The sequence below is a fragment of the Aquarana catesbeiana genome, linkage group LG08 (assembly GCF_042186555.1).
Source record: "Aquarana catesbeiana isolate 2022-GZ linkage group LG08, ASM4218655v1, whole genome shotgun sequence".
NCBI classification, from domain to species: Eukaryota; Metazoa; Chordata; class Amphibia; order Anura; family Ranidae; genus Aquarana; species Aquarana catesbeiana.
In genome coordinates, this window is record NC_133331.1 from 216,046,135 (window position 1) to 216,190,313 (window position 144,179).

Genomic DNA, 144,179 nt, shown 5'->3' on the forward strand with positions numbered 1-144,179 from the left:
TGCACCCTTGAGCTTATGGATGTGGAGTGCGTTAATACAATCATCTTTTTAATTTGATTATTGGTCAATACCTGTTCTAATTCCATCTCTCATTCCCTTACAAAGTATGGGGTTGTCCCTTCCTGCCCGCTAAGTATCACTCTATACATTTGTGACAATACATGCCTGGGGCTGGACCTCTGCACACACTGTTTCTCAAATATAGTGAGTGAATTCATAGATCTTATTGATAACTTACTTTTGTTAAGAAAACTCACTATTTGATTGTACTTCTACTCCGCCATATGCACTGTCCCAAATCTGGACACCACCTCTGTCAGAGATAGCAAGACTCCATCCGGGGCAAACCTGCCACAAGTAGAGTCCCCACCTCCACCCCAGGCCCCCAGATACCCCATCTCCTCCCCTGGGGGGAACCAAGAGAATCCCTCCAGAGGAACCAGAGGTGATATCCAAGGGGCATATTTACCATTCTTATTCAACTTATCCCAAACTTCCAATGTGTTCTGGGTTAGTGGTGACACCCACTGAGACAGCCCCCTTGATGAGCTTTGGATCCCAGGTGCTCCTGCAAGGTTCCTCCCTGTCATTGAATTTTCTACTTGAACGCATAGTTTTTTTATGTGTGTCGTGGCGCCAGTTCAGAATCCGGACTAAGCTCATGGCCTAATAATATAGAGCTATGTCTGGTAATCCAGGCCCCCCTCGGCCTTATTCCTTCTCAGAAGGTTGTGGGCCAATCTAGATCTTTTATCGTTCCATACAAAGGCCACAAACATCCTGCACATTTGTCTGAAAAAGGGTTCCGGTACCTTAATTGGTACTGTGTACAGTATATAAATTAATCTAGGAAGTATACTCATTTTTATGGCGTTAATTCTCCCAAACCAGGTTAAGTATTGACCCTTCCATTTTTTTAAATCTTCTGCTATCTCCGTCAATAATACGTGATAATTAAGTTCATATAACCATTTCATATCAACACTGATGCGTACCCCCAAATACACCAAGAACTCTCTCTCCCAGACAAATGAGTATGTACGTCATAGCATCCTTTCCAATCCTATTGGGACGTGGCTAGGAAGGATAATTGACTTCTCCAAATTAATTTTAAAATTAGATAAGGTACCGAACTTTTGTACCTCCACCATAAGTGCAGCTAGGGATGTCTGTGGAGATGAGAGAAAAAAGAGAAGGTTGTCCGCAAAGGCTGCAACCTTGTGTTCCACCTGTCCTATACACGTCCCGCTTATCTCTCTGTTGTTTCTAATTTTAGGTAAGAATGGCTCTAATGTTATTGCAAATATTAAAGTTGATAATGGGCATCCTTGCCTCGTACCATTTCGTATGCTGAAGCATACTGACAGTGTTCCATTTACCTTAATTCTTGCTCTTGGGCCTGCATACATCGACATTATCCACCCCATCATCCGCTCCCCCAGGCCTATCCCCTTCAGTACTTCTCTCATAAAGCCCCAATTCACCCTGTCAAATGCCTTTTCGGCATCCATTGACAGTATGATCCTTGGGGCTTTATCTGGGCCTGACTGCATCCAGTGGAGGACATGAAGCGCCCGGATAGTATTGTCTCTTGCCTCACGCCCTTTCATAAACCCTGTCTGGTCCAGATGTACCATCCCCCCAATGTGCCCCTGAAGCCTCAGGGCCAGGATCTTTGCTAACAATTTGGTATCCGAATTAAGAAGAGAGATAGGCCTGTAGTTTGCGCAGCTCTGGGGATCTTTTCGCCCTTTCGGCAATACCGTTATGTACGCCAAAAGGGCTTCTGATAGTAGTGGGTTAGACGCATTAATTGAGTTGAAATAATTGCAAAGTGGTTCTATTAATACTGGAAGGAATTTTTTATAATATAAGTTTGTCAGCCCATCTGGCCCTGGGCTCTTCCCTAATGGCAGTGTTGCTATCATCTTTCCCAACTCCTCTACCGTGATTGGACGCTCCAATTCCTCTATAGTTGTTTTAGAAAGCCTAGGCATTAGTACTTCATTAATGTAGTCCTGTGTCTCTTTTCTGCCAAGACTCTCACTGTCTACTTTGGGAATGTTGTATAATGCCTCATAAAATTTACCAAATTCTGCGGCTATGGCTTTCGTTCCCACTACCTTCTTACCTCTAACTAATAAACTATGGACATGTTTGGATTCCTGTTGTTTTTTGAGTTGTTTAGCTAATAACTGCTCACACTTGTTCCCCTGTTCATATGCCCTATTTGCAAAGAACCTAATTTTGTTTTTAACTTTTTGTTCTAGGCACTGTGAGAGTTCCGCTCGTAAACCCTCCAAGCGCCTATTGTCTGTAGGGTCAAGCTTCCCCTTATGTTTCCCCTCCAGTACACTGATTTTATCTAATAGTTCTTTTATCTCTTTTTTTCCTTCTTTTTTTATATATGAACCATACGCTATTAAGTCCCCTCTTATGACTGTTTTATGAGCCTCCCACACCACTTGATCTGACACTTCCCCTGTCTTGTTTATTTCAAAATACTCTTTTATTTTTATACCCAATTTCTCTACTATTTCTTCCCTATCCAGTAATGACTCATTCAAGCACCACGTTCGCTCCAAACAACCCATCTGGATTAGATAGAATGTCAATGCTATTAGGGCATGGTCTGATGTAGTAATGGGTCCAATTGTACTCGAGAGGACATTTTCCAGGTGGAATTGATCCACCAGAAAGAGGTCCAAACGCAAGTACATATCGTGTGTTTTAGAATAATAACTAAAGTCCTTAATTCCTACATGCGATACCCGCCAACAGTCCACCAGGTGTTGAGAGCGTATAAGTTGCTTAATTTGTTTTAAGGCTCTAAATGACATGGCAGTTCTGCCTGTTGATGTATCCATATTTGGATCCAGCACCAGGTTAAAATCCTCGCCCACCATCAAACATCCCTCTCTAAATTGTTCCAATTTCCTAAATGTTTTAACAAAAAAATTTACTGACCCTTCATTTGGTGCATAGATCGTTGCGAACGTATATATCGTACACCATGCAGTGTGCCCTTCACAAATAAGAAACGTCCCTCGGGGTCACTCTGCACTGTCTCCATTTTCCATGGACATGACTTCTTAAAGGCAATTGTGACTCCTCTGGCCCTTGCGATTGGGGACCCTGCATGGTACCATTGGTTCATTATGCTCTGAGGTAGGCTAGGGATGGAATTACCCTTAAAGTGTGTCTCTTGTAAAAAGACAACCTCTGCTCCATAGTGTTGCAGCTTGATCCACAAGTGCCCTCTCTTATTCGGTGAGCTTAACCCCCTTACATTATATGAGATAATTTTCAATGTAGCTGCCATTCTTTACGTTTACCTTATAGGCTCCCGGTACCCGCCCCTCATTACTTTCTCCATGACCTTGTTCTCTCTTATTCCTTCATCGCTGACCCTACCTACCCACATATCCCTAAAACATCCCCTATTTAAATTAAAAGTAAAATATACACTCTCCACTTGTACCATACAAAAAATCTTACATACACCTTTCCTACACCATGATACTCACCCCTGGAGTACTTTTACTAACCCAGGCGGAGGCCTGTGCAAATGTGCACCCCACAAGCGCAGGTCACCTCCCTTCCCTGCTTTTAGCAGGTTGACCTACTGACCAAAAAATAGTCCCCATACCCAACCGTGCTCCTTCATCCCCCCCATCCCCCCCTTCCTCCCAGGCATTATTTGTAAGTTCCTTCCCTAGTGGAGTGAAAAGCAAAGAAAAAACAAAAGCAAAAAGCAGGGACAGAAAAATAAACAACACGACTTCATCTCCCTTAAATCTAGAAAGGATCCCCTGCTACTCAGTCCTTTTCTCCACCATCTATGTCCTCTTCGGGCCATGCCCTTGTTGACCTTTGCCATGACTTCTTGCCACTGCTCGGGCCATTGTAGGGGACATCCTGCAAGATTTATTCTCCAATCTACAAAGTCCACCATAGGGAGATCCAGTTTTTGCACAAAAGATTCTAAATCATCTTTAGTTCGCAATAATGCTGTTCTCCCATTCCTGGAAGCTGTCAAGTTAAATGGGTATCCCCAATGGTATTTAATCTCTGCTGCACGCAGAGCTTCTAACAGGGGTCGCACTGCTCGACGCTGGTACAAGGTCCGCCGCTGTATTTCTTTATGTCCTGTCTCCCGGCCTGTCGTCCTTCTCCCCCGTCGGAGGCACGGGGGGACATATAAGCTCGTGTACCGTCCACCAAACTTCGGCCCATTCCCGCCGGCTGTATAGCAGCTTGTCTGCACGTGGTCATGTCTCCAGTTGCGGTTCGGCCGTGCTCATCTGTGCCCGGCTGGTTGCAGTGTCGGGCCGGGAACACGGGGGGGTGGAATGTCTCCAGTTGTCAGTGATTCAGTGGTTCAGCGGTTCAGCTGTGCTCAGCTGTGCTCGGCTGATTGCAGCGTCGGCCCGGGAACACGGGGGGTGCGGAGCACTCACTCACACACGCTCACTCCATCCACTTCCGCTGGATGGATCCGCTATCTTACTGTGCATCTCTCTCTCTCTTACTGTGATGCAGTAGGAGATAGAGATAGAGACTCCCTTACCATCCATGCTTCTCAGTTCTTACTCTAGATACGTGTCTACCACAGCTTTTGCGGGATACACGTGATTATATTGTTCAACCATTATATATTATACTTGTTCTTCTGTTTTTACATTCTGATATACAACACCTGTGTACCAGCTCAGTACCTGTATATCTATAGTTATCTGCTTTGTATACACTATCTTTTTGTGTTTTCTATGATAGCATTGATGTACCATGCAAACTGAATAAAAATATTTCCCAAAAAACAAAAAAACAAACAAATTATAAAATATTGTACCGCTGGTTCCAACTCAAGTCACACATCCCACTCCAGGACATGTGAGGCGCTGTTTCCATGGCTGCTTAGAAAAGTTTTAGCGTTTGAGCTAGCCACCCTCTGTGGTTATTATGCAGAAGGGCAGCTGTTAGGCATTGGATATGGAAGACTGCTGCTATCACTGTAATAGTGGCAGCTAATTCAGGTATGAGATATGTATACTTACATTGGTCCAAGCTGGACCAATGTAACTATGCAAAATAAAACATGCTTAAAATTCAGCTTTAAATAAGCTTGGCAGAGTATAATAGTTACTAGTTGGATTTCTATAATATCTGTTTTGTTGATGTGAAGAAAAGCTTGACATACATCTTGCTTGATAAACTTGTGCTAGTAAGAATCAATCTGTTACTTTTATGAGGAGCCCTCACAATGATACTCAGTAAATGAAGTATTATTCAAACCTATCTACTCCAAAACTCCTTTGAATTTTAAAATGTATTAATCTGTTTCAGAGAACATTAAAAAGTGGCAAATATATCATACCTAATTATTCTCCAGTGGAGCAGGTTTAATTTAATATTAAGATTGGCTTGCCATCTATCTTACGGTAAGCTTGCAACCTCTCATTACTCTCTTTGTGATTTAATTTACTGTACGCTCCTGTAGAAAAATTCCATTCTCTGAGGAACAGACAGGCTCTTTTTAATACCACATTGGCAAGCAATCACCCTCTGTGATATAGATTTTGTCAAACATTGGTATTGATATGCTTATTTAGGTTTTAATGAATGATAATTATGAAACACAAGAAAATATAGAAAATGTATCTTGCTTTGACTAATAATTGTTGGCATATTGTTGTTCCAGTTAACTCTGCTTGTCTAGATAATTCTACAAGCAGGATTGGTACATTTAGTTTCTGTCCGCACCCCGATGTTCATTTATTCTGGTCCACATACTGACCAAAACCAATTTATATTCTGGGCAGTGTGGACAAAGAATATATATATATATATATATATATATATATATATATATACTGTAATTGTAAGAATCATCTAGACATAGGCAGGATATATTGCATAAGATGCGAATGACATTTTTTGTCATTGTTGTAATCGTTATGATCAAAAATTAAATACAATTGGTTGCACACTGTAATTTGCTGTTACAGGCAGTGACTTTTTCAGAGTGGGGCCCATATTCAACGTAACTCAGAGCAACAGGTAATTATTGATTTAAACATATTGTATGTAAGTTATTTTACCTGAAAAAAAAACACATGTGTAATTTTGTTCTTGTGATCCAGGCAAACCTGCCAGACACATGACTGAATTTAAACCTCTAGAGATAAGTGGAGTAAATAGTAGCGCTCAAATAAATAAAAAAATAAAAATAAAAATGTGCTAATGAAAGCAATGATCCATCTAAATGAACGGTAAAGGTATATATGTGTGAATATTGACAATAATACCCTCATTGAAAATCAGTCACAATGTGAATGTGATCTGACAAAAAAGTTATTGGTGAACACTGTGAGCAAACACATCCTATCACATAATGTTCAAAGCAACACACCCTGTGGCAGATGTGAAAATAATAACTGAAGTCTTAACATAAAGTTCATATCATGTGAATATATTCTAACAAGAAAAGTTATTGGTGAACACTGTGAGCAAACACATCATATCACATAATAATCAAAACAACACACCCTGTGACAGATGTGAAGGTAATGAATAAAGTGTTGACATGAAGTTCATAAATTATGAATATTCCAATGAATGGTCTGAAAAAATTTATAAATTAAAACTCTTGGTTGTTCTTTGTGATCTTCCACCACACCTCAGTGTTTGTGCTTCCACGCCCACTTAAAGATTTGCACTCACCAGCTACAATTGCCTCCCACTCTCGTGTTTGGCATAACTCGCCTCAACCCACACTTATTGGGGGTTAAAGAGGAAGTAAACCCTGCCAAAAAAATCTTTATTTTCTAATACTATAATGTTGTTTTACATTGCCAATCAAGAGATATATAAATTATTCCTAAACGAGTGTTATGCCGTGTACACACGGTCAGACTTTTCAGCAACAAAAGTCAGACAGCCTGTCGGACAGACTTGGGATGGACTTTTGGCGGACTTCCGACGGACTTTCTAATGAACGGACTTGCCTACAAACGATCACACAAAAGTCCGACGGATTCGTACATGATGACGTACACCAAACTAAAATAAGGAAGTTCATAGCCAGTAGCCAATAGCTGCCCTAGCGTCGGTTTTTGTCCGTCGGACTAGCATACAGAAGAGCGGATTTCTGGGTCCGGCGGAGTTACGACGTAAAGATTTGAAGCATGTTCCAAATCTAAAGTCCGTCAGATTCGCGACTGGAAAAGTCCGCTGAAGGTCCGGTGAAGCCCACACATGATCGGATTGTCCGCCGGATTTGGTCCGTCGGCGTCCGTCGGACCAGTCCAGTCGAAAAGTCTGACCGTGTGTACGCTGCATTAGAAGTACCTTTTTTTGTTGTTTGATTGTGGAGTCTCTTCCGGGTATCGCCCACGCCATTCTTTGTTCTGTTTTCCGAAGCCGATGAGGACGTCATTTCCGCCCTTAGTTCGTATCCCTGCCGAAATCTCGCGCATGCACCGTAGCGTCATTTTATTTAGTCACAAGGGGGAGTAACAGGAAGACTAGAATCATTCCTACATCGCGAGACTTCTCTTCTGTGCCATTCAGAGGGGAAGCTCGCACACAGTCAATTACAGACATGCCGGAAATAAACAAATGGCACTATATACATGCTGTTAATGAAAGTACACACTGCACAATCGTGCATGATATCATTGAAGAAAAACTGACGATTTTCATGGAAACACAAGTAAGTGCACTTTCACAGGCAGCAATTAGCTGCCTGTATTAACTAGTATCTGATAAGATTAAGTTGACTCTGAGGGTTTACAACCACTTTAAAATGTGATCTCCAGATTCCAAACGTGATCTCCAAATAGCGAGCTTAAATGCAACAAATCCTTTTCCTCAAGAAGCGATTGCTCCACATGAAAATAAAAGAATGCTCCAAATAGTCATATAAAGTACAACATTTTTTTTTTTAAATTCAAACCATTGCACGCCATTGCTCTCACATGTGTAAAAACCAAAGCAGGGCAAAAAAACACTCCAAAGGAAATCGTAACAAAAACTCCACGTACTGGTAAAGCGATCTATAGCGGTCGCAGCGGACCCAGGATAGTGTGTCAGCTGTGCAGTCTCACCCACTCCTAGTCTCAAGCCTCCACCATTCGATGCAGCATGTCACGTCACAACGTCCTGCGTCACGCTTCAGATGCTTGCCGTATAGCCACGCCCCGACATTTCGTCACAACTGACTTATTCCAACTAATAACCTGCCAGACAGCAAAGTCAAGTCTAATGCCCTGTACACATGACCGAATTTGCCGTCTGAATAAACTCTGAAGGTTTCTCAGACGAAACTCCGACGGAATTCCGCTCAAGCGGTCTTGCATACACACGGTCACACCAAAGTCGGACTGTTTAGAACGAGGTGACATAAAACACGTACGACAGGACTAGAAAAAGGAAGTTCAATAGCCAGTAGCCAATAGCTTCTATCTCGTAATTGTTTCAGAGCATGCGTCGTTTTTGGTCTGTCAGAACAGCATACAGACGAGCGGTTTTCCTGATGGAAATGGTTCCATCGGAAATATTTGGAACATGTTCCATTTCTAGATAAATATTTAAAGGAGAGATCTGGGGAATTGGCGCTGCCCTAATTTCAATAGATGTTAATTAAAGATCACCGAACCTTATAAAGTTGTGTATAAAACAAAAAGTAATAAATAATAAATAATTTGTGTGGCCCTTAGGTAGATTTACCCCTCCATTTGTGCCAAAATATATAAATAAATAAAAATGTGTTTCTTTAACGTGAACGTGCTAATCCTCTGTATTGCATAAATAAATTTCACAATATATGGGTTTGATTTAGGTTTGCCCCACCTCCATTGCAGGACTCCACTCTTAATATATATCAAACTTATTAAAAAATTGTTATTAAGTAGCCTCCTATAGTGTTAGTGGGGTTTGTAACGAACCACACTAATTGGGGGCTATCAGTAACTGTGTGAGGTCCCCTTGTATCCCTATTATATATGGTGACAAAAGTGCACTGTGCATAAAGTGAAACAAGAGTGCATTAGCCCTTTAAAATACTAGAATGCATATAGAATAAATTCATGTATAAAAATTCATAAAAATATAAATCCACACCATTAACACTCATGTAAAAAATAACAAAATAAAAATACACATCTGTGAAAAAAAGTCCCTGTGATGAACCCAAACAGGGTTAAAAAGTCTTAATTTTTAGAGACAAGGATATTAGAAACGTCAGGATCAGTTGACATGCATTTACAAATGCCCAAGGGGTGGTAATAAGTGACTTCCATGCATGTAGAAGCTGGTGACTCCAAGTGCTCCCCCCCGTGCTCCCCCACTCACCAGATTCCATCACCCCCTAGGGGGTATTAGGCAAAAGAGTGGGTGTCTCAGGATGACTGCCTTTGATGGATGTCCCTCTTAAGCTTTACTGCTCCGTGAATTCCCTCTTTTACACTGGTGGTAAAGGACCCCTTCTGCTGGTCTGGGTCCAGGTGCCTCCACTACTATCCACCTCCGTGCTGCTAGATCCTCCTCCCGCAAAGAAATAGACAGGGGGCTTGCATAGTGAAGTACGTCCAGTTTATTCAAAAGTTTAAAAGTTTAAAAGCATAACAACCACAGCTGGGTGCAAAGGATGGGATCGGGAAACGATTCCGAGCGTGCGTCCCACCTTGCGTTCCAGCCGGCTCTTCCGGGTATGACGTGTGAGCGTGACTCCGCCTTACACGTTTCGTCATCAGACGTTGTCAAAGACGGTGTCGACGCTTCACGCTACACACACAGATATAGTCCTCCCGGCTCCATCGAACCTCCCCTAATTATGTAAATAACGCTCGGGGGTGTGTATGAGTTAGCGGAGCCGCAGGTCTATATGAAAGCATACCGCCTAATCATCATGGTTAATTACACATCACATACTGCTCCAATACTACTACCGTCTATAAAATCATTTGTTGTGGTTGGGAGACAATAATGTCCAAATGTTTAAGCTATTTGTCTGTATTAAGTAGTCATGCATAGTAGACTGAGATATTTGGTCGAATCATACACAAACAAAAATAAGCCAAATCGAAATATGGGCGTCAGAAGGTAATAGTGTAATAGACCTTGGTACTATGAGCCTTAATGTAATAAACATATAATTATATAGAAGAAATGTTATATATATATATAAAAAATGCTCTTAAGTATCTAAAAAATGCTTATATACATATAATTGTATATAAAAAAAAAAAAAATGTTATATAAAAAATACTCTTAAATATCTAAAAAATACTTATTAATCTAGAACTTCAATCAGATAAAATAAAAATATTGTCTATATGAAAGAAATTTTTTATATATATAAAAAATCCTTTAAAATACTTAATAAGAACTACTAATGGTCACTAATGATCACTACTGGTGTGTATGATTTATACCATCCACTATCCATTTTGTGCAGAATGGGATAAGAACTAGAAATACCCAAAAAGGGATTATACTGTGGAAAAAGGGGGAATTGAAAAGGGGGGAGTTTTAAAAGGGGGGTAAAACGTGCATTGACCCGTGTAAGTTCTATTATATGCTAAGAGGTCTGCATTCTAAAGGAAAATTGTTTAATAGGGCCTTAATCCCTTATCTCTTTATGTCTATGTTAAAAAAGGGGGGCTTAGGGGTTGGCGATAAAACAATTTAGGTCTGTTCCATTTCTAGGTCCGTCAGAATTTTCGAAAAAGAGAGTCTGATGAGGCATACACATGATTGGAATAGACAATGAAAAGCTTCCATCTGACTTTTTCTGTCGGACATTCTGCTCGAGTGTATGCGGCATTAGACCTCCACCACAGTAGCAGCATAGCTTGGTCAAGGATATGCCCTTAGTCTGTAGTTAAATGGACAGGGGTTGGTGCTGAGTTGGTCTATGGGGTAGGTGAACCCACATCCCAAATTGAACTAGCTACATGGAAATTGATCCTCTTACGGGACTTTTAAGGGAACACCTACTCACAGGTCATAAAGAGTGTGGGAGATACAAAAGTTGTATCATAAAGTGTTTATTAGTAATGTAGATCTTTAAATGGATCTGTGGTACATGGGGTAAATGTGCAGCATGCGTGATACATACAAGAAAAAAGCAATACAAAATGCAAAGAATAATTCACAATCATAGAACTCCAAAACACATGGAACACATATGCGGGGAGTACCCGACGCGTTTCGAGATATACTCTTGCTCAGGGGTATCAGATTGGAATCAGCGAGCAAAAGGTATGTCTATAAATTGAAAAAACAATTATAAACCAATTGTAAGGATATTGTCATCAATGATATATATGCACATAGATGTATCAAGACGGTAGTGGTTAAAATATGAGTATACAATATATATGAAAAAGCACAACGGTTACTAACCATATAGTATTGCTTGGAGGGCATGTGTCAAATGCTGCATACATATTAAAAAGGGGGGAAGGTCCTGGGGGGGGACGTAACACCACTGGAGGTAAAGGTATGTCCTGCTGCTGGTCCACAACCCGCAAGGCCAAAGTGCCACCCCAGGCGTGGCCACCAGGGAAGAATTCCCCAACAGAGGGCGTCAAAAAAGGCCACCGGTGAGTGGGAAGATCCTGGAAGAGGCTCCAGTCTGTAGGGAGCAAAGGTGGAAGAAAGTGTAGGGTAATGAAGAGGCAAGGGGGGGTATGTATGCATACCTGTGGACATGTAGTACATGGGTGTAAATGGGACCACAGGTGTGTGGTAACCCACTAAAGAATAATAGGCATAGACATAGTTGGCATACCTGGGTAGATCTGTCGGTGGTTTACTGGCGGAAAGCTGGGGGGGCCTTAGAGCAGAGGACATCTGGGCCTGGGTCTTGTGTGGTTGGGTGTAGTACTCCAGCTGGATGACCCCCAAAGTAGGGGGGTCCCTGTTGCTGCAGGCAGGGGAGTAGTATGGTGCCAGCCAAAGGATGTTGCAGGGCACTGAAGAGGACAAGGGTGCCAGGCCAGGAAAGACTTGCAGGGTTCAGTCTGACAAGAGGTAACGAAGGGGACAATGAGCCAAGTATAACCCCAGAGTAACGTGAGTCCAGTATTGTAGCAGTCTTACCTAGTTGGGGTCCCAGGTGCAGGCTGAGTGTGGTGCGGATCAGCGTTCTAGGGTGAAGGACGCCGTGGGATGGTGAAATGAAAAGCCTCTTCATATAGTAAGGCCGCGCCCGCGATTGGTCACCCCATGTACCACAGATCCATTTAAAGATCTACATTACTAATAAACACTTTATCATACAACTTTTGTATCTCCCACACTCTTTATGACCTGTGAGTAGGTGTTCCCTTAAAAGTCTCTTAGTCTGTAGTTGGACAATGAACGCAGCTCACTAAAGAAGTTAAACCACTTTTATCCTCTCTTGTAAGCATAATAACCACTTCACTTCTCTTGACATAATATCTATAGTAGAGTGTGAATATCTATCTATCTATCTACCTATCTATTTATCTATCTAGATAATATCTATCTTCAGAGTGTGAAGAGTTCAAAACAAGCTCATGATTACAGAAACTGCCATGAAAATATATTTGTTTTTTTCAGCGGACTCCCAACAGGTCATTTAAAAGTGATCTCACTTTTATGGTGTTGGTGGTGTGGCGCCTCACCTGCCAGATCCCCCCCCAATCAATGCCATGGTTCCCAGGTTCTCCTGATTTTCCTGTGAGCCTGAGACCACATCAAATGATTTCAAGATAGCAGAAAGAGTTTGAGGAACATCCATTCCCTGATCTCCTCTGCTGTCAATGATGCTGGAGGAACTCAGATCTGAGCATTTCTGGTTTCAGATCCCTCCTTCTCCTGCTGCTATGCCTGGGGAGGCCGCTACTAAATCAAAACCTGTGCAGGATTAGCTGCATTGGAGGGCAGGGGAGCAGTAAAGCAATATAGAAAAAAATGTATAGGTATCCCCATTGTCCTACATTTAATCACTAATTCAAAGGCCAGAACAGGGTGCATTTAAGTAGAAAAGGGCACATTTCCATGGGCTCAAACATGCGTCCTCCATGCAGGGGCATCCTTGTGCCAGTGTCCCATTAATTTCTACTGGAACATGCAGCTGCACAGGCTGCTGTGTCCTAATATAACATGTGGGTGGGAGTGGGTGCAGGTGCGGGTGCCTGAACACACCCTGTATGCATTCAGAGACCCACACACACACCTGCATATTAAATTAGGACAGGGCACAAAATTTCAAGTCCTGAGCTACTAGCCAGGCCTCAAGGGTTACTCGCCACCAGTTGCCCCGCCCAACCCCTACCTCACCCTGCCCCTAATTCTGCCCCTAATCATGCCCTCATAAATTATCTCATGAAATGACACTTAAATGTTTTATGCAGAATTAAGTTACAAAAATAAATATTAACAACAACTTTATCAGTTCCCCTCAGCACAGCCACACCAGTGCCCATCAATGCAGACTCACCTGTGCCCATCAATGCAGGCTCACCTGTGCCCATCAATGTAGCGTGACCTGTGCCCATCATTGCAGCGTGACCTGTGCCCATCATTGCAGCCTCACTGTGCACACCATTGCAGCCTCACCATGCCCACCATTGCAGCCTCACTGTGCCCCCATTGCAGCCTCACTGTGCCCCCATTGCAGCCTCACTGTGCCCCCATTGCAGCCTCATTGTGCCCAACATTGCACCCTCACTGTGCCCAACATTGCAGCCTCACTGTGCCTCCATTGCAGCCAAACTGTGACAACATTACAGCCTCACTGTGCCAACATTGTAGCCTCACTGTGTCCCTTACAGCCTCACTGTGCCAACATTGCAGCCTCACTGTGCAAAGATTGCAGCATCACTGTGCCCCCCTTGCAGCCTCACCATGCCCCCATTGCAGCCTCACCATGCCCCTTACAGCCTCACTGTGCCAACATTGCAGCTTCACTGTACTCCACATTACAGCCTCACTGTGCCAACATTGCAGCCTCACTGTGCCCAACATTGCAGCCTCACCAGGGCGGAGAAAGAGGGAGGGTAGCCAAATCATGACCGAAGAAGGAGGAGAGCCACGGGATCACAGAGCGCGAATAGCATGCTGTTACAGCTTACATGAAATTGCCTTCGCTCTGCTTGCCATCACACACAGCCCCGCCTCCTCCTGACCCCACGCCTGTGATAGACAGAACACATCCCAGCATTGGACCCGCATTCTGTCTATCACAGGCGCGGGGTCAGGAGGAGGCAGGGCTGTGTGTGGTGAGTTCACACTATATGCATATATGATCATGCATTTGTTTATAATTCATGGTAATTGTATATCTAATTGTGTATATTCTAGTCTAACTGTAATCTATCTCTCCAATTAAAGACACAGAAGCTCCTGAAGAAGCGATAGTCCGAAATCGCAAAACATGTCCAGCATTTTTTAATTCTTCAAGGACCTGTGAACACCCTGATAGCAAATATCATACTCTAGTGGAGGTCTTTTGACGTTTACCAATACAGCCCCACAGGAAGCATACAAGTGGCATCCATTTCTTGGGTTGATCAATGGGTTCTTTCCTTTGCATTTACTAGTCAATGTGTTTTATTCAACGTGCATTGTATAGGTAATTAATATATGTGAACTATTAAAATTTGTTATATTTTATATGTGCCGTTAAAGTCCATTTTTCTCTATCGTTCAATTCATTACTATTAGGATACAGCACTTTTTTATTCGGGGTGTTTGATTGCCACCCCAGGGCACAGCAATCAATCCTCTTTCACTAATAGGGATGAGCGAATGGTTCGGCCCGAGCATAAGTTTGGGCCGAGCTTTGGTTGTTCAGACGTTCGGCGAACACCAAACAATATGCGGTGTTCGGGGCAAATTCGATAGCCGCCGGAACACGGTTAAAGTCTATGGGACACTAACATGAAAAATGCTCATTTTAAAGGCTTATATGCACGTTATTGTCATAAAAAGTGTTTGGGGACAGTGGTCCTGCCTTAGGGGACATGTATCAATGCAAAAAAAGTTTAAAAAATGGCCATTTTTTTGGGAGCAGTGATTTTAATAATGCTTAAAGTGAAACAATAAAAATGAAATATTCCTCTAAATATCGTGCCTGGGGGGTGTCTAAAGTATGCCTGTAAAGTGGCACAGTTTTCCCATGTTTAGAACAGTACCACAGCAAAATGACATTTCTAAGGGAATAAAGTCATTTAAAACTGATCACGGCTGTAAAGAATTGTCAGATCTCAGCAATATAGATTAAACTCATTGAAAAAAACATCATGGGTCCCCCCCAGTCCATTACCAGGCCCTTTGGGTCTGGTATGAATATTAAGGGGAACCCCAAACCAAAATGTTTTTTTAAAAATGCGTGGGGTTCCCCCCAAAATCCATACCAGGCCCTTCAGGTCTGGTATGGATTTCAAGGGGAACCCTGCACCAAAATTTAAAAAAATGGTGTAGGGCCCTCCAAAATCCATACCAGACCCTTATCCGAGCACACAACCTGGCAGGCCACAGGAAAAGAGGGGGGACGAGAGAGCGCCCCCCTCCTAAACTGTACCAGGCCACATGCCCTCAACATGGGGAGGGTGCTTTGGTGTAGCCCCCCAAAGTACCTTGTCCCCATGTTGATGGGGACAAGGGCCTCATCCCCACAACCCTTGCCCAGTGGTTGTGGGGGTATGCGAGTGGGGGGATTATCGGAATCTGGAAGCCCCCTCAGCTATATAACAGCTGTCATCGAGAAGAAGCATCACTCGGTGGGAGCCTCCCATGGAGGCGGAGCTGTTGTGTTTTTTTTTTTCTTTATTGTTTCACTTTAAGCATTATTAAAATCACTGCTCCCGAAAAAACGTCCGTTTTCAAAACTTTTTTTTACATTGATACATGTCATCCAGGTCCCTAAACACTTTTTATGACAATAACTAGCATATAAGCCTTTAACATGAACACTTTTAATTTTTTATGTTCGTGTTCTATAGACTTTGATGCCCCTTACGGTTGGACTTTCCGACGGCAAATGTGCGATCGGAGCTTGTTGTCGGAAATTCCGACTGTGTGTAGGCTCCATCTGACTTTTTCCATCGGAATTTCCGACACACAAAATTTGAAATCTGGATCTCAAATTTTCCGACCACGAAGTCTGTTCTCGTAAATTCCAGTCGTATGTAGCCAATTCCGATGCACAAAATCCCATGCATGCTCTGAATCAAGTACGAGACGGAAGCACTCGCTCTGGTAAAACTAGCGTTTGTAATGGAGATAGCACATTCGTCACGCTGCAAATTTTTAAATGTTTTAAGGCAGCACATTCTCTTCTTCTTTATAATGATTGAATAATGAAGTTGTTTTGCTGCTGATCTTCACACAGAGTTCTCACAAACTGATTTCTTTATTATTTCTTGTGATCTCCTGAATAATATTATTTATTTTTTTCGTCAGATCTCCATAATAATGTTTAGAATTTTTGTTTATTTATATATATATATATATATATATATATATATATATATATATATATATATATATATATATATATATATATATATATATATATATATGTATATATATGTATATATATGTATATGTATATATATATATATATATATATATATATATATATATATATATTTATTTATTTTTTTATCAAGATCTCCTATTTTTTTGTTTTTTGTTCTCGTTTTGTGTGTCAGGTTACCACAACACCATTATTATCTTGTATTTTTTAACCTCAAGGAGGTTGTTTGGTGTTGGTGTCCCTTGTTAATTTGACATTGTATTTTTTGAAATGTACCTGCCTACTCACAAACAAACTGTCCTTTTTGAAGTAAAACACATAGGCAAGTATTTCTGAAAAAAAATAGCTGTTTATTCTGGGTCATAATAAAATAAAGAGGAAGGCAACGCTGGAGAAACTGCTGAAATAGGTCAAGCCTTTGTACCCCAGGGCACACATCAACTATTTGCCAGCCAAAATTGGTGGCCTAAGGAGTCCATATAATAGTGAGCACAATCCGGTCCAGGACTCCAAGAGATTAGGAACAGCAGCAGATGACATCTATGTCCCCAGGCTGTGGTCATACACAGCCTGCATCTTTTGCCAGACTAGACTGAACCCAGGCCATCACTTTTTTGTCTTCCTTACAAGCTTTCTTCCAAGCTGTGACTGTGGTGTTGGAGGTGTGGCTGGAGGTGGAGGAGGAGGAGGATGGTCAAACTCACACAGGTGTGTTTTGGTTGTGAGTTGGCCCCTCAACCCCTTATTTTGGGTGATCACCATAAGTTCCTCACACAAGAGGCGTTGGCCCTCCTCCATTTGCTGCATTTTGTATGCAGTCATGCATGCAAAGGCCTCTTGGCGAGTGGGGTTGGCTTTGAGGGTCTCATTAGCCTCCCTAATCAGCCTGAGCCCTGCCTCCTCCAAGTTACTCCCCTTCCTGGCCCTTTTGGTTGGAAGGTGGAGGGGAGGGACCTGAGAATCTGTGAGCCTCCTACTGGGCCCAGCCACTTCCTGGCTGCCACTTACCCCCGCCACCTCCTGGCTGCCACATTCCACAGCCTCCTCCTGGCTGAGGCTTTCCTGTGTATGAAAAAGGGACATAGTTTTAGTTTATTGTTCATCAATCACACACAATTTTCAGCTCATGACTGTTGCAAATTGAATATTAATAAATAGAAAAGACAATCATTCTGACCTCAGCATTTTTCATTCTTGTCCCAGACCTTTTTGGCTACTACTGTCTATTGATATATAAAACACTTTATTAAATCAGCAATTTGTGATCAATAATAACATCTAATTCACATCATTTATTTTACGATAAGAAATATGTTGAACAATACAATACCTGGCTCAAGCTGGTCTCCTCCACTTCTTCCTGGCTGGAAGGCCCAGGGTGAGCGTCGGAAGCCTCAGCTGGGCTGGAAGGAAGCGTGGAAGGTAGGGTTGAGAGGGATTCCCTGACTTCAGTCTGGTCTGCCAGAAAATGAAGTTTCTCATAGTGCCACAACCTGGGGACATAAATGTCATCTGTTGCTGCTCCTGATCTCGTGGATTTATGGATCTTAGTATGCTCATGATTATATGTGCTCCTTAGGCCACCAATTTTTTTTTTTTAAATAGGGGATGTCTGTCGTGGGGACCTGTGGCTTCACCAACTCCAGGAGCTTCTCCGTCACTGTCTGCCTCTTTATTTTGTTATTATAATGCGGGTGTTTCACCTGCCACAGACAGGGCACCTCCCTGTATTTATCAATGAATATTGGGAGGTAACTGTGGTCTTTGAACCCATCCATTTTCTCTGCAAGACACAACAACAACAAAAATTGAAGAACATCACTGATGTTTTAGGCAGAATATAAAACACACAAAAATTGTACCATTTTATCGTGTATTTTTGCTTTTAAAAACAGGTTTTAAAGTATTTTAAAAGCCAAATTTTGAAGATGCACATGGTGTGTCAACATGTGCTATCTGCCATCACGGGATATCAATGTACGCATTTTGTGATTGCAACGCCTTCCTCGCAACTCAAGTAGGTGAGAGGAAGGGGTTGCACTCCCGAAACACATCCATTGATCCCCCATGATGGGAGCTAGCACATGTTGACATTAGGCATGGGATCAGGAGGGAAAGACCCATTTTGAATCCCAATTTGTGTGCATCTTCAACATTTTGCTTTTACAGGGGTGACATCACCCCATCTGATGAAGGCAAGATCAACACAGTTTGGGCATACTAATGTCTGATATTGCCTTCACTTTATCAAAGTTGAACTTTGTAAGTTCCTGAGTTGTGTATGTTATGTTTTGAAACAAAAAAGGCTATTTCTAATGTGACCAAAAAAAAAGTTTTACAACAAAGATGTTGGTTTGTTCAAAAACTCTTTTCTAATGCACGAATGTGAATGTGCTTTCAGTAAAATGTTTTCTACTCAACAATGTGTGGCTTCTTATTTCAATGCTCAAAGGCAGTTTTTGTAGTAAGTTGGTGTTTACAGTGACAATGAGGGTTATTTAATAAAGGCAAATCCACTTTGCATTACAAGTGCACTTTCAGTGCGGTTTCAAGTGCACTTTTGCAGTGCACTTGAAGTGAAAAGTGGAATTTCCTTTAGTAAATAACACCCACAGTGCTTTATAATTTGCCACAATCAGGCCATTATCGTGACTCCACAAATTTCAGTCATGGTGCTGAAAATTATGAATATTTTTATCAGTAATGCAGTAAATACATTAACAACAAAAACAAGGTGAGTGTGTGTAGCAGACCCACAACAGAATTGTTCACTGAAGAAGAGATTGTCACCTCATGTATCCAAAAAAATTATGTTTACAATATTGAACAAAAAGGGAAAAAAGAAAAGCCCACTGGATAACCTAGGAGCCAGCTAAAAGAAACACAAGCAGTAAATATTATTTCTGTTTTAAAAAAATATATATTTTTCACATGTTTGTTAAACATTTTGTGGCATATCAATGCCCCTCCTACCCACAAAGTACTCTAGATACTTTTCACGAACTTCAAGGGCGCTTTGGGGGGCAAGCCAGGACGGCCAGCTTCAAGAGCCATAAGTTTCAAGAGCCATAAGGGTTGTTGTATCCGGTAATAAGCCGGCCTCAGTCCCAACTGAGGCCACGTAGTTTGATGCATTTTTTCTTAAAAAGTTATGCACTATGCAGCATGCCATAATGATATGATTGATTTTATATTCTGCCATGTTTATTGCAGTGAGGAATAGGCAGAACCGGCTGGCCATTATTCCAAAGGCATTTTCCATTACTCTTCTGGCTCTGGCCAGGCGGTAGTTAAAAACTCTCTGCTCCGGGGTGAGGGTCCTCATCAGGAACAGCCGCATCTGGTGTTCACCCAGACCAAAAAAGAGAAGGTCCACTTATCAGATTCCTCACCCCCTCTGATGGCCCATTGTAAAAATTTTAGGGGGGGATGTTTTGGACAGGTAACCCTCTCCACTTCATTGAGAGCTGAATGCACATACATAATCTGTGTTACTTTGGCCAGCCTCTCCTTACTTATACTATTGGCAGCCCACTGGACAGGTAAGAAGTGTCATAATACAAAAATATGAATACACACTGTACAAATTGAAGCACTTTTTTACATTATGCAATTACCTATCAAGATAATAGGAGAACAAAAATTTAAACAGTACCATTTGAAAGTATTCATGCAGGCCCTTTCACTGCATGATTTGGTGAATTCATCCATAAATATGAACACAAAAAGGTAGGTATAGTGTGTATGGGTTTGGCAAAGTCAGCAGATAGAGGATTGGTATCAGTTGACTTAGCGGTTGGGGGTGTTTAGGGTAAAGCACTACTATGGAGCTGCCAAAATACATTGTTAAGTGACTAGACTAGGTGTGTATGGGCCCAGGATAGCATGCTGGGGAGGTTAGTGAAGGCAAATATGCATGAAGGACAAAAAAAGGAATTTTAAATGCTTCCAGCATGCATGAGAACAAAGGGGACATTTACAGCATATTACAATCATGGTAATTAGGGAATGATGAAAGAAATACAATACATTAGCAAACATTAAATACATATAATAATGTTAAAGGAGAAATCTTACCTTAATATAGTCCTTCTGCAGGACCTGAATGATGGCAAAACAGGTCTCTGGAACAATGATCCCCAGAGCCTGTGGGGAGATGCCTGTCGAGAAAGTGATGTCCTGCAGACTTCTCCCCGTCGCCAAGTACCGCAACGTGGCGACTAGCCTCTGCTCGGGAGTGATGGCTTGCCGCATGCAACTGTTATGCCTGCTAATATAAGGGGACAGCAAAGCCAACAAACAGTGAAAAACGGGGTCCGTCTTCCGGAGATAATTCCTGAAATCATCAGGATTATTCTCACAGATTTCCCGCAACAAAGGCATGTGAGAGAACTGGTCACGCTGGAGCAACCAATTCTTCGTCCATGAACTCCTTCTTGGGTCAAAGCAAGAACCCCAACACCAAGCCCCCACACAGCACAAACTCTACGACGAGTACGTAACCGCAACATGGCTTCAAAATGGTCAGCTGGTCAGAACGAACTAACAGAAAACACTGAAAAACGGAAAGGCCTGAGAAGTGTGAGCTGAAAATCAGAAACGAGCGGACAATAACGCACTGACAATCAAATACGTACTATAATAATAATAATATGCACTGACAAACAAATGCGAACTGACTACACACACTGAAGTACAGATATGAACCCACAAGCACAAACTGAAGAGCAGTAATGATCTGAAAAGCACGAGGCTGAAAAGTGCGAATCGTCTCTCACCAAACTTCTACTAACACGAGTTAAACACGAGATTAGCAAAAGGAGCCCAAAGGGTGGCGCACTTGATTTGAAACGTCCCTTTTATAGTGCTGTCGTACATGTTGTACGTCACCGCATTCTTGACGTTTGCAATTTCCGACCAACTTTGTGTGACCGTGTGTATGCAAGACAAGTTTGAGCCAACATCCGTCGGAAAAAAAACATGGATTTTGTTGTCGTAATGTGCGATCATGTGTACGTGGCATAAGAGTGTTCATGTGTTCTTCTGAATTTTTTGCCTGTTTGGATGTTCTGGTGCAAACCGAACTGGGGGGTGTTCAGCTCATCTTATTCACTAATACAGTGTTACATGTTTTATATTAAACCCAAGCAGATTAAGTTAGACTTGGTATCAGCCTCTTACAGTCCATTAGAGATGGGCCAAACTCCCCCCTGTTCGATTCCAAGCATAACTCCTGAACAGGTGAAAAGTTCTAACCCAAATGGTGAAGTCAAAGGGAGCCAAACAAAAAAATCAAAAGTGCCCATTTTGAAGGCTTATATGCAAGTAATTGGCCATAAAAGGGGTATGGGGGTCCGGATACTGCCCTGGGGGACATGTATCAATGCAAATTTATTTTTTTTTAAATTATTTTCTTCAGGATCAGTGATTTTAATGATGCTCAAAGAGGAAGTAAACCCTGATGGGTTTTACTTCCTCTTTTTTTCCCTGCAAAGTAAAAGCATAATGGGTTAGTATGCATTGCATACTAGCCCATTATGTTGCACTTACCTGCAAGCATGCACATGGGAGCTGACGGTCACAGCATTGGCCCTTTAGAAATGGCACGATCATGCCTTTTCTTCAGTGCGCATGTGCCGATGATGTTGGCGCAAGCATATATGGTAAATATCTCCTAAACCTTGCAGGTTTAGGAGATATGTCCAGTACCTACAGGTATAGGCTTACCTGTAGGTAAAAGTGGTGTGTAAGGGTTTACAACCACTTTAAAGTGCAACAATAAAAACAAAATATTCTTTAAATATGGTGCCTGGGGGTCCACTTAATCTGCCTGTAAAGTGGCACATCTGTAGCATGCAAAGAACATGCTGCAGCAAAAATGGCATTTCTAAACAAAAATAAAAACACGAGTCAAATCACATTTAAATTGACTTGTGGTTGCAATTGCCGTCACACGGTTATTGAGAAAAAAATGGCTTATGTCATCTTCGGGTCTGGTATGGATTTTAAAGGGAACCCCACGCCAAAATTGTAAAAAGAAAAAACAAAATCAATACCAGACCCTTAAGCAGCCTAGCAGGTCAGGAAAGGGGGGGATGAGTCAGTGCCCCCCCAACCATACCAAGCCATGCCCTCAACATGAGGGCGTGGGTGCTTTGGGGCAGGGAGGTCTGCCCCCCTGCCCCAAAGCACCATGTCCCCATGTTGTACCGTGGCTGTGGGGGTCTGTGGGCAGGGGCTTATTGGAATCTGGCACTTTCACAAGGGGGTCCCTGGATCCCAGCCCCCCCATGTGAATGAGTATGGGGTGCATAGTACCCCTACCCATTCACCAAAAAATTGTCAAAAAGCAATAAAAACACAAAGAAAGTTTCTGACAATTCCTTTATTAAAATATTACAAAAACAGTGTCCCCCAATGTAAATCCATCGTCAATCACACCACCCCCCAAAAAACCCCTAAAAAAACCCACTCTTGCCATCCATGAAGGCTGGTTACCTACTGCCAACTAAAACATTTGACAGTTCTTATATAGGTAAGGGGTGGAGCCACTTGGCTGCACCACCTGGTGGCACCGCCCCATTCTGACGTCACGGACCGGTGCACGCTGGGTTAGTGACATTAGAATGGGCGGTGCCACCAGGTGATGTATCCAGGTGGCCTTGCCCCTTACCTATATAAAAACTGTCAAATGGCTTAGCCTGCAGTAGGCAGCCAGCCTTCACTGATGGGGGGGAGCGTTTTTTAATTATTTTTTTCAGGTGTGGTCGGCGGCGTGATTGATGATGGATTTACATTGGGGAACACCGTTTTTCATTTTTTTTTTTAAGGAATTGTCAAAAACTGTCTCTGTGTTTTTATGACTTTTTGACACTTTTTTGGTGAATGGGTAGGGGTACTATGTACTCCATACTCATTCACATAGGAGAGGGATCTGACCCCAGACCCCCACAACGAATGGACATGGTTGTGGGGATAGGGCCTTGTCCCCATCAACATGGGGACAAGGTGCTTTGGGGTGGGAGGCAGAGCCCCCCTGCCCCAAAGCACCCATCCCCCATGTTGAGGGCATGTGGCCTGATATGGTTTCGGGGGGGAGGCTTGCTCATCCTCCCCATTACCTGACTTGCCAGGGTGCATGCTCAGATAAGGGTCTGGTGTTGATTTTTAAAATTTTGGCATGAGGTTACCTTTAAAATGAACTAGAAGGGGACCTCACACCATTTTTTTTTTTGTACCAGCTGAAGCCCATTGAAAGCTGAAGACTCATCGTTTTTTAAGGATTCCGCCACCAGCTTCCCAGGCCTGCTTCCTTAAATATCAGCTTATACTGCACCCTGATTGGAAAAAGCTTTGCCCAATCAGGGTGCAAAGTGCACTGTGCAGCATGCAGTGCATTGCAGGGCATTTGGAGGGGGGAACACCCGCCGAACACCCTGCAAATTTGGGTGTTCCCTGAACGGGATGAACAGCCAATGTTCCGCCCGAACTGATGCTTGGGCTAAACCGTTAGCATAAAATCATACATTATACAGAACAGCTCGGATAAGAAGAAGCATAGGGATTCAGTCAAATGTGCTGCAGTGCAAGATTCATTCTGATAGGAGGAAAGACCAGCTTGACCTCAAGATGAGCTCACCATTCTGCTTCTTCTCCTTTCACTGTCCAATCACAGGCTAGAGGAGGGACAAGACCTGTAATGCCGTGTACACACAGGTGGACTTTTCGGCATCAAAGGTCCGACGGTCTTTCCAACGGACTTTCGATGGACTTTTGACGGACTTCCGACGGACTTTCGAATGAATGGACTTGCACACACACAATCACACAAAAGTCTGATGGATTTGTATGTGATGACATACGCCCGGACTAAAATAAGGAAGTTGATAGCCAGTAGCCAATAGCTGCCCTAGCGTCCGTTTTCGTCCATCGGACTAGCATACAGATGAGTGGATTTTTCGACCAGACTCGAGTCTGTCAGAAAGATTTGAAACATGTTGTAAATCTAAATTTCGTCTGATTTTCGACCGAAAAAGTGAGCTGCAGGTCCGATGAAGCCGACACACAGTTGGATTGTCCGACGGATTCGTCCCGTCGGACCAGTCCGGTCGAAAAGTCCACCCGTGTGTACACGGCATAAGTGATAAATAACTGAAACAGAGAAAAAATAAGGTCTCCTGTCCTGCAAGAAGGGATTGTATTGTGTGGCAAAACTGTGTAATTCCTATATCTGGATGGACAAAAAGAAAAAAATGTTGGCATATAAAACTACTCCCATATATTATTTTTTTTGCTGTTTTAGCTGTTTGTCTGAAGCTCAGCTTTAAATAATCTTCAGCTTTAACATGTCTATCTCACAGACAATTCTTGACCTGACTACTGAAGTGAAAATAATAATTTTGTGTCTGGAAATAGCATTATTGCTATTATTATCACTGTTAGTATCATAACTGTTATTACTAGTATTTTATTGTATACAGGATTAAGTAATGCCTTAGTGATTCTATTGTAAATGCCCGTGTCAGAAGCTGTAAGGGAAGCTGCAATTCTCAGACTCCTGGACTTCAATCTAATTCTGGGAAACCAAAGTCAATGACAATAACCCTGAACAGGTTCAGCTTAACTGTTACAGAATTGGTAGGCAACCCAAGGATCAGATAATTTGGTTCTATTAGCTGCTTCTCCATCTCCAATGTTTTGCTTTGTGACATATTCTCTTTAATTTGATAGCCATACACTTTCATATTTATGAGCAGCTTAGGACAGGACATTATTTTTCTGCACTACAAATTCAAACAGAAATGTACATGCACACCAAGGCCAAAAAAAATTATGGTTGCTTTCAGCTGGTAGCCGACTATCTAAAGTACAGCAATATAACAATATGGGACTTTTTAGGTGTAAATACACAATAATAGTATATAAAATTCATAAGTTTGTTTGTTCTGCATAAAAGTGTGCATTCAAATATTAAGGCTGCAACAGACATTTTATACACACAATCTAGATTATTTCATCCCCTGTATCTGTCGCTTTGCTCCTCCTTCATAGTAACGCATATTCCATATTTATAAAAGAATGTCAAAGATTCTTCAAGAGATTCTTAGAGATGGGCGAACAGTTCGGCCCGAGCATAAACTGCATAACTGCTGTTCAGACGTTCGACGAACAGCTGAACAAATGGGTCATTTGACCGTTTGTTCGGCCCCCCGATCCGACCACAATGCATTGCTGTGCTGAACAGGACATTGCAAGCCCTGATTGGCTGAAGCAGTGAAAGCACTGTCAGATTCATAATTGGACACTATTATCATGACTTTATCCAATCATGGCTCATTCCTGCCCCACAGTATCAAAGTAGTCTTTCAATGGCAGCCATTTTCAGTGTGATTTCAGCATGTAGAGAGATAGAATAGGGCTCTGTTCAGTGCTGTTAGTTAGTGTGCTATACTGTGCTATTTTGCTTCAATTGTCAGTGTAGAATATTAGTTTAGTTTCAGTCTAGGGATAGTGTGAGTGTAGTGAAGATGACCATCATTCATCTTTGAATAGTGTGCAGCTAGAGTAGGGACAGCTCAGATAGTTTCACTGTAGTTTAGTGAGACCGTGTCATTCATACATACATTAGTGTAGAGTAGGGACAGCTCAGATAGTTTCAGTGTAGTGTAGTGAGACCGTGTCTGTAATCTTTATATTAGTGTATAGCTAGAGTAGGGACAGTCCAGATAGCGTCAGTGTATTGACGGTTGCACACCATCTATTTGATTGCATTACTGCCAATTTAACGCCATTTACTTCTGTGTGCGTTGCAGCCAGTTTAAAGCCATATAGTTTTGTGTGCATTACTGCCAGTTTAACGCCATATAGTTCTGTGTGCATTACTGCCAGTTTAATGCCATATAGTTTTGTGTGCGTTACTGCCAGTTTAAGTCATATAGATTTGTGTGCGTTACTGCCAGTTTATCGCCATATAGTTCTTTGTGCGTTACTGCCAGTTCAACACCATATAGTTCTGTGTGCATTACTGCCAGGTTAACTCCATTTACATCTGCGTATGTTACTGCCAGTTTAACACCATATAGTTCTGTGTGCATTACTGCCAGTTTAACGCCATATAGTTCTGTGTGCCTTACTGACAGTTTAATGCCATATAGTTCTGTGTGCCTTACTGCCAGTTTAATGCCATATAGGTTTGTGTGCATTACAGCCAGTTTAACACCATATAGTTCCGTGTGCGTTACTTCCAGTTTAACACCATATAGTGTTGTTTGCATTACTGCCAGTTTAACGCCATATAGTTCTGTGTGTATTACTGCCAGTTTAACGCCATATAGTTTTGTGTGTTACTGCCAGTTTAACGCCATTTACTTTTGTGTGCATTACTGCCAGTTTAACGCCATATAGTTCTGTGCGTCACTGTACATTTGGCACGTTATATTGCAGTATATTATAGTGTATATGTGGAGCGTGTCTGTTTAGTGTGAGTACTCAAATTAAAATGCACCAAACACCTCATTACATTGATTAAAGTGCATCTATGTACAGATTTCAACTTCTTCTTCACATTTGCTTATAAGTACCACCCCCTCCGTCCTAATAATGTCTGGGAGGACAAGGAGAGGCAGACATTCCCTTGGCACTGTAAGGGGGCCAACAACAAATGTGTCCACAGGCAAAGGTGGACGTGGTGGTCAGTCCTCAGGCAGGGCATCATTTCCTCTATTTAGTGAGTTTTCCCATGCTATCCAGCCACAGTATGCAGAGGAGGTGGTGGACTGGCTTACTAAACTTTCCTCATCCTCCTCATCCTCTGCCACGCAAGCAGAGGCAAGTGTGCAGACCCCTGCAGTTGCCAGAGTGGATAAACCTGCCTCCTTGTCCATTGAGGAGTCAGCTGAGTTATTTGACCACAGCGTCAGCCACTTGCTCCTTGATGATGCCCAGCCATTACTGGATTCAGATATTGGTTCTGAGGTTGAGGATGACAGGAACATGAGCCTAGAGAGAGGGAGGAACACTGGTAGACAAATTGGTATTCATGTTCCCCAAGCTGCAGCATATTGCCAAGTTGTCTCTAGTGGTAATGATGAAGGTGGAGTAGATGGAGAGGATGAGGAAGATGATGATGATGATGATGATAATGATGAGGTCACTGATGTAAATTGGGCACCAGATAGAACAGAGGATGAAACTGAAGGTGAGGTGGCACAACCCCAAGGAGGCTGACCCCAAGAAAGAATAGAGAGCAGCCACCCTATTCCATCACATTCTGTAGCTGTTATCTCCCAGCCCACTCCCCAAAGCTCAGCTGTCTGGGCCTTTTTCAGCACATCTGCAGCAGATCGCACTGTTGCTATCTGCAAACTGTGTCTCGGGCACATCAAACGTGGCAAAAACACCAACCATTTGGGTACCACATGCTTAACAAGGCATTTTGATGTCCAACCACTCAGCCTGTTGGCAAGAGCACCTAAAAGCCACACAAAAGGAGCACAAATCTGTCCCTCCTCCTCCTTACCCACTTCAGTCTGCCCCTGCTATACCGAGTCATTACCTTTAAGCAGCCTCCACTGACAGGAATGATGGTATAGCACCAGCTGCTGCTAGGACCTGGGTGTCCTAGGTCCTAGCAGCAGAGGTGGGGGACTCGAGTCACATGACTTGACTCGAGTCGGACTCGAGTCACCTGTTTGAGGACTTGCGACTTGCTTGACAAAATTAAATAAATGACTCGACTTGACTTTGACTTGCCACTAATGACTTGCGACTTGACTTTGACTTGGGCTATTTGACTTGCAATGACTTGCAATGACTTGGCACCACCAGTGCTGTGTCTTGGCCTAGGCAAAAGCCGCCCCCCCACAAAAGAAAGCTCCCCAGAGTCCCGGCTTCTGCCCGCACAAATACAGCTTGCCAACATTGTGGGCGGGGATCGCATAGGTGTCCGCGAGCGGCGCTTGCAGTGTTCGCGGCCGCCGCAGACTTTTTTTTTATTTGATGATGACTGCGCTGCAGTCTCTCCTCCTAGGCTGTACAGGTCTCTGTATTCCGTCCGGCCAGGCCGCGGCGCCGCCCCCCTCCTACTGCGGAGTGATCTCTGAGGGAGGGGCTGGGCTTCTGTGCAAGTGTGCAGAGCCAGCAGCGTGAGTCGCGGGCCTCACGGTGGGGGAGGAAGAAGGAACTGGAAGTTGCCCAAGGAGCCAGCCAAGCCTAGCCGACTGACTGAATCTGAGTGGAGTCCAGTCCAGCAGCCATAGAGTAAGTCATGGCAGACTATTATTCTTCTACTGAGGGGGCACTGGAGCAGGGACAGTCACATGACTCAGGGAGGAACTGGTCTGAGAATGGGGGACAGTGCAGTGGTCGTCGCAGCACAGAAGAAAAAGCACAGAGCCCGGAGCCGAGGAGGAGGAAACAGATTTGCAGAAGCTGCAGGTTTGTTTGATGCAGTGCCAAGCAAATGCTTCCCTGCAAACTTTGCAGGGAAGCATTAGCTTTCTTGGCACTGCATCAAACAGACCTGCAGCTTCTGCAAATCTGCACTAGTGATGTAGCAGCTAGCAGGGCCCTGGCCTGTACTGATGATTACAGGACGCAGATATGATTGCAGATGCAATCTATCATCAATATCATTGCACATGCTAAAACTATGAAACCTAGGTAAGTACAAACCTTCTTTCCTTGTTTTCTCCTCCTCCTCGGCTCTGTGCTTTTTTTCTCCTGCGCTGCGACGGCCACTGCACTGACCCTCAGTCCCAGACCAGTTCCTCCCTGAGTCCTTCACTAATTAACTATTACTTGTGCGAAGTACAAAGTGCTCAACGTGAATATTACATAAAAATCATATTGCTGAATTAAGTTCTCCATGCGTACTACAAACTCATTAAACAGTCCACATCCAGTGAAAGTTCATGTACTGCAATGCTCCATGCATGCTGAAATCAATGCAAACTTTAGCACTGGTCACTGTATTGGTGTCACTGGTGCCCAAAAAGTGTCACTATGAGTCACTAATGTAATATTCTAATCTGGAATGATAAACGTGTCACTGTTTTAAACAAGGTTAGGTTAAGACCGTATATATATAATACATTAAAAATAGTTCTGTAGGTACTAGTGTACTAAGCAGCAACACCTTATTTTCTGGCAGTGTCCGGGCCATCCCGACAGCAAACTCTGGATCCACCCCTGACAGATCAACGCACAAGGCAGCTATAATGGAGGGAGCGATTCCAAAAATAATTAAATTTGGATTTAAGGATTATATTTTAGATGTTGGTGAAAAGAAGAGAACGGCGATATGCAAGGTCTGCAACTCAAAAATAAGAGACACGTCCACCACAACATCCAACTTCATCCGTCACTACAAAACCCACAAAGAAAAGTAGGTACAGTAACGTCACGTGTATGTGTATATATATATATATATATATATATATATATATATATATATATATATATATATATATATGCAAATTAGGCCTACATCCCACTTTAGGTGGGAGCAGAGTGTATTGTTGTTCAAATCAATAAATCACATAGCTAACTTTTTTTTCTATCTCTCTTCTGTTTACTCTATAGATATGAAGAGTACATCCATACCAAAGGGACTTTTGATGATACCCAGCCTCAAATCTCACAATTCATCGCACAGGGGACTGTGCAGCTATACCACTGCAACCACCAGCAGCAAAACTCAATCCTGTCAGACCTCATTCTAAACTGCAACATGCCACTGTCCATCATTGAACATCAAAGCTTTCGTCGCTTTTTGTCAATAGTAGACAACAAGTACTCTCCAGTAAGTAGAAGAACAATTACTGGCAAGCTTGACAATCTGGTGGCAGATAGGAAAATGAAGCTGAAAAATGAACTCGAAGTGGTAGATCATCTGTCAGTGACTGTAGATATATGGTCAGACCGCAGGATGAGAGGCTTTCTTGGAGTCACAGTGCACTGGATCAACATTGAGGATGACCGTCTTCAGTTAAAATCACAGTTGCTTGCTTGCAACCGCTTCAAAGGTCCCCATACAGGGGAAAGAATTTGTGAGGAATTTGAGCATATATGTGAAGAGTACAAGATTAAAAAAAAGGTAGACCACATCATCTGTGACAACGCCGCAAACATGAAAAAAGCATTCACTACATGTTTTCCAGGACAGCTAGATGAAGACGATGACCTTGATGATTCAGACATTTGGAATGACCTGTCAGTGGAAGAACAGGAGATGTTTGACAATTATTTGAGTGCACAAACCCAGACTAGACTTCAATGTTTTGCACACACGCTTCAATTGGTAATAGGTGATGGACTTAAAGAGACTAAATTAGTCAATGCAGCTCTCGCCAAAGCTTCCAGGTTGAGCTCCTTGTTACACACAAGCACCTCTTTCAAGGAAAAATTTGAGGAGGAGTTTGGACAGCGTGGAATCCCTGCCTCTGTTACCACACGCTGGAATTCCACACTGAGGCAATTGAAATCAGTGGTCAGCTGTGACCAGCTGAAACTGACTATAATGCTTGAAGATGGGGGACACAAAGAGACTGTATTCACAGCTAGAGAGTGGAATCAGATTAAGGAACTCGTGGATGTCCTTCAACCTTTTGGAGAAGCCACAGACCTCTCACAGGGAGAAAAACTTGTGACAATAAGTGCTGTTGTACCCTGTATCCTTTCTCTGAATCACCACTTGAAAAATCATAAAGAGAGCGTGCGCTACCTTGGTGGCTTGATCCGTAGCCTGCAAGAATCACTCCAAAGACGATTCGAAGGGATCTTTGTCAATGTGAGGATGGCAGATGAACAGAATGATGTAGCAACCTTACCCTTCTCTGACCCTCTATACCTAAAAGCTGCTCTGCTGGATCCTTCATTTGGCACCATGTGGTTGACCCATGATGTTTTGGCTACCGAAAATGTCAAGGAGGCTGTGTCTGCGATGATAAAAAGTATGTTATGTTTTTGGTAATAACCCGTTTGCAGTAATAACAACTGAGTGCATTGAGTCACTGTTTTATGCTTGTGTTTTTCAGACTTGATTCTCAAAGAGGACTGCAAGCCCACCCCAACAACCACCGATGAAGACGAGCAAATGCCAGTGGCAGAGTCAGAGAGTCAATCTGGGCTGTTCACAGCATACCGCAAAAAACAGAAGAGAGATTCATGTTCCAGTCCCCAAATACAGCTGAACCAGTATTTAGACATTTGTGATGGACAGAGCTGCCTTCAGTTTTGGGCCATGAACAGGCACATGCTCCCCTCTTTGTTCAGGGTAGCGGTAAGAGTAATGTCAGTCCCTGCATCAAGCGCACCTGTTGAACGTGTGTTTAGCCATGGTGGGGTGATAATGCGACCCCATCACTCACAACTGAGCGAGAAAGTACTTTCAAATTTAATTTTTTGCAAATGCAATGCATGTTAGGTGGCTATTCTGAGAATAGCCACTTAACATGCATTGCATTTGCAAAAAATAGTATTCTGAGAAGTGAGAATACTATTTTTTGCAAATGCAATGCATTTTAAGTGGCTATTCTAATAACTAAGAAAAAAGGAATAGAAGTAGATAGGCGCTGTTTCCAAGCCTGGTGAATTCAAATGTGTTATTCCCTTAGTGGGAGGGCAGTATGGAGTGGGAAAGATTGTAAAGATATTGCCTATAGTATAGTGAATGTTTATCCCGTGGAATTACTATAAAGGTCCTGGATGTGCATAAATCAAGTTGGTTGTCTGACTTAATAAAGTGCAGTGTGTGCTCTAAAAAAGATATAACTTAATCCGTATAAATATAATATATCCATATATAAATGAACCCTATTTTTAAATTAAAAATATTTGTGCAAAATTATGTGATCCATAACGTAATCGATAATGTACATATGTAGTGAACAAACAAATATATATAATCAAGTGCTTTCAGTGCTGCTACAAAAAAAAACCCTGGATTCTGATGGATATTCCAATGAGTAAACCTTTCAGTGCGTGCCTTAATCCGTGTTCTAATAGTGATTGATTGCACTCACCAGATCCTAGCAGCACTGAAAGCACTTGATTATATATATTTGTTTGTTCACTTCATATGTACATTATCGATTTACGTTATGGATCACATAATTTTGCACAAATATTTTTAATTTAAAAATTTTAAAAGTTTGTTTATATATGGATATATTATATTCATACGGATTAAGTTATATCTTTTTTAGAGCACACACTGCACTTTATTAAGTCAGACAACCAACTTGACTTATGCACATCCAGGACCTTTATAACACATTTGAATTCACCAGGCTTGGAAACAGCGCTATCTACTTCTATTCCTTTTTTCTTATATCTTACTCCACCTAGTGGAAGTAATCGGTAGTGGCAGCAGTTCCAACAACATTCTTTAATTTTTAAATTTTTATTCCATTGCATGCATCCCATTGCGCGGGTGTTTCTCCCTCTTTTTTCTATTCTAATAACTAAGCTCAAAGTTTGAACTTGACACAATGCCAAATTGCCAATATCTGGACACTTGAAGAATGGTGATGGGAATACTATTATTCTCATCACCATTCAAGTGTCCAGATATTGGCATTGTGTCAAGTTCAAACTTTGAGCTTAGTTATTTTCCCCCTCAGCAAGGACTACATTTTTTTGCAGGCTTGTTGGCCATTTAATTGCTGAGTGTTCTGCTCCTTGTCTGCTGTTTGGGCATTCAAAGTGTTTCTTTAATATGCCAAGAATAAAGCACTAAGCAGTTTTGTTAATGTTGAAAATAAAACAAAACCTTTCCTGAAAACTGACTTTTAACTCATTTAAAGGATGAAAATGGGGTAGATCAGTATTTTGACTTAATTTGTGACTTGACCAAAATAAATGACTTGACTTGACTTGCTTGCCTTCTAGCAGGGACTCGACTTGGCTTGCTTGCTTTTTGCCACAGTGACTTGGGACTTGCTTATGACTTGAAGGTTAAGACTGGAGACTTGCTTGTGACTTGCACATGTGTGACTTACCCCCATGTCTGCCTAGCAGCACATATGCCAGCAGCACACCACCAGCTGTAGACTGTAGCTGTAGACTGTAGCTCTGCCCCATCTGCTGCAGTGGAAAAAAATACAGTTACAGCCACACACATGCCCAGCGTCTAAATGCAAGCTTGTCAAAGCTGTTGGCTCTCCAACTTCTGCCTTTCAGCCTGGTGGATTCTGCCCCCTTCTGTGAATTTGCACAACGTGCTGTACCACAATGGTAGGTTCCCAGTCACTACTACTTTTCACTACTTTTCCCCATCTCTCTAGGGAATGTTCTGGCATTGTTGGGCAAGGCAGTCAGCCGTAAAATCCACCTTACTGCTGACACGTGGTCCAGCAAGCATGGACAGGAACAATATATTTAATTCACAGCACACTGGGTAACGCTGCTTGCAATTTGAAAGATGCAGGACAGGGCTCGGTGCTGCAGCTTGTTGTGCCCCCATGTCTCCATACAGCTGGTGGTGATGATGCCAGACCTGTGAGCTCTAACCCCTCCTTTTCCTCCTCCTCCGCCACCTCCATGCCCTCCTCTGCAGAATTGTCCTATGAACATTAGGTACCCCCTACGGTCAAAGAGCTATTCCCAGAGTCAGGCTAAAAGGTGCCATGCAGTGCTTTAGCTGGTGTGTTTAGGGGACAGGAAGCCCAGAGGTGGTTCACACCATACCAGCTGGAGCCAGGAACGGTGGTGTGCGATAATGGCTCAAACCTCCTGTCTGCCCTTAGGGTTCCAAGATGTGCTAAAGCTGGCGAAAAGAGTTTTTAGCCATTTCAGGTGGTCATACACAGCCAGTTTTCTGTTGGCTGAAATTCAGTGGGAAATCCACCTGCCCATGAAAAGCCTGATTTGTGACATACCCACCAGGTGGAACTTGACTTTGTCAATGCTGCAGTGGCTATACATGCAGCAGAGGGCTGTCAATGAGTACCTGTTCTTTCTTCCCAATACCAATGGCTGATTTTAAGGATGCATGCACTGTACTGTCACCTTTTGAGGAGGCCACAAGGATGGTGAGCTGTGACAGTGCATACATCAGTGACACAATCCCTGTTGTGTTCCTACTGGAGCAGACTCTGCGTGGCATTATGGACAGGGCACTGGAGGAAGAGCAGCAGAAGGAAGAGGAGGACTTCCTTTCCTCTCAAGCATGTCTCTCTGTACCACCATATCATTCCCTCATCACAACTCCAGACTCTCTTCTTTCCCCCTCCACTCCCCCCCACTCTCCCTTCCCAATCTTGACATTCCCCCCCCTTCCCCCTCTCAGCATTTATTTTCTTTAAACCTCTATCCCAGTTCTATCACTATGTATTTCCCAAAACACAAAAAATAAAAATGAAATCTCATCCTTACATCCATTTATACTACCCTCTCTTCCTCGCTCTTCCCTTTCCACTTTATCTTACCCCAACGATTTTTCTATTCTCTCTCTTTCCCTCCTCATTTTTTCGTTACCATTATTATTTCATTAGAAAATAATCACTTCACATACATATATATTCTTCCCATCACTGTTCCACTTCATTGTCTGCATCATTATCCATTTCTCAATTCATTTCATTTTCAATTTTATTTTTATTCTTATTATTATTATTATTATTATTATTATTATTATTTTTATTATTATTATTTTTATTTTTATTTTTACTTTTATTTTTATCCTTTATCTTCATGTCCATTTTTATTTTAATTTTATCCTTTACTCATTTAGTTATATGCTTTTTTCTTTACCTCAGTTCACCCATTTCAGCTGCTTCCAGATCATAGAATTTTTCATTCTTTCTTGTTATATATAGAAAAGTATTTTATCAAAAAAAAAAAACCCTTCTTTTCTACCCCTGCATTATCTTCATGGCTATGTAAAAAAAGCTCATCTTTGTTCACATGAGATTGATCAGTCCAATCCAGTCTGACACACCAGTGCCCATTCTGTAAACAGAAGCCCTTCCCACAAGCGGTTTCCATGGCACCACTTCAACATCCTCTGGCTGAATGGACTATAAAAACCTCTCCAAACATGGCCACAACTACTGCCTGATGAAGGAGCATGCATGCTCTGAACGTGCGCTCCTCCGCACTCTCTCACCATCCAAAAGTGACGTGTCCAGCCCCTGAGCTGAATTTGAGAACCAGGAAGCATTGGGAGCCACCAGCGCAGCCGGGAACACCTGCGAGCTGACCCCTTCCCCCAGGAGTAGATCAGACTCCGTGGACCAAATGAATCAGTCCTGGATTACCAGCTATGAAGCCCCTGATACCAATGTCACTGATTTAGTCTTTTAGGGATGTGGAATCTCTGCAGGACTTTGAGGCTGCCTAGCTTTGAGGGTGTTGAATCTTTTCATCTGGAAGAATGTTTTTGTTATAGGTTTCATGGGCACAATTAACACCCAAAGACCAATTTTTCAGCACCTGTTTGACAGGTGCATATCATTGCAATTTTTTTTGCCTTTATCAAGAGCACCTCTATAGGGTTACTGTGGGAAGGCACCCTCGACACCGAAAGAGTAATTTTTCTGCACCTGTTTGACAGGTGCATATCATTTAAATTTTTTACAGCAAGGCCAATTCTTGCTTTCATCAAGATTACCTCTATAGGGTTACGGTGGGAAAGTGACACTGACACCCAAAGACCAATTTTTCTGCACCTGTTTGACAGGTGCATATCATTGCAATTTTTTCAGCAAGGTCAATTCTTGCTTTCATCAAGAGTACCTCTATAGGGTTACGGTGGGAAGGCACCACCGACACCCAAAGACCAATTTTTTACGCACCCGTTACCTCTATACAAAGTCAAAGTGACACTAGAATGTATCCAAAAAATCTCTAATATTGTTTCCAGTGCACTACATTGTGGCCTCATCATACGCATTGGCTCCCCAGCTGTTGCAGAGCAAAATAAAGGCAGCTTGCAGGGAAAATTTCATTTTTTTTGGCTTTATAAATGCAAGTATTGCTGCAGTAGATTCTAGACATGGTACAGATCTGCCACTTTACAGGTAGACTAAGGGGACACCCCAGGCACTATATTTTAAGGAATTTTTCATTTTTAGGTTTTCACTTTAAAAATCAAAAAATCGCTGCTCATTTAAAAATTAAATTTTATCAAACTTTTTTTATTGATACATGTCCCCAAGGGCAGGACCCAGACCCCTATAACCATTGTATGCCCAATTACTTGCATATAAGCCTTCAAAATGGGCACTTTTGATTTTTGACGTTCGGGTCCTATTGACTTTGATGGGGTTCGTTATTCAGTCTGAACTTTCACTGTGTTTGGAAGTTCTGGTGCGAACCGAACAGGGGTTTTTTTTCTTGACATGTTTTGTGGAATACTGTATATGTGCCATTGATTAATGGGGTATATATAGCTTGCAATATAACATAAAGGTTGAACCAGCTATATTAAAAAAAAAACTAATTTAAAGTGATATTAGAGCTTGTTTTTTTTTTTTTTTTTTTTTTTTAAATAACAAACATGTCATACTTACTTGCTATGTGCAATGGTTTTAGACAGAACAGCCCCAATGCTCTTCTTCTCAGGCTTCTGGCTCCTCCCCCTTAACCAGTGCCCCTATAGCAAGCTGATTGCTATGGGGCATTGGTACGTGCGTGCTTCTGAGCCCCTCTCTAAGCATTCTTACAGCTGTGGCTCAGCCCTGCCCCCCACTATCTCCTCATTGGCTCACTAGCTGTGATTGGCTCCCACTGCTGTATCCACCGATGAGGAGAGAGAGACTGGACAGTCAAGGCTCCCATGCACACCCTTGAATTTAGAGGGGTCTGAAGTGAGTATTATGCCCCGTACACACGGTCCGACGGAAAATGTGCGATCGGAGCGTGTTGTCGGAAAATCCGACCGTGTGTGGGCTCCATCTGACTTTTTCCATCAGATTTTCTGACACACAAAGTTTGAGAGCAGGTTATAAAATTTTCCGACAACAAAATTGCGTCAATTCCGACCGTGTGTGGACAATTCCGACGCACAAAGTTCCACGCATGCTCAGAAGTAATTCTGAGACGGAACAGCTGGTCTGGTAAAATTAGCGTTCGGAATGGATAGAGCACTTTCGTCAGGCTGCAGTGTGAAAAATTGTTTAATACAGTGCACTCTCTTCTTTATAATGCAGGAAGAACAAAGTAGTTTTGCTGCTGATATTCACACAGAGTTCTCACAAACTTCTTTCTTTCTTATTTATCATGATTCCCTCAATATATTATGATTTGTCACATCTGACCAAAAAATCTAGATCATTATTTTTTGTTTTTTTGTTGTTGTTTTCAAGCCTGATGTGATTTTTTATTTATTTTTTTTTGTTTTGTATTTTTTCAAGGCTGATCTTGTTTTTTTTTTTTTTTTTTTTTTTTTAGTTATTTAACATCCAGAATATTTTTGGGTGTGTTTTTTTTATTTTTTTTTATTATCTTGTATTATTTAATCTCAAGGAGGTTGCCTGGTGTTGGTGTCTCTTGTTAATTTCACATTGTACTTTAGAAATGTACCTGCCTCCTCACAAACAAACTGTTCTTTTTGATTGAAAACACACATAGGCGAGTATAATTTAAACCAAAAAACATTTATTAAGGGCTCAGAACCAAACAAAGAGGGAGGCAACGCTGGAGAAACAGCAGAAATTGGTGAAGCCTTTGACACCCAGGGCACACATCAATTATTTTACTGCAAAATTGGTGGCCTGAGGAGTCCATATCTAAGGGAGTGCAGTCTGGTCCAGAAGTCCCAGAGATCCTGAAAGCAGCAGATGACATCTGTGTCCCCAGGCTGGGGTCATACAAGAGCCTGCATCTTTTGTCAGACCAGACTGAACCCAGGGTCATCACTCTCTGGTCTTCGTTCCATGCTTTCTTCCACGCTGTGGCTGTGGTGGTGTAGGTCCTCACACAGCTGGCGTTGGCCCTCCTGCATGCCCTGCAGTTTGGTGGTAGCCATGCAGGCAAAGGCCTCTTCAGGAGTGGGGGTGGCTCTGAGGGACGCAGAAGCCTCCTGAGTGAGCCTAAATGCTGAATCCTGCATGTGACTCCCCTTCCTGGGTCTTTTGGTTGGAAGGCGGAGGGGAGGAACCTGCGATTCTGTCAGGCTCCTACTGGTCCCAGGCTTCTCCTGGCTGCCACTTAGCCCCGCCTCCTCCTGGCTGCCACTAACCCCCACCTCCTCCTGGCTGCCACATTCCACAGCCTCCTCCTGTGTGGCACATTCCACAGCCTCGTCCTGGCTGAGGTCTTCCTGTGTATGAAAAAGGGACATAATTTTATTTTTTTCTTCATCAATCACACACAATTTTCATCTCATGACTGTTGCAAATTGAATGTTAACAAATATAAAAGACTATCCTTCTGAGCCCAGCATTTTTCATTCTTGTCCCAATTATTTTTGCCCACTACTGTCTGTTGATATGTAAACGCCTTTATTAAATCAGAAATTAGTGATCAATAATAACATCTAGTAAACATCATTTCTTTATTGACCAGAAATCTGTAGAAGAATGCTATACCTGGCTCAAGCTGGGCTCCTCCACTTCTTCCTGGCTGGAAGTCCCAGGTTGGACATCGGAAGCCTCAGCTGGGGTGGAAGGAAGAGTGGAAGGAAAGGTTGAGAGGGATTCCCTGACTCCAGTCTGGTCTGACAGAAATCACAGTCTCTCATAGTACCACAGCCTGGGGACATAAATGTCATCTGCTGCAGCTCCTGATCTCTGGGAATCCGTGACCTTCTTGCGCTCCCTTAGATAAGTGCTCCTCAGGCCACCAATTTTGGCTTTTAAATAGGGGATGTTTGCTGTGGGGACCACCGGCTTCACCAACTCCATCAGTTTCTCCAGCGCTGCCTGCCTCTTTTGTTTATGATTATAATGTGGGTGTTTGACCTGCCACAGACAGGGCAGCTCCCTGTACTTATCTATGAACAGGGGGAGGAAGTTGTGGTCATTGAAGCCATCCATTTTATCTGCAAGACACAACACGAGACATACCCTAATGTCAGGCAAAACTCTCCTAATCTTGTTACAATATAGGCCTCAATCTAGAAGCAGTATAGGCCCAAGTTTAGATCTTACCTTCGTTATCACGATCGGCGCCTCCGATACTCCTCCCTCCGCTCACAGATTGTACGTACTATGCACGCGTGTTGCGCTTTATAGACACTGCGCATGCGTAAAACTCCGCCCGCCCCTGATGTTCTTTCTATTCTATTCCCCGCCCCTTCTTGTTCGGTGCAGTGGGGGAAGAGCACATGGGGGAGACACAGCAGGTGTCAGATAATTACAGCAATTAGGAGGAGGAGGAGGAAAGCCCAGAGCCTGAAACGTCCCGATCCAGAAGGAGACGATTTAAGGCCTCAAATATGTCCTTTGGGGAGATGTTGGAGATGGTCGACATCCTGAAGAGGGCCGACTATGACGGGAAGTATGGACCTTACCCCAACCCCAATGTCCGAAAGGCCAAGATCATGACGAAAGTGGTCAAGAGTCTGCACCGGAATGTCGGGGTACGACGATCGAAAGATCAGCTCAGGAAGCGGAGGTCAGACCTCAAATTAAGAGAGCATGAGCAGTACAGAAAGATCTGGAGAGTGCTGCAAAAAAATAAGTAGTTGTGCTGTGTTCCTATTCTTTATGTTTTTTACGTTCGTGCTGCTCCATGTGCTTTTCTTAACTGTTATCCAGTTTAAAATGTCAACTTTCATGTTCATGGGCACATTATTCGTTCGTATAAAACATTGTTCGTTCGGCCTAGAAAACACCATTTTTTGGCCATATGCACTTGAATAGATTTTTTTATGGCCTACTTCTCTTAAAATAATTTGATTGTGTAGATGGGTTTGTAACTAGAATGAAATGCAAACTAGATTCTGGGTAAGGAGAGGACACTCAGCAGATGTTTACACATCTGGACACTGGAGCACTAGTGTGGGACACAAGAACACCCAGTGTATACTATAGGGGTATCTCCATTTGTGAAGCTTGTACTAAACAGGTAAAATATTGAAGCTTGACAAAGGACAATAAAAATTCTACATCTTGGAACTCTGCCAAAACAGACAATTGTACCCCACTTCCAAGCAATGTTTCATATTCCAATTTCTGCCATGAAATATATGTGTGCTAAGTATACCTATTGTTTTTTTACATAGGGGATAAAAGACACGGAGGACACCCCTCATCACGGAGACCACAGACCCCCCACCTCTGGAAGAAGGGGAAATCCACCCAAGCCAAGCAGAGCAGGTGGAGGAAGACGTGGTGGAAATTGTAATCACAACAGGTGATTGTCTGCGACCACAGGCTCAGGTAAGAGATTTTTGTTTCTGTCTTTTTAGGTGATCGTGATGTTGTGGATCCAGGGCATTTCACCTCAGAAAATACACAGATCCTGATCGGGGAGATCATGGGGTGTAATAGGGACTTGGAAAACATCCAGAAAAGCATCAATAATGTTCAAAAAAAAATGAAGAACATCATTGATGTTTTAGGGAGAGTTTAAAACCCCTCAAAATCCCTTTTTTTTTGTGCTTTTTGTGAGCTAAAACTTTTGACCATTTTTTGACATATTTGTGAAAAGCCAAATTTTGAAGATGCACACAGTGTGTCAACATGTGCTATCTGCCATCACGGGAGATTAATGTATGCGTTTTGGGGGTGCAACCCCTTCTTCAATAATAAAGTAGCTGTGAGGAAGGGGTTGCACCCACAAAACACGTCCCTTGATCCCCCATGATGGCAGCTAGCACATGTTGACATTCGGCAATTTGTGTGCATCTTCAAAATTTGGCTTTTCTAGGGGTGACTTCACCCCATCTGAATGCAATATCAAACACAGTTTGTAAATATTCATGTCTGATAATGCCTTCAAGTTCTACCAAATGTGAAATTTGTAAGTTCAAGATTTGTGTCTTTCTTGTTGGTTTTAAACATGCCTGTTTTATATTAAATGGACATTTCTATTTTTTCTAATGTGACCCCAAAAATTGTTATACAACAAACATGTTGGTTTGTTTTAAAAACCTTTTCTAAATGCACATGTGATTGTGCTGGTATTAAAAAGATTGTTAATCAAGAATGTGTGGATTATTGTTTCAACGCTCCAAAACTTTTGTTGTGCTCTAATTGGTGTTTTCAGTGACAATGGGGGTTATTTCCTAGGGGCAAATCCACTTTGCACTACAAGTGCAGTTTCAAGTGCACTTGTAGTGCAAAGTGTCTTTGCCTTTAGTAAATAACACCCAACAATGCTTTGTAATGTTACACAATTACGCCATTTTCAGGACTCACCACATTTCTGTCAGGGTCAGCTAAAAGAAACACAAGCAGTAAATGTTACCAAAGATTTTAGTAGTTAAATTTTTTTTTATTTGAAAAAGGTTTCAGACATTGTCTGGCATATTGATAGCCCCCCTACCCGCAAAGTATTCACAGGTATCTTAGTCGGACATCACAGGCACTCAGGGGGGGCAAGCCAGGACGGCCACTTTCAAGCGCCGTCAGGGTTGGTTCATTTTGAATTCCAGCCTCAGGCCCAACTGAGCCACCATAGTTGGCAGAATGTTGCTGTAAAAAGTTGTGTAGAACACAGCATGCCAGGATAATATGATTTAGTTTATACTCCGCCATGTGCATGGGTGTAAGAAATAGGTGGAACCGGCTGGCCATGATTCCAAACATGTTCTCCACCACTCTTCTGGCTCTGGCCAGCCAGTAATTAAAAACCCTCTTGTCTGGGGTGAGGGTCCTCATCGGGAATGGCCGCATAAGATGGTCCCCCAGCGCAAACGCTTCATCCGCTACGAAGACAAATGGGAGTCCTTCCACATTGTCTTCTGGAGGTGGCAAGTCCAAGCTGCCATTCTGGAGATGCCTGTAGAACTCCATCTGGGCGATGACTCAACCATCGGACATCCGGCCATTCTTCCTCACGTCCACATACAGGAACTCGTAAGTAGCTGACACCACCGCCAACATCACAATACTATTGAACCCCTTATAGTTGAAATAGTATGACCCCAAGTTGGGTGGTGGGACGATGTGGACGTGTTTCCCATCAATTGCCCCTCCGCAGTTAGGAAAGACCCACCGCTGGGCAAAATGGAAGGCCACAGTCTGCCATTCCTGTGGCGTGGAAGGAAACTGTGGAGTCAATCAAAAAAAAATTAGTCATTTTGCACATAAACAGGGAAAATAGATTAGACACAAACATTCTTGTCCAATGTCAAGATAACATTTATTTGAGGGAGTTTTTAAAGACCAAAGTATAAGGTCCACCTATCAGATTCCCCCCTCCCATGGGCCATTTCTAACATTTTAGGGGGGGATGTTTTGGACAGGTAACCCTATCCACTTCATTGAGAGATGAATGCATAAATAATGTGTATTACTTTGGTTAGCCCCTCCTTACTTACACTATTGGCAGCCCACTGGACAGGTAAGAAGTGTCATAATACAAAGATATAAATACACACTGTACACATTTGAGCACATTTGTAAATTCTGCTATTACCTATCAAGATAATAATAGAATACAAAAACTTTAAACAGCACCATTTGAAAGTATTCAGGCAGGCCCTTGCAATACATGCTTTGGGGAATTCTTCCATAAATCTGACCACAAAAGAGGTGGGTATAGTGTATATGGGTTTGGCAAAGTCGGCAGATAGATGATTGAGGATAGAGAATTGGTATCAGCTGACTTAGCAGTTGGGGGGAGGGAGGGTTCCAAATGATTTGGGGACCCCCCAAAAAAGCCTCTGGCACTCTGCCAGAATTGAAAGCACAAATCACATTTAAAAACATTTTAGGGAGTGTTTGGGGTAAAGGACTACTATGGAGCTCATAAAATACATTGTTAAGTGACTACATGAGGTGAATATAGGGCCAGGAGAGCATGCTGGGGAGGTAAGTGAAGGCAAATATGTATGAAGGACAAAAAAAAATAATTACATAAAAATCCAGCATGCATGAGGACAAAGGGGACATTCACAGCATATTACAATCATGGTCATTAGGGAATGAGGAAAGAAATACAATATATTATCAAACATTAAATACAATAAAATGTGATGTTAAAGGATAAAAATCTTACCTTAATATACTCCTTCTGCAGGACCTGGATGATGGCAGAACAGGTCTCCGGGATAATGATCTCCAGAGCCTGGGGGGAGATGCCTGTCGAGAACATCAAGTCCTGCAGGCTTCTCCCCGTCGCCAAGTACCACTGGGTGGCGACGAGTCTCTGCTCTGGAGTGATGGATTGCCTCATGCAGATATCCTGCCTGCTAATATAAGGGGTCAGCAAAGCCAACAAACGGTGAAATACTGGGTCCGTCATCTGGAGAAAGTTCCTGAAATCATCAGGATTATTCTCACAGATCTCACGGAGCAAATACATGTGACAGAACTGGTCACGCTGGAGCAACCAATTCTTGGTCCATGAACACCTCCCCACCCTGTTCATGGACTGGACTTGTGTCAAGGTAAGGACCCCAACACCAAGCCCCCGCACAGCACGAACTCTACGAGGAGTACGTATATGCAACATGGCTAGAAAACGGTCGGCTACTCAGAACAAAGTAACAGAATGCACTGAAGAACAGCAAGGCCTATGAAGAGCAACCTGAAAAACAGTAACAAACGAACAAGAACACAATGACAAGAGTCACGCGTAACTCGCTGCATGCACTGAAGACCAGGTACAAACCTACAAGCACAAACTGAACAGCAGAAAACGATCTGAAAACCACGAGTCTGAAAAAGTGTGAATCGTCTCTCACCAAACTTTTACTAACACGAGATTAGCAAAATGAGCCCAAAGGGTGCCTTTTCTAGTCACGTCGTACGTGGTGTACGTCACCGCGTTCTTGGCGATCGGAAATTCTGACAACTTTGTGCGACCGTGTGTACGCAAAACAAGTTTGAGCTTTGGGTCAAGTTCCCCAGAACTTCTACTGGCAGAATAGCTATTGTCTTTATCCTAGCTGGTTACTTTGTTGTTCCACCACAATATATGGATTATCATCTCCACAATCAATGGTTTGACATATGGTGCCAGATATGAGCCAAATGGGCAAACAATCCTCCCGGGCTATATGCTAATATTGTGTATTGGTACCCAAAAGGTCCCACATTAGTATATTGTTGTAACTCCTCCTGAGGTCTTTATCTCTTAAGCTAAAATACTCTTTTCTCTTTACATGGATTTAGAAAGAACCCTTTTGTTTTGTATGGAAAGAGAATTACTCTGCTACAGTCAATGGCAATGCAAAATTAGCTTGAAACAGATTGATACAGCTTAGAATGAGGAATACAGGTCAGAAGGGGATCAGATGTACTGTAGGTTAAATGCACTTGTCAATGAGTGCTGAATGGTCTCAAACTGATGTTAAATGCAAGCTGAATGCACATGAAAGCCACCCAACACTAGCCTGATTTTTCCTGGCTTAATGGCTATGCTCTTCCAACTTAGGGTTGCCACTTTTTCTTCACACTAAACCCGAACACTTTAGCGGTGCACTGTAATTTTTTGTTTTAGTATACACTATAGGATTGTAACAGACCTGGGACACCTTTGGGCACTCCAAACAGATTAGTAATGTTGCGCACATAGTTCCCCTATCACCCTCCTATCAAGCTCTGTTCCGAGCGACATTCCTGTGTAAACAATGTGTCCAGGTTTCGGGTGGACTGAAACCCGGACACATGATTCAAAACCCAGGCTGAATCCCGGACAGGTGGCAACCCTACTCCAACCGACACCTCTGTCCAATAAAAATATTGTAGAGTGACATGCTGCAATGGGGATTTTCATTCTTCCACTATGACAGTAACTTTTAGCTGTAATATTAGCAGAGAGATAAGGGGGTGGGAGATTCTGGAAAAAACTAATATTGAGTATAATTCTTGTTTGCTTCTTCCATAAAATAAAGGATTACACTTGATTAGTTGCTAATAGCAACAGCTACAATTGTGAGTTAATTTATTTTTCTCTCATTTTAATGTATGTTAAAATGTTACTGAACAATATGCTACATGATCTGAATCATGGCGCATTATTCTATGTTTTTTAATACAAAAGGCAAAAAACGTATCAAACATGGATGACTCTATCGTCTTGATTATAATACAATACAGCAAAATGCTGAAAATGAACAGTGTTCCTATGCTTAGGGGTCTATTTATAGAACATTTGTTGGAGGAATGTCACAATGTCACAAGATTGCTGAACCCTTCACTACGCTTGTAGTTCAGGAGACTGTTTTCTACTCTTTGGTATTATAGATGTTCCTTGGCTACTCTACAAGTTGATACAATACTATATCTGGTATAAGCATCAACAACTTTACCAGGGAGGTTGTGAGGGGTTTCCCCCATGGCTATGTGCTCTTGATTCATCTCCCCATGCTATGCTGTACAATGGTGATAATTGCCATTATCCATGTGACTACAGGCACACAAATTTGAAATTTAAGTTTATGTCCTTTGAATTGTTTTCAACTTGTGGAGGCTTTGGAGGGATTCCGGTGCTCTTGCATGCATGTGTTCTCTGCCATATGCCAGTTACATATAAAATTGATGCGCTCTTATATATGATTAATCCGCAAAGAATATTGTGCTAAATGTGCAACTAATGGACCCAACCATTAAAATATGTGCAAAGCCAAAATGATAAAATGCAAAAAGAGGGTTTGATTAAATAGTCATGGTGCTAGTGAATGCATACAAAATTCCCCCCAGCGCTGTCTGGAGCTAAAAACACATACACTAAATCACTCTAATAAAATTATAGCACATATATAAATATAGATAAACTAACATATGTGCAAGCGGCAAAATCCTAGTGCTGGTGCTCACCAAAAAACGCCATGGTGCTAAATGTGAAAACAATATAAGTGTATATACAGAAACATATATATACAACACTCTGATGTAAGTTGCCAACCTTTAAGGATGAAGTGTTCAATGGAGATGAGTTAATCCGGAATTTAAATAAAATGGTCCCAGCAGTTCATTAGTTACTAAGCTGAGTTAATTAATTAATTAAATTGTAGTGTTATTCATGACTGTTCTAGCGTCCTACTTCAGCCATATTCATGTTGATAATCTGGTTCTCAATGTAGGCGATTATATAAAAAATAAGCAGAGGAACAAATCATTGCGCAGTGAACTTGTTAAAAGGATACAAGCAAACTGCTCAGAGATACACTCACGTGCGCTCAGTTAGGTACAAGCATATAATTATGCAGATCGCAGTCAGCCGCTGTGGACGAGACTTCTCTCAAAAGCCGCTGCCGTTCAACTCCAAGTGTCAAACTGCAGTGAGCGTCCTAGGCTCCTCCCACGCGTTGCGTCACTGTCACATGACTTTCTCAAAACTAGACTCGAGATGCCACAGTCTCAGTATTTAAGTCCGATGGCATTCTGGTCACCATGGATACAGCGTTGTGTTAACTGGGTCATCATCCTGCTTGCTGCTTGTACTTATATGTATATTAACAATACTCTTTAATTGATACATGCTTAAAAACAATTAATGGTAACAGAATAAAAAAGATTTTATAAAACGATACACTTAAACCAAAATAAAAGCATACACATATTGGTGCGGGTGATAACAAACTCCCTCCAGTGGCGTATATCAGTAATGCATACTCCCAAAGGAAAAAATAGGCTATCTTCCATAGCAGACACCATTGCCTGGACCTATCATGGGGTAACCCAAGATAAATCACCATATACTAATGAAGTGTACATACACTAATGATGTTCCAGAAGGGGGCGCAATGTGGTGCTACGTTAGTTTTTTGTTTTTTTTTTTTCCTTTGGGAGTATGCATTACTGATATACGCCACTGGAGGGAGTTTATTATCGCCCGCACCAATATGTGTATGCTTTTATTTTGGTTTAAGTGTATCGTTTTATAGAACTTTTTTATCCTGTTACCATTAATTGTTTTTAAGCAATTTATTTTTTTATTTTATTTATTTCAGGTACTTATATAGCGCCGTCAATTTACGCAGCGCTTTACATATACATTGTACATTCACATCAGTCCCTACCCTCAAGGAGCTTACAATCTAAGGTCCCTAACTCACATTCATACATACTAGGGACAATTTAGACAGGATCCAATTAACCTACCAGCATGTCTTTGGAGTGTGGGAGGAAACCGGAGTACCCGGAGGAAACCCACGCAGGCACAGGAAGAACATGCAAACTCCAGGCAGGTAGTGTCATGGTTGGGATTCGAACCAGCGACCCTTCTTACTGCTAGGTGAAAGTGCTATCCACTACACCACTGTGCCGGCCAATTAAAGAGTATTTTTAATATACATATAAGTACAAGCAGCAAGCAGGATGATGACCCAATTAACACAGCGCTGTATCCATGGTGACCGGAATGCCATCGGACTTAAATACTGAGACTGTGGCACCTTGAGTCTAGCCTTGAGAAAGTCACGTGACAGTGACGCAATGCGTGGGAGGAGCCTAGGATGCTCACTGCAGTTTGACACTTGGAGTTGAACGGCAGCGGCTTTTGAGAGAAGTCTCATCCACAGCGGCTGACTGCGATCTGCATATTTATATGCTTGTACCTAACTGAGCGCACGTGAGTGTATCTCTGAGCAGTTTGCTTGTGTCCTCTTAACAAGTTCACCACGCAATGATTTGTTCCTCTGCTTATTTTTTATATAATCGCCTACATTGAGAACCAGATTAACAACATGAATATGGCTGAATTAGGACGCTAGAACAGTCATGAATAACACTACAATTTAATAAATTCATTCATTCAGCTTAGTAACTAGTGAACTGCTGGGACCATTTTATTTAAATTCCGGATTAACTCATCTCCATTGAACACTTCATCCTTAAAGGTTGGCAACTTACATCAGAGTGTTGTATATATATGTTTCTGTATATACACTTATATTGTTTTCACATTTAGCACCATGGCGTTTTTTGGTGAGCACCAGCACTAGGATTTTGCCGCTTGCACACATGTTAGTTTATCTGTATTTATATATGTGCTATAATTTTATTAGAGTGATTTAGTGTATGTGTTTTTAGCTCCAGTCAGCACTGGGGGGAATTTTGTATGCATTCACTAGCACCATGACTATTTAATCAAACCCTCTTTTTGCATTTTATCATTTTGGCTTTGCACATATTTTAATGGTTGGGTCCATTAGTTGCACATTTAGCACAATATTTTTTGCGGATTAATCATATATAAGAGCGCATCAATTTTATATGTTTTTGTATATACTTTGTGGGAATCTGATTACCTCCTATTGATAGCAGCTTTATTTTACTGATTGGTCTGCATTTTTATTTTAGATTTTATCTCATGTATTTATTTATTTTATCCATCACAGCACTTGGTTGTTTACATATCATATGTAACAGTTGTTCAATCTGTTGCTCTTGAGAACCCCCAGACAAAGACACTTGAGTCAAAACACGTAGGGGTACCCACAATTTTTTGGAATCTAGGGCTTTTTCTTGTATGAAGAAAGTCCCATCATCCTGTGAAAATTTAGCATTTACTGTTGTATGTATTTTATTAGTGTCTTAAGATTGTATTTAATAAAATTATATTTGTATTTTTATATATTTGTCATAGCGGTGCCTTTCCAAAAGCCCCTTCCATAAACCTCCTTTCTTAATGTCACAAGCATTTGTACAGGTTGCAAAATATTTTTCACATATTTTCTGCAATTTGTTCTTATGAGCATCAGTTTCATCTAGTGGACAAAATGCAGTATTTTCTGAACTACCTCAATGAGAAAACATACCACATTTTGGCCATTAGATCAAGCTGCGATCTTAGGAATTCAATTAGGTCTGTAAAATATACATTTGAAAGTGTTTTGTTATATCTGATCAATAAGTGCAAAAAATAACTATTGCTCATGTCAGAAATTGTGTGTGCTGCTGCCTGTGCTGGCTTTTATTAGTTAATGAATATGTAAAGATTCACCTACATATCCCCTATATAGGCAGTTCCTTACATATTCACATATACTGTCACATTATCAACTTAAAGAGTATTTCAATTTACAAATTCTCAGGCTGTAGATTTCCATATAGGAAATGATGTATGTTTGTTATTTATTATGACCCTGTAGCTAATCCTACAGTTCCAAGCATTGAAAGGACTATATAATCTCACATCTCTGTGGAATATTCACTTTGTATTATATACATCCTTATTAAGATTGAGGAAAAACATATCCAGTGAATATTACCCTCAATCTTCAGCACAAGTCATGTCACTAAAAGCAGAACAAGTAACTTAATCATTGGATATTCATGCTTTGTGTGCATTCTGTGAGATGTGTACATCACTTTACCAAGTTATTTGTTTGATCCTTCTTATCAATTAGTACTGTTAGTAATGAATTTGAAGTTGGTAGAGGGAGGAGGAGTTGCTAGAAGCAGTACAAAATTGACATGTATTAATATTGTTTTTAAAAGGCCAAGGGCCAATTTTTTTCTGACTGGCAGATTATGAAAAAAAGAACTGTATTTTTTCACATTTCACTTACTTTGAATTGACAACGACCTTGTATTTTCACATTCTTCAGTGTATAGTAACATACAGAGGAAATATTGGAATGTTCACTTGAATCAATTTGAATTATTTATGTAAGGTCAGTTATTGTTCTCTTTATCATGAGAACTATCCACTACCACTAAAGTACAAGCAATTATGATTGATTTTATATATATATATATATATATATATATATATATATATATATACTGTATACAGTGCTTTGAAAAAGTACTCATACCCCTTGAAATTTTCCACATGTTGTTATATTACAACCAAAAACGTAAATGTTTTTTTTTCGGGATTTTATGGGATAGACCAACACAAAGTAGAATCACCCTTCGCTACAATTACAGCTTCAAGTCTTTTTGGGGATGCCTCTACCAGCTTTGCACATCTAGAGAGTGACATTTTTGCCCATTCTTCTTTGTAAAATAGCTCAAGCTTTGTCAGATTGTTTGGGGAGCGTCTGTTAACAGCAATTTTCAAGTCTTGCCACAGATTATCAATTGGATTTAGATCTGGGCTTTAACTAGGCCATTCTAACACATGAATATGCTTTAATCTAAACCATTCAATTGTACCTCTGGCTGTATGTTTAGGGTCGTTGTCCTGCTAGAAGGTGAACCTCTGCCCCATGCTCAAGTCTTTTATAGACTAACAGGTTTTCTTCTAAGATTTCCCTGTATTTGGCTCCATCCATCTTCCCATCAAGTCTGACCAGCTTCTCTGTTCCTGTGGAAGAACAGCATCCCCACAATATGATGCTGCCACCACCATGTTTCATGGTAGGGATGGTGTGTTCAGGGTGATGTGAAGTGTTAGTTTTCCACCACACATGGTGTTTTACCTTTTAGGCCAAAAAGTTTAATGTTGGTCTCATCTGACCAGAGCACCTTCTTCCACATGTTTGCTGTGTCCCCCACATGGCTTCTTGCATACTGAATACGGGACTTCTTATGGCTTTGTTTCAACAATAGCTTTCTTCTTGCAACTCTTCCATAAAGGCCAGATTTGCGGAGTGCACGACTAATAGTTATCCTGTAGACAGACCTGAGCTGTGGATCTCTGCAGCTCCTCTAGAGTTACCATGGCCTCTTGGTTGCTTCTCTAATGAATGCTCTCCTTGCCCGGCCTGTCAGTTTAATTGTATGGCCTTGTCTTGGTAGGTTTGCAGTTGTGCCATATTCTTTCCATTTTTGGATGATGAATTGAACAGTGCTCCATGAGATGTTAAAACCTTGAGATATTTTTTTATAACCTAAACCCTGCTTTAAACTTCTCCACAACGTTATCCCTGACCTGTCTGGTGTGTTTCTTGGCCTTCATGATGCTGTTTGATTACTAAAATTCTCTAACAAACCTCAGAACAGCTATATTTATACTGAGATTAAATTACACACACGGGTGTATATGTAAATTAAAAGTAAAACTTATTTGCCCCCTTTCTAATTTTTTATTTTTTGGCATATTTGTCACACTTAAATGACTCAGAACATCAAACAAATTTTATTATTACACAAAGATAACCCGAGTAAATACAAAATGCAGTTTTAAAATTATGGTTTCATTTATTAAGGCAAAAAAGCTGTCCAAATCTGCCTGGCTTTATGTGAAAAAGTAATTGCCCCGGGGGTGTGGCTTGAATATGGCGGAGTGAAGTCGTTGTTGCATGAGCTCCCGACTCCAGACCCTCTGATTAAGGCTGTTATGCCCTTTTCCAGCCCTTCTATCTCCGGCGAGGCAAGTATAGGGATCTTCTAAGGCGGCTACAACGACCCAGATTGACCGGTTTCTTAAAGAAAGAGCCAGAACAGTTCCTGAGGCCCGCACGAAGCAACACGTGGCGCGGCTGGGCCATCGTTCTCACCCTCTGCAGCAATGGCGTCCTCACAGAACCAGGGTTCGCAACCCCTGACGAGGATCCCAGCCCTCCTGGACTCCCCACCCAGCAACCTGTCCAGCGCTGGACTCTCCATACAGCTATCGGGGGATGACTCTGACGTCCGAGCCCTGTTAAGGGTTCTCCCCACCAAATCGGGCATGGAGGAACTGGTGTTGAGAGTGGAGGAACAGCATCGCAGAGACCTCCAGGAGTATCGCACAGAGATACATGGATTAGATGACCAGCTGACCAGAGAGGAGACATCAATTGGTGCTTTGGAGACCTGGGTGGCACAGCTGGAATGGGCACACCGGAGGCACCAAGACCAGCTGGCAGAGGTACAACTACATGCTGAAGACCTAGAGAACCGGAGCCGCTGCCAAATTCTGTGGCTCCGGGGACTACCCGAAGCGACTGGCCCAGAGAATCTAACAGAGACTCTTTGGGCAATTTTACACAAAGTTCTGGATGAAGACCCTCCAGCAACCCTAGAGTTTGACAGGGTGCATAGGGCGCTTGGCCCTAAGCCTGCGGATATGGAACGGCCCCACAATGTAATCTGCCGCCTACATTGTTACGGACTTAAAGAACAGATCGTGAGAGCGGCACGGCTCAAGGGTCTGGTGGATTTTGATGGTGAGCACATCTTAATATATCCGGATGTGTCCTTAGCAACCCTATTGAGGAGAGCGATGCTGAAGCTGTTGCTAGAAGTGTTATGCCGTGGTGAGCTGCCATATCGCTGGGGATTCCTTATCCAGCTGACCATCCTCAAAAAGAATGATTCGTTCACCTTACGGCGCCATGCTAAACTCCTAGACCTATTTGACTTCCTGGAGATGGAACTGATCCCGCTGTGGGACTGCTGAGCGCTCTACCGAGCAGAGAACCCTGATCGGCACCTCAGGCGGCCCCTTCAGGCCTACCACGCCACTCTTCTAGACTCAGACGGGGAGAGCCTACTCCGATTGGGAGGGGAGATCCGGAGCCATGATCCCCAAAGACACCTTCACGTGAGTGACAAGCAGCATAGGCTAACTGAGACATGTGAATGATCTTGTTCCTTGCCCACGGATGGATCTGTGTTGTCTGCAAGGCCCCCGGGTCACCCATTGTCCCCCTGTATCCCGCTCGGAGTTCTGGGTTGTCCCTCCCGCTGCCCCCATGGACCTCTACCCCACAGCCGGACATACATTGCAAACTGACTAGTCCTCTCCTTGATCACCGCACAACACCTCCCGAAGGAGGTCTGACACTCTATGTTACTGGCACACCATCCCATAGCGGGGAATGATCCGAAGGGACGATGGGGTTGGTACCTCGGGATGTCTGGTTAGCTCCAGCTATGGTGGTTTCAGAACCCCCGCAACCCACCTGGAAACTACAGTAGCCACTATGGGTGATCTGACCCCAGACTACAGCCTTTCAAATCATGGTGGGACTAGCCCTGCCTGAGGCTGAGGGAACAGTACTCCAAACATCTGAAATCATAAACACACTCTGCTATGCAAGACGTCATTATCATGGCAAATTCTATGGTTGGGTGGGGGGTTGGGGGGGCGGGTGGGATGATATGTTGTGATGGGATGTGGGATGTGAATGGGACTAGTGTATTTGATTTTTAAGGAGGGGCCGCCAAGCTCAGCACTTTGGTTCTCTATGTTCTGCCTGGGGTGCCCAAGAGACCATCTTGTACACAGGTTGGTCCCCCGATCCCAACTAGTATCATGAGCGGACCATCCTTACGGGAGCCCCATCAGTGGAAGTGTACCCCCTGGACCATGATACGGCCTGTGCTTGGCTGGGCGGCTATAGTCTGTCATTACAGTGTCCCAGGGAGGCTAAGATGTGCTATGGGGGCAATGTTGTTTCTGATCTAACTTTTTCTTCTCTGTAGCTCAGAAATGTCTGTATTTATGCTTATGGCCGATGTGTCTTGCCATTACTCAAGAGGGGGATAACCCCCGCCTGCGGATAGCCCGTCCTACCAGATTGGTACTGGGGGCCCCCTTAGGGACTCCCCGGTTCCGTTCTCGCCCGGATGCGGAGGTATGGATCCACAGGTGCAGAGGGTTCTCCTGGAACAAAGAAAGTTAGAGTTACTGGTTTGCCTTATCATTATTCTTAGTTCTCAACTGTTTGGGTCTGGATAGGGAGCTCCTGACCCCTGCTGTATTTAACCACCTTCCCCACATAGAGCAGCACCCCATCGAGGGCTTGGTTTTGGAGCCTTAGGGGTGCACAGAGACTAGGTCTCTACCACGCCAGTGGCGTACTAGCCGGTAGGACTTACTGACCTATTAGTAACCCTACTTCTTTCTTCTCTCTATTCTACCTACTCCCCCCACCCCTCCCTACCCCCCTTTTTTTTAAATGTATTTATTTATTTATTTTTTCCTCCAGTCCCCGCTTGGACCATGGGCTCCCCGGAACCTCTTAGATTCATGTCTATTAATGCGAAGGGGCTTAACACCCCAGAGAAACGCACCATGGTGCTGTCTAACTTGAGACATATGAAAGCGCACATCTGCTTCCCCAAGGAGCAACGCTGTATCCTGGCCTAGGCCGACAAGGCCCAGGCCTAGGGCAGCACTTTGCAGGGGGGGCAGCACAGACAGAGTCCCCGCTGGCTTGCACTGCACTATTAGTGTAGCGCCAGTCTTATGGAGCGGGCTGGGCTGAAAGGCAAATTAGTCTAGCGCCCCCATAAAGCGGCCGCACTGCTTCCGGTTGGCTTTCCACAACTGTGGGGGGGGAGGGTGGGCGCCGCTTCTAATTTTGACTGTCCTATCATCCTGGACCACAAACCTTTCTCACTGTGCTATATGTTTTCTGCTGCACCATTGGCATGGTTATATCTTCTTAGTCCTCTCCATAAAATTATCAAAAATTTGTAAAGTAAAACTATAGGCAACATTTTTCTTCATTTTTGGATAGAATAAGGGAGAGTTATAGCCCCTGTCACTTTATTTTTTACCATCCCTGTCCCATTGCAGAGATTTCCCTTCACTTCCTGTCCCATAGCCAAACAGGAAGTGAGACGAAATCTATGCAAATTAAGGGAATCCATTGCCCCCCCAGGCCTTCAGAACTGGTGTCCCCACTCGAAAATTTCAGGGCAGGTCTTAAACAGTAAGGGGTGTGTCATATTTAAATTAGGTGGTGCTTGAGTTTAGTCAGGCCTAGGGCAGCACAAAACCTAAATACACTACTGCCAAGGAGACCCATTTTCGTGCCGATAGAACACAGAGACTTCATGATTGCTACTTCCCGGCAGCCTACCATGGATTCTCCTCTGAATCTAAGTCTAAAGGGTTCAGTATATTGATATGTTCCACGACTCCGTGGGTGCTGCGAACCACTGGAGCGACGATGAGGGGCGCACCCTGTTTGTGAAGGGGACCTTGGGCAGTTCCTTGGTGACACTGGTGAATCCATATCTCCCCAACACGGCCAGATCGGATTCCTGGAATCCATTCTGACCAAGTTACAGGACTTTGCAGAGGGAGCTGTGATTCTGGGGGGTGACATGAACTTCACCATGGACCCCTCTCTGGACGCATCCAGGCAAACATCCCAGATTTCATATGCAGCGCTTAAGCGTCTGAAGAAGAATTTCTACGCCTTTCATCTGGTGGACATCTGGAGGGTGTTAAACCCAACCCAGAGGGACTACATGTTCTACTCGCACCCTTTATGACTCTTACACCAGAATTGGTCTCTTTATGTTGCCTCAATCTCTCCTTACAAGGGTGTGGTCTGCTTCTATAGATTCCATTACCTTCTCAGACCACGCCCCGGTCTTTGTGGATATATATCTTATTACCCCCTGCGCCCAAACAATGGCAATGGAAGCTTAATGACTCCTTGATCCAAACTCCTGAGGTCATGGAGGAAGTGTCCAGGGAACTGAGATGTTTTTTCTCTTCCAATGCAGACTCAGACAGTGTGCTCCCCTGATGGCCTGGGAGGCCCACAAGTGCACCATCAGAGGACTCCTGATAAAGATTGGCCACCTCAAGAAGGCAAGAGCCCAGCAAACTCTCGACCTTTTAGACAAAATCAGGGCCCTGGAAGCCACTCACTCCCTGGCCTTAGGGCCAAGACAGTTATCGCAAAATGTAAACATACCTTTTATGAACACAGCAACAAATGCGGTAAACTACTACTCTGAGAGCACGTGTGCAAGCCTTTATTCCTGAACTAATGGGGGACGGTAACCCCAAGGTGCATACCACCGATGAGATTGCAGACTGGTTCCGCAAGTATTACACCGTACAACTTGCCGCATCAATCCTCAGAGAGGGTGAAGTCCCTAGAGTGAGAGGCCATATGGGACTATATTCAAAAAATCAGGCCTACCTAGGTTGTGTGACGAGGCACTGACAGAATTGGAGGCGCCTCTTTCTGGGGATGAGGTGACTCAAGCCATAGCCCGAATGCAAAATGGCAAAGCCCTAGGCCCTGCTGGATACTCGCTTCCATATTACAAGACCTTCGGTGATCTTCTAAAACCACATTTTCTAGCAGCATATAAAGATGCCAGGGAGGGAGTGCTCCCCCTGAGGATACCCTACGGGCCATTTTTACAGTGATCCCCAAGGAGGGCAAAGATCCTCTTCACTGTCAAAACTATAGACCTATATCCCTCCTCGACGTGGACCTAAAGATCTTCACTAAGGTCCTCTCAATGCGTTTCATGGAGTTGATCCCAACGCTTATTCATTCAGACCAGGTGGGTTTTGTACCCTCGAGGGAGGCAAGGGATAACACCACAAAGGCAATTAACCTTCTCCATGCAGCTAATACATGGGGGACCCCAATGATGCTCCTCTCGACCGACGCCAAAAAGGCGTTTGATAGGGTGCACTGGCCTTTTCTGTTCAAGACCCTCCATAATGTAGGACTAGGCCAGCGGATGATGAATTGGATACATGCCACCTACTCCCGACCCTCAGCTCAAATAAAAGTTAATGGCCACCTCTCCTCCCCCCTTGGGATAGCTAATGGGAGGAGGCAGGGCTGCCACCTGTCTCCCTTGATATTTATCTTGACCCTGGAACCCTTCCTCCGTATGGTGAGAGACAACCCCAACATATCGGGTCTTCACCTAAGTGACACTCTGTCCACAAAAATTGCAGCTTTTGCTGATGACCTATTATTTTTCGTAACCAATCCCCTGGTATCTATACCAAACTTGATGACAGAACTGAAGAAGTATGGAGCGTTATCCTTCTTCCAGATTAATTACCAGAAATCGGAGGCTTTAAACGTCTCCATGCCGGCCTCTCTAGACACTCTGCTATGGGCAGATTTCCCTTTTAAATGGGCAGGATCCTACATTAAATACTTGGGCATCCTTCTGCTCTGTGGGACAGAGGATATCTTACCTCTCAACTTTCCCAACCTATTGACGGACATCAAAAAAACTTCTGACTTGTCAGAAGGGTATGTTCCCCTGGTTTGGAAGATGCAGCATAATAAAAATGAACATTATGCCCAGGCTACTATATCACTTGTAGGCCCTCCCAGTTAGGATTCCGAGTGCCTTTCTTAGAGTGGCGAATCAAGCGTTCGTCAAGTTCATCTGGGCCCAGAAACCCCTGCGACTGGCCCAGTCAATTTTACAACTTCCAGAGCTGCTGGGCAGAATGGCTCTTCCAGATGTGAATCTTTACCACATGGCCTGTCATATGATGCGAATCGCCATGGGATGCTAAAACAATGGGTCCAAGTGGAGCAGCTCCTGACGGGAACAGAGTTGGTTGGGTTGCCTTGGTGTCAGAAGAATTTACCAAACCGGGTCATAAACCATCCTACGGTGGGTGAGACATGGCGGATCACCCAAAAAGCTTTTCACGATCACTCAGTCAGCCCCATCCCCTCACCGCTTACCCCCATAATTGGAAATCTGGCCTTCAGCCCGGGACTTAGCAATCCCAGATTCCAAGAACTGTGTGTGTGTATATATATATATATATATATATATATATATATATATATATATATATATATATATGTAATTGTAAAGTTTACACAGGGTTCTCACTAGAAAACAAAGACAGGGGGTGTACCAGCCTTGTGTGTTACCTTTGTGATGGCTTTCCACAGTGTCCTGGATGGCTAGGTCAACTGATCCAAACACAGGAAGATTCTCTAAATCGCTGACACATTTTGAGGGGAGATCCCCTCTTCCTCAGAGCCACTACACTCCCCTCAAAACATGTCAGCCATTCAGAGGGTCTTCCTGTGATTGGGAATCTTTCAGTTGATCTGGTCATCTGGCACACTGTGGTTATTGAAGTGCTTGATAGTCTATGCTGTTTGCGAACAATATGCGGTGTTCGGGGGAAAATTCGAAAGCTGCGGAACACCTTTAAAGTCTATGGGACACTAACATGAAAAACCAAAAGTGCTAATTTTAAAGGCTTATATGCAAGTTATTGTCATAAAAAGTGTTTGGGGACCCGGGGAAAAAAAGTTTTAAAAACGGCCATTTTTTCGGGAGCAGAGATTTTTATAATGCTTGAAGTGAAACAATAAAAATGAAATATTCCTTTAAATATCGTGCCTTGGGGGTGTCTATAGTATGTCTGTAAAGTGGAGCAAGTTTTCACTTTACAGGCATACTACAGACAACCCCCAGGCACGATATTTAAAGGAATATTTCATTTTTATTGTTTCACTTGAAGCATTATTAAAATCACTGCTCCTGAAAAAACTTCTGTTTTTAAAACTTTTTTTGCATTGATACATGTCCCCTGGGGCAGGACCCAGGTCCCCAAACACTTTTTATGGCAATAACTTGCAAATAAGCCTTTAAAATGATGTTAGTGTCCCATAGACTTTAACGGTGTTCCACGGCTTTCGAATTTGCCGTGAACACCGCAGAATGTACGCTGTTCGGGCACTTACTTACGTACGACTCGAACATCAGGCTCATCCCTATTTGTCAGTATATATCTGTTCTATCATTTTAATAAATCTATCATAAAGGTAGTGCACAAGGCTGGTGCACCCTCTATTTTTGTTTTCTAGTGGGACCTCTTGGCTTCCCCAGCCCTTAAGCTTTGCCAATATTGGAGTAGCTGAAGATTTGTGATCCATCATTGCAGGTGTATTTCTTTTGAGTGCTGGAGGTTGTTTTTTTGGTTTTTTAAAAATACAGTTTGATGGGCTCCAGAATGCCAGTTTTGAGAGGAGAAAGTTGGTTTTTCAGGTTTTGTAATTCCCAAATTAGATTCTGGAGTACAAAGGCTTCAAACCCATTGTACAGGTTTTTACCTGAAACCATCAGGCTGTGTGTGTGCGCAGGTATGCATACCCTTTGTTTTCAAAGGCCTAATAGCAGTTCAGGGCTTCGTAACCCAGGGGTCCATGAGGCTGCAAGGGAGCAGCCAGGGGTGTGCATGAATACACAGTGAGCCCAGTGAGAGCAGCAAGGAACTGCGAAAAGTACAGAGATGTACTGTGTAATGGTTAGTGGGATCACCAAAAGGTCTGAGTTTGAGGCCTGAGCAGAAACTTACATACAGTAGCTAGTCAGGTTGAAAAAAGACATAAGTCTATTTAGTTCAACCAAAAAAAAAAATACAATACCATATACACAATCCTTCACCCACAGTTGATCCAGTGGAAGGTGAAAACCCCCAGCAAAGCATGATCCAATTTGCTACAGCAGGGGAAAAAAATCCTTCCTGATCTCCAGAGAGGCAATCAGATTTTCCCTGGATCAACTTTAACTATAAATGTCAGTACCCAGTTATATGTACATTTAAGAAAGAATCCAGGCCTTTTTTAAAGCAATCTACTGAGCTTGCCAGAACCACCTCTGGAGGGAATCTATTCCACATTTCCACAGCTCTTACTGTGAAGAAACCTTTCCGTATTTGGAGATGATATCTTTGTGCCTCTAGATGTAAAGAGTACCCCCTTGTCCTCTGTGATTACCCTAAAGTGAATAACTCAACACCAAGTTTACTATGGACCACTTATGTATTTTAACCTCCCTGGCGGTATGATTATGTCAGATTTTTGATGCTCAAAGCAGGACATTGTTTTGCATGGAAATTTGGAGTTTTATATTGTAGGCCTGTAATTTTTAGGAATAACACACTTACATCTGTCCAAACAAGAGTCTAGTAGACATCCCGGGTATGGTAAAGTTTGAAACACAAAATCATAAATTATAATATAATAAAAAACTATAAATAATTATAACAAATAATAATTTTATTTATTTTGTTTAGTTAAAAATGCATTTGTATGAAAATCCCAATTAATTCATGTCAAATCTGTCAATTGAAGGCTTATGGTATCTGTCGGGTGTTCTAAGCAGAGTCGACGAAGCAGCTAAACTGTACGACGCCGCAATCGTACATTTCTGTTTGAATGCTCCGCCCACAAGGTATAGTAGAATTCTAATGTTGTTTGACTAGTAATAATTATAATTATTATTACTAGTCAAACAACATTAGAATTCTTCTATAGTCTATGGGCGGAGCATTTGACCGTAAATGTCCGTTCACGGCAATCGTATGTTTTTAGCTGCTTTGTCGAATCTTGTCTCTATAATGTCAAATCTTTTCTTGCTATGTCAAATAATAGACTGATAGAGTTAGGCACATTCGACCACAGGTTCGATAGACACAGATCGTCATTGTCACCATCATGCTGAATCTTCTATCTATATATATCGAACTGTTGTCGCAATGACACGAAAATATAATGGATAATAAAGCCTTTTTTTGTGGCCCAAACTCATTTTGAACCCTCCCTCCAAAAATAGCGAAGTAAACAGATCCAAATACTCTATCTGCTGACTTTGCAAATCCCATACACACCATCCCTCTTTTGTGTTTATATTTCTGTATAAATTCCCCAAACCATGTGGTGCAAGGACCTACTTGATTACCTACAAATTGAAACTTATTAATTTTTTGGCTACTATTATATTGATAGGTTAAATCGTAATGTCAAAATATGCTGCAATTTGGACAGTGTGTATCCAACTTTTTCAATTATGACACCTTACCTGTCCACTGATCTGCCAATAGTGTAAGTAAGGAGGGACTGGCCAAAGTATCACTGATTATTTATGTAAACAGCTCTCATGGAAGTGGAGAGGGTTACCTGTCCAAAACATCTTCCCATTACCCCCCTAAAATTTGTCTATTGGCCGACAGATGGGGGGAGGAATCAGATAAGTTGACCTTCCACTTTTGTCTTTTAAATACTCATTTAAGTGTATTCTTATGTTGGCTAAGCATGTGTGTGTCAAATCTGCTTACAATGTTATGTGGAGAAGTAGTAATTTATTTTTTTTTTTTTTATCCACAGTTTCCTTCAAACCCAGAGCAATGGCAGGATGTTGCAGCCCAGTTCCATCATCAGTGGGATTTTCGCAACTGTGGTGGTGTTATTGATGGCAAGCAGGTCCGGATTGTACCACCACCCAACTCTGGCTCTTGTTATTTTAATTATAAGTGCTTTTGCAGCATAGTCATGCTAGCTGTATTGTCTGCCAACTACGAGTTTTTGTATTTGGATGTTGGGAAGAATGGCCGCAACTCTGACTAAGGAGTAATTATGCAGACAGAGTTCTACAAGCAGCTCCAGAATGGCACCTTAAACTTGCCACCTGCTGAGGAGAATGTTGAGGGCCTTAGTTTTGTTTTCATGGCAGACAAGGCCTTTGCTCTGGGGGAACATCTGAGCCGTTTCAGGCTGTTCTTGACTCCAATGAACCTGGCACTCTATAAGATAAATCATGTGGTCCTGTGCTGCTGTATTCTCCAAAATTTTTTAAGGAGGAATGCTACCAGCTACCTAGCCTCACTGCCAAGTGACGTGGACCCTGCAGTGGCAGGCCTAGCTGAAGAGGCTGCAGCTCATCTATCTGTGGGTGTGCTGACGGCTATTGAATATGCCCATGTTGAATTGCCCTCTCAAATTGCCAGAGATTTATGGCAGAAATACCTGGAATATTTTGTTGGTAGAGGGGCAGTGTCTTTGCAGCAAATTGTAGCTGATAACTTATAATTTTTTTGGAAGATCATAAACTCCTATTTCATTTTTAACTACTGTTGTCTGTGTCTCTTATACGTCTAATATGTTCCCAAATGGGCTTTATTTTGACCACTTTCTCCAATAGTGCAAATGTACCTTAATTGCTACATGAAGTGACAATATCTTCTTCACTTAACTATTATGGTGTGCTGTGGGTCTGCTACACACAAACAATATTTTTGTTCTAAATGGATCTAATGCATGAAGTTCAAAAACATTATGCCTTTACAACTCCTTTATTTTTTTGAGGCCTAAAAATTTCAGGAGTTGTCCACGTTTAAGAGTACATTGTAACTGTAACTACAACAACTTACGAAATACACTGGTAATAAGCAATGTAATAACAAGCCACACATTGTTTAGTAAAAAATATTTTACTCAAAGCACATTCACGCGTGTTTTTAAGGTTTTAAAACAAACCAACATCTTGGTGTTTAACATGTATGTTTTGCATTATTTCTCCTTTTTTTTTTGGCTAAACAGGCATGTTCTAAAACATTAGATACACATCCCAAACTCAGTAACTTACAAAGTTCGAGTTTGGTAAAGTGAAGGTCGAAGGAGACATTAGTATCCCAAGACTGTGTGGATGTTGCCTTCCTCAGATGGGGTGATCTCACCCCTCTAAAACCCAACATTTGAAGCCACATACACGTAGAGGCATAACAATGCCCCTTATGATCCCATGCCTAAACTGTGTGTAGTTATAAACATCTATTTTTATAAACACTCAAAACACACAGTGTGCCAACATGTGCTATCTCCAATCATGGGGTATCAATGGATGCGTTTCAGGGGGTAAAACCCCTTCCTCTGAGCTACTTTAGTTATGGGGAAGGGGTTGCACCCCCAAAATGCATCCATTGATACCCTGTGATGGGAGACAGCACATGTTGACAGACTGTGTGTTTTGGGGGTTTTGAAAAATAGATGTATGGAACTACACACATTTTAGGCATGGGATCATGGGGGAAATAAGAATGTTAAGGCCCAATTTTGGGGCACCTTCAAATTTGAGGCTTTAGATTCTAAAAAACACATAAACATTACAATTCACATTAGTTAGGGCAGTGTTTCCTAACTCTCCTCCTCAAGATGCAAACTCAGGTCATATTTTCGAGATTTCTTGAATTTGGCACAGGTGATGTTGTCATTTTCACTGTTAGTAATTAAGGATGAGCCAAACAACCCCTGGGTTCGATTCGCACCAGAACATACCGAACAGGCAAAAAATTTGGCAGAACACACAAACACTGTTAAAGTCTATGGGACACGAACACGAATAATCAAAAGTGCTCATTTTAAAGGCTTATATGCATATTATTGTCATAAAAAGTGTTTGGGGACCTGGAGACATGTATCAATGTAAAATTTTTCTTTTAAAAATGGATGTTTTTTTGGGAGCAGTGTTTTTTAATGCTTAAAGTGAAACAATAAAAATGAAATATTCCTTTAAATATCGTGCCTGGGGGGTGTCTATAGTATGTCTGTAAAGTGGCACATTTTTCCCGTCTTTAGTACCACAGCAAAATGACATTTCTAAAGGAAAAAAATTTAATTTAAAACTGATCTCGGCTGTAATGAATTGTTGGGTCTCAGTAATATAGTTAAAACTCATTGAAAAAAAGAGCATGGGATCCACCCAGTCCATTACCAGGCCCTTTGGGTCTAGTATGAATATTAAGGGGAGCCCCGAACCAAAATTAAAAAAATTGTGTGGGGGTCCCCCCAAATTCCATACCAGGCCCTTTCGGGTCTGATATGGAAATTAAGGGGAACCCTGCACCAAATTTTTTTTTTAAATGGCGTAGAGGTCCCCCTCAAAATCAATACCAGACCCTTCAGGTCTGGTATAGAGCTTAAGGGGAACCCTGCGCCAAAATAAAAAAAATGGCCTAGGGGTCCCCCCAAAATCCATACCAGACCCTTGTCCGAGCACACAACCTGGCAGTTGACAGGAAAGAGGGGGGATGAGAGAACGCGCCCCCTCCTGAACCGTACCAGGCCACATGCCCTCAACATGGGGAGGGTGCTTTGGGGTAGCCCCCAAAGCACGTTGTCCCCATGTTGATGGGGACAAGGGCCTCATCCCCACAACCCTTGCCTGGTGGTTGTGGGGGGTCTGTGGGCAGGGGGCTTATCAGAATCTGGAAGCCCTCTTTAACAAGGGGACCCCCAGATCCTGCCCCCCTATGAAATGGTAATGGGGTACAAATGTACCCCTACCATTTCACTTAAAAAGTATCAAAATGTTAAAAATGACAAGACACAGCTTGGGGTCAAGTCTTTTATTAAAAAATAAAAAAATAAAAATGTCCCACGATGTCCATTCATCTTATTATATCGCTCCACCGATGGACCCAAAAAGAAAAACAATCTGCCACTGATCCGCCTCCTGAAGGGTCTGGTATGGATTTTGGGGGGACCCCTATGCCATTTTGTTAAAATTTGGCGCAGGGTTCCCCTTAATTTCCATATCAGACCTGAAGGGCCTGGTATGGATATTAGCGGGACCCCCACACAATTTTTTTTTTTAATTTTGGTTCGGGGTTCCCTTTAATATTCACACCAGACCCAAAGGGCCTGGTAATGGACTGGGGGGGGATCCCATGCTCTTTTTTTCAATGAGTTTTATCTATATTGCTGAGACCCGACAATTCATTACAGCCACAATCAGTATTAAGTGACAATTTTTCCTTAAAAATGTCATTTTGCTGTGGTACTGTTCTAAAAACGGGAAAAATGCGCCACTTTACATGCATACAATAGACACCCCCCAGGCATGATATTTAAAGGAATATTTCATTTTTATTGTTTCACTTTAAGCATTAAAAAAAAATCACTGCTCCCGGTAAAACGGCCGTTTAAAAATTTTTTTTTTGCATTGATACATGTCCCCTGGGGCAGGACCCAGGTCCCCAAACACTTTTTGTGACAATAACTTGCATATAAGCCTTTAAAATTGATTTTTCATGTTAGTGTCCCATAGACTTGAAAGGTGCTCCGCAGCTTTCGAATTTGCCCCAAACACTGCATATTGTTCGCAAACAGCATAGACTATCAAGCACTTCAATATCCACAGCATGCCAGACGACCAGATCAACTGAAAGATTCCCAATCACAGGAAGACCCTCTGAATGGCTGACATGTTTTGAGGGGAGGGTAGTGGCTCTGAGGAAGAGGGGATCTTCCCTCAAAATGTGTCAGCCATTTAGAGAGTCTTCCTGTGGTTGGATCAGTTGACCTAGCCATCCGGGACACTGTGGAAAGCCATCACAAAGGTAACGCACAAGGCTGGTACACCCCCCTGTCTTTGTTTTCTAGTGAGAACCCTGTATAAAATTTACAATTTTATTTATATATATATATATATATATATATATATATATATATATATATATACACACACACACAGTTATGTGAAAAAAAGTATTTGCTCCCTTCCTGATTTTTTTTTTCTTTTTGCATATTTATCACACTTAAATGATTCAGATCATCAAACAAATGTGTATATTACACAAGGATAACCCGAGTAAATCCAAGATGCAGTTTTTAAATTATTATTTCACCTAATAAGGGAAAAAAGCTGTTCAAACCTGAATGGCCCTGTGAAAAAGTAATTGCCCCCTCCCATGCTGAATCATGAATGAACTGTGATCAACCACAATTTTTTGGAAAGCAGAGTTACATTTCACTTGCCACACCCAGGCCTGATTACTGCCAGACCTGTTGAATCAATAAATCACATAAATAGAAGCCGTCTGACAAAATAAAACATGCTAACAGATCACAAAAAGCCACACATCATGCCACGATCTAAAAAAAATCAAGAACAGATTAGAAACAAAGTAATGTACATATATCTGTCTAGGAAGGGTTTCAAAGTCATTTCTAAGGCTTTGGAACTCCAGTGAACCACAGAGAGAGCCATTATCCACAAATGGACATAACTTGGAACAGTGGTTAACCTTCCCAGGAGTGGCTGGCCTACAAAAATTACTCCAAAAGCTTGACAACAACTCATCCAGGAGGTCATAAAAGAACCCAGAATAACATCTAAAGAACTGCAGGCCTCACTTGCCACAGGTAAGATCGGTGTTCATGATTCAACAATAGGAAAGAGACTGGGCAAAAATGGCATCCATGGGCGAGTTCCAAGGCCAAAGCCACTGCTGACCAAAAAGAACACAAAGGCTCATCTCACATTTACCAAAAACATTTTGATTATCCCCAAGACTTTTAGGCAAATATTTTGTGGACTGATGATACAAAAATGTAACTTTTTGGAAGATGTGTGTCCCGTTACATCTGGCGTAAAACTAATACAGCATTTCACAGCACATCATACCAACAGTCAGACATGGTGGTGGTAGCGTGATGGTCTGGGGCTGCTTTGCAGCTTCAGGACCTGGATGACTAACCATAATTAATGGAACCATGAATTCTGAGCTCTTGCCAGAAAATCCTAAAGAAGAATGTCTGGCCATCAGTTTGTGACCTCAAGCTCAAGTGCACTTGGGTTATGCAGCAGGACACTGATCCAAAACACAACAGCAAGTCCACCTCCAAATGGTTCAAACAAAGCAAAATGTAGGTTTTCGAGTGGCCTAGTCAAAGCTCAGACTTAAATCCAATTGATATGCTGTATCATGACCTTACACAGGCCATGTTGGAAAACCCTCCAATGCAGCTGAATTAAAACAATTCTGTTCCATAGACTTTAACGGTGTTTTGGCGGCTTTCGAATTTGCCCCGAACACCGCATATTGTTTGGTGTTCACAGAACATCTAAACAACCAAAGTTCTGCCCGAACATATACTCGGGCCGAACCGTTCGCCCATCCCTATTAGTTACATAGTTACATAGTTACATAGTAGGTGAGGTTGAAAAAAGACACAAGAATTAGTAATTCGCACAGTCGTTTTTAGACAGGAAAATCTAGAAAACAGGACCTGGTGGTGCACCTAGAGGAGTGGAGTGTAGAAACTAAACTTTCACATTTAAAAGTCATAAAAACATGGTAATTATTAGAAGGGCAAACAGGAGCCAACAAGTGGAACAATAAACTTCAGACCAGAGGAAATTAAAATTTGGCAAGCATGTCCACTAAATCTCTAATTTTTCGCTGTAAAGCAGTGGCAGCCTCCTTGATTTGCTCCAGGTCTTTCAAACAATGCAACATATCTGCACTCATTCTGCCAATAGTATACCATGGAAGATCATGACCTAGTAAGAAGAGTAAAACTTATTAATGGAATGATGGTCAAGTGGCTGAGGCACTATATAGTGAGTTATGGTCAAGTTACTAGTCAAATTCAGGAAATACTTAACTATACCCAGTCTATTGTTGCTTGCAACCTGCTTGCCCTTCAGACACCTACACTACTCGGAATGTACACACTGCAACTACTCTATAATCTTGGCCCTGGTGCCTGGGTTTCCCAAACTCAGGTACCTAGCGACATTGCCAGGTCCTTCCACCTCTTCCTTCTCCATGCTAATGTTAAGGCGCTACATACTTTGGTAATGTGTGGAGTGGGTGTAAAGTTTGGACATCTAAACACTGGACATGTGTACACATTTGAAGCAAGATTCCAAGAATACTTACTTGTGCAAACAAGAGGCCTCCGAATACTTTTGTCCTCTTCTGGTTCGCTTTGGCCCTCACTGTGACACGTCAGGGGATTTGACAACCACAATGGCAATGTCTGTGCTGGGTCCAAGAGTCAGATCCCAGGGCTCCAAAGAAACATCCTGGGTAAGCTGACCACACTCACTTTCCTCTAAAAAGAAACAATACACCATTCATTAAGCCACCCCAAGTCACATCTGTTTCTAGCATTCATTTTACTTCATTCGTTAACCAATCTTGCACTTGGTCTGATGTCAATGTTTGCTCCTGACTAGTGGACTCCACAATGCTGCACTCTGTTTTTTATACTGTGAAAAATGCATAGAAAAGGGAAGGTGATGGCATTTTCCAGAGGGCAAACACTTGACAAGTGCCAACATTGAAAAAGTCCTGCAGTTGCCCCCCACCCCTCTTGTCTCCTCCTATCCTATGGGATATGGGATATATGATGACCATCCTAGCAGGCATGATTCTGTGTGACTGGGAGCCCCATGGCCTCTCCTCTACTCGTGCCTACCCTGGCAAGGCTAAATTTATGGGCACTGATGATCCAGGCAGCAACCAGAATGTGTTCTTTACCCCTTAAGTTCTGCCCTAAGCCCATGGCCTTTGGCCCACCTAGAAACACCCCTGTCGGTGGCTAAATGAGCGTGTTTGAAGTTGGCACTAAAGTTTTTGGGGGGAAGATGGCCTTGTTGCCTCCCCTGTTGGGGCCCGAGAGCGGGTAGCCTCCTTTCGTTTCTTGTGGTGGCTTGGCTAGAGCCTCCTTTTTTGGTGCCTCCCTGTCAAAAGAAGAAAAAAAAAAAAGTTCCAAAAAAAAAAAAGGAATGTAAAAAAAAAATGACCAAATAAGAATGTTCATATATGCCTTATATTTACCTTCATCTTTGGAATCCCAAGTCATACAAAGATTTAAGAAAAGCTTATATAGAATTCTGTAGAGCTACTTGTTTAAAGAACATATGCAGACAGCTAATTTCCACATATACATATAATTTAGATACAAATATTGCTTCCTTTTTTTTGTGATCTGATGTATGTACTACATCTGGACTTGTTCACGGTGTTTGAGATCAAACCATCGTTTTAGGATTTGGTCCTTTGATCGTTCCCCAATAAATTCGCACTTCAAAATGGCGATCACCTTCACCAAAATTAGGTCCTTTTGGCTGTTGGGACTTTCATAACTGTGAAGCTTGCAGTCGTAATCGTGCTTCTCTAGGGTATGCACCATCTCACCCATGCTCATGGGGGTTGCTTTGTGCCTCCTATGAGCTCCACCACAGCGGGGCTGGCTGTAATCCGCCATGTTGTCCCTCCCAAATGTTCCGCCATCTGTGTTGCATGCAGAAGAGAGATGGTCACGCCCCAGCGTCATGATGCACCGAGAGCGGAGTTTGAAGCATGCACAGTGTATATAAAGCCAGAACGCACGGTCAATGAAACGGCCTTAAGAACGATCTTGGAGTGGAGGACGAATGTTCACCAATGCAAGAAAGGAGGCATAAAAGGAAGGTACAATTGGAAATTGGGGCATAGGCAGATAGTGGCCTATACTGCTTAGATTGAGGCCTATATTGAGACCAGCTTATGGGTTAAGCCAGACATTATGGTTTGTCTTGTGTTCTATCTTGCAGGCATCATATCATTTATCATTATGGATACATTTACTTCCCCTGAATTTCTACCCCAATTCATTGTCCTTTGCCAGGAGCTGCCCTGTCTCTGGAAGGTCAAGAGTAGAGACTACTCCAATAAAATATTGAGGAAGGCAGCTTTGGAGAAAATGGTCAAGTTGGTCAAACCAGTGTACCCCAGGGCAGACATCAACTATGTAAAGCAAAAAATTGCTAACCTGAGGACTACATTTAAAAGGGAGCTGAACAAGGTCCTGGAATCTGAGAGGTCAGGAGCAGCAGAGGATGACCTATATGTCACCAGTCTGTGGTATTACCACAGCTTGTGGTTCTTGACCGACCAGACAGAACCCAAGCCATCACTGTCTACACTCCCTTCGACATCTGTTGAGGCCACAGCTCCTGAGGTCCGCACAGGTCCTGATGCACAGGATGAAGATGTGGAGGAGCCCAGCTTGAACTAGGTATAGCATTGTTGAACATATTTGTATCCAAAAATACAATGATGATAACTAGACGTTATCGGTAAAATATTTCTGCCTTAACAAAGTGGTTTCCATATCAATAGACAGTAGTGACCAAAAATGATTTGAACAAGAATTAAAAATGCTGGGGTCAGAATGATAGTCTTTTCTATTTCTCCACATTTCAGTTTTCCACCTTAAACTACGTAGAGGGTTCTTTACTGTAAGAGCGGCAAGGATGTGGAATTCCCTTCCACAGGCGGTGGTCTCAGCGGGGAGCATTGATAGCTTCAAGAAACTATTAGATAAGCACCTGAATGACTGCAACATACAGGGATATACAATGTAATACTGACACATAATCACACACATAGGTTGGACTTGATGGACTTGTGTCTTTTTTCAACCTCACCTACTATGTAACTATGTATGTGTAACTATGTAATAGTGAGGAAATCAAAATTGTGTGTGACTGATGACCGAACCCGAAAAAAGATTCTAATTATGTCCCATTTTCATACACAGGAAAGTGTCAGTCTTGAGGAGTAGGGATGTGCCGAACAGTACCCGGTTCGGTTCGCACCAGAACCTGCGAACGGACCGAAAATTTGCATGAACGTTAGAACCCCATTGACGTCTATGAGACTCGAACGTTCGAAATCAAAAGTGCTCATTTTAAAGGCTAATTTGCATGGTGTTGTCCTAAAAATGGTTTGGGGACCCGGGTCCTGCCCAGGGGACATGTATCAATGCCAAAAAACTTTTAAAAATGGCCATTTTTTCAGAAGCAGTGATTTTAATGATGTTTTTTAACCACTTCCCGCCCGGTCAATAGCATATTGACATCCAGGAAGTGGTTGCGTTATCCTGATTGGGCATCATATGACGTCCAGCAGGATAACATGCCAGTGAGCGCCCACAGACACAGCGCTTCCCCGATCATGGTAAACAGCCAATGAATTTGGCTGTTTACCACGTGATCGGCTGTGTCAAAGTCTCAGCCGATCACCTGTCACAACAAACACGGCGGCGAGCACTGTGCGCACCGCCGAAGGCATACAGAGCAGGGGTCGAGGAAGGCGAGTGTCCCTTGGACACATCGCTTCCCCGATCAGGGTAAACAGCCAATGAAATTGGCTGTTTACCATGTGACCGGCTGGGTCCAATCACAGCCGGTCACAAATGTAAACATTGAGTAGCTTACTATCTGATCCCTGCTCTCTCCTCACACACCGATCGTGTGAGGAGAGAGCAGGGATCAGTGAGTGAAATCAGTGTCTGTCTGACATTTTATTGTATTGTACTGTGCACAACACGGCCCCCCCAATAAAGAGGACCTGTCACACAACCCAGCCAATCAGTCCATCTCTCAATCAGCCCATCTGTCAATCAGCCCATCTGTCACAGGCCCACCACCATCGGTACTGCCACACAGGCTACCAGTACCGCCATCGGTACCACCACCAGTACCGCCACTAGTACCGCCATCAGGCCCACCATCTATACTGCCACACAGGCTGCTACCAGTATCGCCACTAGTGCCGCCATCGGTACCACCACCACCCGTACCACCGTCAGTACCGCCATCGGTACCACCACCACCCTGTACCGCCATCACCGCCAGTACCGCCAACACCACCCGTACCGCCATCGTTACCACCACCACCCGTACCGCCATCTGTACCACCACACAGGCCTGCCACTAATACCTCAATCGGTACCACTACCACCAGCAGTACCATTACACAGGCCCGCCAATAAGCATTGCCATAATGTCCCAAAGGGTTTACACACCTGAGGAGGCATATGAGATTCTTGCCATGTCGGATGGTGAGAGCAGCAGGGAGCTCCCATCATCCGATTCTGGTTCGGAATATGAGCCAGTGGAGGATAATGGATCAGTCCGAGTCTGCGGATGAAACCGTTCCTCCCAAAAGAATGAGATCAGGACCAAGATCAGGAGATCTGCCCACCACCAGCAGCGCCAGACCCCAGGAAGAGGAGCCCAGTACAAGTACTGGAATTATACGCCCAACCCCAAGAACCCAGCCCCAGTCCTACCTTCCCAATGCCCTGGCAAACCCCTTATAGTTGCCTGCCAACTCAGGATCCGCTATCATCCCCCCCCTTTCACCGCACAGCCAGGTGTATAGCCCGACACTACAAATTTTTCTCTATTCGATTATTTTTCTTTATTTTTCCCACAAGATTTTCTGCAAAATATGGTGGATCAAACTAATTTGTATGCATCCCAATTTATTGCTGCCAACCCCAATTCTTCCTACGCCCGCATGTTCCAGTGGCGATGTGTCACACTGGATGAATTTAAATTGTTTTTGGGCCTTACTTTCAATATGGGGCTTACAAAAAAGAATGAAGTCCATGCATATTGGTCCACCAACCCCATCCAACACATGCCCATACATTCCGCTGTCATGTCCAGGACAAGATACGACATGATTATGAGTTTTCTTCACTTTAATGACAATTCACAGTGCCCTCCCCGAGATCATCCCAACCATGAAAAATTGTACAAGATACGCCCCCTAATCAATTCCTTTTCCCAGCGATTTAGAGAAGTTTTCATCCCAGACCAAAAAATTTGTGTGGACGAGTCCCTCATACATTTCACTGGCCGACTGCACTTCAAGCAGTATATACCAAACAAGAGAGCCAGGTATGGGCTGAAATTAAATAAATTATGTGATCGAGCCACTGGATATGTCTTCACATTCCGGATCTACGAAGGCAAAGACTCCCAGCTCCAGCCCCGTGACTGCCCCACATATATTGGAACCAGTGGGAAAATTGTCTGGGAGCTGGCATACCCCCTGTTTGAAAAAGGATACCATCTATATGTCGACAACTATTATACCAGCCTGCCCCTTTTTCGTCATCTTTACAGTAAAAAAAACCCCGGCCTGTGGTACCTTAAAAAAAAAAACGAAAGGGATTCCCACAAAATCTTTTGACAAAAAAATTGCAAAACGGAGAATCGGCATTCATGAGGAACGAGGAGGTGTTGGCCATGAAGTGGAGGGACAAGAAAGATGTCCACATCCTCTCTACCATCCACAATGACACTGTGGTGGAGATCCAAAGAAGACGCGTCCCCATTGTAAAGCCCAAATGTGTCTATGACTACAATATGTATATGGGGGGGTGGATTTAAACGATCAGATGCTACAGCCCTATTTATCAACCAGAAAGTCCCATTACTGGTACAACAAAGTTGCATTTCACCTGTTTCACATGCCCCTTTTTAATTTGTTTGTCTGCTACCAAAAAACTCAACTCAACTCAACTCAAAACCAACAAATCACCTACCTCAAGTATATTGAAGATATTGTCACTGCCCTCATTTACCAACAAGGTCCCACCCCAGGAAGCATTTGCTCTGATAATGTGGGTCAACACTTTCCCTATAGCATTCCCCCCACAGAATCTAGAAGAAGACGCCAAAAGAAATGACGTGTATGCAGCAGAGGAGGAGTAAGAAGAGATTCCAGCTATTATTGTCCCCAATGTCCCTCCCAACCTGGCCTGTGCATCGGAGAGTGCTTCAAAAATTATCATACATCCAATATTAGTTCCCTTTATTATTAACAGACTGCCATTTCCCCATTTGCCTGCTACCATGTTAATTAACTGACCCTGGCCTGTTTACCGACGATGTCTTTGCTTGCCGATTTAAACCACGTTTCTGACTTCCACGTGCAATAACCTCAGCCTGTTTACCGATAATGCCTCTGCCTACCGATTTAAATCACGTTTCTGACTTCCACATGCACCGACCTCAGCCTGTTTACCGACGATGCCTCTGCATGCCGATTTAAACCACATTTCTGACTTCCACGTGCACCGACCTTGGCCTGTTAATCGACCATGTTTTTGCCTGCCACTTGGACTGATCTTTTGGCCATCTACTTTAGTACACAGGGGTCTCACATATGTGAGGGGCTTCAGAATAGCGTTCTGAGTAGAGAAAACCAGTTTTTCGTTTTCTTTGCTCCCAGAACAGGGCCTGGTTGCCCGGAGGCTTCAAAGCGATTTGGGTGGGAGAAGCCTCTACCCCTGTCCCCCTGGCCCTAAGCTTGATGGTCCTTCCTGCTGCCTGGACCAATACTTTGGCTGTGCTGACTATATTGCTGCCAGTAATGAACCATGACATTATGGACCATGTTTCTTTCTGCTGTTTGGACTAATACTTTGGCTGTGTTGACCATATATCTGCCTGATGCCTCTACTGACTTTGGACAGTATTTCTGCTGGGACACCTCTGCCTGCTACCTGGACCTGTGCTTTGGCTGTGCTCTGGCTGTGCTCTGGCTGTGCTGACAGTATCTCTGCCTGTACGATTTATGGACAGTATTGCTGCCTGCTGCCTGGATGATTGCTTTTGCTGTCACTGAACTCATTCCTGCCTGCTGCCTGGACTGATGCTCTCCTCTGTGGACCACTGCACTTCTAAAACCACAGGTAATCTTTTGTTATTTGGTATGTACCTGCTATGTGTTAGAAATATGAAGGGCCTTCAAAAATGTGATCGGTAGTCAGAAAATGTTATGTGTAATTAATGCTGCTAGAATGAGTGGAGGTGCTACTTGGATTTTGGGCCTCTGTATGTGACCAGGCTGTGTAAAAGTCTCAAACATGTGGTATCGCCATACTTAGAAGGAGTAGCAGAATGTAATTTGGGGTGTCATTTTTGCTATGTACATGCTATGCGTTATAAATATCTTATAAAGGGACAACTTTGTGTTATGCCTCATAGATTATACCTTGGGGTGTTTTCTTTCCAAAATGGGGTCATTTTGTGGACAATTCCATTTTCCTGGTGCTCCAGGGCCTTCAAAAATGTAATAGGTGGTTGAGAAATTAGATGTGCAATGTATGCTTGTAGAACGCCTGAAAGTGCTACTTCAATGTTGGGCCTTTGTATGTGGCCAGGCAGTGTAAAAGTCATATACATGTGGTATCGCCATAATCAGGAGGAGTAGAGGAATGCATTTTGGGGTGTCATTTTTGCTACGTACATGCTATGTGTTAGAAATATCTTATAAATGGACAACTTTGTGTAAAAAAATGCATTTTCATTTTTTTTCCACTTTTTCCAAAACCTTCTGGAAAAAAATGAACCATTCAAAAGACTCATCATGTCTCACAGATTATACTTTGGGGTGTGTGCTTTCCAAAATGGGTTCATTTTATGGATAATTCCATTGTTCTGGTGCTCCAGGGCCTTCAAAAATGTAATAGGTGGTTGAGAAAGGATATGTGCAATTTATGCTTGTAAAACGCATGAAAGTACTACTTCAATGTTGAGCCTTTGTATGTGGCCAGGCTGTGTAAAAGTCTCACACATGTGGTATCGCTATACTCAGGAGGAGCAGCAGAATGTATTTTGGGGTGTAGTTGCAATTATGCATATGCTGTGTGAGAGAAATAACCTGTTAATATGACCAGTTTGTGTAAAAAAAAAAATCTTAATTTTCCCAAGAATTGTGGGAAAAAATTACAACTTCAAAAAACTCACCATGCCTCTTAGTAAATGCATTGGACTGTATACTTTCCAAAAAGGGGTCATTTGGGGTATTTGGTATTTGGTATTTGTACTTTCCTGGCTTGTTAGTGTCTCAAGAAATGAGATAGGCCTTCAGGTGAGATAGTACATCAGGTGTGATCAATTTTCAGTGATTGGCACCATAGTTTGTAGACTCTATAACTTTCACAAAGACCAAATAATATACACTGAATTGGGTTATTTTTAGCAAAGATATGTAGCAGTATAAATTTTGGCACAAATTTATGAAGAAAAATTACTTATTTGCAAAATTTTACAATAGAAACTAAAAAAAAGTATGTTTTTTTCAAAATGTTCGCTGTTTTTTTGCTTATATCTCAAAAAATAAAAAATCCAGTGGTGATTAAATACCACCAAAACAAAGCTCTATTTGTGAGAAGAAAATGATAAACATTTTGTTTGGATACAGTGTAGCATGACTGAGTAATTGTCATTCAAAGTGTGAAAATTGGTCTGGGCGGGAAGGTGCATAAGTGCCTGGTATTGAAGTGGTTAAATAAAAAAAAGTGAAATATTCCTTTAAATATCGTACCTGGGGGGGTGTCTATAGTATGCCTGTAAAGTGGCGTGTGTTTCCTGTGCTTAGAACAGTCCCTGCACAAAATGTCATTTTTAAAGGAAAAAAGTCATTTAAAACTGCTTGCGGCTTTAATGTAATGTCGGGTCCTGGCAATATGGATGAAAATCAGTGAGACAAACGGCATGGGTACCCCCAAATCCATTACGAGGCCCTTTGGGTCTTGTATGGATATTAAGGGGAACCCTGCACCCAAATTAAAAAAGGAAAGGTGTGGGGCCCCTAGGCCCTATATACTCTGAACAGCAGTATACAGGCGGTGCAAACAAGACAGGGACTGTAGGTTTGTTGTTAAGTAGAATCTGTTTGTAATTTTGAACTAGTACATTTTTAACGTGTTTAGCTCCAGCCAAAAAATCTATTTTAAGCTTTTTGGAAAACCTAGGGAAGGGATATCACCCCTGTGACATTTGTTTTGCTGTCTGTGCTCCTCTTCAGAAGATTTTACCTTTTTGTCCCAATGACAAATGTTTTTTGAAAATGTGGGTTTTTTTGTGAAACAAGGATTGGTGATAAAGCATCAGTGGAAAGGAGAAAAGTGTTTCCCATAATAACTCTTACAGGAGAGAATTTCCCTTCCTAGGGGTAGATTTCATCTCACTTCCTGTTGTCTCTTTCCGTTTGCAAGTAGGAGTCGTTTGTAAGTTGGATGTTTGAAAGTATGGGCCTGCCCTATATACTCAGCAGAAATTTGGGCCTTAGGTGTTGTTGTGGCCAATATTAGATCAAGAATTGTAATTGTAATTACATGCCCCTGTTGAACAGGGGCAGAAAAATTGGGCCTTTGGTGGTGGTGGTGCTGGTGCCACAACACTGTAAGTCCTCACAGATACTCTTGGTGGGCACAGAAATGGGCCCTGCTGTGAAATATCAAGAATTCAAATTACATGTCCCTGTTGATGAACAGGGGCTGAAAAATTGGGCCTTAGGCACTGGTGCTGGTGCCACAACACTGGAACCCCTCACAGATACTCTAGTTGGAGCGCAGGAACTAGCCCTGCTGCAAAGAATTGCATCAAAAATTGTAATTACACACCCCTGTTAAACAGGGGCTGAAAAATTGGGCCTTAGGCACTGGTGCTACAACACTGCAACCCCTCACAGATGCTATCGTTGGAGCTCAGGAATGAGCCCTGCTGCAAAGTATTGCATCAAAAATTGTAAATACACACCCCTGTTAAACAGGGGGTGAAAAATTGTGCCTTAGGCACTGGTGGGTGGACTGGCAGTGCCCAGAACTAAAAAATGTTCTTACAAGCTATCATCATGATCATTGAGGAGGAAGAGGATAAATACTCAGTAAAACAGGATAGTCACTCAGCATCAGCATAGGCAGTCTTTGAAGGGATCTGACATTTCAAAAAAAATTATTTGCTTATATCAGCATCATGTGCTTGGTAGCTGGTGGTGATCCAAGACTGATTCATTTTTATGAAGGTCAGTCGATCGACCGAGTCGGTGGACAGACGCATCCAGTGATCGGTTACAAAGCCTCCAGCAGCACTGAATGTGCGTTCCGAATGAATGCTGGATGCAGAACAGGCCAGTAGCTCAATTGCATACTGTGCAAGCTCTGGCCAGAGATCCATCCTCAAGACCCAGTAACCCAGAGGATTTTCGGTGGGAAAGGTATCCAAGTCAGATCTTGCCCCTAGGTATTCCTGCACCATGTAAAACAGACGCTGGCAATGGTTGCTGTAACCGATCACACCTTGGGGCTGCGGACTAAAAAATTGTCTGAACGCATCGGTCAGAAGGCCACCTTCTCCACCGCTCCTTCTTTGACTGACCGAAGCCTCACCAACACGTTGTCCAGAAACAAGAGTTTGTAACCTCCCAGTCTCTGGGAACGCATTGCACAGACCTTTCTGCAAGGCCTCCCGAAGATGTTTCATACTCTGCTCCCTCTGCGATGGCAAGATAAGGTCCGCAACCTTACCCTTGTAACGTGGATCAAGGAGGGTTACCAGCCAGTAACGATCCCCCTCCTTGATACCACAAATACGAGGATCCTTCCGCAGGCTTTGCAGGATCAGGTAGGCCATGCCGCGTAGGTTTGCTGAGGCATTCGGTCCGAAGTCCTTTGGGTCACTAAGGACGAAATGATCCGCAGCCACCTCCTCCAAGCCACGTACAAGTCCATGTGTTTCTTGGGACTGTAAATGATCCCTTAAAGACTGCTGCTGATGCTGAGTGCCAGGCTCCACCTCCATACTGACACAATCCTCCTTGTCCTCTTCCTGTGTGATCGGTGGGCATGCAGGAACACTGTCTGGATAAAGGGGACCTTGAGAGCTAAGGAAGTCCTCCCCTTCCTGCCTCTGTTCTGCCTCAAGTGCCCTGTCCATTATTCCACACAGCGTGTGCTCCAACAGGTGGACAAGGGGGACAGTGTCATTGATGCATGCACTTTCACTGCTCACCATCCTTGTGGCCTCCTCAAATGGTGACAGGACAGTGCATACATCCCTGATCATGGCCCACTGGCATGGGGAAAAAAAACAAGCTCCCCTGACCCTGCCCTGGTGCCATAGTCGCACAGGTACTCATTGATGGCCCTCTGCTGCATGTGCAGCCGCTGCAGCATGGCCAACGTTGAGTTCCACCTGGTAGGCATGTCACAGATTAGGCGGTTCTTGGGCAGGTTAAACTCCTTTTGGAGGTCTGCCAACTGAGCACTGGCATTATATGACCGGTGGAAATGCACACAGACTTTCCTGGCCTGCCTCAGGACATCCTGTAAGCCTGGGTACCTGCCCAAACACTGCTGAACCACCAAGTTAAGGATGTGAGCCAAACAGGGCACATGGGTCATTTGAGGAGAGGAGGTTGGTGCCATTGTTGCAAACCACCATTCCTGCCTTAAGTTGGCATGGCGTCAACCACCTCTGAACCTGCCCCTGCAGAGCTGACAGAACCTCTGCCCCAGTGTGGCTCCTGTCCCCCAAGCACACCAGCTCAAGCACTGCATGGAATCTTTTGGCCTGCATACTTGAGTAGCCCCTTGAATACCTACGGAGCACCGCTGGTTCCGAGGACAAAGCACAGGATGAGGCCATAGAGGAAGAAGAAGAGGAGGGGGTGGAGGAGAGAGGTGTGTCAGAATCATTAGTAGTGGCATTTTGGAGGTGTGGTGGTGGAACAACCTTCAACACTACTGCACCTTGTGCTGCATCCTTCCCAGCTGCCAACAGAGTCACCAAATGCGCCATGAAACTTAGGTAAGATCCCTGTCCATGACTGCTGGACCATGAGTCAGCGGTAATATGCACCTTACCGCTGACCGGCCTGTCCAGCGAGGCATGGACATTGCCTTCCACATGCCGGTAGAGAGCCGGGATCGCCTTCCGTGAGAAAAAGTGGCGTTTGGGTACCTGCCACTGAGGAACATTTCACAAACTCACGGAAGGGGGCAGAGTCTACCAACTGAAGAAGTAGCAGTTGAAGTACTAGCAATTTTGCCAAGCTAGCATTTAACCGCTGGGCATGTGGATGGCTGGGAGCGAACTTCTTTCCGCGGTGCAGCAGCTGGGGCAGGGAAATTTGTCTGGTACAATCTGACGTTGGTGTACCGAAAGCAGATTGCCCACAAATACTTGTCTGTGACCCATCTAATTCTACACCTTCATTCCTCTCAGTGCAGGTCTCAGAGAGGACTGAAGGTATAGTGGGGTTGGAGATCTCAGTTGATGAGGAGCAAGGAGAGGTCCTCTTTGTTCTTTGGTGTGGGTCTTTTAGATACGCTTGCCAACGAACTGCATGGCAGGTCAACATATGTCTGGTCAGGCATGTGGTGTCCAAGCGGGAGATGAGACATATGTTGCAAATAGCAGCGGTGCGATCTAATGCACTCGTCTCAAAAAAGGCCCACACCAAAGAACTTTTGGAGTAACGCGCAGAGACAGCAGCGCCCTGCACATGCAGAGCTTTGCGGTGTGATGCAGTCAGTGAGCTGCCCTTAGGTTGGCCCCTGGAGGGCATCCTGCCTCGTTGGTGATGTGCCTCCTCCTAATCCTCCTCTCTCCAATCAGGCACCCACGTTGAGTCAGTGACTCCATCATCCCCTCCCTCCTCATCACTGGAGCAAACCTGGCAGTATGCTGCAGCAGGGGGAGCATGACTGCCAGATTGCTGTCTTTCTTGGGCACCCCCTCTGTCTGTGCTCACATTACTGCCTTCATCTAGCTCAGTATCATCATCAGACCCTTCTAAACGCTGGGGATCCTCCTGGAGCATGTACCCAACACTGTGGTCAAACAGTTCGAGGGACTCCTCAGGGGGACATGGTGGGGCTAGGGAAGGAGTCATTGATGCCATTGAGCCGAGGGAAGAGGCCGCGTTGGCAGCTGCTTTGCCAGACAAAGTACCCTGAGCATGGGTGAGAGAGGATGAGGAGGATGAGGACGGCTTGGTTATCCACTCGACCAAGTCTTCTGCATGTTGCGGCTCAACGCAGCCAGCTGCTGAAAAAAAGGTCAAGCGTGTCCCACGCCTACGTGCTGAAGAGGATGCACCGTCTCCATGACCAGCACTGTTGCCTCTAGACACAGAGCCTGCTTTCCCTCTTTTATTGGCTTGTGACTGTCTGCCTCTCCTTGTTAGCCTTCCAGACATACTAATGACCTGCAGTGAGATCTAGCTGCACTAAGCTGGGATATATATATATATATATATATATATATATATATATATATATATATATATATATACTGATACTGCAGCTAGCAAAATCAACTGCCTGCCTGTAGTATGAGAACACCACCAATCTTCTACAGGTAGCTTTAGAAGAACACTGTGCAGAGGTCGCACTACAATAACTTGTAGCTTTAGCTGACCACTGTGCAGAGGACGCACTACACCAACGTTAAAATAATGTAGCTGCCTGCGGTAGTGATAGGATCAGGAAAACACCACCAACCTTCTACAGGTAGCTTTAGCTGAACACTGTGAAGAGGACGCACTACACTAACGTTAAAATAATGTAGCTGCCTGCGGTAGTGATAGGATCAGGAAAACACCGCCAACCTTCTACAGGTAGCTTTAGCTGAACACTGTGAAGAGGACGCACTACACTAACGTTAAAACAATGTAGCTGCCTGCGGTAGTGATAGAATAAGGAAAACACCACCAACCTTTTACAGGTAGCTTTAGCTGAGCACTGTGCAGAGGACGCACTACACTAACATTAAAATAATGTAGCTGCTTGTGGTAGTGATAGGATCAGGAAAACACCACCAACCTTCTACAGGTAGCTTTAGCTGAACACTGTGAAGAGGATGCACTACACTAACGTTAAAATAATGTAGCTGTCTGCGGTAATGATATAATCAGGAAAACACCACCAACCTTCTACAGGTAGCTTTAGCTGAACACTGTGCAGAGGATGCACTACATTAACATGTAAATAATGTAGCTGCCTGCTGTAGTGATAGGATCAGGAAAACACCACCAACCTTCTACAGATAGCTTTAGCTGAACACTGTGCAGAGGACGCACTACACTAACGTGTAAATAATGTAGCTTCCTGTGGTAGTGATAGGATCAGGAAAACACCACCAACCTGCTACAGATAGCTTTAGCTGAACACTGTGCAGAGGAGGCACTACACTAACGTTAAAATAATGTAGCTGCCTGCGGTAGTGAAGGGATCAGGAAAACACCACCAACCTTCTACAGGAAGCTTTACCTGAACACTATGAAGAAGACGCACTACACTAACGTTAAAATAATGTAGCTGCCTGCGGTAGTTATAGGATCAGGAAAACACAACCAACCTTCTACAGGTAGCTTTAGCTGAACACTGTGCAGAGGACGCACTACACTAACGTGTAAATAATGTAGCTGCCTGTGGTAGTGATAGGATCAGGAAAACACCACCAACCTTCTACAGATAGCTTTAGCTGAACACTGTGAAGAGGATGCACCACACTAACGTTAAAATAATGTAGCTGCCTGCGGTAGTTATAGGATCAGGAAAACACCACCAACCTTCTACAGGTAGCTTTAGCTGAACACTGTGAAGAGGACGCACTACACTAACGTTAAAATAATATAGCTGCCTGCGGTAATGATATGATCGGGAAAACACCACCAACCTTCTACAGGTAGCTTTAGCTGAACACTGTGCAGAGGATGCACTACACTAACATGTAAATAATGTAGTTGTCTGCGGTAGTGATAGGATCAGGAAAACACCACCAACCTTCTACAGATAGCTTTAGCTGAACACTGTGCAGAGGACGCACTACATTAACGTTGAAATAATGTAGCTGCCTGCGGTAGTGATAGGATAAGGAAAACACCACCAACCTTCTACAGGTAGCTTTAGCTAAGCACTGTGCAGAGGACGCACTACACTAACATTAAAATAATGTAGCTGCTTGTAGTAGTGATGAGATCAGGAAAACACCACCAACCTTCTACAGGTAGCTTTAGCTGAACACTGTGAAGAGGACGCACTACACTAACGTTAAAATAATGTAGCTGCCTGCGTTAGTGATAGGATCAGGAAAACACCACCCACTTTCTACAGATAGCTTTAGCTGAACACTGTGCAGAGGATGCACTACAGTAACATAAAAATAATGTAGCTGCCTGCGGTAGTGATCGGATCAGGAAACCACCAACAACCTTCTACAGGTAGCTTTAGCTGAACACTGTGAAGAGGACGCACTAAACTAACGTTAAAATAATGTAGCTGCTTGTGGTAGTAATAGGATCAGAAAAAAAACACCAACCTTCTACAGGTAGCTTTAGCTGAACACTGTGCAGAGGTCGCACTACACTAATGTGTAAATAATGCAGCTGCCTGCAGTAGTGATAGGATCAGGAAAACACCAACAACCTTCTACAGTTAGCTTTAGCTGAACACTGTGCAGAGGACACACTACACTAATGTGTAAATAATGTAGCTGCCTGCGGTAGTGATAGAATCAAGAAAACACCACCAACCTTCTACAGATAGCTTTAGCTGAACACTGTGCAGAGGAGGCACTACACTAACGTTAAAATAATGTAGCTGCCTGCGTAGTGATAGGATAAGGAAAACACCACCAACCTTCTACAGGTAGCTTTAGCTGAACACTGTGAAGAGGAAGCACTACACTAACGTTAAAATAATGTAGCTGGCTACGGTAGTTATAGGATCAGGAAAACACCACCAACCTTCTACAGGTAGCTTTAGCTGAACACTGTGAAGAGGACGCACTACACTAATGTTAAAATAATGTAGCTGCCTGCGGTAATGATATAATCAGGAAAACACCACCAAAATTCTACAGGTAGCTTTAGCTGAACACTGTGCAGGGGATGCACTACACTAACATAAAAATAATGTAGCTGCTTGCGGTAGTGATAGGATCAGGAAAACACCAACAACCTTCTACAGGTAGCTTTAGCTGAACACTGTGAAGAGGACACACTACACCAACGTTAAAATAATGTAGCTGCCTGCGGTAGTGATAGGATCAGGAAAACACCAACAACCTTCTACAGGTAGCTTTAGCTGAACACTGTGCAGAGGAGGCACTACACTAAAGTTAAAATAATGTAGCTGCCTGCGGTAGTGATGGGATCAGGAAAACACCACCAACCTTCTACAGGAAGCTTTACCTGAACACTATGAAGAAGACGCACTACACTAACGTTAAAATAATGTAGCTGCCTGCGGTAGTTATAGGATCAGGAAAACACAACCAACCTTCTACAGGTAGCTTTAGCTGAACACTGTGCAGAGGATGCACTACACTAACGTGTAAATAATGTAGCTGCCTGTGGTAGTGATGGGATCAGGAAAACACCACCAACCTTCTACAGATAGCTTTAGCTGAACACTGTGAAGAGGACGCACTACACTAACGTTAAAATAATGTAGCTGCCTGCGGTAGTTATAGGATCAGGAAAACACCACCAACCTTCTACAGGTAGCTTTAGCTGAACACTGTGAAGAGGACGCACTACACTAACGTTAAAATAATGTAGCTGACTGCAGTAATGATATGATCAGGAAAACACCACCAACCTTCTACAGGTAGCTTTAGCTAAACACTGTGCAGAGGACACACTACACTAACATGTAAATAATGTAGTTGAATGCGGTAGTGATAGGATCAAGAAAACACCACCAACCTTCTACAGATCGCTTTAGCTGAACACTGTGCAGAGGAGGCACTACACTAACGTTAAAATAATGTAGCTGCCTGCGTACTGATATGATAAGGAAAACACCACCAACCTTCAACAGGTACCTTTAGCTGAACACTGTGAAGAGGAAGCACTACACTAACGTTAAAATAATGTAGCTAGCTGCGGTAGTTATAGGATCAGGAAAACACCACCAACCTTCTACAGGTAGCTTTAGCTGAACACTGTGAAGAGGACGCACTACACTAATGTTAAAATAATGTAGCTGCCTGCGGTAATGATATAATCAGGAAAACACCACCAAAATTCTACAGGTAGCTTTAGCTGAACACTGTGCAGGGGATGCACTACACTAACATAAAAATAATGTAGCTGCTTGCGGTAGTGATAGGATCAGGAAACCACCAACAACCTTCTACAGGTAGCTTTAGCTGATCACTGTGAAGAGGAAACACTACACCAACGTTAAAATAATGTAGCTGCCTGCGGTAGTGATAGGATCAGGAAAACACCACCAACCTTCTACAGGTAGCTTTAGCTGAACACTGTGAAGAGGACGCACTACACTAACGTTAAAATAATGTAGCTGCCTGCGGTAGTGATAGGATCAGGAAAACACCGCCAACCTTCTACAGGTAGCTTTAGCTGAACACTGTGAAGAGGACGCACTACACTAACGTTAAAACAATGTAGCTGCCTGCGGTAGTGATAGAATAAGGAAAACACCACCAACCTTTTACAGGTAGCTTTAGCTGAGCACTGTGCAGAGGACGCACTACACTAACATTAAAATAATGTAGCTGCTTGTGGTAGTGATAGGATCAGGAAAACACCACCAACCTTCTACAGGTAGCTTTAGCTGAACACTGTGAAGAGGATGCACTACACTAACGTTAAAATAATGTAGCTGTCTGCGGTAATGATATAATCAGGAAAACACCACCAACCTTCTACAGGTAGCTTTAGCTGAACACTGTGCAGAGGATGCACTACATTAACATGTAAATAATGTAGCTGCCTGCTGTAGTGATAGGATCAGGAAAACACCACCAACCTTCTACAGATAGCTTTAGCTGAACACTGTGCAGAGGACGCACTACACTAACGTGTAAATAATGTAGCTTCCTGTGGTAGTGATAGGATCAGGAAAACACCACCAACCTGCTACAGATAGCTTTAGCTGAACACTGTGCAGAGGAGGCACTACACTAACGTTAAAATAATGTAGCTGCCTGCGGTAGTGAAGGGATCAGGAAAACACCACCAACCTTCTACAGGAAGCTTTACCTGAACACTATGAAGAAGACGCACTACACTAACGTTAAAATAATGTAGCTGCCTGCGGTAGTTATAGGATCAGGAAAACACAACCAACCTTCTACAGGTAGCTTTAGCTGAACACTGTGCAGAGGACGCACTACACTAACGTGTAAATAATGTAGCTGCCTGTGGTAGTGATAGGATCAGGAAAACACCACCAACCTTCTACAGATAGCTTTAGCTGAACACTGTGAAGAGGATGCACCACACTAACGTTAAAATAATGTAGCTGCCTGCGGTAGTTATAGGATCAGGAAAACACCACCAACCTTCTACAGGTAGCTTTAGCTGAACACTGTGAAGAGGACGCACTACACTAACGTTAAAATAATATAGCTGCCTGCGGTAATGATATGATCAGGAAAATACCACCAACCTTCTACAGGTAGCTTTAGCTGAACACTGTGCAGAGGATGCACTACACTAACATGTAAATAATGTAGTTGTCTGCGGTAGTGATAGGATCAGGAAAACACCACCAACCTTCTACAGATAGCTTTAGCTGAACACTGTGCAGAGGACGCACTACATTAACGTTGAAATAATGAAGCTGCCTGCGGTAGTGATAGGATAAGGAAAACACCACCAACCTTCTACAGGTAGCTTTAGCTAAGCACTGTGCAGAGGACGCACTACACTAACATTAAAATAATGTAGCTGCTTGTAGTAGTGATGAGATCAGGAAAACACCACCAACCTTCTACAGGTAGCTTTAGCTGAACACTGTGAAGAGGACGCACTACACTAACGTTAAAATAATGTAGCTGCCTGCGTTAGTGATAGGATCAGGAAAACACCACCCACTTTCTACAGATAGCTTTAGCTGAACACTGTGCAGAGGATGCACTACAGTAACATAAAAATAATGTAGCTGCCTGCGGTAGTGATCGGATCAGGAAACCACCAACAACCTTCTACAGGTAGCTTTAGCTGAACACTGTGAAGAGGACGCACTAAACTAACGTTAAAATAATGTAGCTGCTTGTGGTAGTAATAGGATCAGAAAAAAACCACCAACCTTCTACAGGTAGCTTTAGCTGAACACTGTGCAGAGGTCGCACTACACTAATGTGTAAATAATGCAGCTGCCTGCAGTAGTGATAGGATCAGGAAAACACCAACAACCTTCTACAGGTAGCTTTAGCTGAACACTGTGCAGAGGACACACTACACTAATGTGTAAATAATGTAGCTGCCTGCGGTAGTGATAGAATCAAGAAAACACCACCAACCTTCTACAGATAGCTTTAGCTGAACACTGTGCAGAGGAGGCACTACACTAACGTTAAAATAATGTAGCTGCCTGCGTAGTGATAGGATAAGGAAAACACCACCAACCTTCTACAGGTAGCTTTAGCTGAACACTGTGAAGAGGAAGCACTACACTAACGTTAAAATAATGTAGCTGCCTACGGTAGTTATAGGATCAGGAAAACACCACCAACCTTCTACAGGTAGCTTTAGCTGAACACTGTGAAGAGGACGCACTACACTAATGTTAAAATAATGTAGCTGCCTGCGGTAATGATATAATCAGGAAAACACCACCAAAATTCTACAGGTAGCTTTAGCTGAACACTGTGCAGGGGATGCACTACACTAACATAAAAATAATGTAGCTGCTTGCGGTAGTGATAGGATCAGGAAAACACCAACAACCTTCTACAGGTAGCTTTAGCTGAACACTGTGAAGAGGACACACTACACCAACGTTAAAATAATGTAGCTGCCTGCGGTAGTGATAGGATCAGGAAAACACCAACAACCTTCTACAGGTAGCTTTAGCTGAACACTGTGCAGAGGAGGCACTACACTAAAGTTAAAATAATGTAGCTGCCTGCGGTAGTGATGGGATCAGGAAAACACCACCAACCTTCTACAGGAAGCTTTACCTGAACACTATGAAGAAGACGCACTACACTAACGTTAAAATAATGTAGCTGCCTGCGGTAGTTATAGGATCAGGAAAACACAACCAACCTTCTACAGGTAGCTTTAGCTGAACACTGTGCAGAGGATGCACTACACTAACGTGTAAATAATGTAGCTGCCTGTGGTAGTGATGGGATCAGGAAAACACCACCAACCTTCTACAGATAGCTTTAGCTGAACACTGTGAAGAGGACGCACTACACTAACGTTAAAATAATGTAGCTGCCTGCGGTAGTTATAGGATCAGGAAAACACCACCAACCTTCTACAGGTAGCTTTAGCTGAACACTGTGAAGAGGACGCACTACACTAACGTTAAAATAATGTAGCTGACTGCAGTAATGATATGATCAGGAAAACACCACCAACCTTCTACAGGTAGCTTTAGCTAAACACTGTGCAGAGGACGCACTACACTAACATGTAAATAATGTAGTTGCCTGCGGTAGTGATAGGATCAAGAAAACACCACCAACCTTCTACAGATCGCTTTAGCTGAACACTGTGCAGAGGAGGCACTACACTAACGTTAAAATAATGTAGCTGCCTGCGTACTGATATGATAAGGAAAACACCACCAACCTTCAACAGGTACCTTTAGCTGAACACTGTGAAGAGGAAGCACTACACTAACGTTAAAATAATGTAGCTAGCTGCGGTAGTTATAGGATCAGGAAAACACCACCAACCTTCTACAGGTAGCTTTAGCTGAACACTGTGAAGAGGACGCACTACACTAATGTTAAAATAATGTAGCTGCCTGCGGTAATGATATAATCAGGAAAACACCACCAAAATTCTACAGGTAGCTTTAGCTGAACACTGTGCAGGGGATGCACTACACTAACATAAAAATAATGTAGCTGCTTGCGGTAGTGATAGGATCAGGAAACCACCAACAACCTTCTACAGGTAGCTTTAGCTGAACACTGTGAAGAGGAAACACTACACCAACGTTAAAATAATGTAGCTGCCTGCGGTAGTGATAGGATCAGGAAAACACCAACAACCTTCTACAGGTAGCTTTAGCTGAACACTGTGCAGAGGACGCATTACACTAACGTGTAAATAATGTAGCTGCCTGTGGTAGTGATAGGATCAGGAAAACACCACCAACCTGCTACAGATAGCTTTAGCTGAACACTGTGCAGAGGAGGCACTACACTAAAGTTAAAATAATGTAGCTGCCTGCGGTAGTGATGGGATCAGGAAAACACCACCAACCTTCTACAGGAAGCTTTACCTGAACACTATGAAGAAGACGCACTACACTAACGTTAAAATAATGTAGCTGCCTGCGGTAGTTATAGGATCAGGAAAACACAACCAACCTTCTACAGGTAGCTTTAGCTGAACACTGTGCAGAGGATGCACTACACTAACGTATAAATAATGTAGCTGCCTGTGGTAGTGATGGGATCAGGAAAACACCACCAACCCTCTACAGATAGCTTTAGCTGAACACTGTGAAGAGGACGCACTACACTAACGTTATAATAATGTAGCTGCCTGCGGTAGTTATAGGATCAGGAAAACACCACCAACCTTCTACAGGTAGCTTTAGCTGAACACTGTGAAGAGGACGCACTACACTAACGTTAAAATAATGTAGCTGACTGCGGTAATGATATGATCAGGAAAACACCACCAACCTTCTACAGGTAGCTTTAGCTAAACACTGTGCAGAGGACGCACTACACTAACATGTAAATAATGTAGTTGCCTGCGTTAGTGATAGGATCAGGAAAACACCACCAACCTTCTACAGATAGCTTTAGCTGAACACTGTGTAGAGGACGCACTACACTAACGTTGAAATAATGTAGCTGCCTGCGGTAGTGATAGGATAAGGAAAACACCACCAACCTTCTACAGGTAGCTTTAGCTAAACACTGTGCAGAGGACGCACTACACTAACATTAAAATAATGTAGCTGCTTGTGGTAGTGATGGGATCAGGAAAACACCACCAGCCTTCTACAGGTAGCTTTAGCTGAACACTGTGAAGAGGACGCACTACACTAACGTTAAAATAATGTAGCTGCCTGCATTAGTGATAGGATCAGGAAAACACCACCAACTTTCTACAGATAGCTTTAGCTGAACACTGTGCAGAGGACGCACTACAGTAACATAAAAATAATGTAGCTGCCTGCGGTAGTGATAGGATCAGGAAACCACCAACAACCTTCTACAGGTAGCTTTAGCTGAACACTGTTAAGAGGACGCACTACACTAACGTTAAAATAATGTAGCTGCTTGTGGTAGTGATAGGATCAGGAAAACACCACCAACCTTCTACAGGTAGCTTTAGCTGAACACTGTGCAGAGGTCGCACTACACTAATGTGTAAATAATGTAGCTGCCTGCGGTAGTGATAGGATCAGGAAAACACCACCAACCTTCTACAGATAGCTTTAGCTGAACACTGTGCAAAGGAGGCACTACACTAACGTTAAAATAATGTAGCTGCCTGCGTAGTGATAGGATAAGGAAAACACCACTAACCTTCTACAGGTAGCTTTAGCTGAACACTGTGAAGAGGAAGCACTACACTAACATTAAAATAATGTAGCTGCCTGCGGTAGTTATAGGATCAGGAAAACACCAACAACCTTCTACAGGTAGCTTTAGCTGAACACTGTGAAGAGGACGCACTACACTAATGTTAAAATAATGTAGCTGCCTGCGGTAATGATATAATCAGGAAAACACCACCAAAATTCTACAGGTAGCTTTAGCTGAACACTGTGCAGGGGATGCACTACACTAACATAAAAAGAATGTAGCTGCTTGCGGTAGTGATAGGATCAGGAAAACACCAACAACCTTCTACAGGTAGCTTTAGCTGAACACTGTGAAGAGGACACACTACACCAACGTTAAAATAATGTAGCTGCCTGCGGTAGTGATAGGATCAGGAAAACACCAACAACCTTCTACAGGTAGCTTTAGCTGAACACTGTGCAGAGGACGCACTACACTAACGTGTAAATAATGTAGCTGCCTGTGGTAGTGATAGGATCAGGAAAACACCACCAACCTGCTACAGATAGCTTTAGCTGAACACTGTGCAGAGGACGCACTACACTAACGTTGAAATAATGTAGCTGCCTGCGGTAGTGATAGGATAAGGAAAACACCACCAACCTTCTACAGGTAGCTTTAGCTAAGCACTGTGCAGAGGACGCACTACACTAACATTAAAATAATGTAGCTGCTTGTGGTAGTGATGGGATCAGGAAAACACCACCAGCCTTCTACAGGTAGCTTTAGCTGAACACTGTGAAGAGGACGCACTACACTAACGTTAAAATAATGTAGCTGCCTGCATTAGTGATAGGATCAGGAAAACACCACCAACTTTCTACAGATAGCTTTAGCTGAACACTGTGCAGAGGACGCACTACAGTAACATAAAAATAATGTAGCTGCCTGCGGTAGTGATAGGATCAGGAAACCACCAACAACCTTCTACAGGTAGCTTTAGCTGAACACTGTTAAGAGGACGCACTACACTAACGTTAAAATAATGTAGCTGCTTGTGGTAGTGATAGGATCAGGAAAACACCACCAACCTTCTACTGGTAGCTTTAGCTGAACACTGTGAAGAGGATGCACTACACTAACATTAAAATAATGTAGCTGCCTGCGGTAGTTATAGGATCAGGAAAACACCACCAACCTTCTACAGGTAGCTTTAGCTGAACACTGTGAAGAGGACGCACTACACTAATGTTAAAATAATGTAGCTGCCTGCGGTAATGATATAATCAGGAAAACACCACCAAAATTCTACAGGTAGCTTTAGCTGAACACTGTGCAGGGGATGCACTACACTAACATAAAAATAATGTAGCTGCTTGCGGTAGTGATAGGATCAGGAAAACACCACCAACCTTCTACAGGTAGCTTTAGCTGAACACTGTGAAGAGGACACACTACACCAACGTTAAAATAATGTAGCTGCCTGCGGTAGTGATAGGATCAGGAAAACACCAACAACCTTCTACAGATAGCTTTAGCTGAACACTGTGAAGAGGACACACTACACTAACGTGTAAATAATGTAGCTGCCTGTGGTAGTGATAGGATCATGAAAACACCACCAACCTGCTACAGATAGCTTTAGCTGAACACTGTGCAGAGGAGGCACTACACTAACGTTAAAATAATGTAGCTGCCTGCGGTAGTGATGGGATCAGGAAAACACCACCAACCTTCTACAGGAAGCTTTACCTGAACACTATGAAGAAGACGCACTACACTAACGTTAAAATAATGTAGCTGCCTGCGGTAGTTATAGAATCAGGAAAACACAACCAACCTTCTACAGGTAGCTTTAGCTGAACACTGTGTAGAGGACGCACTACACTAATGTGTAAATAATGTAGCTGCCTGTGTTAGTGATAGGATCAGGAAATCACCACCAACCTTCTACAGATAGCTTTAGCTGAACACTGTGAAGAGGACGCACTACACTAATGTTAAAATAATGTAGCTGACTGCGGTAGTTATAGGATCAGGAAAACACCACCAGCCTTCTACAGGTAGCTTTAGCTGAACACTGTGAAGAGGACGCACTACACTAACGTTAAAATAATGTAGCTGCCTGCGGTAATGATATGATCAGGAAAACATCACCAACTTTCTACAGGTAGCTTTAGCTGAACACTGTGCAGAGGATGCACTACACTAACATGTAAATAATGTAGTTGCCTGCGGTAGTGATAGGATCAGGAAAACACCACCAACCTTCTACAGATAGCTTTAGCTGAACACCGTGCAGAGGACGCACTACACTAACGTTGAAATAATGTAGCTGCCTGCGGTAGTGATAGGATAAGGAAAACACCACCAACCTTCTACAGGTAGCTTTAGCTAAGCACTGTGCAGAGGACGCACTACACTAACATTAAAATAATGTAGCTGCTTGTGGTAGTGATGGGATCAGGAAAACACCACCAACCTTCTACAGGTAGCTTTAGCTGAACACTGTGAAGAGGACGCACTACACTAATGTTAAAATAATGTAGCTGCCTGCGGTAATGATATAATCAGGAAAAAACCACCAAAATTCTACAGGTAGCTTTAGCTGAACACTGTGCAGGGGATGCACTACACTAACATAAAAATAATGTTGCTGCTTGCGGTAGTGATAGGATCAGGAAAACACCACCAACCTTCTACAGATAGCTTTAGCTGAACACTGTGCAGGGGATGCACTACACTAACATAAAAATAATGTAGCTGCTTGCTGTAGTGATATTATCAGGAAAACACCAACAACCTTCTACAGGTAGCTTTAGCTGAACACTGTGAAGAGGACACACTACACCAACGTTAAAATAATGTAGCTGCCTGCGGTAGTGATAGGATCAGGAAAACACCACCAACCTTCTACAGGTAGCTTTAGCTGAACACTGTGAAGAGGACGCACTACACTAATGTTAAAATAATGTAGCTGCCTGCGGTAGTGATAGGATCAGGAAAACACCACCAACCTTCTACAGATAGCTTTAGCTGAACACTGTGCAGAGGAGGCACTACACTAACGTTAAAATAATGTAGCTGCCTGTGTAGTGATAGGATAAGGAAAACACCACCAACCTTCTACAGGTAGCTTTAGCTGAACACTGAGAAGAGGAAGCACTACACTAACATTAAAATAATGTAGCTGCCTGCGGTAGTTATAGGATCAGGAAAACACCACCAACCTTCTACAGGTAGCTTTAGCTGAACACTGTGAAGAGGACGCACTACACTAATGTTAAAATAATGTAGCTGCCTGCGGTAATGATATAATCAGGAAAAAAACACCAAAATTCTACAGGTAGCTTTAGCTGAACACTGTGCAGGGGATGCACTACACTAACATAAAAATAATGTTGCTGCTTGCGGTAGTGATAGGATCAGGAAAACACCACCAACCTTCTACAGATAGCTTTAGCTGAACACTGTGCAGTGGATGCACTACACTAACATAAAAATAATGTAGCTGCTTGCTGTAGTGATATTATCAGGAAAACACCAACAACCTTCTACAGGTAGCTTTAGCTGAACACTGTGAAGAGGACACACTACACCAACGTTAAAATAATGTAGCTGCCTGCGGTAGTGATAGGATCAGGAAAACACCAACAACCTTCTACAGGTAGCTTTAGCTGAACACTTTGCAGAGGACGCACTACACTAATGTGTAAATAATGTAACTGCCTGTGGTAGTGATAGGATCATGAAAACACCACCAACCTTCTACAGATAGCTTTAGCTGAACACTGTGCAGAGGAGGCACTACACTAACTTTAAAATAATGTAGCTGCCTACGGTAGTGATGGGATCAGGAAAACACCACCAACCTTCTACAGGAAGCTTTACCTGAACACTATGAAGAAGACGCACTACACTATTGTTAAATTAATGTAGCTGCCTGCGGTAGTTATAGGATCAGGAAAACACAACCAACCTTCTACAGGTAGCTTTAGCTGAACACTGTGCAGAGGACGCACTACACTAACGTGTAAATAATGTAGCTGCCTGTGGTAGTGATAGGATCAGGAAATCACCACCAACCTTCTACAGATAGCTTTAGCTGAACACTGTGAAGAGGACGCACTACACTAACGTTAAAATAATGTAGCTGCCTGCGGTAGTTATAGGATCAGGAAAACACCACCAACCTTCTACAGGTAGCTTTAGCTGAACACTGTGAAGAGGACGCACTACACTAACGTTAAAGTAATGTAGCTGCCTGCGGTAATGATATGATCAGGAAAACACCACCAACCTTCTACAGGTAGATTTAGCTGAACACTGTGAAGAGGACGCACTACACTAACGTTAAAATAATGTAGCTGCCTGCGGTAGTGATAGGATAAGAAAAACACCACTAACCTTCTGCAGGTAGCTTTAGCTGAACACTGTGAAGAGGGCGCACTACACTAACTTGTAGCTTTAGCTGAACATTGTGCACTACACTAACTAGTAGCTTTAGCTGAACACTGTTCGGAGGACGCACTACACTAACTTGTAGCTTTAGCTGAACACTGTGCAGGGGTCACACTACACTAACTTGCAGCTTTAGCTGAACACTGTGAGGAGGACGCACTACACTAACTTGTAGCTTTAGCTAAACACTGTGAGGAGGACGCACTATACTAACTTGTAGCTTTAGCTGAACACTGTGCACTACACTAACTTGAAGCTTTAGCTGAACACTGTTCAGAGGACGCACAACACTAACTTGTAGCTTTAGCTGAACACTGTGCAGGGGTCACACTACACTAACTTGTAGCTTTAGCTGAACACTGTGAGGAGGACCTACCACACTAACTTGTATCTTTAGCTGAACACTGTGAGGAGGACGCACTACACTAACTTGTAGCTTTAGCTGAACACTGTGCACTACACTAACTTGTAGCTTTAGTTGAACACTGTTCAGAGAACTCACTACACTAACTTGTAGCTTTAGCTGAACACTGTGAAGGGTTCGCACTACACTAACTTGTAGCTTAAGCTGAACACTGTGAGGAGGATGCACTACACTAACTTGTAGCTTTAGCTAAACACTGTGCACTACACTAACTTGTAGCTTTAGCTGAACACTGTTCAGAGGACTCACTACACTAACTTGTAGCTTTAGCTGAACACTGTGCAGAGGTCAAACTACACTAACTTGCAGCTTTAGCTGAACACTGTGAGGAGGATGCACTACACTAACTTGTAGCTTTAGCTTAACACTGTGAGGAGGACGCACTACACTAACTTGTAGCTTTAGCTAAACACTATGCACTACACTAACTTGTAGCTTTAGCTGAACATTGTGAAGAGGTCGCACTACACTAACTTGTAGCTTTAGCTGAACACTGTTCAGAGGTCGCACTACACTAACTTGTAGCTTTAGCTGAACACTGTGTACTACACTAACTTGTAGCTTTAGCTGAACACTGTGCAGAGGTCACACTACACTAACTTGTAGCTTTAGCTGAACACAGTGCACTACACTAACTTGTAGCTTTAGCTGAACACTGTTCAGAGGACTCGGTAGTGATAGGATCAGGAAAACACCACCAACCTTCTACACGTAGCTTTAGCTGAACACTGTGAAGAGGACGCACTACACCAACGTTAAAATAATGTAGCTGCCTGCGGTAGTGATAGGATCAGGAATACACCACCAACCTTCTACAGGTAGCTTTAGCTGAACACTGTGAAGAGGACGCACTACACTAACGTTAAAATAATGTAGCTGCCTGCGGTAGTGATAGGATCAGGAAAACACCACCAACTTTCTATAGGTAGCTTTAGCTGAAGACTGTGCAGAGGTCGCACTACACTAACGTGTAAATAATGTAGCTGCCTGTGGTAGTGATATGATCAGGAAAACACCACCAACCTTCTACAGGTAGCTTTAGCTGAACACTGTGAAGAGGATGCACTACACTAACATTAAAATAATGTAGCTGCCTGCGGTAGTTATGGGATCAGGAAAACACCACCAACCTTCTACAGGTAGCTTTAACTGAACACTGTGAAGAGGACGCACTACACTAACGTTAAAATAATGTAGCTGCCTGCGGTAGTGATAGGATCAGGAAAACACCACCAACCTTCTACAGGTAGCTTTAGCTGAACACTGTGCAGAGGATGCACTACACTAATGTTAAAATAATGTAGCTGCCTGCGGTAGTGATAGGATAGGGAAAACACCACCAACCTTCTACAGATAGGTTTAGCTGAACACTGTGAAGAGGACGCACTACACTAACCTTAAAATAATGTAGCTGTTTGCGTTAGTGATAGGATCAGGAAAACACCACTAACCTTCTGCAGGTAACTTTAGCTGAACACTGTGAAGAGGGCGCACTACACTAACTTGTAGCTTTAGCTGAACATTGTGCACTACACTAACTAGTAGCTTTAGCTGAACACTGTTCAGAGGACGCACTACACTAACTTGTAGCTTTAACTGAACACTGTGCAGGGGTCACACTACACTAACTTGCAGCTTTAGCTGAACACTGTGAGGAGGACGCACTACACTAACTTGTAGCTTTAGCTGAACACTGTGAGGAGGACGCACTACACTAACTTGTAGCTTTAGCTGAACACTGTGAACTACACTAACTTGTAGCTTTAGCTGAACACTGTTCAGAGGACGCACAACACTAACTTGTAGCTTTATTTGAATACTGTGCAGGGGTCACACTACACTAACTTGTATCTTTAGCTGAACACTGTGAGGAGGACGCACTACACTAACTTGTATCTTTAGCTGAACACTGTGAGGAGGACGCACTACACTAACTTGTAGCTTTAGCTGAACACTGTGCACTACACTAACTTGTAGCTTTAGCTGAACACTGTTCAGAGGACTCACTACACTAACTTGTAGCTTTAGCTGAACACTGTGCAGAGGTCACACTACACTAACTTGCAGCTGTAGCTGAACACTGTGAGGAGGATGCACTACACTAACTTGTAGCTTTAGCTTAACACTGTGAGGAGGACGCAACTACACTAACTTGTAGCTTTAGCTAAACACTGTGCACTACACTAACTTGTAGCTTTAGCTGAACACTGTGAAGAGGACGCACTACACTAACTTGTAGCTTTAGCTGAACACTGTTCAGAGGTCGCACTACACTAACTTGTAGCTTTAGCTGAACATTGTGCACTACACTAACTAGTAGCTTTAGCTGAACACTGTTCAGAGGACGCACTACACTAACTTGTAGCTTTAACTGAACACTGTGCAGGGGTCACACAACACTAACTTGCAGCTTTAGCTGAACACTGTGAGGAGGACGCACTACACTAACTTGTAGCTTTAGCTGAACACTGTGAGGAGGACGCACTACACTAACTTGTAGCTTTAGCTGAACAATGTGAACTACACTAACTTGTAGCTTTAGCTGAACACTGTTCAGAGGACGCACAACACTAACTTGTAGCTTTAGTTGAATACTGTGCAGGGGTCACACTACACTAACTTGTAGCTTTAGCTGAACACTGTGAGGAGGACGCACTACACTAACTTGTATCTTTAGCTGAACACTGTGAGGAGGACGCACTACACTAACTTGTAGCTTTAGCTGAACACTGTGCACTACACTAACTTGTAGCTTTAGCTGAACACTGTTCAGAGGACTCACTACACTAACTTGTAGCTTTAGCTGAACACTGTGCAGAGGTCACACTACACTAACTTGCAGCTGTAGCTGAACACTGTGAGGAGGTTGCACTACACTAACTTGTAGCTTTAGCTTAACACTGTGAGGAGGACGCACTACACTAACTTGTAGCTTTAGCTAAACACTGTGCACTACACTAACTTGTAGCTTTAGCTGAACACTGTGAAGAGGACGCACTACACTAACTTGTAGCTTTAGCTGAACACTGTTCAGAGGTCGCACTACACTAACTTGTAGCTTTAGCTGAACACTGTGCACTACACTAACTTGTAGCTTTAGCTGAACACTGTGCAGAGGTCGCACTACACTAACTTGTAGCTTTAGCTGAACACTGTGCAATACACTAACTTGTAGCTTTAGCTGAACACTGTTCAGAGGACTCGGTAGTGATAGGATCAGGAAAACACCACCAACCCTCTACACGTAGCTTTAGCTGAACACTGTGAAGAGGATGTACTACACCAACGTTAAAATAATGTAGCTGCCTGCGGTAGTGATAGGATCAGGAATACACCACCAACCTTCTACAGGTAGCTTTAGCTGAACACTGTGAAGAGGATGCACTACACCAATGCTATAACAATGTAGCTGCCTGCGGTAGTGATAGGATCAGGAAAACACCACCAACTTTCTACAGGTAGCTTTAGCTGAACACTGTGCAGAGGTCGCACAACACTAACGTGTAAATAATGTAGCTGCCTGTGGTAGTGATATGATCAGGAAAACATCACCAACCTTCTACAGGTAGCTTTAGCTGAACACTGTGAAGAGGATGCACTACACTAACATTAAAATAATGTAGCTGCCTGCGGTAGTTATAGGATCAGGAAAACACCACCAACCTTCTACAGGTAGCTTTAGCTGAACACTATGAAGAGGACACACTACACTAACGTTAAAATAATGTAGCTGCCTGCGGTAGTGATAGGATAGGGAAAACACCACCAACCTTCTGCAGGTAGCTTTAGCTGAACACTGTGAAGAGGGCGCACTACACTAACTTGTAGCTTTAGCTGAACATTGTGCACTACACTAACTAGTAGCTTTAGCTGAGCACTGTTCAGAGGACGCACTACACTAACTTGTAGCTTTAGCTGAACACTGTGAGGAGGACGCACTACACTAACTTGTAGCTTTAGCTGAACACTGTGAGGAAGACGCACTACACTAACTTGTAGCTTTAGCTGAACAGTGTTCAGAGGACCACTACACTAACTTGTAGCTTTAGCTGAACACTGTGCACTACACTAACTTGTAACTTTAGCTGAACATTGTTCAGAGGACGCACTACACTAACTTGTAGCTTTAGCTGAACACTGTGCAGGGTTCGCACTACACTAACTTGTAGCTTTAGCTGAACACTGTGAGGAGGACGCACCACACTAATGCCCCATACACACGGTCGGATTTTCCGACGGAAAATGTGTGATAGGACCTTGTTGTCAGAAATTCCGACCATGTGTAGGCTCCATCACACATTTTCCATCGGATTTTTCGACACACAAAGTTTGAGAGCAGGATATAAAATTTTCCGACAACAAAATCCGTTGTCGGAAATTCCGATCGTGTGTACACAAATCCGACGGACAAAGTGCTACGCATGCTCAGAATAAATAAAGAGATGAAAGCTATTGGCCACTCCCCCATTTATAGTCCCGACGTACGTGTTTTACGTCACTGCGTTTAGAACGATCGGATTTTCCGACAACTTTGTGTGACCATGTGTATGCAAGACAAGTTTGAGCCAACATCCGTCGGAAAAAATCCCAGGATTTTGTTGTCGGAATATCCAAACAAAGTCCGACCGTGTGTACGGGGCATAACTTGTATCTTTAGCTGAACACTGTGAGGAGGACGCACTACACTAACTTGTAGCTTTAGCTGAACACTGTGCACTACACTAACTTGTAGCTTTAGCTGAACACTGTTCAGAGGACTCACTACACTAACTTGTAGCTTTAGCTGAACACTGTTAAGGGTTCGCACTACACTAACTTGTAGCTTTAGCTGAACACTGTGAGGAGGACGCACTACACTAACTTGTATCTTTAGCTGAACACTGTGAGGAGGACGCACTACACTAACTTGTAGCTTTAGCTGAACACTGTGCACTACACTAACTTGTAGCTTTAGCTGAACACTGTTCAGAGGACTCACTACACTAACTTGTAGCTTTAGCTGAACACTGTGCAGAGGTCACACTACACTAACTTGCAGTTTTAGCTGAATACTGTGAGGAGGATACACTACACTAACTTGCAGCTTTAGCTTAACACTGCGAGGAGGACGCACTACACTAACTTGTAGCTTTAGCTAAACACTGTGCACTACACTAACTTGTAGCTTTAGCTGAACACTGTTCAGAGGACGCACTACACTAACTTGTAGCTTTAGCTGAACACTGTGCAGAGGTCACACTACACTCATTTGTAGCTTTAGCTGAACACTGTGAGGAGGGCATACTACACTAACTTGTAGCTTTAGCTGAACACTGTGCACTACACTAATTTGTAGCTTTAGCTGAACACTGTGCAGAGGTCGCACTACACTAATTTGTAGCTTTAGCTAAACACTGTGCACTGCACTAACTTGTAGCTTTAGCTGAACACTGTTCAGAGAACGCACTACACTAACTCGTAGTTTTAGCTTAACACTGTTCAGAGGTCGCACTACACTAACTTGTAGCTTTAGCTGATCACTGTGAGGAGGACGCACTACACTAACTTGTAGCTTTAACTGAACACTGTGCAGAGGTCGCACTATACTAACTTGTAGCTTTAGCTGAACACTGTGAGGAGGACACACTACACTAACTTGTAGCTTTAGCTGAACACTGTGCAGAGGTCGCACTACACTAACTTGTAGCTTTAGCTGAACACTGTTCAGAGAATGCACTAATATAACTTGTAGCTTTAGCTGAACACTGTGCAGGGGTCGCACTACACTAACTTGTAGCTTTAGCTGAACACTGTGAGGAGGACGCACTACACTAACTTGTAGCTTTATCTGAACATTGTTCAGAGGACGCATTACACTAACTTGTAGCTTTAGCTGAACACTGTGCACTACACTAACTTGTAGCTTTAGCTGAACACTGTTCAGAGTATGCACTACACTCTCTTGTAGCTTTAGCTGAACACTATGCAGAGGTCACACTAAACTAACTTGTAGCTTTAGCTGAACACTGTGAGGAGGATGCACTACACTAACTTGTAGCTTCAGCTGAACACTGTGCACTACACTAACTTGTAGCTTTAGCTGAACACTGTTCAGAGGACGCACTACACTAACTTGTAGCTTTAGCTGAACACTGTGCACTACACTAACTTGTAGCTTTAGCTGAACACTGTTCAGAGGACGCACTACACTAACTTGTAACTTTAGCTGAACACTGTGCAGAGGTCGCACTACACTAACTTGTAGCTTTAGCTAAACACTGTGAGGAGGATGCACCACACTAACTTGTAGCTTTAGCTGAACACTGTGCACTACACTAACTTGTAGCTTTAGCTGAACACTGTGCAGAGGTCGCACTACACTAACTTGTAGCTTTAGCTGAACACTGTGCACTGCACTAACTTGTAGCTTTAGCTGAACACTGTTTAGAGAACGCACTACACTAACTCATAGCTTTAGCTGAACACTGTGAGGAGGATGCACTACACTAACTTGTAGCTTTCGCTGAACACTGTGAGGAGGATGCACTACACTAACTTGTAGCTTTAGCTGAACACTGTGCACTACACTAACTTGTAGCTTTAACTGAACACTGTGCAGAGGTCGCACTACACTAACTTGTAGCTTTAGCTGAACACTGTGCACTACACTAACTTGTAGCTTTAGCTGAACACTGTTCAGAGGACGCACTACACTAACTTGTAGCTTTAGCTGAACACTGTTCAGAGGTCGCATAACACTAACTTGTAGCTTTAGCTGATCACTGTGAGGAGGACGCACTACACTAACTTGTAGCTTTAGCTGAACACTGTGCAGAGGTCGCACTATACTAACTTGTAGCTTTAGCTGAACACTGTGAGGAGGACGCACTACACTAACTTGTAGCTTTAGCTGAACACTGTGCAGAGGTCGCACTACACTAACTTGTAGCTTTAGCTGAACACTGTTTAGAGGACACACTACACTAACTTGTAGCTTTAGCTGAACACTGTGCAGGGGTCGCACTACACTAACTTGTAGCTTTAGCTGAACACTGTGAGGAGGACGCACTACACTAACTTGTAGCTTTAGCTGAACACTTGCAGAGGTCGCACTACACTAACTTGTAGCTTTAGCTGAACACTGTGAGGAGGACATACTACACTAACTTGTAGCTTTAGCTGAACACTGTGCACCTCACTAACTTGTAGCTTTAGCTGAACACTGTGCAAAGGTCGCACTACACTAACTTGTAGCTTTAGCTGAACACTGTGCACTACACTAACTTGTAGCTTTAGCTGAACACTGTTCAGAGGACGTACTGCACTAACTTGTAGCTTTAGCTGAACACTGTTCAGAGGACGCACTACACTAACTTGTAGCTTTAGCTGAACACTGTTCAGAGGTCGCACTACACTAACTTGTAGCTTTAGCTGAACACTGTGAGGAGGACGCACTACACTAACTTGTAGCTTTAGCTGAACACTGTGCACTACACTAACTTGTAGCTTTAGCTGAACGCTGTTCAGAGGACCACTACACTAACTTGTAGCTTTAGCTGAACACTGTGCACTACACTAACTTGTAGCTTTAGCTGAACAGTGTTCAGAGGATGCACTACACTAACTTGTAGCTTTAGCTGAACACTGTGCAGGGGTCGCACTACACTAACTTGTAGCTTTAGCTGAACACTGTGAGGAAGACGCACTACACTAACTTGTAGCTTTAGCTGAACACTGTTCAGAGGACTCACTACACTAACTTGTAGCTTTAGCTGAACACTGTGAGGAGGAAGCACTACACTAACTTGTAGCTTCAGCTTAACACTGTGAGGAAGACGCACTACACTAACTTGTAGCTTTAGCTGAACACTGTGCACTACACTAACTTGTAGCTTTAGCTGAACACTGTTCAGAGGACGCACTACACTAACTTGTAGCTTTAGCTGAACACTGTGCAGAGGTCACACTACACTAACTTGTAGCTTTAGCTGAACACTGTGAGGAGGATGCACTACACTAACTTGTAGCTTTAGCTGAACACTGTGCACTACACTAACTTGTAGCTTTAGCTGAACACTGTGCAGAGGTCACACTACACTAACTTGTAGCTTTAGCTGAACACTGTGCACTGCACTAACTTGTAGCTTTAGCTGAACACTGTTTAGAGAACGCACTACACTAACTCATAGCTTTAGCTGAACACTGTTCAGAGGTCGCACTACACCAACATGTAGCTTTAGCTGATAACTGTGAGGAGGACGCACTACACTAACTTGTAGCTTTAGCTGAACACTGTGCAGAGGTCACACTATACTATCTTGTAGCTTTAGCTGAACACTGTGAGGAGGATGCACTACACTAACTTGTAGCTTTAGCTGAACACTGTGCACTACACTAACTTGTAGCTTTAGCTGAACACTGTGCAGAGGTCGCACTACACTAACTTGTAGCTTTAGCTGAACTCTGTTCAGAGGACACTCTACACTAACTTGTAGCTTTAGCTGAACACTGTGAGGAGGAAGCACTACACTAACTTGTAGCTTCAGCTTAACACTGTGAAGAAGACGCACTACACTAACTTGTAGCTTTAGCTGAACACTGTTCAGAGTATGCACTACACTAACTTGTAGCTTTAGCTGAACACTATGCAGAGGTCACACTACACTAACTTGTAGCTTTAGCTGAACACTGTGAGGAGGATGCACTACACTAACTTGTAGCTTCAGCTTAACACTGTGAGGAATACGCACTACACTAACTTGTAGCTTTAGCTGAACACTGTGCACTACACTAACTTGTAGCTTTAGCTGAACACTGTTCAGAGGAAGCATTACACTAACTTGTAGCTTTAGCTGAACACTGTGCAGAGGTCGCACTACACTAACTTGTAGCTTTAGCTGAACACTGTGAGGAGGACGCACTACACTAACTTGTAGCTTTAGCTGAACACTGTGCACTACACTAACTTGTAGCTTTAGCTGAACACTGTGCAGAGGTCGCACTACACTAACTTGTAGCTTTAGCTGAACACTGTTCAGAGGACGTACTACACTAACTTGTAGCTTTAGCTGATCACTGTGAGTAGGACGCACTACACTAACTTGTAGCTTTAGCTGAACACTGTGCAGAGGTCGCACTATACTAACTTGTAGCTTTAGCTGAACACTGTGAGGAGGACGCACTACACTAACTTGTAGCTTTAGCTGAACACTGTGCAGAGGTTGCACTACACTAACTTGTAGCTTTAGCTGAACACTGTGAGGAGGACGCACTACACTAACTTGTAGCTTTAGCTGAACATTGTTCAGAGGACGCATTACACTAACTTGTAGCTTTTGCTGAACACTGTGCACTACACTAACTTGTAGCTTTAGCTGAACACTGTTCAGAGTACACACTACACTAACTTGTAGCTTTAGCTGAACACTATGAGGAGGACGCACTACACTAACTTGTAGCTTTAGCTGAACACTGTGCACTACACTAACTTGTAGCTTTAGCTGAACACTGTGCAGAGGTCGCACTACACTAAATTGTAGCTTTAGCTGAACACTGTGCAGGGGTTGCACTACACTAACTTGTAGCTTTAGCTGAACACTGTGAGGAAGACATACTACACTAACTTGTAGCTTTAGCTGAACACTGTGCACTACACTAACTTGTAACTTTAGCTGAACACTGTGCAGAGGTCGCACTACACTAACTTGTAGCTTTAGCTGAACACTGTGCACTACACTAACTTGTAGCTTTAGCTGAACACTGTTCAGAGGACGTACTACACTAACTTGTAGCTTTAGCTGAACACTGTTCAGAGGACGCACTACACTAACTTGTAGCCTTAGCTGAACACTGTTCAGAGGTCGCACTACACTAACTTGTAGCTTTAGCTGAACACTGTGAGGAGGACGCACTACACTAACTTGTAGCTTTAGCTGAACACTGTGCACTACACTAACTTGTAGCTTTAGCTGAACACTGTTCAGAGGACCACTACACTAACTTGTAGCTTTAGCTGAACACTGTGCACTACACTAACTTGTAGCTTTAGCTGAACACTGTTCAGAGGATGCACTACACTAACTTGTAGCTTTAGCTGAACACTGTGCAGGGGTCGCACTACACTAACTTGTAGCTTTAGCTGAACACTGTGAGGAGGACGCACTACACTAACTTGTAGCTTTAGCTGAACTCTGTTCAGAGGACACACTACACTAACTTGTAGCTTTAGCTGAACACTGTGAGGAGGAAGCACTACACTAACTTGTAGCTTCAGCATAACACTGTGAAGAAGACGCACTACACTAACTTGTAGCTTTAGCTGAACACTGTGCACTACACTAACTTGTAGCTTTAGCTGAACACTGTTCAGAGGAAGCACTACACTAACTTTTAGCTTTAGCTGAACACTGTGCAGAGGTCGCACTACACTAACTTGTAGCTTTAGCTGAACACAGTGAGGAGGATGCACTACACTAACTTGTAGCTTTAGCTGAACACTGTGCACTACACTAACTTGTAGCTTTAGCTGAACACTGTGCAGAGGTCGCACTACACTAACTTGTAGCTTTAGCTGAACACTGTGCACTGCACTAACTTGTAGCTTTAGCTGAACACTGTTCAGAGAACGCACTACACTAACTCATAGCTTTAGCTGAACACTGTTCAGAGGTCGCACTACACCAACTTGTAGCTTTAGCTGATCACTGTGAGGAGGACGCACTACACTAACTTGTAGCTTTAGCTGAACACTGTGCAGAGGTCGCACTATACTAACTTGTAGCTTTAGCTGAACACTGTGCAGAGGTCGCACTACACTAACTTGTAGCTTTAGCTGAAGACTGTTCAGAGGACGCACTACACTAACTTGTAGCTTTAGCTGAACACTGTGCAGGGGTCGTACTACACTAACTTGTAGCTTTAGCTGAACACTGTGAGGAGGACACACTACACTAACTTGTAGCTTTTGCTGAACATTGTTCAGAGGACGCATTACACTAACTTGTAGCTTTAGCTGAACACTGTGCACTACACTAACTTGTAGCTTTAGCTGAACACTGTTCAGAGTACGCACTACACTAACTTGTAGCTTTAGCTGAACACTATGCAGAGGTCACACTACACTAACTTGTAGCTTTAGCTGAACACTGTGAGGAGGATGCACTACACTAACTTGTAGCTTCAGCTTAACACTGTGAGGAATACGCACTACACTAACTTGTAGCTTTAGCTGAACACTGTGCGCTACACTAACTTGTAGCTTTAGCTGAACACTGTTCAGAGGACGCATTACACTAACTTGTAGCTTTAGCTGAACACTGTGCAGAGGTCGCACTACACTAACTTGTAGCTTTAGCTGAACACTGTGAGGAGGACGCACTACACTAACTTGTAGCTTTAGCTGAACACTGTGCACTACACTAACTTGTAGCTTTAGCTGAACACTGTGCAGAGGTCGCACTACACTAACTTGTAGCTTTAGCTGAACACTGTTCAGAGGACGCACTACACTAACTTGTAGCTTTAGCTGATCACTGTGAGGAGGACGCACTACACTAACTTGTAGCTTTAGCTGAACACTGTGCAGTGGTCGCACTATACTAACTTGTAGCTTTAGCTGAACACTGTTCAGAGGACGCACTACACTAACTTGTAGCTTTAGCTGAACACTGTGCAGAGGTCGCACTACACTAACTTGTAGCTTTAGCTTACCACTGTTCAGAGGACGCACTACACTAACTTGTAGCTTTAGCTGAACACTGTGCAGAGGTTGCACTACACTAACTTGTAGCTTTAGCTGAACACTGTGAGGAGGACGCACTACACTAACTTGTAGCTTTAGCTGAACATTGTTCAGAGGACGCATTACACTAACTTGTAGCTTTTGCTGAACACTGTGCACTACACTAACTTGTAGCTTTAGCTGAACACTGTACAGAGTACGCACTACACTAACTTGTAGCTTTAGCTAAACACTATGAGGAGGACGCACTGCACTAACTTGTAGCTTTAGCTGAACACTGTGCACTACACTAACTTGTAGCTTTAGCTGAACACTGTGCAGAGGTCGCACTACACTAACTTGTAGCTTTAGCTGAACACTGTGCACTACACTTAATGTGTAGCTTTAGCTGAACACTGTTCTGAGGATGCACTACACTAACTTGTAGCTTTAGCTGAACACTGTTCAGAGGTCGCACTACACTAACTTGTAGCTTTAGCTAATCACTGTGAGGAGGACGCACTACACTAACTTGTAGCTTTAGCTGAACACTGTGCAGAGGTCGCACTATACTAACTTGTAGCTTTAGCTTAACGCTGTGAGGAGGATGCACTACAATAACTTGTAGCTTTAGCTGAACACTGTGCAGAGGTCGCACTACACTAACTTGTAGCTTTAGCTGACCACTGTTCAGAGGACGCACTACACTAACTAGTAGCTTTAGCTGAACACTGTGCAGAGATTGCACTACACTAACTTGTAGCTTTAGCTGAACACTGTGGGGAGGACACACTACACTAACTTGTAGCTTTAGCTGAACACTGTTCAGAATACGCACTACACTAACTTGTAGCTTTAGCTGAACACTGTGCACTACACTAACTTGTAGCTTTAGCTGAACACTGTTCAGAGGACGCACTACAATCACTTGTAGCTTTAGCTGAACACTGTGCAGAGGTCACACTACACTAATGCCCCGTACACACGGTCGCATTTTCCGATGGAAAATGTCCGATCGGAGCGTGTTGTCGGAAATTCCGACCGTGTGTGGGCTCCATCGGACATTTTCCATCGGATTTTCCGACACACAAAGTTGGACAGCAGGAGATAAAATTTTCCGACAACAAAATACGTTGTCGGAAATTCTAATCGTGTGTACACAAATCCGACGGACAAAGTGCCACGCATTCTCAGAATAAATAAAGAGATGAAAGCTATTGGCCACTGCCACGTTTATAGTCCCGACATACATGTTTTACGTCACCGCGTTCAGAACGATCGAATTTTCCGACAACTTTGTGTGACCGTGTGTATGCAAAACAAGTTTGAGCCAACATCCGTCGGAAAAAATCCTAGGATTTTGTTGTCGAAATGTCCGAACAAAGTCCGACCGTGTGTACGCCCTATTACTTGTAGCGTTAGCTGAACACTGTGAGGAGGATGCTGTTCAGAGGACGCACTACACTCACTTGTAGCTTTAGCTGAACACTGTTCAGAGGACGCACTACACTAACTTGTAGCCTTAGCTGAACACTGTGAGGAGGACGCACTACACTATCTGTAAATAGTCTAGCTGCCTGACTGTGGCACTAATAGTATCAGAAGAACACCAGCAATTTTCTTCAGGTAGCTTTAAATACTGTAACAACACAAGCCTGCCTGTCAGTAGGAAGATAATAACAAGAACGGATCTAGCTAAACTGAATAAAGTGTATATATATATATATATATATATATATATATATATATATATATATATATACTATACAACACCTGGGATGCATATATATACACAATACACTGTAAGTGCAGATAACTGACTGACTGTCCTGCCTAATCTATCTAACTATCTATCTATCAAATGACACTGTCTCTCTGTCTCTGTCTCTCAACGCCGGAACACACTACATAGGGCCGCCGTGTAGGCGGCCTCATATAGTGTGGGGCGTGTACTAAACCCCCTGAGCCATAATTGGCCAAAGCCACACTGGCTTTGGCCAATTACAGCTCTCCCTACAGACGGCATACGTACGTACAGATGGCAGTCGGGTCATAGTGCATGCTTGGCCAATCATCAGCCAGCAATGCACTGCAATGTCGCAGTGAATTATGCGCCGTGACGCGCCACACAAATTTGGCGCGAACGGTCCATATCGTTAGCAATTCGGTGAACGATCGAACAGACGAACAGACGAACACGAAGCTCATCCCTATTGAGGAGCCAGTGGCCAGCAGCCAGATGGAGTCACAGATCCCTCCCCTTCATCCTCCTACTGCTAATAGGGCAAGAAAGAGCAGGAATCTGGAGGAGGCCACAGCTTCCTTCCTCAGCCAGGCAACTACTGTGCTCTGTACTGACTAGGGATGAGCTTCGAGTTCGAGTCAAACTCATGCTCAACTTGAACATTGGCTGTTCGCCCGTTCGCCGAACAGTGAACAATTTGGGGTGTTCGCAGCAAACTCGAAAGCCGCGGAACACCCTTTAAAAGTCTATGAGAGAAATCAAAAGTGCTAATTTTAAAGGCTTATATGCAAGTTATTGTCATAAAAAGTGTTTGGGGACCTGGGTCCTGCCCCAGGGGACATGGATCAATGCAAAAAATTTTTTAAAAAACTGCCGTTTTTTCGGGAGCAGTGATTTTAATAATGCTTAAAGTGAAACAATAAAAGTGTAATATTCCTTTAAATTATGTACCGGGGGGTGTCTATAGTATGCCTGTAAAGGGGCGCATATTTCCCGTGTTTAGAACAGTCTGACAGCAAAATCACATTTCAAAGGAAAAAAAGTCATTTAAAACTACTCGCGGCTATTAATGAATTGCCAGTCCGACAATACGCATAAAAGTTCATTGATAAAAACGGCATGGGAATTCCCCACAGGGAAACCCCAAACCAAAATTTAAAAAAAAAATGACGTGGGGGTTCTCCCTAAATTCCATACCAGGCCCTTCAGGTCTGGTATGGATATTAAGGGGAAACCCGTCCAAAATTTAAAAAAAAATGGCATGGGGTCCCCCTTTAAAATCCATACCAGACCCTTCAGGTCTGGTATGGATTTTAAGGGGAACCCTGCGCCAAAATAAAAAAAAATGGCATGGGTCCCCCCAAAAATCCATACCAGACCCTTATCTGAGCACGCAACCTTGCAGGTCTCAGGAAAAGAGGGGGATGAGAGAGCTCCCCCCCTCCTGAACCGTACCAGGCCACATGCCCTCAACATTGGGAGGGTGCTTTGGGGTAGCCCCCCAAAACACCTTGTCACGATGTTGATGGGGACAAGGGCCTCATCCCCACAACCCTTGCCCGGTGGTTGTGGGGGTCTGCGGGCGGGGGGCTTATCGGAATCTGGAAGCCCCCTTTAACAAGGGGACCACCAGATCTCGGCCCTCCCCCCTGTGTGAAGTGGTAAGGGGGTACAAAAGTACCCCTACAATTTCACAAAAAAACTGTCAAAAATGGTAAAAATGACAAGAGACAGTTTTTGACAATTCCTTTATTTAAATGCTTCTTCTTTCTTCTTCTATCTTCTTTCTTCTATCTTCCTTCGGTTTCTTCCTCCATCTTCTTCTTCTTCTGGTTCTTCTGGTTCTTCCTCCGGTGTTCTCATCCTGCATCTTCATCCATGGCGTCTTCTTCCCTTCTTCTCCTCGGGCCACTCCGCATCCATGATGGCATGGAGGGAGGCTTCCGCTGTGTGACGGTTCTCCTCTTCTGACGGTTCTTAACCACTTGAGCCCCGGACCATTATGCTGCCTAAGGACCAGAGGTCTTTTTCCAATTTGGCACTGCGTCGCTTTAACTGCTAATTGCGCGGTCATGCAATGCTGTACCCAAACGAAATTTGCGTCCTTTTCTTCCCACAAATAGAGCTTTCTTTTGATGGTATTTGATCACCTCTGCAGTTTTTATTTTTTGCGCTATAAATGGAAAAAGACCGAAAATTTTGAAAAAAAAATGATATTTTCTAATTTTTGTTATAAAAAAAATCCAATAAACTAAATTTTATTCGCTAACATGTCTTTGGTAAAAAAAAAAAAAAAATGTCAATAAGCATATATTTATTGGTTTGCGCAAAAGTTATAGCGTCTACAAACTAGGGTACATTTTCTGTAATTTACACAGCTTTTAGTTTATGACTGCCTATGTCATTTCTTGAGGTGCTAAAATGGCAGGGCAGTACAAAACCCCCCCAAATGACCCCATTTTGGAAAGTAGACACCCCAAGGAAATTGCTGAGAGGCATGTTGAACCCATTGAATATTTATTTTTTTTGTCCCAAGTGATTGAATAATGACAAAAAAAAAAAAAAATTTACAAAAAGTTGTCACTAAATGATATATTGCTCACACAGGCCATGGGCCTAGGTGGAATTGCACCCCAAAATACATTCAGCTGCTTCTCCTGAGTATGGTGATACCACATGTGTGGGACTTTTTGGGAGCTTAGCCGCGTACGGGGCCCCGAAAACCAAGCACCGCCTTCAGGATTTCTAAGGGTGTAAATTTTTGATTTCACTCTTCACTGCCTATCACAGTTTCGGAGGCCATGGAATGCCCAGGTGGCACAAAACCCCCCCAAATGACCCCATTTTGGAAAGTAGACACCCCAAGCTATTTGCTGAGAGGCATATTGAGTTCATGGAATATTTTATATTTTGACACAAGTTGCGGGAAAGTGACACTTTTTTTTTTTTTGCACAAAGTTGTCACTAAATGATATATTGCTCACACAGGCCATGGGCATATGTGGAATTGCACCCCAAAATACATTTAGCTGCTTCTCCTGAGTATGGGGATACCACATGTGTGGGACTTTTTGGGAGCCTAGCCGCGTACGGGGCCCCGAAAACCAAGCACCGCCTTCAGGATTTCTAAGGGTGAAAATTTTTGATTTCACTCTTCACTGCCTATCACAGTTTCTGAGGCCATGGAATGCCCAGGTGGCACAAACCCCCCCCAAATGACCCCATTTTGGAAAGTAGACACCCCAAGCTATTTGCTGAGAGGCATGGTGAGTATTTTGCAGCTCTCATTTGTTTTTGAAAATGAAGAAAGACAAGAAAAAACTTTTTTTTTTTTCTTTTTTCAATTTTCAAAACTTTGTGACAAAAAGTGAGGTCTGCAAAATACTCACTATACCTCTCAGCAAATAGCTTGGGGTGTCTACTTTCCAAAATGGGGTCATTTGGGGGGGTTTTGTGCCACCTGGGCTTTCCATGGCCTCCGAAACTGTGATAGGCAGTGAAGAGTGAAATCAAAAATTCACGCCCTTAGAAAGCCTGAAGGCGGTGCTTGGTTTTCGGGGTCCCGTACGCGGCTAGGCTCCCAAAAAGTCTCACACATGTGGTATCCCCGTACTCAGGAGAAGCAGCAGAATGTATTTTGGGGTGTAATTTCACATATTCCCATGGCATGTTTGAGCAATATATCATTTAGTGACAACTTTGTGCAAAAAAAAAAAAAAAAAAAAAATTTGTCTCTTTCCCGCAACTTGTGTCGCAATATAAAATATTCCATGGTCTCGACATGCCTCTCAGCAAATAGCTTGGGGTGTCTACTTTCCAAAATGGGGTCATTTGGGGGGGTTTTGAACAGTCCTGGCATTTTATCCACAACATTTAGAAGCTTATGTCACACATCACTCACTCTTCTAACCACTTGAAGACAAAGCCCTTTCTGACACTTTTTGTTTACATGAAAAAGTTTTTTTTTTTTGCAAAAAAATTACTTTGAACCCCCAAACATGATATATTTTTTTAAATCAAATGCCCTACAGATTAAAATGGTGGGTGTTTCATTTTTTTTTTTCACACAGTATTTGTGCAGCGATTTTTCAAACGCATTTTTTGGGGAAAAAACACACTTTTTTAAATTTTAATGCACTAAAACACACTATATTGCCCAAATGTTTGATGAAATAAAAAAGATGATCTTAGGCCGAGTACATGGATACCAAACATGACATGCTTTAAAATTGCGCACAAACGTGCAGTGGCAACAAAATAAATACATTTTTAAATGCCTTTAAAAGCCTTTACAGGTTACCACTTTAGATTTACAGAGGAGGTCTACTGCAAAAATTACTGCCCTCGATCTGACCTTCGCGGCGATACCTCACATGCATGGTGCAGTTGCTGTTTACGTTTGACGACAGACCTCTGCTTGCGTTCGCCTTAGCGCGAGAGCAGGGGGCGACAGGGGTGCTTTTTTTTTTTTTTTTTTTTTCTTTATTATTTTTTTGCTTTTTTATCTTATTTTTAAACTGTTCCTTTCATTTTTTTTTTTTTTAATCATTTTTATTGTTATTTCGGGGAATGTAAATATCCCCTATGATAGCAATAGGTAGTGACAGGTACTCTTTTTTGAAAAAATTGGGCTCTATTAGACCCTAGATCTCTCCTTTGCCCTCAAAGCATCTGATGACACCAAGATCGGTGTAATAAAATGCTTCCCCAATTTCCCAATGGCGCTATTTACATCTGGCGAAATGTAAGTCATAAAATGCTCGTAGCTTCCGGTTTCTTAGGCCATAGAGATGTTTGGAGCCACTCTGGTCTCTGATCAGCTCTATGGTCAGCTGGCTGAATCACCGGCTGCATTCTCAGGTTCCCTGTTGAGACAGGAGAGCCAGAGAAAAACACGGAAGACGGTGGGGGGGGGGCATTCCCTCCCACGGCTTGTAAAAGCAGTCTAGAGGCTAATTAGCCACTAGGATTGCTTTTACATGAAAGCCGACCACTGGCTGAAAAGAATGATACCAAGATGATACCTAAACCTGCAGGCATCATTCTGGTATAACCATTCAAAGTCGTGAATGGCGTACCTGAAGACAAAAAAATGGTTAACAATAAAGCACAGTAAACGGTAAAGTATAAAAAATTGCATACCTGAAAAGCAAACATGATAAAACATAATAACAATAAAACATTGCAGAATAGAATACAGTAAAAAAGAGCAGAACAAGAGAGAGAGAATAGAGAGAGAGAGAACAATAAAACGACAACTATTTTTTTTTATTTTATATATATATATTTTTTTTTTATACTTTTTTTGTAACTAACTTTTATAACGGTAACCGGTTCCAAGTTTGGGTCTCTCAAAATGCGATGGCATCTTGGGAGACCCTGTGAAAGTGTGCCTAGTCTGTGCAATGCTGTACCCTACGCTAATACTCAACTAATGAATGGTAGCGTTCAAAACATTCACCAATGCAAAGACCAGGATTGTCAGGACAGGAGGGACAATAATAGCGGGTGTCACGCCTATATCCGCGCTTGCTGCAGACACGACATCTTTTTTGGGGGTTCGTTGGGTAGGGGTACTCGGGAGGACATAAAGAAAATGCCTCTCATGCAGCCGACTGCATTTGGTTGGGGATGTGAATGGGGGAAGTACGGGTGCTGCAGAAGTGGTGGGTTCCCAATTAGGATTGGCGAAAGCAGCAGGAAGGGCACTATGGGCACGACGGGCCTGTGTTTGTCTTTTTGGTGGCAGCGGGACACTACTTGTGCTTGCCACCTCACCAGCTTGAACTGCACTTATGGGACTCGCCACGTCACCAAGTGTTACTGCAGTGCTGGTTTGACTACGACCAGGGTGTACTAGGCCGCTGGCGCTTGCCAGTTTAAAAAGCTACCAAAAAAACTGTTAGCGATCGCAAGGATCAGGCCTGACTCTGCGAACACTGCAGTTATGCGTTAAGTGTTTTGTAAGTGACAGTGATCGATCGATACTGCACTTGGGTGGGCTGAGCTGGGCCGGGCGGAGGGGCAAAATGCAGGTGCTAGCAGGTATCTGGGCTGATCCCGCTAACACTGCGTTTTTGGGAACCCTAAACTGCTGGGGACGCTAGTATAGATCTGATCGGATCAGATATTGATCCGTTCAGATACTATACCACTAAGGGAGGTGTACGGTGCGTGCGTGGGTGTTAGCGCTACTGGCGCTAACCTGACGCTGCCTGGGATGGTGCTTGCCAGTTCACCAAAATGCTACCAAAAAAATGTTAGCGATCGCAGGGATCAGGCCTGACTCTGCGAACGCTGCAGTTATGCGTTTAGTGTTTTGTAAGTGACAGTGATCGATCGATACTGCACTTGGGTGGGCCGGGCGGAGGGGCAAAACGCAGGTGCTAGCAGGTATCTGGGCTGATCCCGCTAACACTGTGTTTTTGGGAACCCTAAACTGCTGGGGATGCTAGTATAGATCTGATCGGATCAGATATTGATCCGATCAGATACTATACCACTAAGGGAGGCGTATGCTGCGTGCGTGGGTGTTAGCGGTACTGGCGCTAATATGACGCTGCCTGGGGCGACGCATATCACCGCCGGGCGATTAGAGGGCTAAACCTTTATTCGGTAATAAACGGCGGGTGCCCTGACACTAAAAAAAATAAACAAACTAACCAGCGTCACCCGTAACACTTATACGGTGATCAGTGGTGAAAGGGTTAACTAGGGGGCCATCAAGGGGTTAAAACATTTATTAGGTAGTATATGGGGGTCCCTGTCGCTATAAAATGCTGACGGCGAACCTAAATATTTAGGTCCCTAACTAGGATCACCAGCGACACTAATACAGCGATCAGAAAAATGATCGCTTAGCGACACTGGTGACAGGGGGTGATCAAGGGGTTAAAACTTTATTAGGGGGGGTTAGGGGGGTATCCTAGACCTAAAGGGGGCTAATATTCACTGTCCCAACACTGTAACTGTCACAAACTGACACCAATGGAGTAATCAGAAAAAAAAAAAAAAAAAACTGCTGGTGTCAGTTTGTGACAGGGAGGGGGGGTGATTGGGGGGGGATCGGGGGGCTATCGGGGGGGGGATCGGGGTGTTTTGTGTGCCTGGCATGTTCTACTGTGTTGTGTAGTGTTGGTGCACTCACAGTGAAGTCTTCTCTCCTCGGCGCTGCAACGGAATACCGAGCCGAGGAGAGATGACATCATTTCCTTTGCTGCTGTTTAGCATACAGCAGCAAAGGAAGTGATCTGATTGGCCGGCAGCGATCGCGAGGGGGGGGCCACGAACGGATGGTCTCCCCCTCACCTCTGATCGCCGCTGGATAAAAGACGACCGCCTCGGGCTCCGATTGGACCCCCCACCCGTGGAAGGCAAATCACGTATATATACGTGATTTTGCCTGTCCGTGCCACCTTGCCGACGTAAATCGGCGTGAGGCGGTCGTCAAGTGGTTAAATAACGGGGGGGTGGGGCCCCCCGGTGACCCCGCCCCCTCTGACGCACGGGGACTTGACGGGGACTTCCCTGTGGCATTCCTCGTGGTGTCAGAGGGGGCGGGGTCACCCGTTACATAACCCCGCCCCCTTCTGATGTCACGGGGAATGCCACAGGGAAGTCCCATCAAGACCCTGTGCATCAGAAGGGGGCGGGGTCACTGGGTGGCTCCGCCCCCTGTTATTTAAGAACCGTCAGAAGAGGAGAAGCGTCACACAGCGGGAGACTCCCTCCATGCCATCATGGATGCGCAGCAGCCCGAGGAGAAGAAGGGAAGAAGACGCTGCGGATGAAGATGCAGGACGAGAACACCGGAGGAAGAACCAGAAGAACCAGAAGAACCAGAAGAAGAAGATGAAGGAAGAAACCGAACTGTCTTGTCATTTTTTACACTTTTGACAGTTTTTTTGTGAAATGGTAGGGGTACTTTTGTACCCCCTTACCATTTCACACAGGGGGAGGGCCAGGATCTGGGGGTCCCCTTGTTAAAGGGGGCTTCCAGATTCTGATAAGCCCCCCGCCTGCAGACCCCCACAACCACCAGGCAAGGGTTGTGGGGATGAGGCCCTTGTCCCCATCAACATGGGGACATGGTGTTTTGGGGGGCTACCCCAAAGCACCCTCCCAATGTTGAGGGCATGTGGCCTGTGGGCATGTGGCCTGGTATGGTTTAGGAGGGGGGGCGCTCTCTCATCCCCCCTCTTTTCCTGCGGCCTGCCAGGTTGCGTGCTCGGATAAGGGTCTGGTATGGATTTTTGGGGGGACCCCACGCCATTTTCTTTTTAATTTTGGCACGGGGTTCCCCTTAAAATCCCTACCAGACCTTAAGGGTCTGGTATAGATTTTGAGGGGGACCCCACGCCATTTTAAAAAAAAAATTTGTCCGGGGATCCTCTTAATATCCATACCAGACCTGAAGGGAATTTAGGGGGACCCCACACTTTTTTTTTTATTTCGGTTCGGGGTTCCCCTGTGGGGAAATCCCATGCCATTTTTATCAATGAACTTTTATGTGTATTGTCGGACCGACAATTCATTATAGCCGTGAGTAGTTTTTAAATGACTTTTTTTCCTTTGAAATGTCATTTTACTGTCAGACTGTTCTAAACATGGGAAACATGCGCCCCTTTACAGGCATACTATAGACACCCCCAGGTATGAAATTTAAAGGAATATTACACTTTTATTGTTTCACTTTAAGCATTATTAAAATCACTTCTCCCGAAAAAACGGCCGTTTTTAAAACTTTTTTTTGCATTGATCCTTATCCCCTTGGGCAGGACCCAGGTCCCCAAACACTTTTTATGACAATAGATTGCATATAAGCCTTTAAAATTAGCACTTTTGATTTCTCCCATAGACTTTTAAAGGGTGTTCCGCAGCTTTCGAATTTGCCGTGAACACACCAAGTTGTTCGCTGTTCGGCGAACTGGCGAACAGCCAATGTTCGAGTCAAACATGAGTTTGACTCAAACTCGAAGCTCATCCCTAGTCAGAAGCCTCAGCTGAGGGGGAAGGAAGCATGGAAGGAAGAGTGGAGAGTGTTGGCCTGGGTTCAGTCTGACCTGCCAATGCATCCTGTCATAGTACCACAGCCTGGGGAGATAAATGTCATCTGCTGCTCCTGATCTCTGGGAATCCTGGACCTTCTTGCCCTCCCTTAGATAAGTGTTTGTCATGGCACCAATTAGCATCTTCAAATAGGTGATGTCTGCCATGGGGATCACTGGCTTCACAAATTGCAGCAAATTATCCAGCGCTGCCTTCCTCTTTGTTTGATTCTTATAATCAGGGTGGTTTACCTGCCACAGACAGGGCAGCTCCCTGAACATATCTATAAATATGCAAATAAACTCCTGATCCTTCAAGATATCCATTTTCTGTGCAAGACATAACACAAGACAAACCCTAATGTCAGACTAAAGTCTCCTAATTTTGTCCCAATAGAGTCCTCAATCTAGAAGAAGTATAGGCCCAATGTTAAATCTTACCTTCGTTATCACGATCAGCACCTCCGATTCTCCTTCCTCCGCTAACAGATCGTACATACTACACACGCGTGTTACGCTTTATATACACTGCGCATGCGTGAAACTCCACCCGCCCCTGACGTTCTTCCTAGTTTATTTCCCGTCCCTTCTCATTCGGCGTAGTGGGGAAGAGCACATGGCGTAGACACAGCAGGTGTCTGATAATTACACCAACGAGGAGGAGGAAAGCCCGGACCCATAAACGTCCCGATCCCAGAGGAGACGATTTAAGGCATCAAATATGTCCTTTGGGGAGATGTTGGAGATGGTTGACATACTGAAGAGGCCGACTATGATGGGAAGTATGGACCTTACCCCAACCCCAATGTCAGAAAGGCCAAGATCATGGCAAAAGTTGTGAAGAGTCTGCACCAGAATTTTGGGGTACGACGATCCAAGGATCAACTCAGGAAGCGGTGGTCGGACCTCAAATTAAGGGGGCATGAGCAGTACAGAAGGATCAGGAAAGTGCTGCAAAAAAGTAAGTAGTTGTGCTGTGTTCCTATTCGTTATTTTTATTACGTTCGTGCTGCTACATGTGCTTTTCTGTTGTACAGTTTAAAATGGCAACTTTCATGTTCATGGGCACATTATTCATTCGTTCAGCATAGAAAACACCATGTTTTGTCCAGATGCAGTTTTAAACATTTTTTCAGCCATACTTCTAAATTTTGGTGTCTAGATAATGCAAACTAGATTCTGTGTAAGGAGAGGACACTCAGCAGCTGTTTACACATCTGGACGCTGGGGAACTAGTGTGGGACACCAGAACACCCTTTTTATTAGGGGGTCCCACACAGGTGCTCCAGTGTATACTATAGGGGCGTCTCCATCTGTGAAGCTTGTACAAAACAGGTAAGTATTCAAGCTTGGCAAAGGCAAAAAATATTTCTTCATCTTGGAACGCTGCCAAAACAGACAATTGTACCCCATTTTCAAGCAATGTTTCATATTCCTATTTCTGCCATCAAATATCTGTGTGCTAAGTATACCTATTTTTTTTTTTTTACATAGGGGATAAAAGACTCGGAGGACACTACTCATCTGAGGAGACAACAGACCCCCAACCTCATGAAGAATTGGAAATCCGCCAAAGACAAACAGAGGAGGAGGAGGGAGACGTGGTGGAAATTGTCACCAGAACAGGTGAGTGTCTGTGACCACAGGCTCAGGTAAGAGATGGATGGCGGCATATTTATAATACATGGTGTGTTTTTGTTTCTATATTTTTAGGTGATCGTGATGTTGTGGATCCAGGTCATTTCACCAGTGAAAGTGCACAGATCCTGATTGGGGAGATCATGGGGTGTAATAGGGACTTGGAAAACATTCAGAAAAACATCAATGATGTTCAAACCAAAATGAAGAACATCATTGATGTTTTAGGGAGAGTTTAAAACACCTCCAAATCCCTTACTTTTTTGTGGTTTTTAGCATCTAAAATTTTTTCACATTTTTTGACATATTCAAGAAAAGCCAAATTTTGAAGATGCACATTGTGTGTCAACATGTGCTATCTGCCATCACAGGAGATCAATGTATGCATTTTGGGGTTGCAACCCCTTCCTCAATAATAAAGTAGCTGAGAGGAAAACGCGTCCCTTGATCCCCCATGATGGCAGCTAGCACATGTTGACATTCGGCAATTTGTGTGCATCTTCAAAATTTGGCTTTTCCAGGGGTGACTTCACCCCATCTGCTGAACGCAATATCAAACACAGTTTATAAATACTCAGGTCTGATATTGCCTTCAATTTCTACAAAAGTTGACCTTTGTAAGTTCCAGATTTGTGTATTTCTTGTTGCTTTTAAACATGCCTGTTTTACCATAAATGGACATTTCTACTTTTATTAATGTGACCCAAAAAATTGTTATAAAACAAACATGTTGGTTTGTTTTAAAAACCTTTTATAAATGCACATGTGATTGTGCTGGTATTAAAAAGATTGATAATCAAGAATGTGTGGCTTCTTCTTTCAATGCTCTGAAACTTTTGTTGTGGTAAAATTGTTGTTTTCTGTGACAATGGGGGTTATTTCCTAAGGGCAAATCCACTTTGCACTACAAGTGCAGTTTCAGTGCAGTCTCAAGTGAACTTGTAGTGCAAAGTGTCTTTGCCTTTAGTAAATAACACCCAACAATGCTTTCTAATGTTACACAATCATGCCATTTTCAGGACTACCCACATTTCAGTCAGGGTCAGTTAAAAGAAACACAAGCAGTACATGTCAGCAAATATTTTAGTAGTTTTATTTTAAAAATGTCTCAGACATTGTCTGGCATATTGATTGCCCCCCTACCCGCAAAGTATTCCATGTATCTTAGACGGACCTCGCGGTCACTCAGTGGCTGCAAGCCAGGTAGGCCAGCTTCAAACGCCATCAGGGTTGGTTCATTTACATGAATTTCAGATTCAGGCCCAACTGAGCCAGCATAGTTCACAGAATTTCTCCTTAAAAAGTTGTGTAGAACACAGCACGCCAGGATGATATGATTGAGTTTATACTCCGCCATATGTATGGGTGTAAGAAATAGGCGGAACCGACTGGCCATGATTCCAAACGTGCTCTCCACCACTCTTCTGGCTCTGGCCAGCCAGTAATTAAAAACCCTCTGGTCCGGGGTGAGGGTCCTCATAGGGAATGGTCGCATAAGATGGTCCCCCAGCGCAAACATTTCATCCGCAATGAAGACGAATGGGAGTCCTTCCACATTGTCTTCTGAAGGTGGCAAGTCCAAGCTGCCATTCTGGAGACGCCTGTAGAACTCAGTTTGTGCGATGACTCCACCATCTGACATCCGGCCATTCTTCCCCACGTCCACATACAGGAACTCATAAGTAGCCGACACCACTGCTAACATCACAATACTATTGAACCCCTTGTAGTTGTAATAGTATGACCCCAATCTGGGTGATGGGACGATGTGCATATGTTTCCCATCAATTGCCCTGATGCAGTTAGGAAAGTCCCACTGCTGGGCAAAGTGGGAGGCCACAGTCTGCCATTCCTGTGGGTTGGAAGGAAACTGTGGCGTCAAACAAGAAAAATAAATTAATCATTTTGCACATAAACATGGAAGGCAGATTAGACACAAACATTCTTGGCCAACATCAGTATTACATTTATTTTAGGGAGTATTTAAATACAAAGGTATTAGGTCCACCTATCAGATCCCCCCCCCCCCTCATGGGCCATTTGTAAAATTTTATGGGGGGGGGGTGTTTTGGACCCTTTCCACTTCATTGAGAGATGAATGCCTAAATAATGTGGATTACTTTGGTCAGCCCCTCCTTACACTATTGGCAGCCCACTGGACAGGTAAGAAGTGTCATAATACAGAGATAAATACACACTGTACACATTTTAGCACATTTTTACATTCTGCTATTACCTATCAAGATAATAATAGGATACAAAAAATGTAAACAGTACAATTTCAAACGTATTCAGGCAGGTCCTTGCACTACATGCTTTGGGGAATTCATCCATAAATCTGACCACAAAAGAGGTGGGTATAGTGTGTATGGATTTGGCAAAGTCAGCAGATAGAGGATTGGTATCAGCTGAGTTAGCAGTTGGGGTGAGGGAGGGTTCCCAAAGGTTTTGGGACACCAAACAAAAGCCACTGGCACTCTGTCTGAATTTAAAGCACAAATCACAATTTTACACATTTTAGGGGGTGTTTAGGGTAAAGCACTACTATGGAGCTGACAAAATACATTGTTAAGTGACTACACAAGGTGAATATAGGGCCAGGAGAGCATGCTGGGGAGGTAAGTGAAGGCAAATATGTATGAAGGACAAAAAAATTACATAAAAATCCAGCATGCATGAGGACAAAGGGGACATTCACAGCATATTACAATCATGGTAATTAGGGAAAAGGGAAAGAAATACAATATATTATCAAACATTAAATACAATAAAATGTGATGTTAAAGGATAAAAATCTTACCTCAATATACTCCTTGTGCAGGACCTGGATGAAGGCAGAACAGATCTCCGGGATAATGATCCCCAGAGCCTGGGGGAGATGCCTGTCGAGAACTTGAGGTCCTGCAGGCTTCTCCCCGTTGCCAAGTACCACAGGATGGTGACTAGCCTCTGCTCCGGAGTGATGGCTTGCCTCATGCAGGTATCCTGCCTGATGATATAAGGGGTCAGCAAAGCCAACAAACGGTAAAATACAGGGTCCGTCATCCTGAGAAAGTTCCTGAAATCGTCAGGATTATTCTCACGGATCTCCCGGAGCAAAGGCATGTGACAGAACTGGTCACACTGGAGTAGCCAATTCTTGGTCCATGATCTCCTCCCCACCCTGTTCATGGACTGGGCTTGTGTCAAGGTAAGGACCCCAACACCAAGCCCCCGCACAGCACGAACTACGAGGAGTACGTATACGCAACATGGCTAGAAAACGGTCGGCTGCTCAGAACGAAGTAACAGAACGCACTGAAGAACAGTAAGGCCTGTGAAGAGAGACCTGAAAATCAGTAACGAACAAACACGAACACAATGACAAGTCAATTGTACTCGCTGCACACACTGAAGACCAGATACAAACCCGCAAGCACAAATTGAACAGCAGAAAACGATCTGAAAGCCACGAGTCTGAAAAAGCACGAATCGTCTCTCACCAAACTTTTACTAACACGAGATTAGCAAAAGGAGCCCAAAGGGTGCTGCACTTGGTTCTGAACTGCCTTTTTATAGTCTCGTCGTACATGGTGTACGTGACCACGTTCTTGGCAATCGGAAATTCCGACAACTTTGTGAGAACGTGTGTATGCAAAACAAGTTTGAGCCAACATCCATCGGAAAAAAATCTTCACATAGCATTCTTGGGCAAGCGGTAGTTGAGGGAATTGCAATTTTTTGTAAAAATTTCTTCATGTTTTCTTAAAACAGACAAAATCAAAAAGTAAAAGATATGCTACCATGATGTGACAATAATGAAATGGGATAAAAAAAAAAATGAGCCATATATGGTGATTAAAATCCTCTCAATGAAATTGCTGAAGTAGCAAAGAAAAAAAAAAAAAGAGAGACAATCCCCTGCCAACAATCGCATCGTGTGTATGAGGCTTTAGGCTGCCATACATTATACATTTTTCTTGTACAACTTTCCTTTAGATTTACCAAAACCATATAATAGGAGGTCAAAACGAAACACTTTAAATTTGTATGCAGTCAGGCAGGCCCTTTCACTACATAGTTGAAGATAAATCTAAAGAAAATTGAATAAGAAAATTGTATGCTGCATGGCCAGCTTAAGTCTTGGAGAGCAACCTTCATCCTTGTAAAATTTGCTCTCCTAAAGTTAAGTAGTTTCATCTTTCCCGTATGTGTTTGTTGCTTACAGCTAACATTAAATGAAATCATATTGGTCATGGTCACTGCTACCCAGATGTTCTTTAATATGAATATTGGTAATAAGCTCTGCATGGTTAGAGATTACCAGGTCCAGCAGAGCATCATTCCTAGTCAGAGCCTCAATAAACTGGACCATAAAATTGTCTTGTAATTAGGGATGAGCCGGACACCCCCCCTGTTCGGTTCGCACCAGAACATGCGAACAGGAAAAAAGTTCGCTCGAACACGCGAACACTGTTAAAGTCTATGGGACACGAACATGAATAATCAAAAGTGCTCATTTTAAAGGCTTATATGCAAGTTATTGTCATAAAAAGTGTTTGGGGACCCGGGTCCTGCCCCAGGGGACATGGATCAATGCAAAAAAAGTTTTAAAAACGCCCGTTTTTTCAAAAGCAGTGATTTTAATAATGCTTAAAGTCAAACAATAAAAGTGTAATATCCCTTTAAATTTCGTAGCTGGGGGGTGTATATAGTATGCCTGTAAAGGGGCGCATGTTTCCCGTGTTTAGAACAGTCTGACAGCAAAATTACATTTCGAAGGAAAAAAACCATTTAAAACTACTCGCGGCTATTGCATTGCCGACAATACACATAGAAGTTCATTGATAAAAACGGCATGGAAATTCCCCACAGGGGAACCCCGAACCAAAATTTAAAAAAAAAATGATGTGGGAGTCCCCCTAAATTCCATACCAGGCCCTTCAGGTCTGGTATGGATATTAAGGGGAACCCTGGCCAAAATTTAAAAAAAAAATGACGTGGGGTTCCCCCTAAATTCCATACCAGACCCTTCAGGTCTGGTATGGATTTTAAGGGGAACCCCGCGCCAAAAAAAAAAAAAACGGCGTGGGGTCCCCCCAAAAATCCATACCAGACCCTTATCCGAGCAAGCAACCTGGCAGGCTGCAGGAAAAGAGGGGGGGACGAGAATGCGCCCCCCCCCTCCTGAACCGTACCAGGCCACATGCCCTCAACGTTGGGAGGGTGCTTTGGGGTAGCCCCCCAAAACACCATGTCCCCATGTTGATGAGGACAAGGGCCTCATCCCCACAACCCTGGCCGGTGGTTGTGGGGGTCTGCGGGCGGGGGGCTTATCGGAATCTGGAAGCCCCCTTTAACAAGGGGACCCCCAGATCCCGGCCCCCCCTGTGTGAAATGGTAAGGGGGTACTTACCCCTACCATTTCACTAAAAAACTGTCAAAAATGTTAAAAATGACAAGAGACAGTTTTTGAAATTCCTTTATTTAAATGCTTCTTCTTTCTTCTGTCTTCCTTCATCTTCTTCTGGTTCTTCTGGCTCTTCTGGTTCTTCCTCCGGCGTTCTCGTCCAGCATCTCCTCCGCAGCGTCTTCTATCTTCTTCTCCTCGGGCCGCTCCACACCCATGGCATGGGGGGAGGCTCCCGCTCTTCTCTTCATCTTCTTCTTCATCCTCTTCTCTTCTTCCTTCTTCTCTTCTTCATTTTCTTCTCCGGGCCGCTCCGCACCCATGCTGGCATGGAGGGAGGCTCCCGCTGTGTGACGGCATCTCCTCGTCTGACGGTTCCTAAATAACAGGGGGCGGGGTCACTTGACGGGACTTCCCTGTGACGTCACGGGGAATGCCACAGGGAAGTCCCGTCATGTCCCGTGCATCAGAGAGGGGCGGGGTCACCGGGTGGCCACGCCCCCCGTTATTTAAGAACCGTCAGACGAGGAGACGCCGTCACACAGCGGGAGCCTCCCTCCATGCCAGCATGGATGCGGAGCGGCCTGGAGAAGAAAATGAAGAAGAGAAGAAGGAAGAAGAGAAAAGGATGAAGAAGAAGATGAAGAGAAGAGCCGGAGCCTCCCCCCATGCCATGGGTGCGGAGCGGCCCGAGGAGAAGAAGATAGAAGATGCCACGGAGGAGATGCTGGACGAGAACGCCAGAGGAAGAACCAGAAGAGCCAGAAGAACCAGAAGAAGAAGAAGATGAAGGAAGATAGAAGAAAGAAGAAGCATTTAAATAAAGGAATTGTCAAAAACTGTCTCTTGTCATTTTTAACATTTTTGACAGTTTTTAAGTGAAATGGTAGGGGTAAGTACCCCCTTACCATTTCACACAGGGGGGGCGGGATCTGGGGGGCTTCCAGATTCCGATAAGCCCCCCGCCTGCAGACCCCCACAACCACCAGCCAGGGTTGTGGGGATGAGGCCCTTGTCCTCATCAACATGGGGACAAGGTGTTTTGGGGGGCTACCCCAAAGCACCCTCCCAATGTTGAGGGCATGTGGCCTGGTACGGTTCAGGAGGGGGGGACGCACTCTCGTCCCCCCCTCTTTTCCTGTGGCCTGCCAGGTTGCGTGCTCAGATAAGGGTCTGGTATAGAATTTAGGGGGAACCCCACGCCATTTTTTTTAAATTTTGGCCAGGGTTCCCCTTAATATCCATACCAGACCTGAAGGGCCTGGTATGGAATTTAGGGGGACTCCCACGTCATTTTTTTTTTAAATTTTGGTTCGGGGTTCCCCTGTGGGGAATTCCCATGCCGTCTTTATCAATGAACTTCTATGTGTATTGTCGGCAATGCAATAGCCGCGGGTAGTTTTAAATGGGTTTTTTCCTTCGAAATGTCATTTTGCTGTCAGACTGTTCTAAACACGGGAAACATGCGCCCCTTTAAAGGGAAACTATAGACACCCCCCCAGGTACGAAATTTAAAGGGATATTACACTTTTATTGTTTGACTTTAAGCATTATTAAAATCACTGCTCCTGAAAAAATGGCCGTTTTTAAAACTTTTTTTTGCATTGATCCATGTCCCCTGGGGCAGGATCCGGGTCCCCAAACACTTTTTATGACAATAACTTGCATATAAGCCTTTAAAATTAGCACTTTTGATTTCTCCCATAGACTATTAAAGGGTGTTCTGTGGCATTCGAATTTGCCGCAAACACTACAAATTGTTTGCTGTTCGGCGAACTTGCGAACAGCCAATGTTCGAGTCGAACATGAGTTCGACTCAAACTCGAAGCTCATCCCTACTTGTAATAGGTTTATACATTTTTGCCCTTTAACTGTCCCAGCAGTGCCATTACTCCAATCAATTCCAGAGTAGTTAAAATGCCCCATTATTATCACTGTCTCAGCCCTTTCCATCTGTGCAAGGAGCAGAGTCTCCACATCCTCATTAACACTGGGAGGTCTATATCAAACTCTAATGATAAGCTTTGTAGTACTCACACACGTACAGTTCCACCCATAATGCTTTAGACTCATCTTTGAGATCACTTCTCACATAGAGACAGACACTACCACCCCTCCGTAGTTGTCATAGTTGTATATCTGTAGTGTGAGATCTAATGCAATGCTGCCTCTGACTGCTAGTCTCAGGGGATCTGACGTGAGATTTGGTGATGTCACCTCGGGGATGCTCACTGTATCCCTCGCTGAAGGCTCTGACCTGAGGAAAAAAAGCCCTGAAAACATATCCACCTCCACCATTTGGAGACACAGTAAAGGACAAGGCATGGTAAGTTCTTGATGGGGAAAGATCAGCTTCACAGATACAAGGGACAACACTGTGGTAACTAGTTCTTTGCCTTCTGCCTGCTAAAGTGCATTTCCTATTTAAAACACTTTACAGCTTGTTAAGAATATGTGAATATTTTAATGTCCATATACTGGACACAGATGCATTTTAAAAATGAGTTCATTGCTAGTATACAAGAAGCAAGCTCTGCACACCCATATATGTTACATTCTTTCATGGGTGGTCAACACTAAAATCAATTTTCAAGAATAATCACAATTTAATCCAGAGGAAATTGTCAACAGATCTGTGTAAGAAAACCAACTGCAATAATAATGTAATGGTATACAGCACTTTAAGTTAGATTAAAAAAAGACATTAGTCCACACAGCTCAAGTAGAAAAAAAAACATAAAAAATGCTTCTGGTCATTATGGTCAGCTCTCATATAAACTCTGTATGCCTAAAACACTGTACCGAGGCAAAAACTGAAAAAAATGCAGCTGAATATGTGCTTTTTATCGAAAAATGTAATTTCTAAACTTTTATTGGCTTTGGTTTCTATTCAAAATCTGGCTCCTGCCAAGTTGCCTGGCTGCAGAGTAAAAACACTGGCACTAGTATTAATTCTAAAAGCATAACTCTTGTCAAAATGTTTCATTTTTTAGTTTTGAAAAGAGTGGGAAAAATTCAAACTTTCTTATTCTGATGCCCATACCAGAAATAAGGTTTGTGGTCATCACCAGGACAGGAAAACATGGACAGCAAAAAAATAGTACCACCCATGCTGCCAATGCCATAATGTGCTGTAGACAGTGCCACCCATGCCGCCAATGCCATATTGTGCTGCAAACAGTGCCACCCATGCCATAATGTGCTGTAGACAGTGCCACCCATGCTGCAGTGCCATAACGCATGTGCTGCCTGCAGAGACAGTGCCACCCGTGCTGCCAATAGTGGCACTGTCTGTGGCACATTGTGGCATTGACAGCATGGGTGGAACTGTCTGCAGTACATTATGACATTGACATGTCCCACTGTCAATTCGCTGATCACCACCATTACTAGTAAAAAATAAATAAAAAATACATAAATACATCCCATAGTTTGTAGATACGATAACTTTTGCGCAAACCAATCAATATATACTTTTTGGCAAAAATATGCTGCAGAATGCATATTGGCCTAAACTATTGAAGAAATTCAATTTTTTACATTTTTGTTATTGGATATAGACACTTGTAGATAAACCTGCACTTTGTTTCAAGGCAGGAGTCTGGGGAGGGGCCAGGGGTGGGGCTGAAGGAAGGACCAGGGGTGGGACTGAAGGGGGCCCCATCAGAAAGGCTGTATGGGGCCCCATGACTTCTATCAGCAGCCCTGCTCTTCAGTAATGTAACAAGAAAGTGAAGGCTTCTGGGAGATGACCTAACAGGAAGTGAATGCTGATACAAGCTGTAGGGAGTAATGGAATGTGAAAATCCATTCAAAGATACAAAAAGACTGACAAATTCTAAAACACCTGTGGATGATGTAAGTGAGAAAAAAAGCACATTGGGATGGCTGGGCCAGAAATGGCATTGGAAAACGCTTCTATTTATTATGAGAAGTAAAATTCTGCCTGAAATGGTGAAATGATCCTTTAAAGCAAGCCCTTACTAACCTCTGCAGGTGTAAGCGCTGTAGTCAAAATGTGTCTTCAACATTCAATACTGAAGTCATAGGATCTCTCCCCTTATTCTCTCAGAAAGCAGAGACGTGGCAACCTTATTGCCTTCTAATGTAACCAAATAGTAGGTGCTGCAAGCTGTTTGAAAATGACTAAAACCGATGGGATCTTTGAACAGGGTTCCTCAAAATTTTAAAGTGTAAAGGCATCTTTTTTTGTTTTTGAAAGAGTACAGAAGTACCCTTTGTCAAGCATTTATTGCTGTCTTTTTTGCAATTGGGAGATTCACCCTTCTATTTGACCTATTATGAGTGAGAAAGAGGGTAAGGAGAAATTCATAAATTTTGTCATCACAGGATCAGGGGAGCAAAAATCGTCCAATATGGACACCTGTTCATCCCTCAGAATCTTCCCACGGCAGAAAGGTTCAAGCATTTGTGTGCCAGAGAGACCTACTGAATATATATGCTTGATACCTTATCACCAGGAGGACTGAAGGGATGATTCAGCTGGACTAGCAGCATTATTGGACATATAGAAAATCCATAGTAGGGTTTCACACTATCCCTCCCACTAGCAAAACTTTTGTTGACCTCACTCTGTAGTTACAATACATGTAACACCTGTCAAATTCGTTATCCCATGAATTATGATCGGATTTTATATATATATATATATATGTATATATATATATATATATATATATATATATATATATATATATATATATATATATAAATATATATTGTAGGGGATCAGAAGGGTGAACAGCCGGCTCAGAGACAGTCCAGTAAAATAAGAATGGCTTTATTCAGCAAACTGGCAAAAACAAACAGAAGATACAACAGGCTTGACTTGTCACACAGTTTTTTTTAACAATATGTTTATTGAGTTTTCCACAGGGTATCAGTACAGACGGTTGACGTAATAGCAAAGTTACATGGATTAGTACATGGTGCAATAACCAGTGTTGTTTTGTAACAAATGCATATAGCGAGTACCTAGTGATTAAAGTTGAGGTTCGATGAGTGGAGGCACCATCTCCAATCCCCGGCACCCCATCTGGGTTCTTACTGTGCCATGAGACTAGAGGTGGCGCCACCAACCATCTACCTGACAAAGCTGGGTAACTTGTAGAACTATTAACATTCTAGATACGAAAGCTTAAAAAAAAGAAAAGAAAAGAAAAGAACAAAAACAAAAAAATAACTGTAGAGCAAAGGTAACTTGCGAGCCTACTTGTTATGAGTGTAGGACATGAGTGCATGTCCCACGCTAAGTAGTAACTGAGAGAAGTGCCCCCAGGCGGAGCGGTGCATGGCCAGGGGGTTCCTACTTTCTGTGCATGTTAGATATGCGAGGTTGTGGCAGACTACGGGGGTAAAGATGAAGAATCTGAGATATGTTGCGACGTAAAAGAAGAAGGCAATCAAGGTAATGTTGTACTCCTTGGGTCAGTGATCCAGGGTTCCCAGTTGAGACGAAATGTTGCGGTATACATGTTGGCCTTAGCAAAGGAGAATTCCATTAGGAAATGGTTGTTTAGTAGAACGATGAGTTCCGATCCAGAGGGGGCTTGTGAGGCTTTCCATTTTTTCATTAGAGCTAAACGGGCTGCAATGAGTATATGTGTCGCCAGGACTCTGATATTTTTGGGCCAGTTGGGGATGTTGAGACCCAGGAGGAGGTCCAGTGGGGATAGCGGCAAGGGGATTTTGCAGAGCTGTGAGAGGAGGTCGGAGACCTCTTTCCAGTATGGGCGGATGTTAGGACAGTCCCACCAAATGTGGCTTAGGGTGCCTTTGCCTGAGCAGTTTCTCCAGCATTGAGAGGAGGTAGCCGGGTAAATATTTGCCAATCTGGCTGGGGTGTAGTACCACTTGTGGAACAGTTTTTGCGACGATTTCCAGTGAGATATGCATTTTGAAGCTTTAAGAGGGATGGCCAGGGCTTTGTGCCACAATGGGGGCTTCGGTGGCGAGCTTGTGAATGTGCACCAGAATGTGATGGATGAAGAGGTGCGATCATCAGAGAGCCTTGTTAACACCTTTTAAATCCATGCAATGCCTTTAACTGCTGGGTTCGGGGTATTATAAAAATTCAGGATGTCAGCTATTTGGGATTCACTTGCTGTGAGATCAAGTTTACCGATGATAGAGCGGAGTCTCATATACAAAAAAGATGTATTAGCAGGTAGATCAAAAGATTGTTGTAGATGTGGGAAAGGGTGGGGTCCAGATGTGGAGATGAGTTGTCCCAAGTTGGTAAGTCCTTTTTGTATCCATACCCGAAAGGATAAATTAGGAGAGATCAACTCTAGTGCTTGGAGGTGTATTTTGGAAAGGATAGCTTTGGGAATGCCCATGGATTTTTTTGCAGTGGCTGACCACACTCGGATGGCTGCGGTTACCGTAAGTAGGAAGTGTCGATGTGGTTGCAAGCCGAGTAGTGCAGCCATTAGTGTGTGTTGTGGATTCGCGTTGAGGGCCATGGTTTCAATTTGTGTCCAGGTCTTGGTCGAGGTGGGTGCCCACCATTCCCGTAGTTGATCTAGTATGACTGCCTTGTAGTATGCGTGGACGTTGGGGGCTCCCATTCCTCCATTTTGTACAGGAGACAAGAGGATTTCATTTTTGAGTCTGGGATGTTTATGTTGCCAAATATGTGCATTAAGTATGTTTTGTAGCTGTGCCAGTTGCTGGGGTATCATAGGTATCGGGATTGTGCGAAACATATACAGAATATGTGGCAGTAAAAACATTTTTACCTGAACTATTCTACCCGCCCAAGAGACAGTATAGTTACACATATTTTTGGAGATGCGCAGAAGCTTTTTCTGTAAGGCAGCGAAGTTTAGTTGAAGCATAGATTTACTGGGGAAGGTTAGTTGGATACCCAGATATGGGAGCAAGGAATTTATAGCCCAAGTGAACGGAGTGGTTGTCGAGATGTGATGTGAAGTTTGAGGGTCTATCCCTAGGTTCAGCATGGTGAATTTGCTGTGGTTTATTTTATATAGAGAGATTGAACTAAATTTTTCCAATGTTTTTTGGATATTGGGGAGGGAAGATCCGGGATTTGTGAGGGTAATGATAACGTCATCCGCGTAGAGACCGATTTTATGTTCAACCGTCCCCACAGTAATGCCCGATATTGCAGGTGTGGATCTAATGGCTTGTGCAAGTGGTTCCATCACCATGGCAAAAATCAGGGGGGAAAGTGGGCACCCCTGTCTAGTGCCATTAGCGATGCGAAAGGGGTCTGATATTATGCCTGAGGTCCAAACTCGGGCGCTGGGGAAGGAGTAAAGGTTGAGTATAGCCTGGAGGATAGTCCCTGTCAGACCGAACTTGAGCATGGCCTTTTCCATGTATTTCCAGTGCACCCTGTCAAACGCCTTCTCTGCATCCAGGGAGAGGAAGAGAGAAGGCGTTTGACTGTGTTCCACCCATTGGATCAAGTCAATACGGCGTCTGGTACCGTCGGAGGCCTGCCTACCAGGCACGAAGCCGACCTGGTCCGGGTGGATGATAAGGGGGATTACTTTGGACAATCGTTGGGCTAATATTTTTGCATATAGCTTGGTATCAGTATTCAGGAGTGAGATCGGGCGGTAATTGGCTGGGTTATCAGGAGATTTGCCTGGTTTGGGTATGGTGACAATGAGGGCCTCCAGGGCTTCTGTGGGGATTTTGCCTGTATGAGTATATTGGTTAAAGGTAGTGCATAAGTGCGGGGTGATCACGTCCGAGAAGTGTTTGTAATACTCGTTCGGGAATCCATCGGGCCCTGGGGCCTTGTGTAGGGGTAATCGTTTGATAGCTGTGCGAATTTCCTCAGGGGAAAAAGGCATAGAGATGGAGTCTAGTTGCTCAGTGGATATTGAGGGGAGGTGAATTGAGGAGAGAAACTCATCTATGTCTGCTAATTTTGGCTTGGTTTCGTGATTTAGGTCATTGAGATTGTAAAGTTTGGCGTAAAAGGCACTGAATTCATTTGCTATATCTAGAGGATTATGGACTTTTTTACCTTGGGAGCCGGATAAGTATTGTATCTTATTATTAGCCCGGTGTTTTTGGAGTTGCTTGGCCAGGAACGCACCTGACCTGTTGGCTGAGGAGTAATATTGTAGCTTAAGGCGTTTTACATAATAGTCAAATCTTTTGTGGAGATGTTCACTAAGGTCGTATCGTAGGTTTTTGAGTTCTAGGGATAATTTGGTAGATGGATTTTGTTTATTGGCAAATTCTAAGGCTCTGATCTGTTTTAGTAGTGTTTCCGTGGTGGCCGTTTGTTGTCGTTTAGTTTGTGCTCCGTATTTAATGAGGAGGCCCCGTGAGAAAGCTTTATGCGCATGCCAAACCATGGATTGGTCAGCAGTAGATTGTACATTGATGTCAAAATATGTCTCAATCTCGGATCGAAGTTCATTCTCAAAGGATGGGTTGGTGAGGAGGGATGTGTTTAGTCTCCAAATAGTATGACTAGTAGTCTTTTTGCAATTAAATAATGTGATGGATATGGGTGCGTGGTCCGACCATGTGATTGTACCTATGCGTGCTTCAGCGATTGATTGGAGGAGAAATTTGTCTGTGAGGAACATGTCGATCCGAGAGTAAGACTGCTGGGGGCTGGAGAAGAAGGTGTAATCTCGCTCTATATCATGGGTACATTTCCACGGGTCATAAAGATCTTCTTTATGTAGGAGGGAGGACAAGGCAGAGGGCCTACGTTTAGTGGGATTGGATGTGTCTAGGGTTGTGTCAATGATTTCATTAAAGTCTCCACATAGTATAACTGGATTGTATCTATACAGTGTCAGTTTGGAGATCAATGTGTTGAAAAATTTCTTTTGGCCAGTATTAGGGGCGTATAGGTTTACTAGGGTGAGGCGTTGGTTTGCAATCGTGGCTGAGAGAATCAGGTATCTGCCGTCTTCATCAGCTTCACAGTGGTGTAATTGAAAGGAGACAGAGGAACTAACCGCAATCATTACTCCCCTTTTTTTGGTGGGGGCACTGGCAAAGAAGCAGTGTGGGTATCGCGTATGCGAGCATTTTGGGGAGTTATTTTTAACGAAATGCGTTTCTTGTACGCAAAACACGTCAGCGTGTTGGGACAGTGCCTGTTTCCAGAGGAGGTTGCGTTTGAATGGGGAATTCAATCACTTTACATTTAAGGAGGTGAATTTGAGGGCCATGATAGTGGGGGATGACCCGGGTTAGGAATGAAAGGAGCGAGATTCCACACCTCTTCTGTTCGCCCTGACTAAATATGAATCAAACAATAGAGTAGGTATCTATACAGAGTACGTCTGTTATATAAGTAGGTCAAATGTTAAATAGAGTATACGTTTGGTATGAATGCTTAAACACTGTTAGGAGAACCAAAAGGAAAAAAATAAGAGAAAAGATCTCTTTAGGAACAAAAAGTAAATAGAACAATTAGAACAGTGTGCTTAGCACACTATAACCTTAGGGAGTGGATGTGTTTCAGTAACTGCGCCCATCAGGGATCTTAGTGGTGGTGCGGAGGACCAGGGGCCTGTTTGTTGTTACGGGCCTCGCCGGGATCGTGTATCCCATTCCTTGCAGACGGAGGACATGAATAGGAGCCCCTGTATTCTTTTTGGTTGGCAGACACGGGCAGAAATCCCCAGTTGGTCAGCTTTTTATATCCATCTTTGGGAGTAAGGATGGGAATTATCTGTTGAATTATCTGTTGCTGGTATGTGACCAGTAGCTTGGTAGGGAAACCCCATTTGTATGTAATTTTCTTCTCCTGTAGCACAGAGGTTACAGGGGTGAATGCCCTTCTCATCTCCATCGTGGCCTTGGATAGGTCACTAAACATGAGGACATTAGTATAAGGTGCTGGCAGCGGTTTAGTGGTTTTGGCAATTTGTAGAATCTGCTCTTTAACTTGAAAGTAATGCACTCTCGCTAGTATGTCCCTGGGGGTATCAGGGGGAAGTGTGCTGGCTTGGCAATTCTGTGTGCTCTATCAATCGTGATGTCTCGTGCGTTTAGACGAGGCAGTAAGCTGGAGAACATCTCTCGCAGGTAGGGCGTAATTTCATTCAGCTTAACAGATTCGGGGATACCCCTGAGTTTAATGTTGTTCCTTCTGGAACGATCTTCCAAATCTGCTAATTTCAGCTTCATGTGGTGTATTTCAGACGTATGGTGTTCGTGTGCATCTAGCAATTCATTGTGGGCCCTGACATGATTCTGCATGTTATCTTCAAGCACAGTTGTTCTTTCTGCTAGGTGATCTACTCTGCCATGTATCTGAGAGACAGAGAGTTGCAGTTCTCTGTGGAGGTCTCTCTGCAGGGTAAGGAGCGTAGCCTTCATCATTGATTCTGTCACAGGGTTATCAGAGACAGGGATGGTTGCTAGAGCTGGGGTGTGTGCAGTGTCAAGCTCTCTGTCAGCCCATTGATGTCGTTTGTACTGTGGCTCCTTGCTGGGGGAGATGGCTGGGGAGGAGGCCAGTCTCTTACCTCTGTCTGTTCCTAGTTGTGAGGAGGAGACATCTGGCGATGGGAGATGTCCTCCCTGTGTGAGCGATCCAGCGGTTGGGAGAGGAGATCCTTGTGAGGAGAAGCTGTCAGCTGTGTCTCAGCGTGTGCAGCGCGGGACGCTTCTGAGGTGGAGCTCCCGGCGCCGGCGCCATCTTGGGCCTCGTTCATAGCTGCAGGGGGATAATAATCTGTGAGGCGGCGAGGTGCTGGTGGCTTATTCCGCCTCCTAGACATGCCCGGGATGGTCCTGCTACCTTCCCCCTCCGTGGGATCGGAATGGGGGTCGGATAGTGGCGGAGAGTAGCGGTAGATCCCGTCAGCGGCGCGGAGCTCAGGCTTTAGGCATCCATCATGGTCCGCATCAGGCCACGCCCCGACTTGTCACACAGTTTTACACACAGGTACAGCTCATAGTTCCGCAGCATACAGGCTTACAGGCAATAGTTCATGGCTCTAATCATGGCTAGGGTCTTTTTTTGTGATTAAGCTCACCCAATCCAGTACACAATCCAGCAGTGGATCTTTTCAGACAGCGTGCTGCTGTGTCTCTCTCTCCTACTTAAACAGCTCCTTTTTGACACTTTTAGCCCAGCTGGCAATAATCAGGTCTGAAGGGGAAGTATCTGCACTCTTCAATTAACCCCTTCTTAACCCTGCCCCAGGCTGACCCTCTACATATCCCCCCTGTTCCAGGCCAGGGGTCTGGACACCATGAATCAAGTGTCAATAGACCCGGGAATGGGCATCTGTATCTGATGTACCTTTCCTGGTCTATGTACCACTACAAACTTGAAGTCCTGTAGAGCAAGGAACCACTGGGTGATTCTGGAGTTTTTGTCTTTATTTTGGGCCATCCACATAAGGGTGCATGATCTGAAACTAACCTGAAGGGTCGGCCCAAGAAATAGTAGTGGAGTGTCTCCAAAGCCCATTTTATTGCGAGACACTCCCTTTCGCAGAACGCTACTTCTGTTTCTGCACTCCACTGAACAGCAGTTGCGTTCTTTCCCTTAGTGAGATCCGTCAGAGGCGCCTGTTTCTTTGTGAGTGGACGGGGCCATAAGCTCCACCTTGTTTAGTTGGGGTTTAATCACACCCCTGCCTACGACATACCCGAGGTAGCGGGACTCCTCCAACCCAACATTGCTCTTTTCTGGGTTCACTGTAAACCCTGCCCTTCAGAGAGCATCCAAGACCAACTGGACTTTCGGTAAGTGACTCTCCCAGTCCTGACTAAAGATGACAATGTCATCAAGGTAGACTCCTGAGAATTTCTTATGAGGTCTCAGGATGAAGTCCATGGCCCTCTGGATAGTGGCTGGGGACCCATGTAACCCAAAAAGCATATGTGCATATTGCCATAACCCCTCTGGTGTGGCAAATGCAGTTTTTTCTTTAGCCTCTGGGGAAAGCGGGATCTGCCAGTATCCCTTGGTCAAGTCACGAGTGGTGATGTACCGGACTGGTCCCAATCTCTTGATTAACTCATCCACCCGGGGCATGGGATATGCGTTTGGCTTGGAGACTTCATTTAACTTGCGAAAGTCATTGCAGAATTGTCAGGTTCCATTCGGCTTAGGTACAAGGACTATAGGGCTGGACCAGCTACTTAAAGACTCCTCAATGATCCCAAGGTCCAACAAACTATTAAACTCGGCCAAGACAATATTCCGGCAAGCTTCGGGTATGCGGTAGGGTTTGAGGTTTACTCGAATGCCAGGGTCTGTGGTGACATTATGTTCAATTACCGAGGTTAGGTTTGAAAAAATGTCCCGATTCCTCTGCAAAAACTCCCAGGACCCCTGTTTTTGAGAAGGGGAGAGAGCCTCTCCAATCCCTACCTTCTTAATCTGAGTGTCAGGATCTTCTGGGACCTTCAGACTGACTGTCAAAACCTGTCTATCTGTCAAGTTCTGAGTGTGAGGCCGGATTGCTGAGAGGGCGCCCCTTGCGACTAAGTGCAGCGTAACCCTGGAAGTGAGACAGGGAATACGATGCCCAAAGGTGCACAGATTGCCGGATGCTGATGGCCAGATCGCTGAGAGTTGCTGGGGTGCGTTGGGCAACCGTGCGTGGAAGTATTCCAGTGGAGAAACCAGGAACAAGGTCAAGGCAGACCAAGGGTCAAGTACCATAGGAGCAGACCGAGAGAGGCACAACAGGGTTAATCATGAATAGGGTCAGTGGCCAGGCCGGAGGTCAAAACTGTTTAGACAAGCGAAGGTACAGGGGTACAGACAGGAGCGTAGTCGAGTCCAAGCCAGGGGTCGATGCAGACGGAGATCAGGGTGAGTCAGGCAAGGCCGAGTAGTAACAGGAACCAGGTAATCAGATACAGGTAGCAGGTACTGGGAACACAGGGAGCTGATGACAATCCAGCAACTTGCATACAACTGCAGCAAGTTTAAATAGGCCAGAGGGTGCCAAACACTGTCACTGTGCACGCGCACATGCCGGCGCGCACCCATGCACTCGTCTGCGGGCACCTGCCATAACGCATCTGCGTGTCACCGTTGTCGCGCATCTACGTGCGCGCATGGGGATCACCCGGGTACGTCACCGTGTGGCCTTGCCCTCAGTTATAAAAGAACTGTCATCGAGCTGAAGCATCATAAGGCGGGTGCCTCCCATGGAGGCGGATCTTTTACATTTTTTTTTCGGTCCATCGGTGGAGCGAGAGAAGAAGATGAATTGACTTCGTGGGACATTTTTATTTTTTTATTTATTAATAAAGGACTTGTCCAAAGATGTGTCTTGTGGTTTTTTAACATTTTGACACTTTTTTTGTGAAATGGTATGGGTACAATGTACCTGTTACCATTTCAAACAGGGGAGGGCGGGATCTGGGGGTCCCCTTGTTAAAGGGGGCTTCCAGATTCCAATAAGCCCCCCACCCACAGACCCCCACAACCGCCAGGTTGCATGCTAGGATAAGGGTCTGGTATGGATTTTTGGGGGAACCCACACCATTATTTAAAAATTTTGGCACGGGATTCCCCTTAAAATCCATACCAGACCTAAAGGGTCTGGTATGGATTTTGAGGGGAACCCCCATGCCATTTTTTTTTTTAATTTTGGCACGGGGTTCCCCTTAATATCCATACCAGACCTGAAGGGCCTGGTATGGAATTTAGGAGGACCCCCACGCATTTTTTTTTTTAATTTTGGTTCGGGGTTTCCCTGTGGGGAAATTCCATGCCGTTTTTATCAACGAACTTTTATGTGTATTGCCAGACCGACAATTCATTATAGCCGGCACTAGCTCTAGCACTTTAAAATTACTTCTTTTCCCGACAATTGATTATAGTCGACATTAGCTCTAGCACTTTTAAATTACTTTTTTTTCCCGACAATTTTATTATAGTCGGCACTAGCTCTAGCACTTTTAAATTATTTTTTTTCCCGGTAATTATAGTCAGCACTAGGGATGAGCCGAACACCCCCCTGCTCGGTTTACATCAGAACATGTGAACAAGCAAAACATTTCTTTGAACACGCGAACACCGTTAAAGTCTTTGGGACACGAACATGAATAATCAAAAGTGCTCATTTTAAAAGCTTATATGCAAGTTATTGTCATAAAAAGTGTTTGGGGACCTGGGTTCTGCCCTAGGGGACATGTATTAATGCAAAAAGAAGTTTTAAAAACAGACTTTTTTTGGGAGAAGTGATTTTAATAATGTTTAAAGTGAAACAATAAAAGTGTAATATTTCTTTAAATTTCATACCTGGGGGCTGTCTGTAGTATGCCTGTAAAGGGGCGCATGTTTCCCGTGTTTAGAACAGTCTGACAGTAAAATGACAATTCAAAGGAAAAAAAGTCATTTAAAAACTACTCACGGCTATAATGAATTGTCAGTCCGACAATACACATAAAAGTTCATTGATAAAAACAGCATGGGATTTCCCCACAGGGGAACCCCGAACCAAAATAAAAAAAAAATGTGTGGGGCCCCCCTAAATTCCATACCAGGCCCTTCAGGTCTGGTATGGATATTCAGGGGAACCCCCACCAATTTTTTTTTTTAAATGGCGTGGGGGTCCCCCTCAAAATCCATACCAGACCTTTAAGGTCTGATATAGATTTTAAGGGTAACCCCGTGCCAAAATAAAAAAAATGGTGTGGGGTCCCCCAAAAATCCATACCAGACCCTTATCCCACCCCCCTTGTGAATTGGTAATGGTTGTACCCCTACCATTTCACAAAAAAAGTGTCAAAAAGGTTAAAAAACACAAGAAACGTTTTTTGGCAACCCCCTCTAACAATACGGGGAAAGTCACAGGGAAGTCCCATGAATTCCCAGTGCCTCAGTGCGTTATATAAGAAATGTCAGAAGAAGTGAAGCGTCACACGGTTGAAGACTCCCACTGAGGCGGATCGTGTGGACAGAGCGGAGAAGAAGCCTTGTGGAAGATGCGGGATGAGAAGAGCAGAGGAAGAAGAAGATGGAGAAAAAGATAGAGGAAGAAGAAGAACACCGAAAGAACACCAGAAGAAAGAAGATGGAAGAAGAAGCGGAAAGAAGAAGAAATTAATAAAGGACTTGTCAAAAACCATCTCTTGTGTTTTTTAACCTTTTAGACACTTTTTTTGTGAAATGGTAGGGGTACATTTGTACCCCATTACAATTCACACGGGGGGGCTTCCAGATTCCGATAAGCCCCCCCGCCCACAGACCCCCACAACCACTGGGCAAGGGTTGTGGGGATGAGACCCTTCTCCCCATCAACATGAGGACAAGCTGCTTTGAGGGGCTGCCTCAAAGCACCCTTCCAATGTTGAGTGCATGTGGCCTGGTACGGTTCAGGAGGGGGGGCGTTCTCTCGTCCCCCCTCTTTTCCTGCGGCCTGCCAGGTTGCGTGCTAGGGGGATCCCCACGCCATTTTTTTTTTCATTTGGCACAGGGTTCCCCTTAATATCCATACTAGACCTGAAGGGACCCCCACGCCATTTTTTTAAAATTTTGGTTTGGGGTTCCCCTGTGGGGAAATCCCATGGCGTTTTTATCAATGAACTTTTATGTGTATTGTCGGAATGACAATTCATTATAGCCGCGAGTAGTTTTAAATGACTTTTTGTCCTTTGAAATGTCATTTTGCTGTCAGACTGTTCTAAACACGGGAAACATGCGCTCCTTTACAGGAATACTATAGACACCCCCCAGGTACAAATTTTAAAGGAATATTACACTTTTATTGTTTCACTTTAAGCATTATTAAAATCATTGCTCCCGAAAAAATGGCAGTTTTTAAAACTTCTTTTTGCATTGTTACATGTCCCCTGGGGCAGGACCCAGGTCCCCAAATACTTTTTATGACAATACCATGCATATAAGCCTTTAAAATTAGCACTTTTGATTTCTCTCATAGACTTTTAAAGGGTGTTTCACGGCTTTGGAATTTGCAGCGAACACCCCAAATTGTTCGCTGTTCGGCGAACTGGCGAACAGCCAATGTTCGAGACGAACATGAGTTCAACTCAAACTCGAAGCTCATCCCTAGCCGGCACTAGCTCTAGCACTTTTGAGTTACTTTTTTTCCTGACAATTCATTATAGCCGTCTCTAGCTCTAGCACTTTTACATGACTTTTTTTTCCCTTTAGAAATGTCATTTTGCTGTCAGACTGTTCTAAACACGGGAAACATGTGCCCCTTTACAGGCATACTATAGACACCCCCAGGTATGAAATTTAAAGGAATATTACATTTTTATTGTTTCACTTTAAGCATTATTAAAATCACTGCTCCCGAAAAAATGTCAGTTTTTAAAACTTCTTTTTGCATTGTTACATGTCCCCTGGGGCAGGACCCAGGTCCCCAAATACTTTTTATGACAATACCATGCATATAAGCCTTTAAAATTAGCACTTTTGATTTCTCTCATAGACTTTTAAAGGGTGTTCCACGGCTTTCGAATTTGCCGCGAACACCCCAAATTGTTCGCTGTTCGGTGAACTGGCGAACAGCCGATGTTCGAGACGAACATGAGTTTGACTCAAACTCGAAGCTCATCCCTAGCCGGCACTAGCTCTAGCACTTTTGAATTACTTTTTTTTCCTGACAATTCATTATAGCCGTCACTAGCTCTAGCACTTTTACATGACTTTTTTTCCCTTTAGAAATGTCATTTTGCTGTCAGACTGTCCTAAACATGGGAAACATGCGCCCCTTTACAGGCATACTATAGACACCCCCAGGTATGAAATTTAAAGGAATATTACATTTTTATTGTTTCACTTTAAGCATTATTAAAATCACTGCTCCCGAAAAAATGTCAGTTTTTAAAACTTCTTTTTGCATTGTTACATGTCCCCTGGGGCAGGACCCAGGTCCCCAAATACTTTTTATGACAATACCATGCATATAAGCCTTTAAAATTAGCACTTTTGATTTCTCTCATAGACTTTTAAAGGGTGTTCCACGGCTTTCGAATTTGCCGCGAACACCCCAAATTGTTCGCTGTTCGGCGAACTGGCAAACAGCCAATGTTCGAGACGAACATGAGTTCGACTCAAACTCGAAGCTCATCCCTAGCCGGCACTAGTTCTAGCACTTTTGAATTACTTTTTTTTCCTGACAATTCATTATAGCTGGCATTAGCTCTAGCACTTTTACATGACTTTTTTTTCCCTTTAGAAATGTCATTTTGCTGTCAGACCGTTCTAAACACGGGAAAATGCGCCCCTTTACAGGCATACTATAGACACCCCCAGGTACGAAATTTAAAGGAATGTTACATTTTTATTGTTTCACTTTAAGCATTATTAAAATCACTGCTTCTGAAAAAAACGTCCCTTTTTAAAACTTATTTTTGCATCGATACATGTCCCCTGGGGCAGGACCCGGGTCCCCAAACACTTTTTAAGACAATACCATGCATATAAGCCTTTAAAATTAGCAATTTTGATTTTTCATGTTCGTGTCCCATAGACTTTAACAGTGTTTTTTCGCATGGTCAAACAAATTTTTTGCCTGTTGCATTTTTCGCATGTTCTGGTGCGAACCGAACGGGGGGGTGTTTGGCTCATCCCTACAGAAGACATGATAGGCTTGTCCTGTCACACAGTTGTGCACACAGTTACAGCCCACAGTTCCGCAGCATACAGGCTTACAGGCAATAGTTCATGGCTTTAATCAGAGCTACAGTCTTTTATGTGGTTAAGCTCACCCAATCCAGTACACAATCCAGCAGTGGAACTTTTCAGACAGCTGTGTCTCTCTCTCCTACTCAAACTGCTCCACTCCAACACTTTCAGCCCAGCTGACAATAAGCAGGTCTGAAGGGGAGGTACCTGCCCTCTTCAATTAACCCCTTCTTAACCCTGCCCCAGGCTGACCCTCTACAACATATATATGTATTTATTTATATTTATTTATTGAAATGTGGAGGAGAACCTCACCCAGTTTTAAATTTAGTGTCAGCAAACAGGTCTTCCCACTGACCTTACACATATGGAAGAAAATTTAAAGGTTGCTGCACTTAAAAATCGTTGTTTTATTTCATCAAGCTCTTGAAAAAAGATTACATGGCAAACAAAGTCATTCAAGACAAAAATATTTCAATAATCTGTTCAGACAAAGATTTCCGTTTCGGGCTGGTTTGCTCACGCCCTTCCTCAGATCGATCAGAACATAACTAAAGGTTTCACCACAATCATCTGTTTTATATATGTTCACAAATGTCATCACATGTGGAATCAATACATGGTTTGATTACTTTTCTATTCCAATCAAATCCTTATTATAAATACTGATTTCATACCATAGAAACAAAAAGGGCTAGTCAAAAAACTCTCATTCTCATTATTCCTTTGTTGATCATCCCATTATTAATCTGAATTTTTCACATAAATAAAGATCCAAATCTACATTTAAACCATACGGAGCAATCATATTAAGAAAATGAATCCAGTGTACCTCTCTTTTTCTAAGGGTGAGTTCACGATCTCCCCTCTCCTATTTCTTTCAATGCCTTCTAATAACATATATTTTAATTGTAAAACACTATGTCCAAATTCCACAAAGTGTCGAGCAAGTAGCAGCTGTATTAGTTTATCTCTGATTGAGTATTTATGTCTTGCAATTCTATCTTTTACTTTCTGTGTAGTTTCATAATATAAACTAATCCACATGGACACTTAATAGCATACACTACAAACGATGATTGACATGTGTAGTGTCTCTTAATAGGAATATTAAAGCCTTTATGGGGATGTGTAAAGTATTTGCCTTTAGTCATGGAATTACACTGGATACACGATAAACAGGGATAAGATCCTACATTTTTTTGTCCCAAAAATGTTGTTTTTGGTACAATTATGTAAAATTGATCTTATTAATTAATCGGTCACGTATTGTCCTATCCTTCCTATCTGATGACATAGGTAAACTCCAAAATTCTTGAACCATAGGATAACTGATTCTAAGTAAGTCCCAATGTTTTTTAATTATCTTAGAAATTGTATGTGAGAAGGGATGGTATTGCATAACAAAGGGATTTTTTTGGGGTCCTAGTGATGTCTAGTTTGGTCCGTTCTCTTTTAACCAGCGCTTCAGGATATCTTCTACTTATAAGTTTCGCTTCCATTTCATCCAGTCTCTGAAGACAGCGGAGCGGATCGCTAACTATCCGCTGAACCCTCATCAGCTGACATTTTGGAACAGAATTAAACACATTAGGGGGATGGAAGCTATTAAAGTGTAGTAACTGATTTTGATCAGTAGATTTAATATAAAGATCACTCATGATCCTCATATTTTAGATGCTCAACATAGTGTCAAGAAAAGAAATTTCAATTTTACCTATTTCAATGTTAAATTTGAGACCGGGGATCAAGTAGTTAATATATCTGTCAAATAGAAAAAGGGTTTCACTGTCGCCTCCCCACACTGAGAAAATATCATCCACAAATCTGTACCATCCCTGATAGTATTTAAGGAACATATCATTGATAAATATATATGATGTCTTTATCATGTTCATGAACAAATTTGCGTATCGGGCTGTGACATTAGAACCCATCGCTGCCCCTCTCAGCTGTAAAAAATGAGTATCTTTGAAAAGGAAATAGTTTTTTCCAAATAGTTTTTAACTGAGTTTTACATATTACAGCTTATATGGTCATAGTGATAAACGAGAACATATAAATGTAAGCATACATACTAGTTGTTACAAGTATGGTCTGCTACATGAGTACATGAACATTGTTCCTGAAGAGGAAATAAATTGTTAACGAAGTGCGTATAAACTGTAGGGTAGAACAGTTAACCTGGAATGGTAGGAGGAGGGATGGGGTAGGGGGGAGGGGGGGAAACAAGGAATAGGGGGAGCAGGAAGGGATAAGGGGAGGGGGGGAAGAGAGCATCAAGTGGATGGTTAGATGTGAAACAAGGCATTCATTCTCAATGGTTAGTTTTCTTATTATTTTTTGT